Raw genomic sequence first — 139691 nt, forward strand, 5'->3', positions numbered from 1 at the left:
GTCAAACATGCATTACTTGGGGGCACATTGTATTTGATTTAACACATCCTCTTACCTGTGGCTTTGCACAGAGTCCAAAGTCTATCAGCTTCAAATTGTCAATCAGCAGATTTTCCCGGTGGATGAGAAAGCAGTCAGGAATGATTTCCACCCAAGTGCCCAAGGAAACATCTTTTCTCTTCTTTTATTTCCTGCTGTAGACAGTGGTTCCCAGTCTACTCAAAGCTCGCTCGCTCTCGCTGTCTCAGAGATTGTCATGGTTTTGTAATTTTGCTATCAGTATCAGTATTCCACATCATAACATCATGTAAAGTATGGATACTTCTATTGAATGTGCAGTCCACAGAAGAAGACTACATATCCCAGAGAACAACAGGGTTAATGATAAGTCACGGGACCAGGACGCTGTATAATCTCGTTCCCAGGCTGGAGTGCCCTCCTTCTTCTCTCGAACTTCTCGGAGAGTGGGAAGCGTTCCAGCCGTGTCGCCTAGAGTTCACAGTAGGCCTCTCGGTTTTCGGGGACTCTCTCTCTCTGTTTCGTTCAATTTGTTAGCCTCAATTATATTATATTGTGTTATCTTGTATTTCGGTATCATATTTAGTAAAATAAGTTTTTCCTCCTTAGATTGTCGCTGTTTTATCCCACTCCCTTTTTCCCCCTCCTTTCCGGGCCCCGGGAGGGGGGCCCACGGGGTGGCTTCCCCTGTCACGGGCATAGGTAAATCTAAGTAACCCGTGACAGATTTTTTGGTGGAGAATGCGGGCATAGAGCTTTTTAGCTTTTAGAACAACTCTCTCTTTACTCTTAAAGAGCTTCGTTAGGGGAGTGTTATCTTTTCGTAGCTGCTCACTGAGAACGTGACCTTGAAATACCAGACAAATTGTCAACATTAAGGGCTGCTGTACATTCTCAGCACTGCCATCTAACTTTTGTGTAGAAAACAAAGGGATTTCTTTCTCCCTTAGAGCAAAGCTAGCTAGCTCTGACTTTTACAGAGCCTGCCAGCTATGAATCCACTCTTCATCCCAGTTGCTCTGTTTAAGGGATTGAAAGCAATTATGATCTTCTTAAAGTATTGGTCAACTATTAACACCATAATTTGGTGTTGTGGAATTGTGCAGGTATATAGCCTAATAAGGTGGATACTGATGGAGACACCTGCCTGGTACTTTTATGAGATGTGGTATGGTCAGAATTTTGGCACCTATATCCCAGATGGAATTGTGAATCTTACAAACACTTGCATCCCAGATGGAATTGCGAATCTTACAAGTACTTGCATCCCAGATGGAACAGGCAATTTTACAAACACCACCATGTTTAATTCATTGTACAGGCTAAAAAAACCCTTTTTATTTAGGTTGTACTCTCAGATTTCCACACGCCTTTCAATAACTGAGATAGGGTTCATACTTGCATCCATGTTATCACTATTAATGAATGCATATATGTTCCTATGCATTCGTTCTATGCGGAAGTCTCCTCCAGAACCAGAGAATGATGACTGGCAGGGAATATGGAAAGGTTTAGGAAAAGTCTTAGAAGCATGGGGACCCGCAGTGTCATGGGATTTCACTCTTGAACACCTAAGGGACCCTAAGAAATTAAGTGAGTATTTGGGTCAGAGATCTAAGGAGGTAAACCTTATGTGGGGTTTGGCTTATGCATACCGTGCTTTGTATCATACTATTCTGGAGAGAGAGAGTTTCCGATCTGAGATTCAAGCCCAAGTTAATTCTGATCAGTCACAGGAGGCATCAGTAGCAATATCAGTTGCCCCTGTGGAAGGCAAGAAATGGAAACGGGTGTCCACGCGTCTAGAACGAAAAGAAGGAGAAGCACAGGGGGGGGCTGCAGAAGACCCAGGTGCCGGGCATGGAGCAGTACCGAAAAAAGCAAAGGCAAAAACCAAGAGGCATGAAGAAGAGACTGATGATGAGGAGGAAATCACCTATTGTCGACCTCTGAAGCTGACTGAAATCCAAGGCTCAAGAAAGGAGTTCACACGGCGTCAAGATGAAGGTATCCTTGCTTGGTTGCTTCGCTGCTGGGACAACGGGGCCAACAGCTTGTCTCTAGATGGTAATGAAGCTCGCCAACTAGGAAGCATTGCCCAAGATGCAGGTATCGACAGAGGGATTAGCAGATGTTCGGATGGAGCTGCCACTCTCTGGTTGCGGCTGTTAGAAGCCGTGAGAGAAAGGTACCCCTATAAGGATGCTTTGAAGCCTAAATTTGATAGTTGGAATACCGTCCAAAAAGGTATTCAGCGCCTGAGGGAATTGGCCATGGCGAAAATGTTGTACAGCCCTGATCCAAGCGAACTTGACCCTGAGAGAGTGAGGGCCGATCCTGACATGTGGCAGAAAATCACAAGTACAGCACCAGAGAGAATGGCACAGTCATTGGTAACAGGTTCTAAAGGGTTCGTGGACAGATGGCCCCGAGTTGTTGAGCTGATTATAATGCTTCAAACCACCGATCAGCAGCTCCCTCAACTGCATGCCGCAGTTTCTGCCATCTCACGGCTAGAAAACCGAGTAGATGAAATGTGCAAGAAATTGTTTCCATCAACTAATCGTAATGATGATCCCGTAATAGTATCAGAAACAACTGATGAAGGTCAATCCTCGTACGGGCCACCAGGTCTAATGAAGGATCTGATCAAAGTATTCCAGTCCTACTCCTCACCTGCATCATCAAAAGTCTCAGCTGTTAAACGCACACGCTTCCCAGCTCGAGCAAAGAACAACAGTACGATTGCACCGCGTGTTTCCATGTGGCGCTACCTACGTGACCGTGGAGAAGACATGAGGAAGTGGCATGATCAGCCCACGTCTGCACTACGAGCACGGGTGAAAGAACTACTAGACATACCAACCACCAGTGGAGTTGCTCCAGTCATCACAGGTAACCAATAGAGGGGCCCTGCCCTCAGTCAGGGGAGGGAAAGGGATAATAGAGTTTATTGGACTGTGTGGATTCGATGGCCTGGCACATCAGAACCACAGGAATATAAGGCGCTGGTGGATACCGGTGCACAGTGCACCCTAATGCCCTCCAGTCATGAAGGGACAGAATCAATCCATATTTCTGGAGTGACTGGGGGCTCTCAAGAATTGACTGTGCTGGAGGCTGAAATAAGCCTCACTGGCAAAGACTGGCAAAAACATCCTATTGTGACTGGCCCAGGGGCTCCATGTATACTGGGTATTGATTACCTCAGAAGGGGGCATTTCAAGGATCCTAAGGGGTATCGATGGGCCTTTGGGATAGCTGCTGTAGATATGGACAACATTAAGCAGCTGTCTGTTTTGCCTGGCCTGTCAGAGGACCCGTCTGTTGTGGGGCTGCTACGAGTAAAAGAGCAGCAGGTACCGATTGCTACAAAGACAGTGCACAGACGGCAGTATCGCACCAACAGGGATTCCTTGCTCCCCATTCATGATTTGATTCGCCAGTTGGAGAATCAGGGAGTGATCAGTAAAACTCACTCACCTTTTAACAGTCCCATATGGCCAGTGCGTAAAGCCAGTGGAGAATGGAGGCTGACAGTAGACTACCGTGGCCTGAATGAGGTCACACCCCCATTGAGCGCTGCTGTGCCGGACATGTTGGAACTCCAGTACGAGCTGGAGTCAAAAGCAGCCAAATGGTATGCCACCATTGACATTGCCAATGCCTTCTTCTCTATTCCTTTGGCTGCAGAATGTAAGCCACAGTTTGCCTTCACCTGGAGGGGCATTCAGTATACTTGGAACCGTTTGCCCCAGGGGTGGAAACACAGCCCAACCATTTGCCATGGGTTGGTCCAAACTGTACTGGAACAAGGTGGTGCTCCTGAACACCTGCAGTACATTGATGACATTGTTGTGTGGGGTGATACAGCAGAAGAGTTTTTCACAAAAGGAGAGCAGATCATCCAAATTCTTCTACAAGCCGGCTTTGCTATTAAGCGAAGCAAAGTAAAAGGACCTGCCCAGGAAATTCAGTTCTTAGGTATAAAGTGGCAGGATGGACGTCGTCACATCCCAACAGATGTGATCGACAAAATCACTGCCATGTCTCCACCAACTAGCAAGAAAGAGACACAATCTTTCCTGGGTGCAGTAGGCTTTTGGAGGATGCACATTCCAAACTACAGCCTCATTGTAAGCCCCCTTTATCAGGTGACGCGGAAGAAGAACGATTTTGCATGGGGCCCTGAGCAGCAGCAGGCTTTTGAACAGATTAAACAAGAGATAGCCCGAGCTGTAGCTCTGGGGCCAGTACGGACTGGACAGGATGTAAAGAACATCCTCTATACTGCTGCTGGAGAGAAAGGCCCCACTTGGAGTTTGTGGCAAAGAGCCTCAGGAGAGACCCGAGGCCGACCCCTGGGATTCTGGAGTCGATCATATAAGGGGTCTGAAGAGTGCTACACTCCAACTGAGAAGGAGATCTTAGCCGCGTATGAGGGGGTTCGGGCTGCTTCCGAAGTAGTCGGGACTGAAACACAGCTCCTTTTGGCACCTCGACTGCCAGTGCTGAACTCGATGTTCAAAGGACAGGTTCCCTCCACTCATCATGCTACCGATGTCACCTGGAGCAAGTGGATTACGCTGATTACACAGCGAGCGCGAATGGGAAACCTCAATCGTCCAGGAATCCTAGAGGTAATCATGGACTGGCCTGAAGATAAAAGGTTTGGAACATCACCAGCAGAAGAGGTATCACGTGCTAAAGAGGCCCCACCATACAACGAATTACCAGAAAATGAAAAGAAATATGCCTTATTCACAGACGGATCATGTCGCATTGTAGGGAAGCATCGCAAATGGAAAGCTGCTGTGTGGAGCCCCACACGACAGGTTGCAGAGGCCACCGAAGGTAAGGGAGAATCAAGTCAGTTTGCAGAGGTAAAAGCTGTCCAGCTGGCCTTAGATGTTGCTGAACGGGAGAGGTGGCCAATGCTGTATCTTTATACTGACTCATGGATGGTGGCAAATGCCTTATGGGGGTGGTTACAGAGGTGGGAACAAAACAACTGGCAACGGAAGGGTAAATCTGTTTGGGCCGCTGAATTATGGAAGGACATTGCTGCCCGAACAAAGAATATGGTTGTAAAGGTGCGTCATGTGGATGCACATGTGCCCAAAAGTCAGGCTACTGAAGAACAACAAAACAACCATCAGGTAGATAAAGCTGCCAAAATTGAGGTGGCTCAAATTGACTTGGACTGGCAGAATAAGGGTGAATTATTTCTAGCTCGATGGGCTCATGAGACTTCAGGTCATCAAGGAAGAGACGCGACATATAAGTGGGCCAGAGACCGAGGGGTGGACTTAACCATGGACGCTATTGCGCAGATTATTCATGATTGTGAAACATGTGCCATAATTAAACAAGCCAGAAGGATGAAACCTCTCTGGGAGGAAGGGCGGTGGCAAAAGTATAAATATGGGGAGGCGTGGCAGGTTGATTATATCACCTTGCCACGATCTCGCAGTGGTAAGTGTTATGTACTCACCATGGTAGAGGCAACCACTGGGTGGCTTGAAACATACGCAGTACCCCATGCTACTGCTCGAAACACCATATTAGGTCTTGAGAAACAAGTCCTGTGGCGACATGGCACCCCAGAAAGAATTGAATCTGATAATGGGACACATTTTAAAAATTCCCTTATAAATACTTGGGCCAAAGATCATGGCATTGAGTGGATTTATCATATTCCCTACCATGCACCAGCTTCTGGTAAAATTGAACGATATAATGGGTTGTTGAAAACTATGTTGAAAGCAATGGGTGGCGGAACATTTAAGCACTGGGAGAAGAATCTGGCAGAAGCCACTTGGTTGGTGAATACTAGAGGATCTGTCAATCGTGATGGTCCTAGTCAATCTAGCCCCCTACACACTGTAGAAGGAGATAAGGTCCCTGTTGTACATGTAAAGAACATGTTGGGAAAAGCTGTTTGGGTCCTTCCAGCTTCTGGAAAGGGCAAACCTATCCGTGGAACTGTCTTTGCCCAGGGACCTGGGTGCACTTGGTGGGTAATGCAGAAGGATGGGGATGTTCAATGTGTGCCACAAGGGAATTTGATGCTGGGGGAGTGCAGTCAATAATTTTATGTATTTATATGTATATATGTTTGCATGTGTAGTGTATTTTAGTTATTATAGTTGTACATTTAGTTATGTTACATGTAATTCTACTGTTTAGCTATCATAATTTTACATACGTGTATATATATGTATATATATATTTACCATGATGTAATAATGTAGAATAAGGGGTGGAATGTCATGGTTTTGTAATTTTGCTATCAGTATCAGTATTCCACATCATAACATCATGTAAAGTATGGATACTTCTATTGAATGTGCAGTCCACAGAAGAAGACTACATATCCCAGAGAACAACAGGGTTAATGATAAGTCACGGGACCAGGACGCTGTATAATCTCGTTCCCAGGCTGGAGTGCCCTCCTTCTTCTCTCGAACTTCTCGGAGAGTGGGAAGCGTTCCAGCCGTGTCGCCTAGAGTTCACAGTAGGCCTCTCGGTTTTCGGGGACTCTCTCTCTCTGTTTCGTTCAATTTGTTAGCCTCAATTATATTATATTGTGTTATCTTGTATTTCGGTATCATATTTAGTAAAATAAGTTTTTCCTCCTTAGATTGTCGCTGTTTTATCCCACTCCCTTTTTCCCCCTCCTTTCCGGGCCCCGGGAGGGGGGCCCACGGGGTGGCTTCCCCTGTCACGGGCATAGGTAAATCTAAGTAACCCGTGACAGAGATCTTCACTGACTGCTGGCAAGTTCCCATCTTCCAATATCCCAGGTGGGAAATACTAGCTTGTATCTGTTGGAAAGGACCTGGGGACTAGGAGGACAAGTGGTGAGAGACCACAGGCTGAATGCAAGCCAGCAGTGTGCTCTGACAGAAAAGAAGTACAACAAGATCATCAGCTGCATTAAAAAGCAGCACAACCAGACCAGGACAAGTCATTCCTGCTTCAACACTCACTGGACCACATCTACAATACTGTATCTGGTTTTTGGACAGGAAGGATAACAACCTGAAACAAACTCTGAAGCAAGTTCTATGGATGACCTCCAGCCTGTGCAGGGGGCTGAAGCTCCCACTCAGAGAAGAGAAGCTGGGGAGAATGATCTTTGTTCAGAGTGCCTTCCAGTAGCCTTAGATAGAGGGATTTCATAAGATGCCTAGGAAAATGCTCGTGCTGTAATGATTTGCTTTACTCCGAGATACCAGCAGCTTACAAAATGCAAAGCTCTAACCTACTGGTGAGGAAATATTCAAGCCTTCCAGTACCTAACCTGTGCTTCAAGTCTTCAGTGACAGAAAATCCATTGGATGGGGCCAGAGGAATGCATCTCACCCCACACCCTCTGTATAGCCACCATTTGTTTAAAGGATCACTCTTCCTTGAGGCACAAAACTAGAGCAGGTTACACAACAGACTGACACCACAAGGGCTTCTCTCGAGATACAAACTGCAGCAAAGAGCATCACAAAAATGTGAAACCAACACTCAGATCAGATCTGTGTCTCTGCTCTGCTCATTAGGAGCATCATGTTTTACTCCCCTTTCAGAGGAAGATACTTCTTCAAGGATAACAAAATCCAGCTCAGCTACAGAACATAGTACCAAATAGCAATAATTATCTAACATTTCCTGTAGGGAAAGAATCCTAAGCACAAGATAATGAAGGATGTCTGAGCTTCAGCTGGGACTGAATTATTTTCTTCAGTGTCTGATACAATACAACGTTTTCATTCTAGAGAAACAATGGAGATAGCGCAGTGATGCTTACAGCTGCTGCCAGGCAGCGTTGTACAGAGCCACAGTCAATCTCAGCTGAGAGCCCAAGGAAGTGAGAAGGAACAGAACTAGGACAGCTGACTTAAACTGGCCAAAGGATATTCCATACTATATGACATATTGTGGAAGGAGTTTTGAAGGGGGTAGAACTTCATGTAAATCTCTTCCACTACTAGGAGGCTAACTGGACACTGATTGGTAGGTGGTGAGCAATTGCTTTGGCATTCATCATAACTCTGAGGGAAGAAAAGACACATTGCTGACACATTGCAGCCCCACATCCCCCTCTGCCCCCCCACAGCCCCACACCCCCCTGTCCTCCCCGCACTCCCCATCAGCCCATCCCACCTCAGTGCTGCCTCTGTCTCTTCTCTCCTCTCCCCGTCCCAGCGCCGGCCTCCCCCGGCCTCCCATTGGGCAGCGGCAGCTCCGCCGGCTCCGATTGGCTGAGCCGCAGTGCGCGGGAGTGGCCGTTGTGGGGGGGGCAGAGGGGGATGTGGGGCTGCAATGTGTCAGCGTCTGGAGCACAGGTGAAGGCAGCTGAGCTGTGTGAGCAGTTGTGTTTGAGTCTGGCTGCAGCTCTCTTAGACCCCACTGAAGGGCTGAGTGCCACTGGGAAAGGATCTCTGTGTGGAGATTGCTTCTACTAGAGGTAGTTCTATCAGACTGTTCTATAGAGCTGTGCAGGGGCTGTAAAAGGAGCTGAGGGGGACTGTAGGGGGGATATGGGGCTGTGGTGGGCCATAGGAGGACTAGGGGCTCTAGGGGGCTCTGAGGGTGTGTAGGGGTTGTGGGGAGCTATTGGAGGATATGGGCAGGTATGGGGCTTTAAGGGGTGGTGTATGGAGAGATAGAGGGTTGTGGGGGCCTTAGGGTGATATGGGGCTACTGGGGGCTGTCGGGGACTGTGGGGAGGAATATGAAGTTGTAGCAGATTGTGGGGGTGTAGGTGTGGTATATATATGTACATCTATGGGAATATACATATGAAAAAGATAGATCCATGTGTGTTCTGGGCTGCACTGAAAAAGGGGTGGCCAGCAGGAGAGGGAGGTGATTGTCCCCTCCTGCTCAGCTCTTGTGAGGCCCTATTTGCAGCACTGTGTCCAGGCCTGGGAAGGATGTGGAGCTGTTGGGGTGGGTCCAAAGGAGGGCCACTGTGATGATCAGACGGAAATTTGGGTGAAGCTGCCTGATTTTATGAAGCTATTCCTGTTATTTTCTTGGTGCTGTGTTTCCCAAATGAGTGGTTTCTGGCTGTGCTGCAGCACCAGTCTGCATGTGAACATCAACTCTATTCACCATCTGGGAAGATCACGACTTCCCTTCTCCCACCAGCACCACTGAATTACAGTTACTCTAAGGAATCCTTAAAGAAGGGTTTACAGCTGTCATGTTATCTGAAGTGCTTGGGGCATTCTGATGCTATTAAGCTCTATGTATTAACAAGTTCAAAAAGAAAAGGTAGGCATCTGATTGTTGTGCCAGTTTCTAAGTTATTTGGAAAGCTGTACCACCCAACCACTCCTTCTATTTGATGGAGGTGACAAAGCTCAGTTTAATTTCTGACTGCTGTTTAAATTCTGGAGCTCAAGCTGGTTCCTGGAGCAGAAAAAGCTCGGTAGCTGTCCCTCCTAAAAGCAGGCACCTCTGAGCAAAATATGACATCTCAATTTCTGATGGTAAGGTCAGGAGATCTGATTCCAGCGTCTAGCTTTTGGCTTCATGCTATGTTAGTGGGACCTTTGGCATCCAGCACTGACTAACAGCAACTGACAGGCTGGTAACAGTGCACATCAAAGCAGTTATGTGTCAGGATGGGTCAGGAAAATTGTATGGCATTGAGATTTCCTGTCTTTGCTCTTTGCAGATCTAACTAGCTGCTGGAAGAATCCTGTACGCCATGTTCACACCATTTTCAATGAGCTGGATGAGTCTGTTGTTGGCATTTTAATGCAATTGACCAGGCAGGCAATATGTATGGAGTATTTGGCTCTCTCTACAGTAATGAATATTTCAGTGTCTTCAACGTGTGGCTCATTGCTTCCATTTCAGGCTGCCCAGAGAAGCTGTGGATGCCTGTCCTTGGTGTTGAAGGCGAGGTTGGATGGGTGATGGGCAGCCTGAGCTGGTTAGTGGGCAGCCAGCCCATGGCAGGGTGTTTAGAACTGGATGATCTTGAAGGTTTCTTCCAACCCAAGCCCTCCCGTGATCCTATGATTCTGTGATTTCATTCAGGTTTATTGAGATGAGATGAGTTCTCCTAAATGCGCTGTTCTCCATATGATTATAATTGGAGTCTTAAATTATAATTGGGTGACTTAAAGCAGACACCATACCTTCTGATGGCCAAAATGAAATGAAATCAATCCTTTACTGTGTCAGTAGTCTGTAACTAGAGCCCATCAGGTAATTCCCAGCCTCCTGCCTGTATCAGTGGCTGCACACAGTGAAAAAGTCTGATGGGAATTTAACCTCTGAAATGTTCAGAAGCAACCAGAGGGTGAATATATTCACTATGCAAATACCTGCAGGAATAAGCTTGTCATGTATGTCCTCAGGTACCACAGTAGTTAATGGTGGGACTCAGTAGGTCATGCTGAAAGTTGAGTCTGCTGATCTTGAAGGTCTTTTCCAGCCTACATGACCTTATGCTAATATTTCTGTATTTATTTCTGTTCAGCTCCCAGAAAACCTCCCACCCAGCCCCCAGCTGACCCCGTGGTGAAAAATAAAACAGAAACCTCAGTGACGCTGGCATGGTCCCCTCCGAAGATGCAATGCCCCATTCCAATCGATGGCTACATTGTGGAAGGCAATAAACTAACTGGCTTCACGTGGGTGAGGTGCCACGAGTCTCATGTCCCCGTCCCAGAGTTCACGGTGAGCAATCTGTCTGAAGAGGCTGATGATCAGTTCCGAGTGTCTGCAGTCAATGCGCATGGACAGAGCCCGTCTCTGGAATTCCCAGGGAGCGTGCACCTTGGTAAGCACAAATACCCCAATGGAAATGGGTCAGTGTGAGCTGAGCAGCTGTGTTGGTTCCCTAAAGATGTTTCATTTGACTTTAAGGATAGTAGTGCACTAACACACCAAAGGCTTTCCTTTATTACTAGTTCTCCTGTCAACCTCCAGCTACCACTAAAGTGATACAAGTTCTGTTTCTGTGAGAGAGACATGAATATCCTTATCTTTTGATATCTCACATGTGCAAGAGGCAGAACTTTCTGTAACAGATCTTAAGCATAGAAGTGCTTCTTCCAGCACTCATGCAAAGGGAGAAGTAGAAATGTACCAATGATTTAATCTTCCATCTCTAAATGAGATACCAGACTTGCATCTAAAGAGCATTAAGACATCCATGTTGTTCTTCCTCAGAACCAGTCCTGGCTGTGAAATCCCCCCTAACAGCTGGTGAAGCTGTACCTGGAGGGGATGCCATGTTTACTACTGATCTTACAACAATGTGTTGCAGCACTTGGTACCTCAGTGGTAAAGTCTTACAGGAAAGCGAGAGCTGCATCATCAAGAGAACCCAAAGTACTCACAGCCTAATCATAAAGAACATCACCAAGAATGATGGTGGAGCAGAAGTGAAATTTGTTGCCGAAAATGTTGATGTCAGCACCAAGATGAGAGTGAGAGGTATTTGCTTTGATCCTTCTCCTTTCCTCTTCCAGTCAAGGCATAGTTGCTGTGATCTGATGATTAGAACTGGGGCTGCAGGCATTCACTGCCTGTACCAAATACCTGAAATTGCATCCCATGGACTGATGTGAGTCCTGGTAATGACCTAAACATGATAGCACTGAGTGTAGGGTAAGCCAGTCTACCCAGCTGCTTGGTATCTGAACCAGATTGCTTGATGCCAGCTGATGAATGTCTGCAGTTCACAGCTATTGGCCAGTGCATTCAGTCAGCAGGTTTACCACTGCATGACCATAGAGCAGTACTTTCAGCTCCAGGTTCAGACAGCCTTTCTGATTGCACTGGAATAATTTAGAAGTAGGGGAGCAATCATTCCAATAATATCTGTATCAATCAGCTTTGCATGACCAAATAGAACAAATAAACATTCATTATGGGAGGACCTGTTTGTCATTGGGTGGAAACCTCTGCAGAAGCATGTTTAGAGCATTCTTAATCAGTAGAAGGAGATGTTTGGTTGATTTTTACTTAGTAAATCCGGCAAGAAGACCAAATGAAATATCTTGAATTGCTCAGCAGTGACACAATGATGAGTGCAGGAACAGAAGGTGATACTTTTTCAGAGATGTTGCAGCAAACATTGACCACGTTAGCCTGATATCAATTGAACTAACGAGGCCTTTGCTCCTGACAGGTGCTGCAGTGAGATTTACCAATAAGAGCAAAGATGTAGAAAAGATCTCCGCTCGGCTGCGTGAGGAAGCCAAACTGCAGGCTGAGCTTTCAGACACAGGCGCTACTGTGGAGTGGATGAAGGATGGGAAGGAGCTCAAGGCCAGTGAAAAATATGAACTGCACATTGTGGGGAAGAAACACACCCTGAAAATTCACAACGTCTCAATGGATGATGCTGTAAGTTGTCAGTGCATCTGTGAGGGGGATAAAATGCATGAGTTTGCATGATGAGGCTCTTCATCATCTTCTGCTGGCTTGTCACCCTTGTTGATCCATGGAGAAACAAGAAAGGCCTAGAGTAGTGTATGCACTTTGGCATTGGAGAGCTAACTTAATTGCTTCTTCTCAAAGAACAAACTCCAGAGAGTCATGGAGACATCTCCAAACAGAATTGAATAATGGGACTAAATTGATGGAGAGCAGAACTTCCTGCCACGGCTTGTCAGCTAGTCTTAATTTTGCTTTTCTTCTCTCTGTCATGTTAGCATAATATTTCATACTGGCAGGTCTGCCCAAAGAATTAAATGAATTAGCTGATGGACGTTTCCATGTGCTTTGCACTGTAATGTGACTATCAAATGAGTAATCAATGCTGTTATTTTAAAATCTGTGTTGGCAAGCTGTAAGACAAACAGCTGCTGTTGGTAGCTTGGTTACTGCAGAATCAGCTTTCGTGTATCTCATAGATAGGGAAGAGACCCTTAAGGGTCAGCTAGTTGGACTCCCTTGCAATGAACAGGGGCACCGCAGCTCCATCAGGTGCTCTGAGCCCTGTCCATCCTGGAATAGTTTAGAAGTAGGGGAGCAATCATTCCAATAATATCAATCAGCGTTGCATGACCAAATATAACAAATAAACATTCGTGATGGGAGGAGCTGTTTGTCACTGGGTGGAAACCTCTGCAGAAGCATGTTTAGAGCATTCTTAATCAGTAGAAGGAGACGTTTGGTTGATTTTTACTTAGTAAATCTGGCAAGAAGACCAAATGAAATATCTTGAATTGCTCAGCACTGACATGTAGAAGAGACCTGTGATGAGTCACAAGGATGTTTACTTAGCTGTCATTCCATGGTGGGCTTTTTCTTACACAGATGTAGAGAGAAACTGAACTTTCCCACGCAGGTCTCTGTTTTGCTGCAGGGTGTAGGTCTGATCTCTGAGATCCACACGCTGGGCCTTGATTGCAATAAATGAGAGCCCTTTGTTTGCTCCAGTGGAAGACTTTCCATTTCTGCAGTACCCTCTGCAGAAGACACAAATGCAAATGCACCTTCTTCCCAGCAACAATTGCCTTGTTCTTTTTTACACTGAGTATGCATGAGGCTCTTCATCATATTCTTCTGGCTTGTCACCCTTGTTGATCCATGGAGAAACAACAAAGCCCTAGAGTAGTGTATGCACTTTGGCATTGGAGAGCTTACTTAATTGCTTCTTCTCAATGAACAAACTCCAGAGAGGCATGGAGACAGCTCCAAACAGAATTGAATAACGGGACTAAACTTATGGAGAGCAGAACTTCCTGCCAAGGCTTGTCAGCTAGTCTTAATTTTGCTTTTCTTCTCCCTCTTTGTCACGTTAGCATAATATTTCATACTGGCAGGTCTGCCCTCAGAATTAACTGGCACAGGCTACCCAGGGAGGTGGTGGGATCCCTGGAGGTGTTCAGGAACTGTGGAGATGTGGCCCTGATGGATGTTATCAGGGGGCATGGTGGGGTGGGTTGGGGTTGGAATCAAAGGAGGACCCCCATGTATTTCAGCAGGAAGCACTACTGGTAATAAGACTTTTGGAGCAAATCCTGGTAGGGCCACGCTCAGCTGGTCCGGTCCGGAGGCTGTTCCTCCTTCCTGCTATATCTGCAGTGAAAACCAGCAGCTGCTTTTGTGTGGCTGGGCTCACATCCAGCAGTGGTGAGGTGACTACAATTATTCCACTGTGTGTTAATAGAGGCCAGTTTCATCATCTAACTTTTGCGCTCCAATTAACTTCCATAAAGGAATTCTGTTTTTCTTTTCAGTCCTAAGTGTTGTCTCCATCTTTTAGGCTCGATTTGTTTTCCAGGGGGTTACAATGCAGTAATAGAACACCCTCCATTTATTTCCTTCTAGTTTGCTTGTTCCAATTCTTTCCTCAGTTTTCCGAGTTTAGACATTTTCTTTAAGCCCTGGGCTTCTTCCTTTGGCTCTGTCCCCTGTACAGTGTATGTCTTTCAACTTGTGGAGATAAGGTAATCTGGTACGTGGTTTATAAAAGATGCCAATTTGCCAGCTTCTGAATTAGAATCTAGCAATTAGAACTAGGATTAAACGTGTATGTTTGGCCTTATGATAAATGAATGCCTCATGGTCAGCAATGTCCCTGCAGTTCTTTACCATCGTACATATTTTGTGTGCCCATATTTTGTTTCAGCACTGGCAAACTTCATAAACAAAGAAACAACTGGAGTCACGACTTGAGCCCTGACATCTGGGCTTCATTCTTCTAGTTCATGAATTGCCTCAGCACTTACATCATCTTTAAACCTATGACTGAAACGGTCCTAAGTTCTTAGCATGGGAATCCAGTCTCCTCTTTTGACAAATTAAACTCCACATTTGGAGAGTTGAGTGTCTCCTGCTGTACCCGAAGGACGTTGTGATCTCTGAGGTGTCTCCCTGAGGTGCTGTAAGCACAGCCATTAGCTCATAGTGCAAGTAAAGCACTGTCAGGTCAAGCCTGGAGGAGTAATGCTTGTCACTGACATGTTCCTGTTCAGGGTGGAGCTGGAGGATAAAATAACACAAGAAATTGTCATTGAAAGTCAGTATCTGTGAAATTCAACTGGCTGCATTCACAGAACCTGGCGTTAAGATCTGGTTTCTGGTTTCTATCTTGAACCTCTTTTCCATAACCCAGTCCTCATTTATGAACTGAAGCTCTACTGAAAGCCTTTTGCTGTGTATGCTCATGCTGCAGTGCAGCGCTTGTGACCTTTAACAGCACATTCACATTCCTCTGATCACAGGCTCCTTAAGGTTGATTAATACCCTCTAGTCCAACTGCTCACCCATCACCACCATGATGCTCACCATCAGCAGGCTAAAAACTCAGCAGAGATGATAGATCAAGCACAACACTGGATTTGGGATGGCTAGAGATTCCTAAGATATTGAAGGATTGCTTGCAGGTGGTGTTGGCTCAGGTATTCACCCTGCATCCCACCTCCCGTTCTGTTTGGTTGAGAATCATGCATTCTGCAATTTCACTTTGTAATTCAAAGCCCCTTTCTTTATCTGTTGAAAAACTGATCTAAAACAAGCCAAGAAGACTCCGTTGGAACTGGTGGATGCAGAACAAAGGCATCCCCAAAGGACAAGTTGCACTGTTTGATGAACATTATTGGATGAGAGTTAAGTTAAGATTTAAAAAGTTCTGGGGCTGTCTCTGAGCATCAAATACAGAGGAAGCCTGCATGATTCCCTGAGAATGGATACCTCCTACTTTGGTGTAGGGTGAAGGGAACACTAGCAGTAACTCCTATCACAAAATGTCACGTGGCTCAGACAAAAATGCCATCAAGAGGGGGCTTAATTAGGAACACCAAATGGTCACAAGATGGTCTTAGGGCAGGGAAGTAATCTATCTATGTGATACTGATTGATGCTATTAGTTCTTAACAGCTTGACTCTAGAGGGGCTGTTCTTCTTTGGTCACCTAGTTTTAAAAGAATAGATGGCTCCTGTCTATTACAATTTTTAATGCATTATTTGTTCACTGATGCCATAAATGTGCCTGGCATAGCAATTGGCCTTGGTATATCCAGTGACTGAAAGCAACAGTTGTTGCTGTAAGAAATGCAATACTAAGCTTGGTCTGCCTGTAGCTGACAGCCATCAGCTTGCTCCTCAGGCAGGTTCTGTCTGGATGGAATGAAGGGCATGAAATACTGATGTGCTCATCAAACGCTGCTTGTTAGCTTAGAGACAAGGTGTTGAATAGGTTTGTTCATGCATTGAAAACACGTTACTTAGCTGCCTTCATTTTAGCTACAGAAGAACACGTGCAGAATACAGAATTGATTAAAAGAAATAAGAACTGTCTGCATAGAACTTACTCTTTCCTTACACAGCAGAATCAAGCACACGTTTGTATGTGAGTATCTCCAGAGGTGAAACTCGATCACCCAAATGTAATGAGCAGAGACATTACAATCAGTTCTAACTGTATCTTCATGCTGTGCTGAATAAGCCTGAGTCAGGATGTAAACCACTTTCTCTTTTTTTCTTCAGATGAAGCCATTAATGTTGTCAACAAGCCCAAAACGACTCCAGAAATATCAGTCAGTCCTTCTGAAGACCTGGAGCTGGTGTGTGAGGTGTCAGCTGCAAGCGGAGCTGTCGTATGGAGAAAGATCAAACAGAGGTGAAGCAGGACCAGAAGACAACCATCATCTCCCAGGGGACGCACCGCAACCTCATGGTCAAAAATGTGACCCTGAAAGACCAAGGGAGCTACAGCTGTGAAACAAAAGATGACAAAGCAACATTCCAAGTGAAAGTCAGAGGTGAGAAAATGCTTGGAATCCCAGAGATAAAGGAACGCTTCATTTGGTGTGTCTTGCATTTGGAGGATCAACTGACAGCCTCTCTGGTGCAAAACATTTTGGCTATAGGACTTTCTTTGTCATCTAGTGTCATAGCAACACTTTTCTACATGTGCTTCTCCATCCAGGAATGAATTACTGCAACAAACAATAGGCAAGGAGGGTAACTTGTGCAGCTCTTGTAGTCAGCTGGTGTCTGCAGGGTTACAGTGCAAGAGCACACCAGGCATGCAAGGAGTGAGAAAAGGGGAGGTGTTTGATGAGATCTGGTTACAAAATTTGAATGACACAATGAGGTGGAAAATGCCAATAATCAGACTCATAAATGGCCTGGGTTGCAAAGGCCCACGGTGCTCATCCAGTTCCAGCCCCCTTCTTCCTATGTGCAGGGTTGCCAAGCAGCAGCCCAGGCTGCCCAGAACCACATCCAGCCTGGCCTTGAATGCCTGCAGGGATGGAGCATCCACAGTCTCCTTGGGCAACCTGTTCTAGAGGGCTGTTCCCTTCTGATTTACTGGAAATGTAGAGAGACACGAGAAGAAAAAAAGAGAAGGGAGGAGGTTCAGCAGTGCATGCAGGTGTTCTAAATCTCATGTCCATATCTGCTGTCAGACTGCAAAATCTTTAGCTTTGTGATATGATGTGAAATGATATGAAATGATATGATATGATATGAAATGATATGAAATGATATGAAATGATATGCCTATCATTTCCCAAGGCAAAATAGAGGGAAAAGTGTTTTCCTGTCATAATGAGGCTTCACGATGCTCCCTGTGAAGGGCAAGTATAGTGAAAATGGGGAACTGGAGTTAGCTCTGCAGCAGACTACAGCAAAATGGTGTGGCTGTTGTGATGTCCCTGCAGAGAAAGAAGACGTGTTTACAAACAAGGACAAGGTACAAGAGGAGGGGAAGGCTGTACTGACTCAAAATGCCAAGCTGAGCTGCGAGGTGGCCCAGAAGAAGACGGAGGTGAAGTGGTACAAGGAGGGGAAACTGATCACCTGGAGCAAGATGTTCAAGGTGGAGTCAGAGGGCAAACAGCGTCGGCTGGTGCTGAGCCAGGTGGAGAAGAAAGATGCAGGGGAGTACAGCTGCGAGGCTGCTGGCCAGAAACTCACCTTCAAGATTCATGTCACAGGTAAGACAGGTGTTGTCTGAAATACAGCAGAGAACAGTAAAGTAAAATCTAGTTTCTGATATATGTACAATGGAAGCAATATTCAAGATATTATTCAAATCTCTCCTGTGCCTGAGGTCCCAAACTGTAATTCCTGTTCACCGAAACATTTGACTAAGATAAGTATGTGCAGTGAGGCTGGAGTGCATGTTGTGCGTGCAGCCTTTCATGGCAGGAGAAGCAGGAACTTCTCCTAGTAGTACACTGCCTTTTTACTATGCCTTTATGTTGGAGGCTGCATCTGGATAGGTGAGTCTGCTACTCCCAGTAAGAGACCTGGTAGAGCTGACTATTCCCAGAGCTCAAAGTAAAATAGATATCTGGAAATCACACACAAAGAACAAAGGACTGCGTTGGTGAGCATATTTCCTTTGTGCCTTTGACAGTCACAGTTGTGGCAATGGTAGAGGCCATGAGGAGTCTGTTCAGGAAGCCAGGAGTACTGTTCTGGGTCATGAAAAGGCAGCCAGTGGTTTGACTATCACATGTTTATGTGTTTTGATGTTTCACAGTGGGTCTTAAGTAAAAGGAACTCAGGTTTTGGTTGCCTGCAGGACAGATGTTCTTTTGGGTTCAATATGTTTGCATAGTGACTTGCAACCATGGGACTGGTGTTCAAGGATCCTCTTGGTTCCTTCAGTTCCTGGGTTCTTTCTTGCCTAGATTTGACACTTTGTTTCAACAGAAGAGCTGATATTCTCTAGTGAAGGCTATTAGTTTGGGCACAAGTGGTAACCTAAACCTGTTCCAACCTGTACATACAAACCTGCAAGATGGTCTCATTTCAGTCCCTCAGTCAATACTTTTTCTTTTCTTCCCTCAGAGCCAAAACCTGTGTTTATAAACCAGGAGAAGGTGCAGAAAGAGCTGAGTGCTGCCCTGGCAGCAAGTGCCTCCCTCAGCTGTGAAGTAGCACAGGATCCAACCGAAGTAAAATGGTACAAGGATGGAAGACTGCTTGCCTCCTCCAGAAAGTTCAGAATGGAATCTGTGGGCAAAACACGGCGTCTGGTTGTGGAGCAGCTGGAGAAGAAAGATGCTGGAGAATACATCTGCGAGGCTGCTGGCCAGAAGATGACCTTCAAGTTGGAATCAACTGGTGAGCATTCGCTTTGGGAGCACTAAGCAGCTTTGGTGGGATGTGGTTGGGGTGGAATGGGTGGTTTCATTGACATGAGAGAACAGGCAGTGATGCTGTGAAACCAGATGGATGATGCTCAGCCTGGCCATGTGCCTCAGAGCTCTTTGCTCAAGGAAGCCAAGTGTAGTTGTGGGTTTGCTCTCAAGAGCACAGTTTGGTAGGGATGAGTTGGCGGTTGGATTAGATGAGCTTAGTGGTCTTTTCCAGCCTTAGTGACTCTGTGGTTCTCTGCTTCAGGAAAGACCTGCTCTCTGACTTACACACGTGTCCAAGTCAAGGATGCAGCAGAAATCAAATCTGTATCAGAAAAGGCAGAATCTCGTGCCCATCTTACAGTTAAAGGTAATTATGCTTCTGATGACGATTTTGCTTAAATTATCTTATATTATAAACCAGCTACCATCCTTTGCTTTAATGTCTAAGAAGTTAAACACCACCAGGACTATTCACAGAAATAAAAACTCCTACCTACCTACCTTTCTGCCCACAAAGTATCCACCTTGTCTTTTGGGATTTACTTTTGCTAAGTAAAACAGATTATTTTCTTAGGAGGTTGATTTTCTACCTCTAGACTTGAGATTTGTGTTTGAACGTTGAGGGATAAAAAACATAGCTTGACTTTTTCTTCATTTTTTCTGTCTGTTTGAAAAGAGCACAGGGTTCTTTTTTTAATATATACAATGTTAGGGTATATATATGATGTTAAGTGCGATAAAGAAAAGGGAGACATTTGAGTTAGCACACTACTCAAGAGTTCAGTCCCCAGCTTTGCCACTGTTACAATTATAAGGGCAAGAACATCCTGGAAAATGAATTTCTCTTAAGTAGAGTCATTACGTTTGAGCTACAGAGACCTTTACTAGGAGAAAACTTGTTCAGAGCTAAGTTGCTGTATTTAACCAAAGTAATTATCAATGTCCGTGTTTCATTGAACCTCTTTTCCATTTCATAATGCGAGGAGTTTGATATCGGGATGGGAAGGTCATGTTTTGATTTGGATGTTGGACTGGGAATCAGAAGATCTGGGCTCTCTTCAGGTTGTCAGTCATATTGTCTGACTTCTTAACAACATTCCTTTCTTTCTATTATTTTTTAATGATGTTTTAAGGCATTTTGAGCTGATAGGTGTAGTGTTCATGTGCAGTAATGCTGACATGAGTAAGTAGGGTGATAATGTAAGGGTTTTTTACATTCCTTCTAAATCTCTGCTTTCTCTTGTTCCATCTTTCTTAAAGAGCAATCCATTAATCTAGTAAAGGAGCTGTGTGATGAGGATGTGACTGAGCCTGAAGAAGCCAAATTTGAATGCGAGGTATCCATTCCTTCTGTGAAACCTCGCAGGTGGTATCTACGTGGGAAGTCTTACAGGCTGGCGGAAACTTGATTATGCAGCAAGAAGGCACCATCCACCGGCTGACCATACTGAAAACCACCACTGATATGACAGGCACCATTCAGTTCTCAATTGGCAGATCCAAATCCACAGCCAATCTGCTTGTTAGAGGTAACATATCCTGGCTTGGTTTACATCATGAAGATGAAGAATTAATTAATGTCCAGTCTTCCTTCACTGGGGTCTTTGAAATATTGTGTGTGTGTCTGGAGGTTCTGCTCCATTTCCAGTTCAAAGTCATTGGACACTAAATGAGACAGCTGCGTCTCAGTAAAAGATCTGTATGAATAGTTGTGATGTGCTTACTATTCAGATCTACAGAGCTGAGGATTTGTCCTTGGCTATACCAAAGAAGTTAAATCAGGTGAAATTAATTGTATTTCTGAAGTAGACAAGTTTAAGTTTGGTAGCACCTAAATTTGATGCAGTTTGTCATTGATTTTATCTGAAAGAAATTTGCAGGCTTTTTATCTCCTGTTGTCCCCAGTGTAAGAGTCTCCATTCACATCCTAAAGTACTTATTATATTTTCAAGTCACTCTTATTTGAATAAAAGCCTCAACTGGGAGCAATTTAATAAGCACAGAGCAAGAGCTGGAGCTTGCATTTGGTAGATACTATACAGTATTACTTTATAGAAATGTAATCAATGGCCTTCCCTATAGACAATCATTTGTTTTATCTTTAGAGACGTTCAAAGAACCATTGTGAACATGAAATTAATTGGAATGGAATAGATGCAAGAGACTTTCCTCTTCTTCCAATTGTCCTCATCCTTTCTTCTCTTCCACCCCTGCTTTGCAGATTACCATATACAAATCACCAGGAAGTTGGAGGACAAGACAGCTTTGGAATGTCATTCTGTCATCCTGTCCTGTGACTTCAGGCCTTCTCCAAAGGTTGTGAAATGGTTCAAGGGCCACACACTCATCGAGCCCTCTGAGAAGTACAAGATCAAGAGGGATAAGCATTCAGCAGAGCTCCAGATTCTGAAGCTGAAGCCCGATGATGCTGGTGTGTACAAGTGCAAGGCGGGAATTGCAGAGACTGAGGCCACGCTGACAGCTGAAGATATGAGCAGGGAGGGTGGCCTCTTCCATGTCCTATTTCACCTCAGATTTCTCTTCTTGAGGTTGATTTATGCCGTTCTCTCCTGCTAACTTTGCAAATGTATAAACTTCACTGAGAAGATTACACAAAGATTATCTAGTCCAGCCATTCTACCACATCCCAGTATGCTTTACAGTAACAGTGGTAACAGTTCACCTTGTTTCCCTACAGCCCACGATGTAGAAGTAAGGAAGCACCTGCAGGATGTGGAAATTGAAGAAGAGAGCTCTGCTGTCTTCTCCTGCGAGCTGTCCCATGATGACGAGGATGTGGAATGGTTTCTGAATGGCAACCTCCTTTACACCAACAATTACAATGACATCAAGAACGTTGGCAACTGCTGCACACTGACAGTGAAGCAGGTTAAGCCTGAGGATGCTGGCCCAGTGACAGTGAAGTCAGACAAGGTGTCAGAAAGCGCGCGCCTGAAGGTGAGAGGTGGGTCTGGTCACAACCCTCCTGGATGTAAGAGATGCTAAGGAGCTCCAGTTCATTCTATTGTGCAGCAGTCCTGCTTCTAAAGCTCACCTCTCTGGGGTGACAAGTCATCAGGGGCTTTCTTCCAGTGGAAGGTTCCATTGCAGCAGATATCAACGAAGGAGGATGGTTTTGGTGTCCTGCCAAAGCATTCAATTGCTTTTTATCATCATTTTATTTAGCACAAGGAGAGTTACAAGAGCAGTTTCTTTTACTGCTTCAGTAACATGCAGTGTCAATGCTGTTGTCTCCAAGGATTTATGACTGCAGGGAGAGATCATTCAGTGTGTGTTTTGCCTCTGGAATGACTAATGACCAGGCTGTGAGCAACCCGATCTAGCTGTGAATGTCCCTGTTTATTGCAGGGGAGCTGGGCTAGATGGCCTTTAAGGGTCTCTTCCAATTCTAAGGATACTGTGATTCTAATCTGCTCTCCCCAGTAATTAAGCTCTTTTACTCTACGCGCTCAGAGTTTGAAGGATTTCCTCTTTCTCCTTTCTTTTGCATTTGGTGGATCTTTTTTCCCCAGTGTAAACCTTTGATGTGTGAAATAGAAGATAGATAAAAGGAGTCAATAAAGAGGAAAATCAAAAGTGTTCAGCAGCTTATCCTCTTAATACTGTGGCCTGCTGTATGAGCTGTGCTCCACGTGAGGGCAATGCCAGCTCTCCAGCTTTAGAAGAGCTACATCCCAATTTTTTCATATATCAGTCCCACCCACGGCAATGCAGGCTGTCCCTCCTGTTCCCTGTATTCTCCTACTGAATACTTGAGAATTCCATAAAGCGTATTCAGTCAACAGACATGAAACCACTTTAGGTTCTATATTGGTGTCGTCAGTACTGGTAAAGATTTATTGATACCTCTTTAAAAATCTGAACACAACTGGAAATGTCTCAACTTCTGTATCACGTTGTTCTGTTTTGCCTGTTTAATTGCAGAGAAGCCTGCTGTCTTCATGAAGTGTTTGAATGATGCTTTTGTTGAGGAGTGGGGTGTGATTAAATTGGAATGCGAAGTCTCTAAAGAGAAGGTCAAACCAGTGTGGAAAAAGGACGGTGTTGTGCTCACTTCTGGCAACAAGTTTGAGCTGCTACAGTCTGGGAATACCCTATGTCTCCTTCTCCATGACCTCGAGAAGCCAGATGCAGGTTTATATACCTGTGATATTGGCACTGATGTTGCCAAGTCAAATGTCGGCGTTCAGGGTAAGTACTGTGGAAAGTGAAGGAGTGCTAAAAGCACATTCAGTGTGGTCACTATGTCTTACACCTATTCCCCCACGAGCCTTAATAGTTTCTACAATAGAAGTGTATTACTGCAATTTAGCGCAGTGATGTCTGGAAAATTCCCATTGCTTTTGAAGTAAATGTATCTCCTTTTGCCATGAAAATCACAAAACACGTCAAGAATGTCCTGGAAATGTTTCCTTTCTAAACATCCCTAAAATGGAGAAATGGTTTGAACACCAGTAGGGGTAGGATGGTAACAAATTAGCTAATAGAAACATTTAATGTCTTGTCGTAGGCAAAACCCTTTTTCTCACGCAGCATCCTAGAGTTGTCCTCTCTGTTAGGTTTTTCCCTCTGTAGCTCATTGAATCTTCATTGTGCTGCATGGACTGAGCTGCTCTCCTTGTAGTTCTTCCAGAGCAAAGCCAAGAGATTCACGTCTCTTTTTTTTTTATAGCTTTCTGGTAATTCTGAGAGGAGAATGTCTTAGAGAATACATCAGTGAGGAACGCAGCCATGATCTGCAAATCCTGAGTTCAAACACCAGTAATGCTACTCATGTCAGTCACAAATGCCTTTTCTCCATCTAAACCTCATACTAACCTATCTCTTATCTTCCAGAGCTGAATATTGGCATTAGCAAACGGCTGAAAAACAATGAAATCCAGGAGGTAGAAGATGGCACTTTTGAATGCATTCTGTCCCATGAAAGCATTGATGAGTTCAAGTGGACACTGAATGGAAGCAGAGTGGAAAGTGGTGGGCGATTTAAAGCTTCTAACGTGGGTTGGTAAGAGACTCTCCTTATCAAAAGTGTGACTCCTACTGACTCTGGGGAAGTCGTTTTTGTTGCCCGTGGTCTAACCTCCAAAGCCTCTCTGTCTGTGAAAGGTAATGAGATGGGAGAGATTCTGGGGTCTGATTCCTTCAACTGTCTTCTGATAAGATTGTCATGAGAGCTAACTCATAATATGCTTAAAGTGAATAGCAACCTTCTACTTGAAACTCAAAGCACTGAGAATTTCTCTTAAAAATAAGTAAAAGGAGGAAACATTTTACACAAATGTGAGAACTACCCAAAGCACTGGGGTAGTGTTGGCAATGGTCATCTCACTACAGCTTGTTCCATTACCAGTAAATCAGGAATGATCTGTTGAGGGAACTGTGGGAGCAAATATCCTCTAAGTATAAGCTGAAGGGATGGCCTTCACATCATCTAGCTGTACAACAAATTCCTATCTAGAACATGTGCATCTGAGAGCATCATCTGAGGCTCCCAGTGTGATCAGTGGAGAGAAGGAAGAGGCAGTTTTCAGACATGGTTCATCATCCTCAATGGGGTAGATTTAAGAGAGAATTAATGGTGCCTGGAATTCTATTGTCTGTACTTTACAGATTACTGCTGGCTGTAGGATGGCCTCTGTTGCAAGTGCCTCTCTAACTTATCTCCAGCATGTAGATGCGTGTATTTTGAGAGAGGCATCCTACCCTAAGTGTATGTTACTCAAAAAGCATGTTTTCTTTCAGAAAAACCTACTGAGGTAACAAAACAGCTGGAGGATAAGACAGCAGCAGCAGGGCAGGACATCAGCCTGAGCCGTGAGCTGTCGAAACCAGATGTGAACATCAGGTGGTACAAGGATGGCAAAGCAATCAGAAAAAGCCAGAAGTACGACTTGCAGCAGGAGGGAACTGGGGCCATTCTGATCATCCATGACTCTACCGCCAAGGACAGCGGGGAGTACACCTGTGAGACAGAGGACTCTGAAACAAAAGCCAGGGTCACTGTGCAAGGTGAGTTGAAAAGCACACTGGGGAAGGCATGTAGAGAAGTCGAGGTAAATATCTGCAGCCTGTGGGTGATGTTTTTCTCTTCTGTTTCCTTGAGCGGGATCAATTCTTAGTTTTCAGAAAATATGGTGGGTTAAAATATTTTAGTTAAAATAATCTCTAAACTGAATGATAAATGGCATGAGAAAGCAAAGCTGAGAACTAAGCTCCAGAAGAGAAAACAAAGTCAAGTATGGCATATTTAGAGACAGGTGAAGAACCCTTGAGCGCACTGAGGAGTACTAGCATACTCTGGAATGTCTCTTGGGCTCCCTACAGCACACATACTTGCTCTGGGGCATGTCTGGATGTCTGTAGAGCTAATTGCAGGGCCCTGAGAAACCTCTGGGGCACATTAGGGGGCACTGGTTTCCATGTGAGTGTTTCCAGGTTCCCAGAAGTCAACAGGGAAGCCTTTGGAGACCCCTTGGGAAGACTCAGTGGGGCCCTAGAGTGATGTAGCAGCTTGTGTTGGTTGCATCTGCTTGGCAGGGAAGCGATTTCCCTGGTGGGAGCTGACTGACTGGGAGGTGATTCCCTTGGTTTAATTAATTTAATTACCTGGATTATAATTAAATAACACTGTTCAGCGTTCAATCAAGATTATATTTTTCCAAAGTACTGCAGTCGTGCATCTGTAGCAGCTTTCCTAAAATATATCGAGTTTATTCAAAATTCCAGTGATGCTCCTAAAGCACTTGAAGTGCATTTGAGGTGGCGAGTGACAAAACAGCTCTGAGAGAATCATCATCAAATCAGAACATTGGAACGGTAACTAATAGCAGAGATTCTGATAAGAATATTTAAATTTTCAAATTACCTTTTTCTAAAGTTGTATTTCACCAAGTTTCATCAATATGCACACTGAAGAGCTGACTTGCTATGTTTCTTTTTATAAAAAATCATGTGTTACAATTGAGAAAAGAAGGTATAGCATGTAACATCCTCCAAGTAAAGTGCAAAAAACATTTCTTCACAGTTCCAATTAATGTCTTAGGTTTTGTTCAGACTCACTAAATGATGTATTTCAGGGTACATCACATGGGAATATAAGAAGACTATTCAGAACAGGAGCTGCAGAGCAAGATGAACAGCATGAGAAGGTAAGGCCGGGAACCAAGGACACAGCTTTTGTGTCACTCAGCCACCTGTGGCAGAGGTCAGGATTTCAGCAGGGATTTCTGCAGACGTTCCTTGAACACCCCCAGGGTGGGTGACTCCACCACCTCCCTGGGCAGTCCATTCCAGTGGCTGGCCACCCTTTCTGAGAAGTAATATTTCCTAATGTCCAGCCTGAACCTCTCCTGCCGCAGCTTGAAAACATTCCCTCTAGTTCTATCAGTAATGACACGAGAGAAGAGGCCGACCCCCAGCTCACTGCAACCTCCCTTCAGGAAGTTATAGAGAGCAATGAGGTTTCCCCTGAGCCACCTCTTCTCCAGGCTGGACATTCCCATCTCCTGCAGCCTCTCCTCATATGGCCCCATTGTGCTCCAGACCCCTCACCAGCTTTGTTGCCCTTCTTTGAACACGTTCCAATGCCTCAGTGTCTTTTTCTCAGTGAGGGGCCACAAACTGGACGCAGAATTAGAGTTGTGGCCTCACCAGTGCTGAGTACAGGGGGACAGTCACCTCTCTGCTCCTGCTGGCGTCACTGTTTCTGATGCAAAATGTATGTAAGTGTCACATGTGTGACATCCTTTTTGATGGAGTTCTGTGACTGGAGTTCAATGGATTTGAGAGCTGACTTGAAGCCTGTGGGCATCACCCAGGAGTTGGGGTGAGAGGATGAGGCGTAGGAACAGGAACCTCTTTGGTCGTTATTAACTCCCAACTTTTTGGTCAGGAATCTCTGTGTGTTTCTTTATCATGTAAAGAACAGAGTCATTGTGCAGCTTGTGAATGAATTGATTCACGCCTGCTGATTGGTGCTGTTCTCTACAGGGAGCTGCAATGGAAATGGACACTTGTGGTCCACTGTCCAGCCCCCTCCCGTGTTGGATTTTCTGGGCTTTGAGACACGTCTTCCAGATGCACTTTGTGTTATTTCTGATGTGTGACCTGTTGAGATCGAGCCCCAAAGGAGGATTCAAGTACTACCATTGGGAATGTAGTATTTCTTGCTAAACAGAATTCATGTGCACCCTTGTCTTTCGTCTGCACAAAGGATCTTGTAATCATCTCTGTCTGTGTTTCTTTTAGACCCAGAGATGGAGCAGAGAGGAACACAGACTTGGGTGAATCTTCATTCAGGAGCAGGGACACGTCATGCTCATCTGAGGTGTCTGGCTGACAGCAAGAGCAGAGAGGTAAGTTTCATAGGGTCGCGTGCCCATTTTATTTTATTTTTCATTCATGATGCATAGAGGCGTTCCCCAGACAAAGTGAGCATTTCTCAACTGGACTTTCTAGAAATGAGCTAGGCAGTGAAAATGGGTTTGAAGCATTCCTAAGAGCCCCGCAAGAGAATGCTGAGAGTTAATCTGGCACCCTCCTTTGGAAACGTCCGTTGTCTGTCAGCTCTTCAGCTGTGCCCTAACACCTCCCATTGCGCTGCCACACCAGGATAGAATTCCAAGCCCACACTGAGTCCTGGAATGTTGTGGTGCCGTGTTGGAATCAGATGTGACCACGTGGTCTTGGCTCCCCGCCTTGTGGGGGGTCATGGTGGACCAGGCTGTTGGCCGTTGGTGATGTCATAAGCGGCTGGAATGAGGGGAGGAGCGGTGCGTTCTGTGTTCCTTTGTGGGTGAGCTAGTGGTCGGAGTGGTTGGTTGTCTTGTTGTTCTTGTGCCTTTTGTGCCGTTAGTTAGTTAGTTTTGTTAGTTAGTTTTGTTAGTTAGTTAGTGTTGTTAGTTAGCGTTGTTAGTTAGTTACTGTTGTTAGTTAGTTCCGTTAGTTAGTTTGTTCCGTTAGTTAGTTAGTGCCGTTAGTTAGTTAGTGCCTTTAGTTAGTTAGTGCCTTTAGTTAGTGGCTTTAGTTACTATCTTTAGTGCTTTTTCTTCTCACCGTCGTGTGCAGCAGCTTGTAGGTAAGCTGAGCTGACGTGGGATGGATGGGTGGGCAGTGAGGTGTTGAGAACTGCTGGCTGTTTGAGCTCACAGCACCGTATTGCTTACTCTTGACCATCAGACGTAATTTTCCCCGGTACACACGTTCCAAAGGGGGTATCAGTAAAGTTGGCACCTGTCCCGTGCTTCTTCCATTGTCTTTGCTCAGTAGTGGAAGCATTGTAAAGTTGCTGGGCGGACAGGCATCACGTAGCCTGAGACTCAGCATGTCTTGCAGCAAGTGGGTGGGACAGTTGTGCTGTGTGTGTTATTCCATGACTGTCTTAGCCCTGCTCACTGACCTGCTCTTTCTCTCTCCTCTCCTCACCCTCCGCCCACTGCCTCGGTGCAGCTTTTGCTCTCATTTCATCCGAGCAAAGCGACAAGGAACTGCTGCAGATAGCTTGAGGTGATCTCACTGCCAGGTACATGCCATGTTTTGTCCCCCCGCATGGTTTTGCCGCAGGGTATGCGCGGGTAGCTCTGAAGAAGTCTGTCCATACTGTGCTGTGTGAATAGAGAAAACAGAAGTGTGTTTCTGCTCTGTTCCAGCTGTTCACACTTGCTGTGGTGGGTGCTGCGTGCAGTGGGATCAGCCGTGAGCCTGAGTTGGCGGCGACGGAGGTACAGTATGAAGCTCTGGCCGGTTTTTTTTCCCTGTGTTGAGCCATTAGAAGGAGCTGCAGGTGTACTCTCCTGCAGGAAAGAATGGGCCAAAAAGGGCCTGGCCACTTGTCTGTGCCAGTGCCATTGCTGATTAGTCTGGGTAGAGAGAGATGCATCTTTGCATGGCCTGGCAATGCACGCCAGAAAGGGAAATAACTGTGATGAGACGTGCAGCTCCTTCTGAAGTGCTCCTGATAAGGACGGAGCGCATTTGCTGCAGCTTTCTTTGCAGATGTGCTCCTCACCTTGAAATCCTCCTGGTTTGTCCTCAGTGCCCTGACCACGGCCTGTGCTCTGTTTTGCAGGCTGATAACATGCGGGAGCCGCAGCTGGTGCGTGCTATGTCATCTTTAAACGTACCAGCGATTGCGGCAGCCCATGTTATTAGGAGCCACGTTGCCCAGGGGCCGGATGAGCTCTCTCTGGAGGTAAGCAGTTCCAGGCGTTCCTTGTTGTTGTGCACAGAATTAGTATATAGTGTGAACGCCTCGGGAATACTCTCATATTTTGTGTCGTAGAAGAAGGCTTTTGTTTTAGCTGTGCTGAAGCTGGGATTGATGTTTCAATCTTTTGCAGGTTGGAGACATCGTGTGCATTGTTGATATGCCACCAAAGGAGATGAGCCCCTTTTGGAGAGGCAAGCGTGGCTTTGAGGTAGGCACACATTTTTGACTAGAGAGCACAGCTTCAGTAGAGTTGGGAATCTCCGGTTGGAGCTGCTCTGCCTGCACAGGATGGCTTCTGGATGCAAACAGTTGCCCTGTGTCGGTGTCAGAGGACCTTCCCTTTGGCTCTGGGCTTGGGCTAATGCCCACCTGTCTTTTTGTTCTTATTACAGGTTGGTTTTTTCCCTGGTGAGTGCGTGGAACTCATCAGGGGAAAACTGCCCGAGTCCATCCTACATTCGTTGCCAAAGCCAGGTGCGTATTTTACATTTGACAATGCGGGTTAGTAAAATGGGGTCTGAACGTGGCTTTCAGGGGGTTCATTAATGCCCGAGTTGAGCAAGCTTAGAAAGAGAACTGCATTAAGCTCCTTGGGCACCTCCAGGGATGGGGAAAATCCGTTCTTGCGTGTCTTTGTTGGGAACATGCTTTCTGTTGTTACGTGTTCTGTTGAATGTGTTGCACTCGGCCTCGTCCAACCGAGCCAGGGCTGAAATGAACTTGTTTTTTTGTTTTGTTGCGCAGAGCCAAAGAAACGGGGCAAGTTCATCTCCTGTCTTCGTTCCCTGTTGAAGGCCTGCCCCAGGAGAGCGAAGCAGCCTGAGCCTCCAACATTCTCAGGATCCATGTCCCTGCTTGACATCGTTGAGAGGTATTTAGCCAAAAGGACTTGAGGGCTGAGCTGTAGGAATGGAAGCATCCTCTGCTGTTTGAAACAGAGCGCTTTTCTAAGCTGTGTTTCAGCAGAAACCAGGCATTGCCAGGAACAGGCAACTATTGGCAAGGGTTCGGTGCAGCTCTTCCCTCACCCTGCACCACGACTGACAGCATGCTCTGTTTTCTCTGCAGAATGAGTTCTCCCAGTAAGAGGGCAGAGTCAGCAGCTTGCAGTTGGCGTTCCTGCTTCTGCCTGGGCAAACCATCCCCTGTGGCCAAACACCAACTGCAGAGCAGTGCCAGGGAGTCCTCTGAAGCTGAAGTCTTGGTCCTGGCAGGTAAGCATGCAAATCCAGCTTTCAAAACACTGCTTGTCAGCAACACAGGTAGAATTCATGCTTTCAGTGGGCTTGTACATCCTTCTGGCATTCAAGCCTGTGCCTGACATCTTCAGTTGACCCCTGTCTTTCCCAAATGAGTCTCTTGTCAACACAAGAGCTGGACCTGCACGAGGATCACTTTCAAGACAGTGACACTGTTGCTAGAAGCCTATTTGCTTCTGCTCACCATCACTGCATAGCCAAATGTCAAGAACCTGTTTCATGATTCATCTTGTGAAACTTTGACACTAACTGCTGTGCGTCTACTCCTTCCTAGGTGACCCGAGCCCTTGTATATCTCCAGGACGCCAGGCATGTTACGATGCAGCATCCTGTGATTCCATCAATGAAGAACTGTTACTAAGCACAGGATGCTGCAGTTCAGATGAAAGCCTTCCGTATAACATCAGTTATAAAGAGAAGAATGCCATCATCGTTGAAGCTCTCGTTCATCCCATACCTGTTGAAGCTGCTGACCTGAGCCTGCCAGACTCCTCAGGCACCAGCCTGAACCGAGTGCCTTTCGAGGACAGCCCAGCCCAAGCACAGCACGAGTGCCCCGACAGCAGCACAACCATGCAGGCTCAGGTCAGCATTACAGAGGAGAAGCCAAACATCTTGGAGGGGGAGGTAGAATCAGGCCAAGAGTCCCAGGCTCCGGGCAACAGCACGACTTCTGAGACACTCTCGTCAGACAACAGAGAATGAGTCCCATCTTTCCTCCAGACCTCACACCCCCTCCTTTTTCCTATTGAATAAAGGCACGCTCGTGCTCAATCAATGCCTTGACTGAATTCTGAGTTTTCATTCGCAGAGATTGGGATGAGGACAAGAAACAGCAAGACAGCTCAGCTTGCAACGCTCTGGCTGTGGGGTGCGTGCAGGGACACTGTAACCATACAGGGAAAGGCTTCCACTGCTTCCTCAAGCTGTAGACCAGCCCTGCTACTGCTCTGTGGCACAAAGCCCTGAGGGATGTTCCATATTGTTAACCTAAGTGAAGCCAGCTTCATGCACTGTGTTTTGTTGTTGCTGGGTGAGAGGGGGATGCACGTTGGTGAGAAGATGAGCATTGCTGGATCTGCCACGAGTGTCCCTTCTGCCTCTAAGAATATGTCCTAAGTAGGATGTGAACACTGCTGGCACTTCCTCATTGCACGTGCTTGGAGGATCTTCAGTTCTTGCACATTTCAGGATGTCTGTCAGTGACTACGAGGAAATTCTCAAGTACTAGGAATTCCATGAAACAGTTGGAACGGGTAAGTGTCATCTTTGTACAGAAACAGCACGCCTAACAGTCTCTCACCACTCTAGAATTAATCTGAGAATAGATTAACAGCTCTTGTCAGTTCTCTAAGTCAGGTTTCATTTGTATAAATTTGAAATTCGTTTTTTAAACCAGTTAGAAATTGTAATGTTATATTAGAGAAGAATTCACACTCAACTTTAAGCATCTGTGTTTTGATTTGTAGGTGGTTTTGCCAAGGTAAAACTCGGGCGGCATCTTCTGTCTGGTGAAAAAGTTGCACTAAAAATCATGGAGAAAGTTACTGTAGGGGTAAGCCAAAAGGCATTTAAATATGAGAATATCTTCTGTTGGAGTTGTGGAGTTCTCAAGAACACGGGGGCAGGTGGGATGGTACATACGAATGCAGCCTACTGGTCCCATTGCCTTTTGAAAGATGCTGTAGAGCTGGAAAAAGTTTAACAGAGCACCACAAATCTTGTTGCTGGTTGTTCAGAGGGCAGAATTCTCTGGCTTTAAAATGGAGGAAGTTATTACATCATTACATTACATTACATTATTGTTACATTATTACAGCAACTTTACCAAAATGCCAATGAAAATGCTGAATGTTTTACTTTTCATTTTTCACAGCTCTGTTTCAGAATTTCTATGGGAGTGATGTCAGTCATTGCTGAGTTGATGTTGAATTGTGTACTGTCCCATATGTGCTTGTTCTGTTCCACAGCAGTCAGATGTGGTACCTGGTATGTCACAGTAGTTAGCGATTTCATCGCTTGCTTTTATGGTCTCTTAAGGATGACTTGCCTCATGCTAAAACAGAAATTGATGCCATGAAGAACTGAAGTCATCAACATGTTTGCCCATTGGATCACGTAAGAGAGACATCAAAGAAATATTTATAGTCATAGAGGTAAGAAATAGTTTCTGCTTTCTGTGCTGTCTTTCTTACTTATCTTTCTCTGATACTCTCTAAATGCATTTTCAGATAACCTTATCTTACAGGGAAGCTGTTTGATTGCATTGTTTCTAAGGACCGCCTTTTGGAAGAGGAAGCTCCAGTCTTTTTTTGACAGACTGTTTCAGCAATTGCTTCTGTTCACAGTCAGGGTTATGCCCAGAGACCTCAAACCAGTGAGCCTGAACTGCAGTCAGTCTTCCATAAATAATAATGAATGTGTTTTTATTTTTCTGTTGGCAGAGAGAGTTACAGTACTCCACTCCATTCCAGTGGATTGCAGGAGAGAACTGAAGGGGGGAGAAGTAACACAAAGTAGAACTCATGGGTTGAGATAGAATTATGTACTGAGATAGAGAAAAGGATAATAGTTATGATGAATGCAAAAGCAATTGCTCACCACCTACCAATCAGTGTCCAGTTAGCCTCCTAGTAGTGGAAGAGATTTACATGAAGTTCTACCCCCTTCAAAACTCCTTCCACAATATGTCATATAGTATGGAATATCCTTTGGCCAGTTTAAGTCAGCTGTCCTAGTTCTGTTCCTTCTCACTTCCTTGGGCTCTCAGCTGAGATTGACTGTGGCTCTGTACAACGCTGCCTGGCAGCAACTGTAAGCATCACTGCGCTATCTCCATTGTTTCTCTAGAATGAAAACGTAGTATTATATCAGACACTGAAGAAGATAATTCAGTCCCAGCTGAAACTCAGACAATAACTTGTGCTTAGGATTCTTTCCCTACAGGAAATGTTAGATATTTATTGCTATGTGGTACTGTGTTCTGTAGCTGAGCTGGATTTTGTTATCCTTGAAGAAGTATCTTCCTCTGAAAGGGGAGTAAAACATGATGCTCCTAATGAGCGGAGCAGAGACACAGATCTGATCTGAGTGTTGGTTTCACATTTTTGTGATGCTCTTTGCTGCAGTTTGTATCTCGAGAGAAGCCCTTGTGGTGTCAGTCTGTTGTGTAACCTGCTCTAGTTTTGTGCCTCAAGGAAGAGTGATCCTTTAAACAAATGGTGGCTGTACAGAGGGTATGGGGTGAGATGCATTCCTCTGGCCCCATCCAATGGATTTTCTGTCACAAAGATCATTCTCCCCAGCTTCTCTTCTCTGAGTGGGAGTTTCAGCCCCCTGCACAGGCTGGAGGTCATCCATAGAACTTGCTTCAGAGTTTGTTTCAGGTTGTTATCCTTCCTGGCCAAAAACCAGATACAGTATTGTAGATGTGGTCCAGTGAGTGTTGAAGCAGGAATGACTTGTCCTGGTCTGGTTGTGCTGCTTTTTAATGCAGCTGATGATCTTGTTGTACTTCTTTTCTGTCAGAGCACACTGCTGGCTTGCATTCAGCCTGTGGTCTCTCACCACTTGTCCTCCTAGTCCCCAGGTCCTTTCCAACAGATACAAGCTAGTATTTCCCACCTGGGATATTGGAAGATGGGAACTTGCCAGCAGTCAGTGAAGATCTCTGAGACAGCGAGAGCGAGCGAGCTTTGAGTAGACTGGGAACCACTGTCCACAGCAGGAAAGAAGAGAAGAGAAAAGATGTTTCCTTGGGCACTTGGGTGGAAATCATTCCTGACTGCTTTCTCATCCACCGGGAAAATCTGCTGATTGACAATTTGAAGCTGATAGACTTTGGACTCTGTGCAAAGCCAAAGGTAAGAGTATCTGTTAAATCAAATACAATGTGCCCCCAAGTAATGCATGTTTGACCACCGTATGCAACAGGGGCTTGTCCAAACAAACTCCTTAAAATCAAGCTGTTTCTGTGGCTGACATGTCATTGCATCTTGTTTGGATTGGCCTGAACTGTATGAGAGTGGTTAACAGATTGCTCAGAAGCACAGGTAGATAATTTTCTCTAGCTAGACTCCCTGTTTTCATAGTCTAAGCTGTAGATAATCTTGTAGGTATATCACCTGTCTTATGCAAGGGTCTGTAATAGGAGCATGGGATTGGTGTGCCTAAGGAACCCTCTAAGGAACTGCATGTAGGATGAGATTGTGGATAGAATAAAATGACTTTTGCAGGTGACGTACAAATCCTGTGATTGCATATGCTTGAACTGAATTGTTTCTTGATCTTCAAACTGATTTCCAGAATCCTTTATTAACATGTAAGATGGGTGCTGGTAAGAAAGAATGGGAAGACTGCCTTACTGATTCCAAGAGAATTACTTGTCCTCAAATGATTTTTCCTGGCCAAAGTTAGAGCCTCTCACAGGTAATCAAGACCAACAGGCTGTTGTTGCACAATCAACAGGCACAATCGAGATGATCAGCTGAGGAAAATAAAGCATCATGCCAAGGGTACTAGATAAGTGAGCAGCTTGAGATCTGCACATTTATGTGATGCTCATGGTCTTAGACAATATTTGTTTAGTGAGGTCACATTGAATGAAAACAAAATCTAAGATTAATGAAAATATACAAAGGAGAAGAAGCCTCTGAGGCTTCTGAAGTGTTATGACCAGAAGACATAAACTCTGTTTTTGAAAGAGCAATTTGCTCTGTTAATTATCCATCATTTTTGTGCAGTCTGTTTTGTCAGACTTGTCTTTAGCTTCCAAGTTGTATGTGAAGACTTGTTTGCACTGTAATGCACAATGTACGAAAAATTGAGAGATGAAAATGTGAAGAGTTTTTCTATCTTTGATTTCATGTCTGGAATTTTGGAACCCACTACTTGCAGTTGTTAATCTGTCCAAACTGGTCTGGTTTGCAATGCCCTCATACTTCTTGAAAAGCTCTGCTGTTAAAGGCAGAACAATTCCTACAAGTGCCATGGCCCCACTGTTGTTCTAATTCTTGTTTCTTTGTTTTCCACACGCTGCTTTTCAAGCCTCCTTTTTCTTTACAGTGCAAGTGAGAATTGCACTGTGAGGTGTCTGAACCTTGTTGTGCCTCTACATAAAGAGAACAGCAGCAAAGCCTGACAGGTGACTGTGATGACAGCTCTCGTAGCCAGTAACACGTAACTGTGCTAAATCCCTTGTGATGGCTTTGATTTAATTTTTGCCAGTGAAATCCTTGTAAAAGGAACTGCAGCAGTGTGATGAGCTAAGGTGAAGATGCTGGTTTTAGTAGTGCTCTAGGCTGAGTGGAAGGGCAATTGAATGAGGGTTATATGCTTTCTGTGGACAATAAGGTTGTGGTGCTGTTGGGGTGGGTCCAGAGGAGGGGCCACTGTGATGATCAGAGGGTTGGAGCAGCTCTCCTATGAGGAAAGGCTGGATTGTGGCTCTGGGCAGCCTGGTCTGGTGGTTGGCGACCCTGCACATAGCAGGGGGTTGGAACTGGATGATCTTTGAGATCCTTTTCAACCCAGGCCATTCTATGACTGTACAGTTCCATACTGGAACAAATATAAAATGCTAACTATGTAAAACATGGAGTCAAACCTGTGTGATTTGTCCACACCAGGAGGTGATTAGAAAACAATTTTTTAAGCTACAAAGCTGCTTGCATGAAAGGAAAAGAAAATAAAACTACAAGAAAAAGGGAAAACCTTTCTTCCTGAAAATAGGAAGAATAATGGACCTGACATGAAATTTGGGTGAAGCTGCCTGATTTTATGAAGCTATTCCCATTATTTTCTTGGTGCTGTGTTTCCCAAATGAGTGGTTTCTGGCTGTGCTGCAGCACCAGTCTGCATGTGAACATCAGCTCTATTCACCATCTGGGAAGATTAGGACTTCCCTTCTCCCACCAGCACCACTGAATTACAGTTACTCAGTGGTTAAACAAAGGAATCCTTAAAGAAGGGTTTACAGCTGTCGTGTTATCTGAAGTGCTTGAGGCATTCTGATGCTATTAAGCTCTATGTATTAACAAGTTCAAAAAGAAAAGGTAGGCATCTGATTGTTGTGACAGTTTCTAAGTTATTTGGAAAGCTGTACCACCCAACCACTCCTTCTGTTTGATGGAGGTGACAAAGCTCAGTTTAATTTCTGACTGCTGTTTAAATCCTGAAGCTGGAGCTGGTTCCTGGAGCAGAAAAAGCTCGGAAGCTGTCCCTCCTACAAGCAGGCACCTCTGAGCAAAATATGACATCTCCGTTTCTGATGGTAAGGTCAGGAGATCTGATTCCAGCGTCTAGCTTTCAGCTTCATGCTATGTTAGTGGGACCTTTGGAATCTAGCACTGACCAACAGCAACTGACAGGCTGGTAACAGTGCACCCCAAAACAGTTATGTGTCTATTTATGTTATGAGGGAAAATTGCATTGCATTGAGATTTCCTATTTTTACACTTTGCAGATCTAACTCGCTGCTGGAAGAATCCTGTACGCCTTGTTCACACCATTTTCAATGAGCTGGATGAGTCTGTTGTTGGCATTTTAATACCATTGACCAGGCAGGCAATATGTATGGAGTATTTGGCTCTCTCTACAGTCATGAATGTTTGAGTATCTTCAACATGTGGCTCATTGCTTCCATTTCAGGCTGCCCAGAGAAGCTGTGGGTGCCTGTCCTTGGTGTTGAAGGCGAGGTTGGATGGGTGATGGGCAGCCTGAGCTGGTTAGTGGGCAGCCAGCCCATGGCAGGGTGTTTAGAACTGGATGATCTTGAAGGTTTCTTCCAACCCAAGCCCTCCCGTGATCCTATGATTCTGTGATTTCATTCAGGTTTATTAAGATGAGATGAGTTCTCCTAAATGCGCTGTTCTCCATACGATTATAATTGGAGTCTAGATGGATGACTTAAACCAGACTCCAAACTTTTTGATAGCCAAAATGAAATGAAATCAATCCTTTACTGTGTCAGTAGTCTGTAACTGGAGCCCATCAGGTAATTCCCAGCCTCCTGCCTGTATCAGTGGCTGCACACAGTGAAAAAGTCTGATGGGATTTTAACCTCTAAAATGTTCAGAAGCAACCAGAGGGTGAATATATTCACTATGCAAATACCTGCAGGAATAAGCTTGTCATGTATGTCCTCAGGTACCACAGTAGTTAATGGTGGGACTCAGTAGGTCATGCTGAAAGTTGAGTCTGCTGATCTTGAAGGTCTTTTCCAGCCTTCATGACCTTATGCTAATATTTCTGTATTTCTTTCTGTTCAGCTCCCAGAAAACCTCCCACCCAGCCCCCAGTTGACTCCGTGGTGAAAAATAAAACAGAAACCTCAGTGACACTGGCATGGTCCCCTCCGAAGATGCAACCCCCATTCCAATCGATGGCTACATTGTGGAACGCAATAAACTAACTGGCTTCACGTGGGTGAGGTGCCACGAGTCTCATGTCCCCGTCCCAGAGTTCATGGTGAGCAATCTTTCTGAAGAGGCTGATGATCAGTTCCGAGTGTCTGCAGTCAATGCGCATGGACAGAGCCCGTCTCTGGAATTCCCAGGGAGCATGCACCTTGGTAAGCACAAAAACCCCAATGGAAATGGGTCAGTGTGAGCTGAGCAGCTGTGTTGGTTCCCTAAAGATGTTTCATTTGACTTTAAGGATAGTAGTGCACTAACACACCAAAGGCTTTCCTTTATTACTAGTTCTCCTGTCAACCTCCAGCTACCACTAAAGTGATACAAGTTATGTTTCTGTGAGAGAGACATGAATATCCTTATCTTTTGATATCTCACATGTGCAAGAGGCAGAACTTTCTGTAACAGATCTTAAGCATAGAAGTGCTTCTTCCAGCACTCATGCAAAGGGAGAAGTAGAAATGTACCTATGATTTAATCTTCCATCTCTAAATGAGATACAAGACTTGCATCTAAAGAGCATTAAGACATCCATGTTGTTCTTCCTCAGAACCAGTCCTGGCTGTGAAATCCCCCCTAACAGCTGGTGAAGCTGTACCTGGAGGGGATGCCATGTTTACTACTGATCTTACAACAATGTGTTGCAGCACTTGGTACCTCAGTGGTAAAGTCTTACAGGAAAGCGAGAGCTGCATCATCAAGAGAACCCAAACTACTCACAGCCTAATCATAAAGAACATCACCAAGAATGATGGTGGAGCAGAAGTGAAATTTGTTGCCGAAAATGTTGATGTCAGCACCAAGATGAGAGTGAGAGGTATTTGCTTTGATCCTTCTCCTTTCCTCTTCCAGTCAAGGCATAGTTGCTGTGATCTGATGATTAGAACTGGGGCTGCAGGCATTCACTGCCTGTACCAAATACCTGAAATTGCATCCCATGGACTGATGTGAGTCCTGGTAATGACCTAAACATGATAGCACTGAGTGTAGGGTAAGCCAGTCTACCCAGCTGCTTGGTATCTGAACCAGATTGCTTGATGCCAGCTGATGAATGTCTGCAGTTCACAGCTATTGGCCAGTGCATTCAGTCAGCAGGTTTACCACTGCATCACCATAGAGCAGTACTTTCAGCTCCAGGTTCAGACAGCCTTTCTGATTGCACTGGAATAATTTAGAAGTAGGGGAGCAATCATTCCAATAATATCTCTATCAATCAGCTTTGCATGACAAAATAGAACAAATAAACATTCATGATGGGAGGACCTGTTTGTCATTGGGTGGAAACCTCTGCAGAAGCATGTTTAGAGCATTCTTAATCAGTAGAAGGAGATGTTTGGTTGATTTTTACTTAGTAAATCCGGCAAGAAGACCAAATGAAATATCTTGAATTGCTCAGCACTGACACAATGATGAGTGCAGGAACAGAAGGTGATACTTTTTCAGAGATGTTGCAGCAAACATTGACCACGTTAGCCTGATATCAATTGAAATAATGAGGCCTTTGCTCCTGACAGGTGCTGCAGTGAGATTTACCAATAAGAGCAAAGATGTAGAAAAGATCTGCGCTCGGCTGCGTGAGGAAGCCAAACTGCAGGCTGAGCTTTCAGACACAGGCGCTACTGTGGAGTGGATGAAGGATGGGAAGGAGCTCAAGGCCAGTGAAAAATAGGAACTGCACATTGTGGGGAAGAAACACACCCTGAAAATTCACAGCGTCTCAATGGATGATGCTGGAAGTTGTCAGTTCATCTGTGAGGGGGATAAAATGCTCTATCAGCTTTCAGTGAAAGGTATGTGACAGTCTGGGCTGTCCTCTTCCTGCCCAGGGCCAGCAGACTGCATTCACCTGACTCCCCGACAGTCCAGCTGTTGTCAGACAGCATCTGGGGTGTTTTCAGTGGCTGTTTTGACTTGAACTGGCCAATCTGCTTTGTAGAGCCATTTGATTTCTGTGTTCTGTCCTGTGATTCGTCCCTAAGATATAGAGGAAGTCAAGGGAAAGATAGGAAAAAGAGCATCCCAGCCTTCCTGCTCTTCTCTCAGGGTGGCCATGAGAGATGATGTCAACAGCTCTTTTTGTTGCAGTGATCCAAAATGTAGAAGAGACCTGTGAAGAGTCACAGGGACTAAATTGATGGAGAGCAGAACTTCCTGCCAAGGCTTGTCAGCTAGTCTTAATTTTGCTTTTCTTCTCTCTCTTTGTCATGTTAGCATAATATTTCATACTGGCAGGTCTGCCCCCAGAATTAACCGGCACAGGCTGCTCAGGGAGGTGGTGGGATCCCTGGAGGTGTTCAGGAACTGTGGAGATGTGGCCCTGATGGATGTTATCAGGGGGCATGGTGGGGTGGGTTGGGGTTGGAATCAAAGGAGGACCCCCATGTATTTCATCAGGAAGCACTACTGGTAATAAGACCTTTGGAGCAAATCCTGGTAGGGCCACGCTCAGCTGGTCCAGTCCGGAGGCTGTTCCTCCTTCCTGCAGTATCTGCAGTGAAAACCAGCAGCTGCTTTTGTGTGGCTGGGCTCACATCCAGCAGTGGTGAGGGGACTACAATGATAAGAGACAGTTCCTGAAAAAATGAATGAAATTTGACTGTATGATAGGATGGAGTTAAATGTATTGACAGGATCTCAGTGATCCCAGTGTCCATCAGCTGGCTCTCGAGCTCCTAAAAGACAGGCGTTCTGTAGAATGTTGTTGAATTTGTATTATCCATCTGTGTTCTTGGAACTGCAGAACAAATGCATGCAAAATCCGGACTTGATTTTAGCAGCTCTGACTGCGCTGTCTCAACAGACCCAACTCAGCTGTGTGCGCTGTTTTGAAATGATATGTTAACAAGAAGTTGGAAAACAAACTCCATTACCCGCAGTAAAATAGGACCGTGGCCTTAGGCTTAAACTTTTGGCTAAGACAGTGGTGAGATTTTGAATCTTTGAAGTCAATTATTCCAGTGTGTGTTAATAGGGGCCAGTTTCATCATCTAACTTTTGAGCTCCAATTAATTTCCATAAAGGAATTCTTTTTTTCTTTTCGGTCCTGAATGATATCTCCATCTTTTAGGCTCATTTTGTTTGCAATGTCCTGGTGAAGTGGAACAAAAATGGCAAAGAAATCATGACTAGTAACAAGTTCACAATGGAAGATAAAGGGAAACTGCATAATCTTCTGGCTTCACCTGTAACGAAAGAAGATGAGGAAACATACATCTGCAAAACTGGAGATGACACTCTGATTTTTGATTGGAAAGTCTCAGGTAAGTTTGTGAGGCAAACATGGGATCACAATCCATGTAAAGCACTTCAGACTTAATTCATTTGATTTGTCCAACCCTGTGGGTTTCCAGTATTTAGGACAAAGATTGCATAGCTCTATTGAAGCAATTCTGACCTTCCTGTTGTTCCTATGCAAATCCACAGTATGAGCAAATAATGTAACTGTGTTGTGATGAAGTCAAGACAGCCTTAGCTGCAGCTGGGGCTGGAGTCACGACTTGAGCCCTGACATCTGGGCTTCATTCTTCTAGTTCATCTATTGCCTCAGCACTTACATCATCTTTAAACCTATGACTGAAATGGTCCTAAGTTCTTAGCATGGGAATCCTGTCTCCTCTTTTGACAAATTAAACTCCACATTTGGAGAGTTGAGTGTCTCCTGCTGTACCCGAAGGACGTTGTGATCTCTGAGGTGTCTCCCTGAGGTGCCGTAAGCACAGCCATTAGCTCATAGTGCAAGTAAAGCACTGTCAGGTCAAGCCTGGAGGAGTAATGCTTGTCACTGACATGTTCCTGTTCAGGGTGGAGCTGGAGGGTAAAATAACACAAGAAATTGTCATTGAAATTCAATATCTGTGAAATTCAGCTGGCTGCATTCACAGAACCTGGCGTTAAGATCTGTTTTCTGGTTTATTTCTTGAGCCTATTTTCCATAACCCAGTTTTCATTTATGAACTGAAGCTCTACTGAAAACCTTTCGCTGTGTATGCTCATGCTGCAGTGCAGCTCTTGTGATCTTTAACAGCACATTCACGTTCCTCTGATCACAGGATCCTTAAGGTTGATTAAGACCCTCTAGTCCGACTGCTCACCCATCTCCACCATGATGCTCACCATCAGCTAGCTAAAAACTTAGCAGAGATGATAGATCAAGCACAACACTGGATTTGGGATGGCTAGAGATTCCTAAGATATTGAAGGATTGCTTGCAGGTGGTGTTGGCTCAGGTATTCACCCTGCATCCCACCTCCCGTTCTGTTTGGTTGAGAATCATGCATTCTGCAATTTCACTTTGTAATTCAAAGACCCTGGCTTTATCTGTTGAAAAACTGTTCTAAAACAAGCCAAGAAGACTCCGTTGGAACTGGTGGATGCAGAACAAAGGCATCCCCAAAGGACAAGTTGCACTGTTTGATGAACATTATTGGATGAGAGCTAAGCTAAGATTTAAAAAGTTCTGGGGCTGTCTCTGAGCATCAAATCCAGAGGAAGCCTGCATGATTCCCTGAGAATGGATACCTCCTACTTTGGTGTAGGGTGAAGGGAACACTAGCAGTAACTCCTATCACAAAATGTCACGTGGCTCAGACAAAAATGCCATCAAGAGGGCTTAATTAGGAACACCAAATGGTCACAAGATGGTCTTAGGGCAGGGAAGTAATCTATCTATGTGATATTGATTGATGCTATTAGTTCTTCACAGCTTGACTCTAGAGGGACTGTTCTTCTTTGGTCACCTAGTTTTAAAAGAATAGATGGCTCCTGTCTATTACAATTTTTAATGCATTACTTGTTCACTGATGCCATAAATGTGCCTGGCATAGCAATTGGCCTTGGTATATTCAGTGACTGAAAGCAACAGTTGTTGCTGTAAGAAATGCAGTACTAAGCTAGGTCTGCCTGTAGCTGACAGCCATCAGCTTGCTCCTCAGGCCGGTTGTGTCTGGATGAAATGAAGGGCATGAAATACTGATGTGCTCATCAAACTCTGCTTGTTAGCTTAGAGACAAAGTGTTGAATAGGTTTGTTCATGCATTGCAAACACGTTACTTATCTGCCTTCATTTTAGCTTCAGAAGAATGTGTGCAGAATACAGAATTGATTAAAAGAAATAAGAACTGTCTGCATAGAACTTACTCTTTCCTTACACAGGAGAATCAAGCAGACGTTTGTATGTGAGTACCACCAGAGGTGAAACTTGATCACCCAAATGTAATGAGCAGAGACATTACAGTCAGTTCTAACTGTATCTTCATGCTGTGCTGAATAAGCCTGAGTCAGGATGTAAACCACTTTCTCTTTTTTTCTTCAGATGAAGCCATTAATGTTGTCAACAAGCCCAAAACGACTCCAGAAATATCAGTCAGTCCTTCTGAAGACCTGGAGCTGGTGTGTGAGGTGTCAGCTGCAAGCGGAGCTGTTGTATGGAAGAAAGATCAAACAGAGGTGAAGCAGGACCAGAAGACAACCATCATCTCCCAGGGGACGCACCGCAAGCTCATGGTCAAAAATGTGACCCTGAAAGACCAAGGGAGCTACAGCTGTGAAACAAAAGATGACAAAGCAACATTCCAAGTGAAAGTCAGAGGTGAGAAAATGTTTGGAATCCCAGTGAGAAAGGAACGGTTCATTTTGTGTGTCTTGCATTTGGAGGATCAACTGACAGCCTCTCTGGTGCAAAACATTTTGGCTATAGGACTTTCTTTGTCATCTAGTGTCATAGCAACACTTTTCTACACGTGCTTCTCCATCCAGGAATGAATTACTGCAACAAACCATAGGCAAGGAGGGTAACTTGTGCAGCTCTTGTAGTCAGCTGGTGTCTGCAGGGTTACAGTGCAAGAGCACACCAGGCATGCAAGGAGTGAGAAAAGGGGAGGTGGTTGAAGAGATATGGTTACAAAATTTGAATGACACAATGAGGTGGAAAATGCCAATAATCAGACTCATAAATGGCCTGGGTTGCAAAGGCCCACGGTGCTCATCCAGTTCCAGCCCCCTTCTTCCTATGTGCAGGGTTGCCAAGCAGCAGCCCAGGCTGCCCAGAACCACATCCAGCCTGGCCTTGAATGCCTGCAGGGATGGAGCATCCACAGTCTCCTTGGGCAACCTGTTCTAGAGGGCCGTTCCCTTCTGATTTACTGGAAATGTAGAGAGACACGAGAAGAAAAAAAGAGAAGGGAGGAGGTTCAGCAGTGCATGCAGGTGTTCTAAATCTCATGTCCAAATCTGCTATCAGACTGCAAAATCTTTAGCTTTGTGATATGATGTGAAATGATATGAAATTATATGATATGATATGAAATGATATGAAATGATATGAAATGATATGAAATGATATGCCTATCATTTCCCAAGGCAAAATAGAGGGAAAAGTGTTTTCCTGTCATAATGAGGCATCACGATGCTCCCTGTGAAGGGCAAGTATAGTGAAAATGGGGAACTGGAGTTAGCTCTGCAGCAGACTACAGCAAAACGGTGTGGCTGTTGTGATGTCCCTGCAGAGAAAGAAGACGTGTTTACAAACAAGGACAAGGTACAAGAGGAGGGGAAGGCTGTACTGACTCAAAATGCCAAGCTGAGCTTTTGAGGTGGCCCAGAAGAAGACAGAGGTGAAGTGGTACAAGGAGGGGAAACTGATCACCTGGAGCAAGATGTTCAAGGTGGAGTCAGAGGGCAAACAGCGTCGGCTGGTGCTGAGCCAGGTGGAGAAGAAAGATGCAGGGGAGTACAGCTGCGAGGCTGCTGGCCAGAAACTCACCTTCAAGATTCATGTCACAGGTAAGACAGGTGTTGTCTGAAATACAGCAGAGAACAGTAAAGTAAAATCTAGTTTCTATTATACAGTGATCCAGTTGCAGTAGTCTGTGCTGAGTTTTTTTCCCTAGACTTGATTGCCTGGGTTTGTAGAAAGTATTTGGTTTTAGTCTCGCACAAAGTGCTGTTTCAGTCTGTCTGTAGAATAATAACTACTGATATATGTACAATGGAAGCAATATTCAAGATATTATTCAAATCTCTCCTGTGCCTGAGGTCCCAAACTGTAATTCCTGTTCACCGAAACATTTGACTAAGATAAGTATGTGCAGTGAGGCTGGAGTGCATGTTGTGCATGCAGCCTTTCATGGCAGGAGAAGCAGGAACTTCTCCTAGTAGTACACTGCCTTTTTACTATGCCTTTATGTTGGAGGCTGCATCTGGATAGGTGAGTCTGCTCCTCACAGTGAGAGACCTGGTAGAGCTGACTATTCCCAGAGCTCAAAGTAAAATAGATAGCTGCAAATCACACACAAAGAAGAAAGGACTGCGTTGGTGAGCATATTTCCTTTGTGCCTTTGACAGTCACAGTTGTGGCAATGGTAGAGGCCATGAGGAGTCTGTTCAGGAAGCCAGGAGTACTGTTCTGGGTCATGAAAAGGCAGCCAGTGGTTTGACTATCACATGTTTATGTGTTTTGATGTTTCACAGTGGGTCTTAAGTAAAAGGAACTCAGGTTTTGGTTGCCTGCAGGACAGATGTTCTTTTGGGTTCAGTATGTTTGCATAGTGACTTGCAACCATGGGACTGGTGTTCAAGGACCCTCTTGGTTCCTTCAGTTCCTGGGTTCTTTCTTGCCTAGATTTGACACTTTGTTTCAACAGAAGAGCTGATATTCTCTAGTGAAGGCTATTAGTTTGGGCACAAGTGGTAACCTAAACCTGTTCCAACCTGTACATACAAACCTGCAAGATGGTCTCATTTCAGTCCCTCAGTCAATACTTTTTCTTTTCTTCCCTCAGAGCCAAAACCTGTGTTTATAAACCAGGAGAAGGTGCAGAAAGAGGTGAGTGCTGCCCTGGCAGCAAGTGCCTCCCTCAGCTGTGAAGTAGCACAGGATCCAACCGAAGTAAAATGGTACAAGGATGGAAGACTGCTTGCCTCCTCCAGAAAGTTCAGAATGGAATCTGTGGGCAAAACATGGCGTCTGGTTGTGGAGCAGCTGGAGAAGAAAGATGCTGGAGAATACATCTGCGAGGCTGCTGGCCAGAAGATGACCTTCAAGTTGGAATCAACTGGTGAGCATTCGCTTTGGGAGCACTAAGCAGCTTTGGTGGGATGTGGTTGGGGTGGAATGGGTGGTTTCATTGACATGAGAGAACAGGCAGTGATGCTGTGAAACCAGATGGATGATGCTCAGCCTGGCCATGTGCCTCAGAGCTCTTTGCTCAAGGAAGCCAAGTGTAGTTGTGGGTTTGCTCTCAAGAGCACAGTTTGGTAGGGATGAGTTGGCGGTTGGACTAGATGAGCTTAGTGGTCTTTTCCAGCCTTAGTGACTCTGTGGTTCTCTGCTTCAGGAAAGACCTGCTCTCTGACTTACACACGTGTCCAAGTTAAGGATGCAGCAGAAATAAAATCTGTATCAGAAAAGGCAGAATCTCGTGCCCATCTTACAGTTAAAGGTAATTATGCTTCTGATGACGATTTTGCTTAAATTATCTTATATTATAAACCAGCTAACATCCTTTGCTTTAATGTCTAAGAAGTTAAACACCACCAGGACCTTTCACAGAAATAAAAACTCCTACCTACCTACCTTTCTGCCCACAAAGTATCCACCTTGTCTTTTGGGATTTACTTTTGCTAAGTAAAACAGATTATTTTCTTAGGAGGTTGATTTTCTACCTCTAGACTTGAGATTTGTGTTTGAACGTTGAGGGATAAAAAACATAGCTTGACTTTTTCTTCATTTTTTCTGTCTGTTTGAAAAGAGCACAGGGTTCTTTTTTTAATATATACAATGTTAGGGTATATATATGATGTTAAGTGCGATAAAGAAAAGGGAGACATTTGAGTTAGCACACTACTCAAGAGTTCAGTCCCCAGCTTTGCCACTGTTACCATTATAAGGGCAAGAACTTCCTGGAAAATGAATTTCTCCTAAGTAGAGTCATTACATTTGAGCTACAGGGACCTTTACTAGGAGAAAACTTGTTCAGAGCTAAGTTGCTGTATTTAACCAAAGTAATTATCAATGTCCGTGTTTCATTGAACCTCTTTTCCATTTTGTAATGCGAGGAGTTTGATATCGGGGTGGGAAGGTCATGGTTTGATTTGGATGTTGGACTGGGAATCAGAAGATCTGGGCTCTCTTCAGGTTGTCAGTCATATTGTCTGACTTCTTAACAACATTCCTTTCTTTCTAGTATTTTTTAATGATGTTTTAAGGCATTTTGAGGTGATAGGTGTAGTGTTCATGTGCAGTAATGCTGACATGAGTAAGTAGGGTGATAATGTAAGGGTTTTTTACATTCCTTCTAAATCTCTGCTTTCTCTTGTTCCATCTTTCTTAAAGAGCAATCCATTAATCTAGTAAAGGAGCTGTGTGATGAGGATGTGACTGAGCCTGAAGAAGCCAAATTTGAATGCGAGGTATCCATTCCTTCTGTGAAACCTCGCAGGTGGTATCTACGTGGGAAGTCTTACAGGCTGGCGGAAACTTGATTATGCAGCAAGAAGGCACCATCCACCGGCTGACCATACTGAAAACCACCACTGATATGACAGGCACCATTCAGTTCTCAATTGGCAGATCCAAATCCACAGCCAATCTGCTTGTTAGAGGTAACATATCCTGGCTTGGTTTACATCATGAAGATGAAGAATTAATTAACGTACAGTCTTCCTTCACTGGGGTCTTTGAAATATTGTGTGTGTGTCTGGAGGTTCTGCTCCATTTCCAGTTCAAAGTCATTGGACACTAAATGAGACAGCTGCGTCTCAGTAAAAGATCTGTATGAATAGTTGTGATGTGCTTACTATTCAGATCTACAGAGCTGAGGATTTGTCCTTGGCTATACCAAAGAAGTTAAATCAGGTGAAATTAATTGTATTTCTGAAGTAGACAAGTTTAAGTTTGGTAGCACCTAAATTTGATGCAGTTTGTCATTGATTTTATCTGAAAGAAATTTGCAGGCTTTTTATCTCCTGTTGTCCCCAGTGTAAGAGTCTCCATTCACATCCTAAAGTACTTATTATATTTTCAAGTCACTCTTATTTGAATAAAAGCCTCAACTGGGAGCAATTTAATAAGCACAGAGCAAGAGCTGGAGCTTGCATTTGGTAGATACTATACAGTATTACTTTATAGAAATGTAATCAATGGCCTTCCCTATAGACAATCATTTGTTTTATCTTTAGAGTTGTTCAAAGAACCATTGTGAACATGAAATTAATTGGAATGGAATACACGCAAGAGACTTTCCTCTTCTTCCAATTGTCCTCATCCTTTCTTCTCTTCCACCCCTGCTTTTCAGATTACCATATACAAATCACCAGGAAGTTGGAGGACAAGACAGCTTTGGAACGTCATTCTGTCATCCTGTCCTGTGACTTCAGGCCTTCTCCAAAGGTTGTGAAATGGTTCAAGGGCCACACACCCATCGAGCCCTCTGAGAAGTACAAGATCAAGAGGGATAAGCATTCAGCAGAGCTCCAGATTCTGAAGCTGAAGCCCGATGATGCTGGTGTGTACAAGTGCAAGGCGGGAATTGCAGAGACTGAGGCCACGCTGACAGCTGAAGGTATGAGCAGGGAGGGTGGCCTCTTCCATGTCCTATTTCACCTCAGATTTCTCTTCTTGAGGTTGATTTATGCCGTTCTCTCCTGCTAACTTTGCAAATGTATAAACTTCACTGAGAAGATTACACAAAGATTATCTAGTCCAGCCATTCTACCACATCCCAGTATGCTTTATAGTAACAGTGGTAACAGTTCACCTTGTTTCCCTACAGCCCACAATGTAGAAGTAAGGAAGCACCTGCAGGATGTGGAAATTGAAGAAGAGAGCTCTGCTGTCTTCTCCTGCGAGCTGTCCCATGATGACGAGGACGTGGAATGGTTTCTGAATGGCAACCTCCTTTACACCAACAATTACAATGACATCAAGAACGTTGGCAACTGCTGCACACTGACAGTGAAGCAGGTTAAGCCTGAGGATGCTGGCCCAGTGACAGTGAAGTCAGACAAGGTGTCAGAAAGCGCGCGCCTGAAGGTGAGAGTTGGGTCTGATCACAGCCCTCCTGGATGTAAGAGATGCTAAGGAGCTCCAGTTCATTCTATTGTGCAGCAGTCCTGCTTCTAAAGCTCACCTCTCTGGGGTGACAAGTCATCAGGGGCTTTCTTCCAGTGGAAGGTTCCATTGCAGCAGATATCAATGAAGGAGGATGGTTTTGGTGTCCTGCCAAAGCATTCAATTGCTTTTTATCATCATTTTGCTTAACACAAGGAGAGTTACAGGAGCAAATTTTTTTACTGCTTCAGTGCCATGCAGTGTCGATGCTGTTGTCTCCAAGGATTTATGTCTGCAGGGAGAGATCATTCAGTGTGTGTTTTGCCTCTGGAATGACTAATGACCAGGCTGTGAGCAACCCGATCTAGCTGTGAATGTCCCTGTTTATTGCAGGGGAGCTGGGCTAGATGGCCTTTAAGGGTCTCTTCCAATTCTAAGGATACTGTGATTCTAATCTGCTCTCCCCAGTAATTAAGCTCTTTTACTCTACGCGCTCAGAGTTTGAAGGATTTCCTCTTTCTCCTTTCTTTTGCATTTGGTGGATCTTTTTTCCTCAGTGTAAACCTCTGATGTGTGAAATAGAAGATAGATAAAAGGAGTCAATAAAGAGGAAAATCAAAAGTGTTCAGCAGCTTATCCTCTTAATACTGTGGCCTGCTGTATGAGCTGTGCTCCACGTGAGGGCAATGCCAGCTCTCCAGCTTTAGAAGAGCTACATCCCAATTTTTTCATATATCAGTCCCACCCACGGCAATGCAGGCTGTCCCTCCTGTTCCCTGTATTCTCCTACTGAATACTTGAGAATTCCATAAAGCGTATTCAGTCAACAGACATGAAACCACTTTAGGTTCTATATTGGTGTCGTCAGTAATGGTAAAGATTTATTGATACCTCTTTAAAAATCTGAACACAAATGGAAATGTCTCAACTTCTGTATCACGTTGTTCTGTTTTGCCTGTTTAATTGCAGTGAAGCCTGCTGTCTTCATGAAGTGTTTGAATGATGCTTTTGTTGAGGAGTGGGGTGTGATTAAATTGGAATGCGAAGTCTCTAAAGAGAAGGTCAAACCAGTGTGGAAAAAGGACGGTGTTGTGCTCACTTCTGGCAACAAGTTTGAGCTGCTACAGTCTGGGAAGACCCTATGTCTCCTTCTCCATGACCTCGAGAAGTCAGATGCAGGTTTATATACCTGTGATATTGGCACTGATGTTGCCAAGTCAAATGTCGGCGTTCAGGGTAAGTACTGTGGAAAGTGAAGGAGTGCTAAAAGCACATTCAGTGTGGTCACTATGTCTTACACCTATTCCCCCACGAGCCTTAATAGTTTCTACAATAGAACTGTATTTCTGCAATTTAGCGCAGTGATGTCTGGAAAATTCCCATTGCTTTTGAAGTAAATGTATCTCCTTTTGCCATGAAAATCACAAAACACGTCAAGAATGTCCTGGAAATGTTTCCTTTCTAAACATCCCTAAAATGGAGAAATGGTTTGAACACCAGTAGGGGTAGGATGGTAACAAATTAGCTAATAGAAACATTTAATGTCTTGTCGTAGGCAAAACCCTTTTTCTCACGCAGCATCCTAGAGTTGTCCTCTCTGTTAGGTTTTTCCCTCTGTAGCTCATTGAATCTTCATTGTGCTCCATGGACTGAGCTGCTCTCCTTGTAATTCTTCCAGAGCAAAGACAAGAGATTCACGTCTCTTTTTTTTTTTATAGCTTTCTGGTAATTCTGAGAGGAGAATGTCTTAGAGAATACATCAGTGAGGAACGCAGCCATGATCTGCAAATCCTGAGTTCAAACACCAGTAATGCTACTCATGTCAGTCACAAATGCCTTTTCTCCATCTAAACCTCATACTAACCTATCTCTTATCTTCCAGAGCTGAATATTGGCATTAGCAAATGGCTGAAAAACAATGAAATCCAGGAGGTAGAAGATGGCACTTTTGAATGCATTCTGTCCCATGAAAGCATTGATGAGTTCAAGTGGACACTGAATGGAAGCAGAGTGGAAAGTGGTGGGCGATTTAAAGCTTCTAACGTGGGTTGGTAAGAGACTCTCCTTATCAAAAGTGTGACTCCTACTGACTCTGGGGAAGTCGTTTTTGTTGCCCGTGGTCTAACCTCCAAAGCCTCTCTGTCTGTGAAAGGTAATGAGATGGGAGAGATTCTGGGGTCTGATTCCTTCAACTGTCTTCTGATAAGATTGTCATGAGAGCTAACTCATAATATGGTTAAAGTGAATAGCAACCTTCTACTTGAACCTTGAAGCACTGAGAATTTCTCTTAAAAATAAGTAAAAGGAGGAACCATTTGACACAAATGTGAGAACTACCCAAAGCACTGGGGTAGTGTTGGAAATGGGCATCTCACTACAGCTTGTTCCATTAACAGTAAATCAGGAATGATCTGTTGAGGGAACTGTGGGAGCCATATCCTCTAAGTATAAGCTGAAGGGATGGCCTTCACATCATCTAGCTGTACAACAAATTCCTATCTAGAACATGTGCATCTGAGAGCATCATCTGAAGCTCCCAGTGTAATCAGTGGAGAGAAGGAAGAGGCAGTTTTCAGACATGGTTCATCATCCTCAATGGGGTAGATTTAAGAGAGAATTAATGGTGCCTGGAATTCTATTGTCTGTACTTTACAGATTACTGCTGGCTGTAGGATGGCCTCTGTTGCAAGTGCCTCTCTAACTTATCTCCAGCATGTAGATGCGTGTATTTTGAGAGAGGCATCCTACCCTAAGTGTATGTTACTCAAAAAGCAGTGTTTTCTTTCAGAAAAACCTACTGAGGTAACAAAACAGCTGGAGGATAAGACAGCAGCAGCAGGGCAGGACATCAGCCTGAGCCGTGAGCTGTCGAAACCAGATGTGAACATCAGGTGGTACAAGGATGGCAAAGCAATCAGAAAAAGTCAGAAGTACGACTTGCAGCAGGAGGGAACTGGGGCCATTCTGATCATCCATGACTCTACCGCCAAGGACAGCGGGGAGTACACCTGTGAGACAGAGGACTCTGAAACAAAAGCCAGGGTCACTGTGCAAGGTGAGTTGAAAAGCACACTGGGGAAGGCATGTAGAGAAGTCGAGGTAAATATCTGCAGCCTGTGGGTGATGTTTTTCTCTTCTGTTTCCTTGAGCGGGATCAATTCTTAGTTTTCAGAAAATATGGTGGATTAAAATATTTTAGTTAAAATAATCTCTAAACTGAATGATAAATGGCATGAGAAAGCAAAGCTGAGAACTAAGCTCCAGAAGAGAAAACAAAGTCAAGTATGGCATATTTAGAGACAGGTGAAGAACCCTTGAGCGCACTGAGGAGTACTAGCATACTCTGGAATGTCTCTTGGGCTCCCTACAGCACACATACTTGCTCTGGGGCATGTCTGGATGTCTGTAGAGCTAATTGCAGGGCCCTGAGAAACCTCTGGGGCACATTAGGGGGCACTGGTTTCCATGTGAGTGTTTCCAGGTTCCCAGAAGTCAACAGGGAAGCCTTCGGAGACCCCTTGGGAAGACTCAGTGGGCCCCTAGAGTGATGTAGCAGCTTGTGTTGGTTGCATCTGCTTGGCAGGGAAGCGATTTCCCTGGTGGGAGCTGACTGACTGGGAGGTGATTCCCTTGGTTTAATTAATTTAATTACCTGGATTATAATTAAATAACACTGTTCAGCGTTCAATCAAGATTATATTTTTCCAAAGTACTGCAGTCGTGCATCTGTAGCAGCTTTCCTAAAATATATCGAGTTTATTCAAAATTCCAGTGATGCTCCTAAAGCACTTGAAGTGCATTTGAGGTGGCGAGTGACAAAACAGCTCTGAGAGAATCATCATCAAATCAGAACATTGGAACGGTAACTAATAGCAGAGATTCTGATAAGAATATTTAAATTTTCAAATTACCTTTTTCTAAAGTTGTATTTCACCAAGTTTCATCAATATGCACACTGAAGAGCTGACTTGCTATGTTTCTTTTTATAAAAAATCATGTGTTACAATTGAGAAAAGAAGGTATAGCATGTAACATCCTCCAAGTAAAGTGCAAAAAACATTTCTTCACAGTTCCAATTAATGTCTTATGTTTTGTTCAGACTCACTAAATGATGTATTTCAGGGTACATCACATGGGAATATAAGAAGACTATTCAGAACAGGAGCTGCAGAGCAAGATGAACAGCATGAGAAGGTAAGGCCGGGAACCAAGGACACAGCTTTTGTGTCACTCAGCCACCTGTGGCAGAGGTCAGGATTTCAGCAGGGATTTCTGCAGACGTTCCTTGAACACCCCCAGGGTGGGTGACTCCACCACCTCCCTGGGCAGTCCATTCCAGTGCCTGGCCACTCTTTCTGAGAAGTAATATTTCCTAATGTTCAGCCTGAACCTCTCCTGCCGCAGCTTGAAAACGTTCCCTCTAGTTCTATCAGTAATGACACGAGAGAAGAGGCCGACCCCCAGCTCACTGCAACCTCCCTTCAGGAAGTTATAGAGAGCAATGAGGTTTCCCCTGAGCCACCTCTTCTCCAGGCTGGACATTCCCATCTCCTGCAGCCTCTCCTCATATGGCCCCATTGTGCTCCAGACCCCTCACCAGCTTTGTTGCCCTTCTTTGAACACGTTCCAATGCCTCGGTGTCTTTTTCTCAGTGAGGGGCCACAAACTGGACACAGAATTCGAGTTGTGGCCTCACGAGTGCTGAGTACAGGGGGACAGTCACCTCTCTGCTCCTGCTGGCGTCACTGTTTCTGATGCAAAATGTATGTAAGTGTCACATGTGTGACATCCTTTTTGATGGAGTTCTGTGACTGGAGTTCAATGGATTTGAGAGCTGACTTGAAGCCTGTGGGCATCACCCAGGAGTTGGGGTGAGAGGATGAGGCGTAGGAACAGGAACCTCTTTGGTCGTTACTAACTCCCAACTTTTTGGTCAGGAATCTCTGTGTGTTTCTTTATCATGTAAAGAACAGAGTCATTGTGCAGCTTGTGAATGAACTGATTCACGCCTGCTGATTGGTGCTGTTCTCTACAGGGAGCTGCAATGGAAATGGACACTTGTGGTCCACTGTCCAGCCCCCTCCCGTGTTGGATTTTCTGGGCTTTGAGACACGTCTTCCAGATGCACTTTGTGTTATTTCTGATGTGTGACCTGTTGAGCTCCAGCCCCAAAGGAGGATTCAAGTACTACCATTGGGAATGTAGTATTTCTTGCTAAACAGAATTCATGTGCACCCTTGTCTTTCGTCTGCACAAAGGATCTTGTAATCATCTCTGTCTGTGTTTCTTTTAGACCCAGAGATGGAGCAGAGAGGAACACAGACTTGGGTGAATCTTCGTTCAGGAGCAGGGACACGTCATGCTCATCTGAGGTGTCTGGCTGACAGCAAGAGCAGAGAGGTAAGTTTCATAGGGTCGCGTGCCCATTTTATTTTATTTTTCATTCATGATGCATAGAGGCGTTCCCCAGACAAAGTGAGCATTTCTCAACTGGACTTTCTAGAAATGAGCTAGGCAGTGAAAATGGGTTTGAAGCATTCCTAAGAGCCCCGCAAGAGAATGCTGAGAGTTAATCTGGCACCCTCCTTTGGAAACGTCCGTTGTCTGTCAGCTCTTCAGCTGTGCCCTAACACCTCCCATTGCGCTGCCACACCAGGATAGAATTCCAAGCCCACACTGAGTCCTGGAATGTTGTGGTGCCGTGTTGGAATCAGACATGACCACGTGGTCTTGGCTCCCCGCCTTGTGGGGGGTCATGGTGGACCAGGCTGTTGGCCGTTGGTGATGTCATAAGCGGCTGGAATGAGGGGAGGAGCGGTGCGTTCTGTGTTCCTTTGTGGGTGAGCTAGTGGTCGGAGTGGTTGGTTGTCTTGTTGTTCTTGTGCCTTTTGTGCCATTAGTTAGTTAGTTTTGTTAGTTAGTTAGTTTTGTTAGTTAGTTAGTGTTGTTAGTTAGCGTTGTTAGTTAGTTACTGTTGTTAGTTAGTTACTGTTGTTAGTTAGTTACTGTTGTTTGTTAGTGCCGTTAGTTAGTTAGTTACTGTTGTTAGTTAGTGCCTTTAGTTAGTTAGTGCCGTTAGTTAGTTAGTGCCTTTAGTTAGTGGCTTTAGTTAGTATCTTTAGTGCTTTTTCTTCTCACCGTCGTGTGCAGCAGCTTGTAGGTAAGCTGAGCTGACGTGGGATGGATGGGTGGGCAGTGAGGTGTTGAGAACTGCTGGCTGTTTGAGCTCACAGCACCGTATTGCTTACTCTTGACCATCAGACGTAATTTTCCCCGGTACACACGTTCCAAAGGGGGTATCAGTAAAGTTGGCACCTGTCCCGTGCTTCTTCCATTGTCTTTGCTCAGTAGTGGAAGCATTGTAAAGTTGCTGGGCGGACAGGCATCACGTAGCCTGAGACTCAGCATGTCTTGCAGCAAGTGGGTGGGACAGTTGTGCTGTGTGTGTTATTCCATGGATGTCTTAGCCCTGCTCACTGACCTGCTCTTTCTCTCTCCTCTCCTCACCCTCCGCCCACTGCCTCGGTGCAGCTTTTGCTCTCATTTCATCCGAGCAAAGCGACAAGGAACTGCTGCAGATAGCTTGAGGTGATCTCACTGCCAGGTACGTGCCATGTTTTGTCCCCCCGCATGGTTTTGCCGCAGGGTATGCGCGGGTAGCTCTGAAGAAGTCTGTCCATACTGTGCTGTGTGAATAGAGAAAACAGAAGTGTGTTTCTGCTCTGTTCCAGCTGTTCACACTTGCTGTGATGGGTGCTGCGTGCAGTGGGATCAGCCGTGAGCCTGAGTTGGCGGCGACGGAGGTACAGTATGAAGCTCTGGCCGGTCTTTTTTCCCTGTGTTGAGCCATTAGAAGGAGCTGCAGGTGTACTCTCCTGCAGGAAAGAATGGGCCAAAAAGGGCCTGGCCACTTGTCTGTGCCAGTGCCATTGCTGATTAGTCTGAGTAGAGAGAGATGCATCTTTGCATGGCCTGGCAATGCACGCCAGAAAGGGAAATAACTGTGATGAGACGTGCAGCTCCTTCTGAAGTGCTCCTGATAAGGACGGAGCGCATTTGCTGCAGCTTTCTTTGCAGATGTGCTCCTCACCTTGAAATCCTCCTGGTTTGTCCTCATCTCCTGACCACGGCCTGTGCTCTGTTTTGCAGGCTGATAACATGCGGGAGCCGCAGCTGGTGCGTGCTATGTCATCTTTAAACGTACCAGCGATTGCGGCAGCCCATGTTATTAGGAGCCACGTCGCCCAGGGGCCGGATGAGCTCTCTCTGGAGGTAAGCAGTTCCAGGCGTTCCTTGTTGTTGTGCACAGAATTAGTATAGAGTGTGAACGCCTCGGGAATACTCTCATATTTTGTGTCGTAGAAGAAGGCTTTTGTTTTAGCTGTGCTGAAGCTGGGATTGATGTTTCAATCTTTTGCAGGTTGGAGACATCGTGTGCATTGTTGATATGCCACCAAAGGAGATGAGCCCCTGGTGGAGAGGCAAGCGTGGCTTTGAGGTAGGCACACATTTTTGACTAGAGAGCACAGCTTCAGTAGAGTCGGGAATCTCCGGTTGGAGCTGCTCTGCCTGCACAGGATGGCTTCTGGATGCAAACAGTTGCCCTGTGTCGGTGTCAGAGGACCTTCCCTTTGGCTCTGGGCTTGGGCTAATGCCCACCTGTCTTTTTGTTCTTATTACAGGTTGGTTTTTTCCCTGGTGAGTGCGTGGAACTCATCAGGGGAAAACTGCCCGAGTCCATCCTACATTCGTTGCCAAAGCCAGGTGCGTATTTTACATTTGACAATGCGGGTTAGTAAAATGGGGTCTGAACGTGGCTTTCAGGGGGTTCATTAATGCCCGAGTTGAGCAAGCTTAGAAAGAGAACTGCATTAAGCTCCTTGGGCACCTCCAGGGATGGGGAAAATCCGTTCTTGCGTGTCTTTGTTGGGAACATGCTTTCTGTTGTTACGTGTTCTGTTGAATGTGTTGCACTCGGCCTCGTCCAACCGAGCCAGGGCTGAAATGAACTTGTTTTTTTCTTTTGTTGCGCAGAGCCAAAGAAACGGGGCAAGTTCATCTCCTGCCTTCGTTCCCTGTTGAAGGCCTGCCCCAGGAGAGCGAAGCAGCCTGAGCCTCCAACATTCTCGGGATCCATGTCCCTGCTTGACATCGTTGAGAGGTATTTAGCCAACAGGACTTGAGGGCTGAGCTGTAGGAATGGAAGCATCCTCTGCTGTTTGAAACAGAGCGCTTTTCTAAGCTGTGTTTCAGCAGAAACCAGGCATTGCCAGGAACAGGCAACTATTGGCAAGGGTTCGGTGCAGCTCTTCCCTCACCCTGCACCACGACTGACAGCATGCTCTGTTTTCTCTGCAGAATGAGTTCTCCCAGTAAGAGGGCAGAGTCAGCAGCTTGCAGTTGGCGTTCCTGCTTCTGCCTGGGCAAACCATCCCCTGTGGCCAAACGCCAACTGCAGAGCAGTGCCAGGGAGCCCTCTGAAGCTGAAGTCTTGGTCCTGGCAGGTAAGCATGCAAATCCAGCTTTCAAAACACTGCTTGTCAGCAACACAGGTAGAATTCATGCTTTCAGTGGGCTTGTACATCCTTCTGGCATTCAAGCCTGTGCCTGACATCTTCAGTTGACCCCTGTCTTTCCCAAATGAGTCTCTTGTCAACACAAGAGCTGGACCTGCACGAGGATCACTTTCAAGACAGTGACACTGTTGCTAGAAGCCTATTTGCTTCTGCCCACCATCACTGCATAGCCAAATGTCAAGAACCTGTTTCAAGATTCATCTTGTGAAACTTTGACACTAACTGCTGTGCGTCTACTCCTTCCTAGGTGACCCGAGCCCTTGTATATCTCCAGGACGCCAGGCATGTTACGATGCAGCATCCTGTGATTCCATCAATGAAGAACTGTTACTAAGCACAGGATGCTGCAGTTCAGATGAAAGCCTTCCGTATAACATCAGTTATAAAGAGAAGAATGCCATCATCGTTGAAGCTCTCGTTCATCCCATACCTGTTGAAGCTGCTGACCTGAGCCTGCCAGACTCCTCAGGCACCAGCCTGAACCGAGTGCCTTTCGAGGACAGCCCAGCCCAAGCACAGCACGAGTGCCCCGACAGCAGCACAACCATGCAGGCTCAGGTCAGCATTACAGAGGAGAAGCCAAACATCTTGGAGGGGGAGGTAGAATCAGGCCAAGAGTCCCAGGCTCCGGGCAACAGCACGACTTCTGAGACACTCTCGTCAGACAACAGAGAATGAGTCCCATCTTTCCTCCAGACCTCACACCCCCTCCTTTTTCCTATTGAATAAAGGCACGCTCGTGCTCAATCAACGCCTTGACTGAATTCTGAGTTTTCATTCGCAGAGATTGGGATGAGTACAAGAAACAGCAAGACAGCTCAGCTTGCAACGCTCTGGCTGTGGGGTGCGTGCAGGGACACTGTAACCATACAGGGAAAGGCTTCCACTGCTTCCTCAAGCTGTAGTCCAGCCCTGCTACTGCTCTGTGGCACAAAGCCCTGAGGGATGTTCCATATTGTTAACCTAAGTGAAGCCAGCTTCATGCACTGTGTTTTGTTGTTGCTGGGTGAGAGGGGGATGCACGTTGGTGAGAAGATGAGCATTGCTGGATCTGCCACGAGTGTCCCTTCTGCCTCTAAGAATATGTCCTAAGTAGGATGTGAACACTGCTGGCACTTCCTCATTGCACGTGCTTGGAGGATCTTCAGTTCTTGCACATTCAGGATGTCTGTCAGTGACTACGAGGAAATTCTCAAGTACTAGGAATTCCATGAAACAGTTGGAACGGGTAAGTGTCATCTTTGTACAGAAACAGCACGCCTAACAGTCTGTCTCACCACTCTAGAATTAATCTGAGAATAGATTAACAGCTCTTGTCAGTTCTCTAAGTCAGGTTTCATTTGTATAAATTTGAAATTCGTTTTTTAAACCAGTTGGAAATTGTAATATTATATTAGAGAAGAATTCACACTCAACTTTAAGCATCTGTGTTTTGATTTGTAGGTGGTTTTGCCAAGGTAAAACTCGGGCGCCATCTTCTGTCTGGTGAAAAAGTTGCACTAAAAATCATGGAGAAAGTTACTGTAGGGGTAAGCCAAAAGGCATTTAAATATGAGAATATCTTCTGTTGGAGTTGTGGAGTTCTCAAGAACACGGGGGCAGGTGGGATGGTACATACGAATGCAGCCTACTGGTCCCATTGCCTTTTGAAAGATGCTGTAGAGCTGGAAAAAGTTTAACAGAGCACCACAAATCTTGTTGCTGGTTGTTCAGAGGGCAGTATTCTCTGGCTTTAAAATGGAGGAAGTTATTACATCATTACATTACATTACATTATTGTTACATTATTACAGCAACTTTACCAAAATGCCAATGAAAATGCTGAATGTTTTACTTTTCATTTTTCACAGCTCTGTTTCAGAATTTCTATGGGAGTGATGTCAGTCATTGCTGAGTTGATGTTGAATTGTGTACTGTCCCATATGTGCTTGTTCTGTTCCACAGCAGTCAGATGTGGTACCTGGTATGTCACAGTAGTTAGCGATTTCATCACTTGCTTTTATGGTCTCTTAAGGATGACTTGCCTCATGCTAAAACAGAAATTGATGCCATGAAGAACTGAAGTCATCAACATGTTTGCCCATTGGATCACGTAAGAGAGACATCAAAGAAATATTTATAGTCATAGAGGTAAGAAATAGTTTCTGCTTTCTGTGCTGTCTTTCTTACTTATCTTTCTCTGATACTCTCTAAATGCATTTTCAGATAACCTTATCTTACAGGGAAGCTGTTTGATTGCATTGTTTCTAAGGACCGCCTTTTGGAAGAGGAAGCTCCAGTCTTTTTTTGACAGACTGTTTCAGCAATTGCTTCTGTTCACAGTCAGGGTTATGCCCAGAGACCTCAAACCAGTGAGCCTGAACTGCAGTCAGTCTTCCATAAATAATAATGAATGTGTTTTTATTTTTCTGTTGGCAGAGAGAGTTACAGTACTCCACTCCATTCCAGTGGATTGCAGGAGAGAACTGAAGGGGGGAGAAGTAACACAAAGTAGAACTCATGGGTTGAGATAGAATTATGTACTGAGATAGAGAAAAGGATAATAGTTACGATGAATGCAAAAGCAATTGCTCACCACCTACCAATCAGTGTCCAGTTAGCCTCCTAGTAGTGGAAGAGATTTACATGAAGTTCTACCCCCTTCAAAACTCCTTCCACAATATGTCATATAGTATGGAATATCCTTTGGCCAGTTTAAGTCAGCTGTCCTAGTTCTGTTCCTTCTCACTTCCTTGGGCTCTCAGCTGAGATTGACTGTGGCTCTGTACAACGCTGCCTGGCAGCAACTGTAAGCATCACTGCGCTATCTCCATTGTTTCTCTAGAATGAAAACGTAGTATTATATCAGACACTGAAGAAGATAATTCAGTCCCAGCTGAAACTCAGACAATAACTTGTGCTTAGGATTCTTTCCCTACAGGAAATGTTAGATATTTATTGCTATGTGGTGTTCTGTAGCTGAGCTGGATTATGTTATCCTTGAAGAAATATCTTCCTCTGAAAGGGGAGTAAAACATGATGCTCCTAATGAGCGGAGCAGAGACACAGATCTGATCTGAGTGTTGGTTTCACATTTTTGTGATGCTCTTTGCTGCAGTTTGTATCTCGAGAGAAGCCCTTGTGGTGTCAGTCTGTTGTGTAACCTGCTCTCGTTTTGTGCCTCAAGGAAGAGTGATCCTTTAAACAAATGGTGGCTGTACAGAGGGTATGGGGTGAGATGCATTCCTCTGGCCCCATCCAATGGATTTTCTGTCACAAAGATCATTCTCCCCAGCTTCTCTTCTCTGAGTGGGAGCTTCAGCCCCCTGCACAGGCTGGAGGTCATCCATAGAACTTGCTTCAGAGTTTGTTTCAGGTTGTTATCCTTCCTGGCCAAAAACCAGATACAGTATTGTAGATGTGGTCCAGTGAGTGTTGAAGCAGGAATGACTTGTCCTGGTCTGGTTGTGCTGCTTTTTAATGCAGCTGATGATCTTGTTGTACTTCTTTTCTGTCAGAGCACACTGCTGGCTTGCATTCAGCCTGTGGTCTCTCACCACTTGTCCTCCTAGTCCCCAGGTCCTTTCCAACAGATACAAGCTAGTATTTCCCACCTGGGATATTGGAAGATGGGAACTTGCCAGCAGTCAGTGAAGATCTCTGAGACAGCGAGAGCGAGCGAGCTTTGAGTAGACTGGGAACCACTGTCTACAGCAGGAAATAAAAGAAGAGAAAAGATGTTTCCTTGGGCACTTGGGTGGAAATCATTCCTGACTGCTTTCTCATCCACCGGGAAAATCTGCTGATTGACAATTTGAAGCTGATAGACTTTGGACTCTGTGCAAAGCCAGAGGTAAGAGGATGTGTTAAATCAAATACAATGTGCCCCCAAGTAATGCATGTTTGACCACCATATGCAACAGGGGCTTGTCCAAACAAACTCCTTAAAATCAAGCTGTTTCTGTGGCTGACATGTCATTGCATCTTGTTTGGATTGGCCTGAACTGTATGAGAGTGGTTAACAGATTGCTCAGAAGCACAGGTAGATAATTTTCTCTAGCTAGAGTCCCTGTTTTCATAGTCTAAGCTGTAGATAATCTTGTAGGTATATCACCTGTCTTATGCAAGGGTCTCTAGTAGGAGCATGGGGTTGGTGTGCCTAAGGAACCCTCTAAGGAACTGCATGTAGGATGAGATTGTGGATAGAATAAAATGACTTTTGCAGGTGACGTACAAATCCTGTGATTGCATATGCTTGAACTGAATTGTTTCTTGATCTTCAAACTGATTTCCAGAATCCTTTATTAACATGTAAGATGGGTGCTGGTAAGAAAGAATGGGAAGACTGCCTTACTGATTCCAAGAGAATTACTTGTCCTCAAATGATTTTTCTGGCCAAAGTTAGAGCCTCTCACAGGTAATCGAGACCAACAGGCTGTTGTTGCACAATCAACAGGCACAATCTAGATGATCAGCTGAGGAAAATAAAGCATCATGCCAAGGGTACTAGATAAGTGAGCAGCTTGAGATCTGCACATTTATGTGATACTCATGGTTTTAGACAATATTTGTTTAGTGAGGTCACATTGAATGAAAACAAAATCTAAGATTAATGAAAATATACAAAGGAGAAGAAGCCTCTGAGGCTTCTGAAGTGTTATGACCAGAAGACATAAACTCTGTTTTTGAAAGAGCAATTTGCTCTGTTAATTATCCATCATTTTTGTGCAGTCTGTTTTGTCAGACTTGTCTTTAGCTTCCAAGTTGTATGTGAAGACTTGTTTGCACTGTAATGCACAATGTACGAAAAATTGAGAGATGAAAATGTGAAGAGTTTTTCTATCTTTGATTTCATGTCTGGAATTTTGGAACCCACTACTTGCAGTTGTTAATCTGTCCAAACTGGTCTGGTTTGCAATGCCCTCATACTTCTTGAAAAGCTCTGCTGTTAAAGGCAGAACAATTCCTACAAGTGCCATGGCCCCACTGTTGTTCTAATTCTTGTTTCTTTGTTTTCCACACGCTGCTTTTCAAGCCTCCTTTTTCTTTACAGTCCAAGTAAAAATTGCACTGTGAGGTGTCTGAACTTTGTTGTGCCTCTACATAAAGAGAACAGCAGCAAAGCCTGACAGGTGACTGTGCTGACAGCTCTCGTAGCCAGTAACACGTAACTGTGCTAAATCCCTTGTGACGGCTTTGATTTCATTTTTGCCAGTGAAATCCTTGTAAAAGGAACTGCAGCAGTGTGATGAGCTAAGGTGAAGATGCTGGTTTTAGTAGTGCTCTAAGCTGAGTGGAAGGGCAATTGAATGAGGGTTATATGCTTTCTGTGGACAATAAGGTTGTGGTGCTGCTGGGGTGGGTCCAGAGGAGGGGCCACTGTGATGATCAGAGGGTTGGAGCAGCTCTCCTATGAGGAAAGGCTGGATTGTGGCTCTGGGCAGCCTGGTCTGGTGGTTGGCGACCCTGCACATAGCAGGGGGTTGGAACTGGATGATCTTTGAGATCCTTTTCAACCCAGGCCATTCTATGGCTGTACAGTTCCATACTGGAACAAATATAAAATGCTAACTATGTAAAACATGGAGTCAAACCTGTGTGATTTGTCCACACCAGGAGGTGATTAGAAAACAATTTTTTAAGCTACAAATCTGCTTGCTGGAAAGGAAAAGAAAACTACAAGAAAAAGGGAAAACCTTTCTTCCTGAAAATAGGAAGAATAATGGACCTGACATGAAATTTGGGTGAAGCTGCCTGATTTTATGAAGCTATTCCCATTATTTTCTTGGTGCTGTGTTTCCCAAATGAGTGGTTTCTGGCTGTGCTGCAGCACCAGTCTGCATGTGAACATCAGCTCTGTTCACCATCTGGGAAGATTAGGACTTCCCTTCTCCCACCAGCACCACTGAATTACAGTTACTCAGTGGTTAAACAAAGGAATCCTTAAAGAAGGGTTTACAGCTGTCATGTTATCTGAAGTGCTTGGGGCATTCTGATGCTATTAAGCTCTATGTATTAACAAGTTCAAAAAGAAAAGGTAGGCATCTGATTGTTGTGACAGTTTCTAAGTTATTTGGAAAGCTGTACCACCCAACCACTCCTTCTATTTGATGGAGGTGACAAAGCTCAGTTTAATTTCTGACTGCTGTTTAAATCCTGAAGCTGGAGCTGGTTCCTGGAGCAGAAAAAGCTCGGAAGCTGTCCCTCCTACAAGCAGGCACCTCTGAGCAAAATATGACATCTCAGTTTCTGATGGTAAGGTCAGGAGATCTGATTCCAGCGTCTAGCTTTCGGCTTCATGCTATGTTAGTGGGACCTTTGGCATCTAGCACTGACCAACAGCAACTGACAGGCTGGTAACAGTGCACCCCAAAACAGTTATGTGTCTATTTATGTTATGAGGGAAAATTGCATTGCATTGAGATTTCCTATTTTTACACTTTGCAGATCTAACTCGCTGCTGGAAGAATCCTGTACGCCTTGTTCACACCATTTTCAATGAGCTGGATGAGTCTGTTGTTGGCATTTTAATACCATTGACCAGGCAGGCAATATGTATGGAGTATTTGGCTCTCTCTACAGTCATGAATGTTTGAGTATCTTCAACATGTGGCTCATTGCTTCCATTTCAGGCTGCCCAGAGAAGCTGTGGGTGCCTGTCCTTGTTGTTGAAGGCGAGGTTGGATGGGTGATGGGCAGCCTGAGCTGGTTAGTGGGCAGCCAGCCCATGGCAGGGTGTTTAGAACTTAATGATCTTGAAGGTTTCTTCCAACCCAAGCCCTCCCGTAAAGATGAGATGAGTTCTCCTAAATGCGCTGTTCTCCATATGATTATAATTGGAGTCTAGATGGATGACTTAAACCAGACTCCAAACTTTTTGATGGCCAAAATGAAATGAAATCAATCCTTTACTGTGTCAGTAGTCTGTAACTAGAGCCCATCAGGTAATTCCCAGCCTCCTGCCTGTATCAGTGGCTGCACACGGTGAAAAAGTCTGATGGGATTTTAACCTCTAAAATGTTCCAAAGCAACCAGAGGGTGAATATATTCACTATGCAAATACCTGCAGGAATAAGCTTGTCATGTATGTCCTCAGGTACCACAGTAGTTAATGGTGGGACTCAGTAGGTCATGCTGAAAGTTGAGTCTGCTGATCTTGAAGGTCTTTTCCAGCCTACATGACATTATGCTAATATTTTTGTATTTCTTTCTGTTCAGCTCCCCGATAACCTCCCAACCAGCCCCCAGCCGACCCCGTGGTGAAAAATAAAACAGAAACCTCAGTGACGCTGGCATGGTCCCCTCCGAAGATGCAACGCCCCATTCCAATCGATGGCTACATTGTGGAAGGCAATAAACTAACTGGCTTCACGTGGGTGAGGTGCCACGAGTCTCATGTCCCCGTCCCAGAGTTCACGTTGACCAATCTGTCTGAAGAGGCTGATGATCAGTTCCGAGTGTCTGCAGTCAATGCGCATGGACAGAGCCCGTCTCTGGAATTCCCAGGGAGCGTGCACCTTGGTAAGCACAAAAACCCCAATGGAAATGGGTCAGTGTGAGCTGAGCAGCTGTTTTGGTTCCCTAAAGATGTTTCCTTTGACTTTAAGGATAGTAGTGCATTAACACACCAAAGGCTTTCCTTTATTCCTAGTTCTCCTGTCAACCTCCAGCTACCACTAAAGTGATACAAGTTCTGTTTCTGTTACAGAGACATGAATATCCTTATCTTTTGATATCACACATGTGCAAGAGGCAGAACTTTCTGTAACAGATCTTAAGCATAGAAGTGCTTCTTCCAGCACTCATGCAAAGGGAGAAGTAGAAATGTACCTATGATTTAATCTTCCATCTCTAAATGAGATACCAGACTTGCATCTAAAGAGCATTAAGACATCCATGTTGTTCTTCCTCAGAACCAGTCCTGGCTGTGAAATCCCCCCTAACAGCTGGTGAAGCTGTACCTGGAGGGGATGCCATGTTTACTACTGATCTTACAACAATGTGTTGCAGCACTTGGTACCTCAGTGGTAAAGTCTTACAGGAAAGCGAGACCTGCATCATCAAGAGAACCCAAACTACTCACAGCCTAATGATAAAGAACGTCACCAAGAATGATGGTGGAGCAGAAGTGAAATTTGTTGCCGAAAATGTTGATGTCAGCACCAAGATGAGAGTGAGAGGTGTTTGCTTTGATCCTTCTCCTTTCCTCTTACAGTCAAGGCATAGTTGCTGTGATCTGATGATTAGAACTGGGGCTGCAGGCATTCACTGCCTGTACCAAATACCTGAAATTGCATCCCATGGACTGATGTGAGTCCTGGTAATGACCTAAACATGATAGCACTGAGTGTAGGGTAAGCCAGTCTACCCAGCTGCTTGGTATCTGAACCAGATTGCTTCATGCCAGCTGATGAATGTCTGCAGTTCACAGCTCTTGGCCAGTGCATTCAGTCAGCAGGTTTACCACTGCATGACCATAGAGCAGTACTTTCAGCTCCAGGTTCAGACAGCCTTTCTGATTGCACTGGAATAGTTTAGAAGTAGGGGAGCAATCATTCCAATAATATCTCTATCAATCAGCTTTGCATGACAAAATAGAACAAATAAACATTCATTATGGAAGGACCTGTTTGTCATTGGGTGGAAACCTCTGCAGAAGCATGTTTAGAGCATTCTTAATCAGTAGAAGGAGATGTTTGGTTGATTTTTACTTAGTAAATCCGGCAAGAAGACCAAATGAAATATCTTGAATTGCTCAGCACTGACACAATGATGAGTGCAGGAACAGAAGGTGATACTTTTTCAGAGATGTTGCAGCAAACATTGACCACGTTAGCCTGATATCAATTGAACTAACGAGGCCTTTGCTCCTGACAGGTGCTGCAGTGAGATTTACCAATAAGAGCAAAGATGTAGAAAAGATCTCCGCTCGGCTGCGTGAGGAAGCCAAACTGCAGGCTGAGCTTTCAGACACAGGCGCTACTGTGGAGTGGATGAAGGATGGGAAGGAGCTCAAGGCCAGTGAAAAATATGAACTGCACATTGTGGGGAAGAAACACACCCTGAAAATTCACAACGTCTCAATGGATGATGCTGTAAGTTGTCAGTGCATCTGTGAGGGGGATAAAATGCATGAGTTTGCATGATGAGGCTCTTCATCATCTTCTGCTGGCTTGTCACCCTTGTTGATCCATGGAGAAACAAGAAAGGCCTAGAGTAGTGTATGCACTTTGGCATTGGAGAGCTTACTTAATTGCTTCTTCTCAAAGAACAAACTCCAGAGAGTCATGGAGACATCTCCAAACAGAATTGAATAATGGGACTAAATTGATGGAGAGCAGAACTTCCTGCCACGGCTTGTCAGCTAGTCTTAATTTTGCTTTTCTTCTCTCTGTCATGTTAGCATAATATTTCATACTGGCAGGTCTGCCCAAAGAATTAAATGAATTAGCTGATGGACGTTTCCATGTGCTTTGCACTGTAATGTGACTATCAAATGAGTAATCAATGCTGTTATTTTAAAATCTGTGTTGGCAAGCTGTAAGACAAACAGCTGCTGTTGGTAGCTTGGTTACCGCAGAATCAGCTTTCGTGTATCTCATAGATAGGGAAGAGACCCTTAAGGGTCAGCTAGTTGGGCTCCCTTGCAATGAACAGGGGCACCGCAGCTCCATCAGGTGCTCTGAGCCCTGTCCATCCTGACTTTGAACATCCTCAGGCTCACAAATCTTATACCTATGCCACACACTCGCAGTATTTCACCATTCAGCATCACCACTTGTATCTTCTCTTGCTGTAAATCAGAGCGAGCTGGTAAATCATCTGCTGTGCGGGTCAGCTGTGTCTCTCCCATGGGCATCACGTGGCTGCTGGGAGGCTCTGAAGAGCTGCAGCCAGAGGTGTGTCACCCGCTGGGCCTCGTGCCCAAAGGAGCCCACAGGAAAGTGTTGTTGCAGTTTGTCATGCACTGCACTGCCATGAGACTTGACGTGCCAGACATCCTCTGACACGTGAGCTCCTGCATCCAGGCAGGACATCTGAGACGTCTCCTTCAGCCTGACGTGGCTGCAGTTTCACACTGGTTTTACTAAGGAAGGAGAAGGCACGTGGATGAAACTCTTTTCCTGCTCTTCCTGGCATTAGCTCATAGTACAAGTAAATCACTGTCAGGTCAAGCCTGGAGGAATAATGCTTGTCACTGACCTGTTCCTGTTCAGGGTGGAGCTGGAGGGTAAAATAACACAAGAAATTGTCATTGAAATTCAATATCTGTGAAATTCAGCTGGCTGCATTCACAGAACCTGGCGTTAAGATCTGTTTTCTGGTTTCTATCTTGAGCCTATTTTCCATAACCCAGTCCTCATTTATGAACCGAAGCTCTACTGAAAACCTTTCGCTGTGTATGCTCATGCTGCAGTGCAGCTCTTGTGACCTTTAACAGCACATTCAAGTTCCTCTGATCACAGGATCCTTAAGGTTGATTAAGACCCTCTAGTCCGACTGCTCACCCATCTCCACCATGATGCTCACCATCAGCTAGCTAAAAACTCAGCAGAGATGATAGATCAAGCCCAACACTGGATTTGGGATGGCTAGAGATTCCTAAGATATTGAAGGATTGCTTGCAGGTGGTGTTGGCTCAGGTATTCACCCTGCATCCCACCTCCCGTTCTGTTTGGTTGAGAATCATGCATTCTGCAATTTCACTTTGTAATTCAAAGCCCCTTTCTTTATCTGTTAAAAAACTGATCTAAAACAAGCCGAGAAGACTCCGTTGGAACTGGTTGATGCAGAACAAAGGCATCCCCAAAGGACAAGTTGCACTGTTTGATGAACATTATTGGATGAGAGCTAAGCTAAGATTTAAAAAGTTCTGGGGCTGTCTCTGAGCATCAAATCCAGAGGAAGCCTGCATGATTCCCTGAGAATGGATACCTCCTACTTTGGTGTAGGGTGAAGGGAACACTAGCAGTAACTCCTATCACAAAATGTCACATGGCTCAGACAAAATGCCATCAAGAGGGCTTAATTAGGAGCACCAAATGGTCACAAAATGGTCTTAGGGCAGGGAAGTAATCTATCTATGTGATACTGATTGATGCTATTAGTTCTAAACAGCTTGACTCTAGAGGGACTGTTCTTCTTTGGTCACCTAGTTTTACAAGAATAGATGGCTCCTGTCTATTACAATTTTTAATGCATTATTTGTTCACTGATGCCATAAATGTGCCTGGCATAGCAATTGGCCTTGGTATATTCAGTGACTGAAAGCAACAGTTGTTGCTCTAAGAAATGCAATGCTAAGCTAGGTCTGCCTGTAGCTGACAGCCATCAGCTTGCTCCTCAGGCAGGTTCTGTCTGGATGGAATGAAGGGCATGAAATACTGATGTGCTCATCAAACGCTGCTTGTTAGCTTAGAGACAAAGTGTTGAATAGGTTTGTTCATGCATTGCAAACACGTTACTTATCTGCCTTCATTTTAGCTTCAGAAGAACGTGTGCAGAATACAGAATTGATTAAAAGAAATAAGAACTGTCTGCATAGAACTTACTCTTTCCTTACACAGGAGAATCAAGCACACGTTTGTATGTGAGTACCTCCAGAGGTGAAACTCAATCACCCAAATGTAATGAGCAGAGACATTACAATCAGTTCTAACTGTATCTTCATGCTGTGCTGAATAAGCCTGAGTCAGGATGTAAACCACTTTCTCTTTTTTTCTTCAGATGAAGCCATTAATTTTGTCAGCAAGCCCAAAACCACTTCAGAAATATCAGTCAGTCCTTCTGAAGACCTGGAGCTGGTGTGTGAGGTGTCAGCTGCAAGCGGAGCTGTCGTATGGAAGAAAGATCAAACAGAGGTGAAGCAGGACCAGAAGACAACCATCATCTCCAAGGGGATGCACCACAAGCTCATGGTCAAAAATGTGACCCTGAAAGACCAAGGGAGCTACAGCTGTGAAACAAAAGATGACAAAGCAACATTCCAAGTGAAAGTCAGAGGTGAGAAAATGCTTGGAATCCCAGAGATAAAGGAACGCTTCATTTTGTGTGTCTTGCATTTGGAGGATCAACTGACAGCCTCTCTGGTGCAAAACATTTTGGCTATAGGACTTTCTTGGTCATCTAGTATCATAGCAACACTTTTCTACATGTGATTTACATCCAGGAATGAATTACTGCAACAAAGGGGAGTACAGCTGCGAGGCTGCTGGCTAGAAACTCACCTTCAAGATTCATGTAACTGGTAGGAAACACGTTTTGGTTGATATTCTTTGATTATTCCCTAGTCTGGCTGTGGAAATGTCTGTGTGAACGTGTCCTCTTTATTCTGCCATGAAACTGTTTTGAGAAGGATGAAAAGAAATGCTTACAAACGTGCAGCTAAAATGATTATTTGTTTTTAACAATATTTCATCCAGCTCTTCCCCTGCAATTACTTTTATCATCATCAATTGTCCATGGATGTCCAACTGTGATTTGTACAATGTGCAACACTGCTCTACCAGTTGATATTTCAACAGTACTATTTACACAGACGTCCTTTTCTGCTCCAAATCCACACCAGCCATGGGGGAGGGAGTAGGTGAGCATCTTCCTCCATTAGCTTGATCTAAATCTGACAGCTTCATCCAATCCAGGGCTTCTCCAAGACCTTTGAAAATTCTGTTACTGTTGAGGAGACAGCAGGCTTCTGGGCTTAGGTTAGAATATGGTGCCCTGTTGATGGGTCCTGAGAGTGTCCAAGCCTTACATGGAGAAAACCATCACTGCTCTTAAGATGTTTTGCAAGCAGGTGAAACTTGATTGAAGTGTGGCAGTGATGCTTTCTGAGATCTCTGGCCCCTAGTTTTTCTAGGCTTTTTGTTTGCCTCTTAAGATACAGTGAGCTGCTCTTAATTGTGGCTGTGTCCTTTGCCACGAGCATACCTCTGAGCACACAGTTATTTTGAGCTCCTCTTCTTCCAGTGGCTCGGATGAGCAATTCTGAGAGATATGCAGAATGGGGATGGCTGTGCTGCTGCTTCCTATTCTGTCTTAGCTGTGTTTTTCCCTTGCAGGGCACAGTTCTCTGCCTGGGCCCAAGTCTGTGTGGGTCTCTCCATCCACAAAGCTGCTCACCGTGCAGGCGGCACAGGCTGAGAGGAGAGGCCAGAGCAGCTCTCCTGTTGCAACACGGAGCAGCAAGATACAAGTGGAGGAAGGGCCTGCAGCTGTACTGAGGAACTTCAACGCAATCATTGATTTTCCATCTGAAAGATAAAGAAAGAGGAATTCCCTTTCCAGCCCCTACCATCATTGTTCGGATGATTTTTATTGGTTTATTTTTTGTCCATTATATCTTTGAGGATTCAACTAACACACAGTTGCCCTATGGCCTCAGTGGAGCCACACAAGGTGCCTTTCCTTCCTGGTTGGGCAGGCAGTCACAAGATGCAGAAAGCCATGCTGGCGTCTATCCTGTTCTGTGCTGGCTGTACATGGAAATCTTGGGGTTTTCCAGATTTCAGGGCCATGTGCCTGAAACCAATTGTGCTTCTCCTGTAAGCAGAGCTGTTGGTCAGACTTGCTGGCACTAGAAATTAAAGGTGGCAGTGAGCTGAGGCCGAGGAGGTGTTAATGTAAGAGTCAGGGATGCTTTTGAGCTTCCCTTATAACTGTACGGTTCCTCAGAAAGCAGTTACGCCTGCCAGCTCCTTTCCTGTCCGGCTGTGGAGCCTTTGCTCACATGCTCCGAATCTTGCTTGAAATCATTGAGAGGAATGTAGCCAGCAGGACTTGAGGGCTGAGCTGTAGGAATGGAAGCATCCTCTGCTGTTTGAAACAGAGGGTGTTTCTAAGCTGTGTTTCAGCAGAAAGCAGGCATTACCAGGAACAGGCAACTATTGGCAAGGGCTCGGTGCAGCTCTTCCCTCACCCTGCACCACGACTGACAGCATGCTCTGTTTTCTCTCCAGACCAAGTTCTTCCAGAAAGAGGAAGGAATCACCAGCTGGCAGTTGGCGTTCCTGCTTCTGCCTGGGCAAACCATCCCCTGTGGCCAAACACCAACTGCAGAGCAGTGCCAGGGAGCCCTCTGAAGTAGAAGTCTTGGTCCTGGCAGGTAAGGGTGCAAATCCAGCTTTCAAAACACTGCTTGTCAGCAACACAGGTAGAATTCATGCTTTCAGTGGGCTTGTACCTCCTTCTGGCATTCAAGCCTGTGCCTGACATCTTTGGTTGACTCCTGTCTTTCCCAGATGAGTCTCACAAGCTGCTTGAAACCTGCTTGACAGGCAGCACCAAGCCTTTGCCTCCTTGGACAGTGAAAGTTTGACGCTAAATGCTGTGTATCTACTCTTTCCAGGTGAATCGATCCCTTGCCAATACATGAACCCACCAGCAAGTTGCAATGATGCACGTTGTGCTTCCATCAATGGAGTGCAGTTAGGATGCATGAGTCACTGCAGTTCCAAGGACAGCCTTCCACGTGACAGCAATGATGGAGAGAAGGATGTTTGACCTATTCAGTTTTGAGCCCCTCCCTGCAAGAAAACCTTGCGGTTCTGGAACATCTTCAGCTACGAAGGTAGTGAGGGGTCTGGAGCACAAACCTTACGAGGAGCTGCTGAGGGAACTAGGATTGTTCAGCTTGGAAAAGAGCAGGCTCAGGGGAGACCTTATAACTCTCTATAACGTCCTGAAGGGAGGTTGTAGTGAGCTGGGGTTTGGCCTCTTCTCTCGTGTGATCAGTTATAGATCTAGAGGGAATGGTTTTAAGCTGTGCCAGGAAAGATTCAGGCTGGACATTAGGAAATATTACTTCCCCTAAACGGTATTCAGGCATTGGATAGCACTGCCCAGGGAGGTGGTGGAGTCACCGACCATGGGAGTGCTCAAGAAACGTTTGGATGTTGTGTTGAGAGGTATGATTTATCCGGGAAGTATTGGTAATGGTTGGACCAGATGATTTTGTAGGTCTTCTCCAACCTTGATAATTCTGTGATTCTGAGCTGAGAAACTTTTCTTGCTCAAGTCCAGCTTCCAAGCTTAACCACCTACAATGAAGTTGATGTCGTTTTTCTGGTAACCCTCAAGACAGTGTCCGCATTTACCCAAAATCAGGAGGTAACCAGCTGCAGTGAAGTGAGCAATTTCAGTGCCTATTTCTGATGGTGGCAATGAGTTCAAAGGTCACACTTAATTGACGGTGCCTGTTTCCATTCTGACAAAGGATGTAGTTGCAGCTGACTTCCCGAGGCTGCCATACGTGGTGGTGACGCAGCCTTGGGCTTCTGCGTTTGCATGACTCCCACCTTTCCTTTCTGTGTCTTGCAGGTCAGCTGGTGCTGGAAGCGGCCGGTATCTGAGTAGGAATGAAGGTGAGTGCAGGAGCAGCTGCTGAGGGGAGGAAGGAAGTCCATGCTAATGAGCTCTGAAGCATCTGCAGGTCCAGTACGAAAGGAGGCAGCAGTGATGCAGGGGGCTCCCCAGCAGGAAGCTGTCTGATCCAAATGCTTGCTGAGAGTTTGGAAGCCCAAGCCCTTATGGTCTCTGTAAGGGTGGCTAGTAAAAAGATGTTAACCAAGATGGTGGTAAATAGTCAAAGATTATTAGCAAAGGAAAACTGACCAATGTTGATGCCTTGACCAGAAAGCTGAGGCAGTCTCAACTGGGGAGCAGTCTCCAAGAGATTCTGCCTTAGTGGTGGTCAGCGTTTAAATGAGGTGAGGTCTCAGAAGAGGTGCAGTCGAGTTCCACCCCTTCTGGGAGCACAGCTAGATTACTCTCACCTGTGCTCCCGCAGCTGGCCCAACACTTGCCTCAGCTGATTAATCAGAGGTTCAAGGTGTGATTTCCCATACAGTCTCTAAGCTGAAGGCAGCATCTCCTTGATCTGATGGTGGTGTGCCTGAGTGAGGGAGTGATCCAAGCTGGATGCAAAAGAGTCATCTTAATTTCTCTCCTATTTTACTTCAGATGACACCTATTGGGTGTTGGTTTCTTAAAATTTGGATCTAGGAGGTGGCCTCTCCCTTTGCTTCTGGTGAAAGCACAGATGTGCAGCAGGAGTAGAAGACAAAGAGGTTTTCTTGGTGACAGCAACACCAATTATTTGATTCAAATGTAGAACTGTGATGAAGATGGTGAAGAACAGATCCGCCTCAAAGACATGCTTGATCACATAAGGAATGAGCATGTGATCCAAGACAGTCAGCGTGGCTTTAGCAGGGGAAGGCCATGCCTAACCAATCTGGTGCTCTTCTATGATGGAGTGACGGCATTTGTGGACAAAAGGAAGGAAACTGATGTCATTGACCTGGACTTGAGCAAGATCTTTGACATGGCCCTCCACCACATCCTTATCTCTAAACTGGAGGGATGTGGATTTGACAGGTGGACCACCTGGTGGATAAGGGATTGGTTGAAAGGCCACAGACAGAGGGTGGTGATTCATGGTTCGATGTCCAGGTGGAGGCCGATAACAAGTGGTGTCATCCAGGAGTCTGTCTTGGGACCAGTGCTTTTTTACATGGTTATCAGTGACACCAATGATGCAATGGAGTGCACCCTCTGCTGTTTGCTGAGTGTTACGGCTGATGCAGTGGAAGGAAGGGATGCCATTCAGAGGGAGCTCAACCGAGAGGTTGGCCTAGGTGAATCTAATGAGGTTCAAGACAGCAAAGTGCAAGGTTTTGCACTTGGGCTGGAGGAATCCCAGGCTTTTCTACAGACTGGGAGGAGCAGTCCTTAAGAGAAGCCCCGCAGAGAAGGACCTGGGGGTCCTGGTGGATGAAAAACAGAACGTGAGCCATCAGCGTGCTCTTGCAGCTCAGAGAGCAAATGGTCCCCTGGGCTCCATCAGAAGAGGGGATGGCCAGCAGGGACAGGGAGGTGATTGATCTTCATGATCCTTGAGGTCCCTTCCAGCCCGGGCCATTCTATGATTCTGTGATTACACTCGCTGTCAGAAATAACGGCAGCTGAACAGAAGCTTGTTTTTTCTTTCTTTTTCTGGCTTTGAAGGAGAAGGGGTGGAGCAAGGGGAGACCCACTGGTCATTTGTCACCTCATGAACAGGATGGATTCTGCATTCACTGTGAGAAACCTGGGCTGGTAGCATGGGCATGTTTCAGGCTGGACTCTTCTTTGGCTGCTTGGTTTCCTTTTGGCTACAGGGAGACAGCTGTCTAAAGGTGTGTTTTCAAACCCACTCTCCAAAACCATGTTTCATTGTTGCAGGTGGTTCAGTGTGCTCTTGCAGTGCAGATGCTGTAGTTTGCTGTAGAATCTGAATGGTTTCTGTTCCTAGGGGAGGACTGGGAGGAGGTAGTGAGAAGAGAATTCAATGCCTAAGGGGAGGGGAGATCGGGGATTGGTGGGAGAGGGAGCCAATAGGAGGGAGAGAGGAGTTGGGCGCAGGGTGATGGTAACACCCCTTTGTGATGTCATAATGCCCCTTTGTGACGTCATAATGCTTCTTTGTGATGTCATAATGCCCTTTGTGATGTCATAATGCTCCTTTCTGACATCACGATGCCCCTTTCTGACGTCACGATGCCCCTTTGTGATGTCATAATGCCTCTTTGTGACGTCATAACATTCCTTTGTGACGTCATGATGCCCCTTTGTGATGTCATAATGCCCTTTGTGACGTCATAATGCTTATTTGTGATGTCATAATGCCCCTTTTTGACATTATAGTGCCCCTTTGTGACATCATAATGCTTATTTGTGACGTCATAATGCCCATTTGTGACATCATATCACCCCTTTGTGATGTCATACTGCCCCATATGAAGTCCAGGCAGAGTCAAAACTTATGGACCTGCACGAGGATCACTTTCAAGACAGTGGCTCTGTTGCTTCAAGCTTATTTGCTTCGTCCTGCCGCCACTCTATTACCAAGTATCAGCAACCTCTTGCATGATTCAACTTGCAAACGTTTGACACTAACCCTTGTGTTTCTATTCCTTCCTAGATAATTTGAGCCCTTGTCAACCCCAAAGATCCAAACCAAGTAGTGATGTGCAGTGTGTTTCCATCAATGGAGAGTTCTTATTAAGCCCAAATCGCTGCAATTCGGATGACAGCCTTCCACATGGTAACAGTGATGGACACAAGGGGCTCATCCACGTTCATGCTCTCATATCTCCTGGCTCTGCTGAAGCTCCTGACCTGAGCCTGCCAGACACAGCAGTCACCTGCCTGGATTGTGACCCAGCGCCTTTGCAGTGCTGCCCATCCCAAGCACAGCCCGAGTGCCCCAACAGCAGCACCACCATGCAGGAGCAGGTCAGCATCAGTGAGGTGAAGCTGAGCATCTTAGATGGGGACTTAGAGTCAGGCTGCCAGTCCCAGGCACCAGGCAGCAGCACCAGCTCTGAGCCACTCTCATCTTGACAAGAGGAGTCCCATCTTCACCCTTGACCTCTCAAGCCCTCCTGTCTTTTAATGAATAAAGTCACTCTCATGCTCAATCATCGCCTTGGCTGCATTCCGAGTCTTCATTCACAGGGATTGGGATGAATGCAACAAACAGCAAGGCAGCTCAGCTTGCAACACTCTGGCTGTGGGGTTCATGCAGGCAGAGCTCTGGGTTCCCATTTTGCCTGGCTTTGGGATGTCAGCAGCAAGATCTCTACCATTTTGTATGGCAGCAAATTATCTCTAGCATCCAGGTTGCTGCTCGTGATAATCCCAGTCTTCCTGGCTGTCGCTTTGTGATACTTTTCAAAGCCTGTGGATACTCTTTGATGCCTTGGCTGCTCCCTAACACCTCTGTCCTCCTGCCATGTTGACTCATGTCTCCCACTTTGAAGCTGGCTTTGCAGATCATCTCCAGCCCTGTCATCATCACGCTGCAGCAGGAGGTGCTCACCTGGCCCAATGTCTGGCAGTGCTGCTTGTTCTGCAGATTAGCAGCTGCCTCCTCATCTCTTCAGCTACAGGAGTTTTTCTCAGGGCAGTTAGATGCAGTCATGCTCCTCTGGATTTGGTGTGTTAAATCCATGCTGCATGGCAGCAGTCAGTGCAATACAAAGGTGTTCTGTGTGCCACAGCATTTCTCCAGGGGCTGCCAAAGGTAGAAGCACAACACAGCACCATCCTTCTGACAGTAATGTCTGTGAGTGTTAGACGTGTGAGCACTGCATCATCCCCAGCGTGTCAGTGCTTTTCCACACCAACCTGACTCTCACACTCTGCACTGAATGTAACTCTGCTCTTGTGGAGACAAATGCTTTCTGTCACATCCTCCATCCCTGCAACCATTTGCCGGTAGGCAGCTCTTGCAGAAGAATCAAGCAGCAGAACCTTTTGCTCACCCTACAGCATGCAAATGCTATGAAAGCAGAAATAACCTGGCATGCTCTGGGTCTGCAAGGCTGCACAGATGGGAGAGGTAGATTGTGTTTTTGCAGTGGAAGTTTCCAGTATTTTCAGTACATAGTGTAGGCCCTAACTGAATGTATAACCCTCTTGTAAAACAGCTGTATAAGTAGTTTTTGCACCAAGAAAGTTGCTGAACAGAGTTAAGTTCAGACTGGGGGCATTCTGACATGGGGAGAATTGAGACAAGCACAAGATAAATACACAGGGTGGGTAGAGCCCAGCACAGCACAGAATGAATGTACTGACTGTTGGAAACATCGCCCTTCTCTCTCCGCAGAAAAGTACAAGGCAGACCTAAAAACAAGAGGTTGGTAATTGACCTTATATGGAAATGAATCCGAGCAACAGTCTGGAGGAGTGTGTGAGCCTGAGATGCTCAACCAATGAGAGCCATGAGAGCATCACCTGCATTGGGTTTAGGGCATAGAACAGAATTAATGTCACTGACTGGTGTGCAATTTCTCCCTTGCCAACAGGGGATGTGCGCGCAGTATTACAATAATGAATAAGCACTGCTGCTATCGCTGCCAGCTTTGCCTAACTAGAAATCTTTGACTTTGAGAGTTTCTCACACAAGGGGAGAGGGTAAGAAAGTAAAGAGGCACAGAAAACTAAGGGAAACTGCTCTTCTTTATCTTATCTATAAAAATTGATACAATTGATGCTGTCGTGCATTTTTTTATTATTTTTAATTTTTTGCCAATGTCAGTTAGATTGTTTTAAAATATCCACACACCAAAATCTGACTACCAAGCAAATTTAATGAAAATGAAATGAAGGTGAGTTAGCGGAAAGCACAAGGCCATATTATATCAGGCTCTAGCAAATTTACAGGCAGTCACTGCACGAAGAGGTAGATTTGAGTTGCACATTATATGATTCCCACAAAGATTAATGAAATCTGAAGCTTTCAATATATTTCCCCTATAATCAAAAGAGAACGGATCCCCAGGGTCTGTCCCGCAGACGTCCTTTCCGTGGTCTCTGCTGCCACCTGCTGGCCAATACACGGAACTGCCATTGTTGGGCGTTTGGTGCCGCAGGAAGCACAACGCAGATCTGAGTTCTGACCGGTCTACGCAGCAAATCCGCCAATCTTTATTGTGATAAGCCCTCCACATGGCATTGCACACGCACTCGAACACGCAGCAGGCATAGATTTCTCCTAACTCCTCGAGGAGCAGGCAAGCAGAACAACTGAGCGCAGCACTGCTTGTGATTGGGCCACCCCCATCATAGAGATGTGTGTTAGATCTTTTACCCACCCCTGGCTTTTTTGGCTACAAGGGCACACTGCTGGCTCATGGTCAATCTGTCGTCCACCAGGACGCCCAGGTCCCTCTCAGCAGAGCTCCTCTCCAGCAGCTCTTCTTTCTGCTTACACAAGGAAGATAGTCTTGTCAATGCAGAGAAATGAATCACAGAATCACAGAATGACCCGGGTTGGAAGGGACCCCAAGGATCATGAAGCTCCAGCCCCCCTGCCTGGAAGGGCCACCAAACTTCCATGTTTACTAATGAAATAAATGAAATAAATGACAAAATTTCCTTTCAGAGAGTTGCATTCACACCTTGACTTAGGTTTGTACAGCTTGGGCATTTGGTCAGACGTGTACTGAAGTCAGGTTTTTCTTTGATTGAGAAAGCATTGAACTAGTTCCTCATTGATGTACAGTTCCTTAGAAATGGAGTAGTCCCCACTTCAGACCAGCTCCTACTGGATCCCATTTCCTGAGAGTCCCCCAAGAAATTCTGGAGGAATCAGTTTGCTTTCTAATCTACCAACTGTCTGATACTTTCAACACCTTGAATAAATTGCCAGTTGCTGACTTGTTTCTTTTTGTAAATCTGTTGATGCACGCACAAAAAATGGATCAGAGCACGGGGTCTTATCTGGAGATGGGAAAACAATTGGATAAACAGAAAATTGTTATTTGCAAGTTTTGCAGATCTGTAAGTGGCTTTTCAAGAGATTGTACCACTTCTGCACATTGATTGTCTGACAGTTTCCCTATGATTTTACTTAAAAATGAAGAAGCAATGAAAAGCTCTGTGCTCTGTGGGTGTGCATGGCTGGCTCTGCCCTTCTCATAGAGGGGAAAATCAACATTTTCACCCCTGGTTCCTACACTTAGATAAAATCCCCTCCACTTACCTGTGTGGAAACAGCCTGACCTCAGATGGGGTGAAGCAGCTTCTATTTGTCCTTTCCCATTATTGAGGGAATAATCTGTATTCTTTTATCGTAAGACGAAAGGAAATTTTGGATGAGGGAAGTACCTACAACATGTAGAGACTCTTAGGAAACAGAAAAATAAAAATAATAAAAAAATAAAAACAGTATCACAAAGAAAATCTTGAAAAGAGCCAAATAATAAGGGAAAATAGCTGACTGCTGCAGGTGCACTTTGAAGACCCACAACAGAGGAAGCTGAGGTCTCTCCTTCTTGTCCCTTCACTGTTTCTCAGTGTGCCTCATTGTGCCCAGGCGATGGCTTTTTTTATTATTTTACTTCTGTTATTACAGCAATTCACCTGCCAAAGAATTTAATTTGCTATGGAACTATATAGAATATCAGAGGAAAGACAGTGACAGTGCATGGACCCCCTTCTCTCTCCTCCTGGTATCTACATGTGCTGGAGAACTTCGCTTTTACCATAATATGCCTTGAAAGTGTTTGCAGCCTCATGATCTTTCTGGCTCTGCACAAACCTGCCTTCTCCAAGAGATTTTACTTTGAGATGTTGATGGCAGCTTGTAGTTTCCCCTTTTGGGAACCCTACTTGTCCTGGGCATCCTGATGTCTGAGTGGAGTCAGTCCTTGCTCTACAGCATCTTTCAACACCAAATATGCTGACCCCACTGCCAAGAGAACATTTCCTTGTAAAAAGCAACACAAAGAATTGAAGTCAGGGGTCATATTTGATATGGTCAATAAATCCATCCCTGGCTGACTTTCTTTATTAAGTTTCAGACATTTTTAATGAAAGAGCTATAATCCCTGTAATAAATTTTCTCTTGGTTTTCTATGTATTCAGATCTTAGTCTATGAAGAAGTAAAAGTGAATACAACTGAATTTACCATTGAATTGTAATATTTATTTCTTCTTCTGGTAGTATGTAGCAAATCATCTGTGCCTTACTGACTTCCTTTACTGACTGTGTTGCTAAATATCCTAATGGAAATCTCTTTTATTTGTATTTCTTTCTACTTTCCCCTGTTAAGGATTTCATGGCTGCTCTCAGGTCACCGTGGAGCCTTTTGTACTCCAGGCTGAACAGCCCCAGCTCTTTCAGCCTGTCCTCATAGGAGAGGTGTTCCAGCCCTTGAATCAGTTCTATGGCATGTATCAGTGACCTGTACATGCTCCAACAGGTCCATGTCTCTTCTGTACTGAGGACTCTGCATCTGGATGCAGTACTCCAGATGAGGCCTCATCAGCACAGAGTAGAGGGGCAGGATCGCCTCCTTTGCCCTGCTGGCCGTGCTTCTTTTGATGCAGCCCAGGATATGGTTAACTTTCTGTGCTGTGAGAGCACACTGCTGGCTCATGTTCAGCTTCCCACCAACAGGAACCCCAGGTATTTTTCGCCAGGACTTTGCTCAATCCTTTCAGGCATTTCCCTTCCACTGAAAGCTTGATCCAGGATCTTGCCTTGTTCATGTGCACGGTGCTTTCTCACTTCATTGTGTGCACGGTGATTTCCCAAATAAGTCCAGATTTGCAGCATTTCCTTTCCAAAAAGAACTGAAGGTGGGGAATAAAGTGGGGAGGAGAGAGATAGATTCCAGCTGTATCTGCTGATCCATCTTTGCCTCATAGCAGGAAATAATCAAACACCTGTCTTAGTTCCTGGTGCTGTTCAAAGAGGAGCTCCTCATGAAAGATGAATTTCTTCCTCAAGTTCTATTGATCACAGTACCGGTCTGTTTATCAGTGTTCTGTTTTGGACCCCTCACTATAAGAAAGATATTGAGGCCCTAAATCTTGTCCAGTGAAAGGCAACAAAGCAGTGAAGGATCTGGAGCAAAATTAAGCTGGGCAGATCTTTTTTTTTTTTTTTTGAGAACCAAAGCAATAATATTTTATTTTATTTCTTTATTTATTGCTTACATCCCACTGAATGCAGCAAGAATATTCAGAAATATAAGTGTGAGGTGCCACTTCTCTCTTGCTGGTGCAAAAGCAGATCAAACCTCTGCACATCAGGAGCAAAAAGAGACAGATTTTGCAGAGCACTCCATAGCTGGGACTGCAGGAGGGCTCAGCCTGCTGTGCATAGCAAAGTTTCTCTTGTGTCCCTTGTCTCACTGCAGCTTTAAGGAATTCCCGAGGGGAGCTGCCTTAATAGCAAGTTGTACCACTTTTAAAGCTACATTTGTATCGCTCACACAGCAAGAGCTCTTGTCACATGGAAGCCATCGAATGAAAACACTGACGTGGCAAGAGAATAAGGCGAGATAATGAGAAATTAAGAGCATGAAAAGTAAATGCTCTAGAAAAGCTGACACTTCATAACACTTCAAGTGAACACTTGCCTGAATTTCAAAGTCGACCGATAAAAAATTATTTGCTTTTCTTATGTAACAGAAATAGATAAAGAATTCTGTTTGGATAGGAAAAGATTCCACTAGGCTGCAATTTACGTATGGATGCTCAATATTTAAGGAAATTGATTCTTTTACTTTGTAAAAGTGCTGTGCGTCACAGGGCAACCATGGGTCCTGTGATCCATCCTGCCCAGCCCCACAGCACGGGGCTCAGCTGTGACCCAGGAGCAGCCACCATCCTGTCCATGGCAGGGTGACCCTGCGCATGCCATCGTGCCCTCCACCAGGCCATGGAAACTGCATTTTCTTCTTCCCCCCCCCATCCCCAGAATGATAAAAGACAGACTCCATCAAGTCAATAGAGATGCTCCTGTTTCAAGGTGTGCAGAAATTCCCACCCTGCAGTGGTTTGAACAAGGACTGGTGACACGAAACAAACGGGGCTGCAGAAAGCAGAAAGAAATTGGTCTGTGCTTTATGGGGCACATCCTGGAGCTCCTCTGAGATCCGAGTTCAGCACCAATGGGATCATGCAGAGAAATCCTTAAGTCCGAGTTCAAAAGTCGTTTCTTCAGTGACCAAAGGGAAGTGAGAGCGCATAAGGAGAGAATACCACTCCCAGGGCTCAACGCAGCCATTCCCCTGCAGCATTTGAAGCACGGACTCAGATGTGAATGATCCAAATCCTTTATTACAAGTTCTCACATCCATTATAAACCTTCACAAGTTTTTTTTTTTCTAACATATCCAATCAGAGCCGTGAGTCCCTTCTTCTCCTTCCAGAGGTGTCCTTGGTTCTCAGGCTGTTGATCTGGCTCCACAGCTGCTGCTCTGAACAGCTTTTCTTGTATTCCCACATTCCCCCACGAGCCCAGCGCGGGGCAGGGCAGGATGGAGCAGGGGATGCTCCAAGGGACCACAGGAGAGGTAGAAGAAAGCTCCAGTGTGAGACCAGGGCCTCGTCGGCCCCCTGAGCAGAGAAACATGAGCAGGGCAGCTGGAGAGGCTGCGTCCTCATTGACACTCCTGGGCTGAGCCTTCAGCCTTCTGAAGGGCTCCAGCCATGCACCATCGTTCTCTGTAGGATTGTCCTTCAGGTGTGCAGCCGTGGGGGAGTCGTGCAGGATCAGGGTCCAACCCGTCCACACTCCGCTCCTGGCACAACCATCTCCATCCTCACCCATCTGCAGCCCTTCCCCACCCCACTGCAGAGCAAAGTGGGTGCCCAGGGAAGAGCAGAGGGTCAGCAGACGTTGCAGTTGGGATTCAGAGATCTCTGCAGGGAAGCTCAGGGTGAGCCAGGTCAGATGCGCAGCTCCGGCTGCTGCACAAACAAAAGAGAGTGGATTTCAGAGTCTTGCTGCCAAAATGCTCCCCAAGAACAGCAGGGGATGCCCAGCGCCAGGGAAGAGGGGACCCTGCATGGGGATATCCCAGAGAGCGGGCAGGGGACAGACTAAGACAGCAAGGTGAGAGGAAGGCACTGAGGGACCAGAAAGCTGCAAGATCCCCTCTGCCCTCTTCGCCCTCCAGGCTCCTGGCCCCACTCAGTGCAAACCCACCCAGGCCCAGGGATGACAAGTCAACACAGGGCACTCTCACCTCCTGCAGGATCTGGGGAGCACCAAGCCCGAGGCTCACCTGGAGGCAGTGAAGATGTGCTTGGAGTTGGTGCAGATGGCGTTGATGGGGCTGCCCTTTGATCTCCCCAACTGGGCCGAAGTTATCCATGTTCCAGACTTTGATCACGCCTCCTTGGTACGCACTCAACAACATGGGGCAGCCAGGGATGAAGGCCAGGGTACAGACCCAATCTTTGTGTGCTCTTGGGATTTGCTGTAGGTACATGGCAGAGCAGAGATCACAATCAGCCTCATGCACTCAGCTGCAGGGCTGCAGATCATCCACTGCTGCCCCAGAGTCAATCCAAATCACCAAGCTGGACGCAAGACTTGGGGCCTGAATCCTCTTCTCAGAGAGTAACATAGCAACTGATGCTCCAAGCCTATGTCCCAAGGGGAAGTGGCAGTTCTGGGTGCCCTTCAGTACACACCCATAGGCACACGGAGCCACTTGGCACACACACTGCCAGATCCCCAGGCTGCCTTTCCAGGATAGCAGGACCTAGACCAGGTCCCTCAGCCTTCCTCCTTCCACACTTCCACATACCCTCGATCACAATTCCACATACCCTCTATTACACTTCCACATACCCTCAGTTACACTTTCTTATACCATCAGAACAGTTTGTCCCATTCAAACACCTTTAATACCATATAACGTTCCCTTAGCAATCCGTATTGTTCAGTTATGAACAAAAAGTTACTTTCTCTTTAACCCTTTTTCCTTTGTACATGATTCCACTATTTATACCCTCAATTAATGATTCATACTGCATGTGATGTTATGATGTGGAATATGGACAGCAGCAGCACAAAACCATGACACAGTGTTACCGACCCAACAGGCTCCGACCTTAGAGCCGCTCAGGGCTTTGCTAGCAGATCTCAGCAAGGAGGCTCCCACCTCCGTCTTCGGCACTCCATGGGAAGATTGTCGGGGTCACTGAGCTGCAGCAATACAACAGGGCTGGCAAAAATGTTCTTGGTTGGTGTGAGAGAACCTGAGCTGGGGCTCATCCAAGGAGATTCAGCGATCACAGCTTCTAGTCCTGCACTTCACACATAGCTCCAGGCAACAGCAAATTAACTGTCCCTAAACACTGCAAAAAGAGGATGGATCCAATTGGATGGCCCCTGAGATAGACAAAACTCAACACCCAACACAAAACACAGTCCTCTCACCTGCTGGTCAGCAAACAACAGAGCACAACACACACCAGCATCCAGGACTCGTGCAAAAAAAGAAGAAAAAGAAATTGCTAGATGGTGTTTCTCAGAAACACAGAAGCACAAGCCAACTGGAAGATAGCTGCAATTATTCTTGAAAACAATGTCCTTTGTTATCTTGATGTGGCCAGTGTTGAGTGAAGCAAACAAAGTCAACCCGATTTTCTTACATTCAGATTAATCTGCAAGGCACAAAGTAATAAAGGTATGATTTTTATTAATAAACTGAGTGTTAGCAGCTGTCAGAAGAATGAATGTGTCACACACAGAGGTAAACTCCCACAGCAAAACTAGATGTAACATTTCCTATCTGTGTTTCATCCTCACAGGAAAAGCCTTTCTTCGCAAGATCTCCTGGAAGAGAGATGGTAAGAGACATGAAAACTGAAGGATCCGAGCACAGCTCTCCAGTAGCTCCCTCTGTACGTAGATGGTCGCAGAGACAAAAGGTCAAGTCCACTTTTGGAGGGAGCTTGGTGATGTTTACCACTAACGTTACACCACCTTCAGGTAAGTCTGCTCGCTTTCACATCCTTACAAAAGTGCATGAAATGGATCAGCATCCGCTTCTTTGGTTGACTGTTGCTTTTACTCTGAGGTCAAGTGATACAGGCTTTGCTGGTGATCTTCTCTACTCTATTGCTGTGGGTTTTTAAAATTACTATTTTTCCGCTTCAAAACATGCAACTTTGGCACTGTTTTCCCATTTCCAACAATGCAGTGAAATCCCGGTCTCATTTGGATGACAATAAGATGAACCACACTGCATTCTGAAGAGTACAAAACATGCTTGCTCTCTCCTTGGTTCTTGTGCACGGGGACACTAACACCAATTCAGTTCAAAGGAGAAATTTCCTCCAGTGACTCTTGTCCCCATGTCTTCCTTCATCTTCCATTATTTTGTTGTTGTGTTGCTGTTATTAGTAGTATTAGAAACAGTATTGTTGTTAATGAAGAGTCTAATGTCATCAAAGAAAGTTTGCAGAATCCTTTCTAATCCGGTTTTGAATTGCAAACTCAAAAGCAAAGATCTTGAATTCTGGATTCCTGGCTCTCCAAGACATAGGCAAAGAAAATGTGTTTCTTTGTCTTTTTCCACATGACACTTATGTCCAGGCACACAGCACTATAAACAAGCAGGAGCTTTGCTGCCCAGCATTCCGGCTTTGCAAAAGCTAGAATAAACCACAACTTTTCTGCTTGCTTGTTTAAGTTCCAAGAACTTATATGAGGAGTTACAATTTAGTCAGTGTAATTATGATCAGTTCTGCATCTGTGTGCATACGTGCTGCTCTCTAGTGGTCATATTCTCCAGATCTTCCTTCCAAAGGCTTTCAATTGTGCTTTTCAATTTAATTAATCGCTAACTACAGACCCAGTTCTAACCAGCTTGGTTCCTGTTCTTTCTTCCAAGATGTCTGTGCTCCAAGGCTCCCGCTGTTGTTCAGGGGGTCTGTCTTGCGTGACAGGAACACATGTCCCAGCAACGTTGCTGTACAGGTGTCCTAGCAACGTTAATGAACAAGAATTATCCCTCAGAAGGCTATGCAGGACCAGCGGAAAAGTGCTGGGAGCCTTCTCCGTGCTGGTGCCGCCTTCTGCCTTTGGTGTCTCAGCTTCTGGATGGTCTCAGATGCCATAGAACAGACTGTCAGATGGGGGTCATCTTCCAAAGGCTGAAGGGCTGCAACAGAAGGAAACAGAGCAGAGATGGGACCCCCAGTCTACAGAGAGCCACCAGCTTCCACTCTGGGCCTTGCCAGCCCCACTCCTTGCTTTTCCTGGCCAGGAGGAGCACGGGAGACTGACGGGTCAGTGGAAGACACTGCTCAGGACTGCCATGAATGCTCCTCTGCCCCTGCAGCATTTCCTTGCAGCAGGGCAAAGCACAGCTGCATGCTGCCCAGCTCTGCCCCCAGCCCCAACACACACAGCACTGCCCTCACTCACCACTGCAGAGTTCATTCAGCATCTCCTCACTCTGCTCCCTGGCGTGCTTCCCAATCAGCCCTAGGGAAAGAGCTCTGTCAGACACCCACTCCCCAACATGCTGCCAGAAGCTCAGACCCCAACCCCGCCAGCCCAGCTGCTTCCCCTTCCATGCTGCAGGCAGGGACGGCACCTGAGGGGGGACCTGAGCAAGGCACCCACTGTGGCTACCGGCATGGGCAGGCTGTACCTGGGGGCTTCAGGGCTGTGCCTTCCTGCCAGAGCAGGGCCCAAAGAGGGACGCAGGGGTTGGGCTCACCAATGAATCTGACAGCCTCGCATCGCAAGGAGGCCTGAGAATCCTCCAGGTATGGCAGGCTCTGCTGCAGGTACCCTTCCACTCCCTTTCTTTCCTGCTGCAGCTGAAGAAGAGAACAAGAGCATGGGGCTTGCAGAGCAGCCACAGCTGCTGCTGCAACCCCTCCTCCAGCATCCCCTTTCCCCCAGCAAAAAGGTGGGGGCTGTGAGATTGTCCTCACCAAACACTTCATGATCCCCACTGTGTTCTTCTGCTGGGTCTGCTGCTTGAGCTCCTTCCACTTCAGGAACTTTGCACAGGACACAAGGGCTTCCCCAGATGCCTGCAGAACAACAGATGCAGGGACATGGCACCACACACACAGACACACATCCCAGTGTCTGAATGCTTGCTGAACTTGCTCTCAATTGCACATCACAGCTGAACTGTCAGCACACCACTGCCTGCACACTGCTCAGCTCTGAAATTCGTACCTGTGCTACGCTCAGGGTCTCGTCACTCATGTGAAAGAGCAGAGGGTGCAGGGCCCTGCGCACGATCTTCTTCATGCTTCCCTTCTGAGACCACAGCACAGCATCCATCACATCCATGAAGAGGCGGATGGAACCTTCTCGCACTTCAGATGATGCCTGAGGGAGAACAGGAGGACCTCAGACCTCAGCAGCACACTCTCACTGCCCATGGTGAGCATGAGTGTAGGCTGAGCCCCAGCACAGGGGCCTGACATCACCAAGAACAACCAAGCTGCACTAGCAGGGACACGGCCAGCAGTGCTACAGAGCCCACAGGACATGTCATTCCTGAGAGCCCAGAGAAGGAAAGAAAGGAGAAGACACTCCTGTCAAGCACCCACCCGCAGAGCTCAGCCTCCCACAACAGACTTACGTGATTAAAAAGAGGCAGGATCTTCTCAGCCAGCTTCAGAGCAAACGGACTGGCATGCCTCTTCCCCAGATGGTGCATTGCATTCCTGAAAATATTCAGCACCTTCACAGTAATGGCTGTGTTGGCAAACAGCAGGTTCTCCATGACGCCTGGAAGCAGGGCCCGGATTTCAATTGCCTGTACAAAACACACAATTTCCTTTCCATCAGGAGGACAGATGCCAAGGCACAGTGTTGCCCATTGCCCCAGCGCCAGGCTGTCAACATGAGGCCTTCGTTTGACAAGGTCCTGCTCACTGTCTCAGGTCTATCAGACAGCAGCACGAGACGCCTGAGCACCAGCCAGAGCACTGGCAGGCTTTCCACATTCAGAAGCTTCTGGAGCAGTGCTGGCTTACACAGCTCCTTCACCAGCTCTTCAGTGGGAGGCATCGCCTGAAACCAACACAGCAGTGAGAGGCAGGCAGAGGCAGCAGGACATCCTGCACCCTGCAGCTCCTGGCTGCTCTGGCAGCTCAAGGCAGGGCACTAGGGAGACACAGCCCAGCCTGAGCTACCAGTGCTCTGTAGGAGAGCACGGTGCATTGTCCAGTAACTCACAGTCAAGCGAAGGAGGCCCAACTCCTCTGTGCTGATGCTCAATATCTCACACAGCTGTTGGTCCTGTAGAACACTGCTGAGCTCATCCCAGATCCGCTTGGATGCTTCCAGCAGGGTCAGCACACTCTTCAGTATGTCCAGGGTAGTGCTATAAACAGAGAGCAATGCTGCGTCAGCAGGGCTGCCTTAGCCACAGCACCATGGCTCAGGCAGGAGCCTGATGGGGGGCTCTGGGCTGCCATGGTTGGTATTGGCTGCTGCAGCCCTGAGCTGCCCACCAGCACTGGAAAGCACAGTGGGATGGAGGGCCTGCTCCTTGGGATGTCCTGCAGCTTTCCTTGGCTCTGGCAGCCAGACCATTTCTGAGCCCTGCTCTTCACATGGAACAAATGTGTGGGGCTGTCTGGGCTGATACCTGTCATTCTGTGGGAGGTCGGTCAACACACTCCTCAGCACATCCCTGGGAAACTGGACGGTCAGTATATCCAGCACTGAGAGCAGGATCTGCTGAACTGATGTGCTCTGGATCTTCAGGTTGGCGTGGATGAATCCCAGAATCTCTGGCACCTGTTGTGAGAACACAGGGAGACTGCTGCTGCCACTGGACTGCAGCCATTTGCCTCCCAGGCTGTGTTATTACTGCCCTTCCCACAGCTCATTGCTGCCTTCAAATGGCTTCAGTTCCCAAGAGCTGTGGCGGGCAGGGTTGCCTCACTCTGCTTACATCCATCAGCCAGGTGCCAGGGTTTCTCCGAAGCACATCCAGCATAGTCTCAGCCCACTTCTTCTCATCAAAACCATAGTCCCCAATGATCTTCTCCAGGGTTACAAGGGCAATGTCTGTCCTCTGAGAAGGGGCAAGGTTTTTTCCAAGGGGCTGCAGTAAGAAGGAAAAAAGGAGGGAAGGCATGTTAAACAGAATGAGAGAATAGCATCTGGAACAGGATGAGCACAGGCAAAAGGAAGGATAAAGACCCTCCCTTCATGTCAAAAGCATTCTGAGGGTTCACACCTGAGCCGCAGCTTTTCTCACAGGTACACAATTTTCATGTCTCCTTACCTGCTGCCAGAAACTGCTGGTCATGAAGCCACTAAGCTTCCAGATGCGCCCCAAAGCCCTCTCACACACAGCCTGTGTCTTGGAGATGCTGAAAGGCAGCAGCACCTGTGAGGAGAGGAGCTGCTGGTTAGCCTGGGAGCTGCTGATGCCCACTGCAGGTCTGCTGAGCTCCTAGCTGGAATCACAGCATCCATCCAGGCTTCCCCTGAGCTTAAGCCAAGCCCATCATGGGGCTACTGCCGCCAGGGTCCCTTGCTGGCTCCAACTACTGCCAGTGCCGTTTCCATGGAGTGGGATAAACTACTAGAAGGGAGCTGTGGGGGCAGAACTTCACAATAGACAGACCTCCAAGATTCCCTGCAGCCGACTCTTGACACTGGCAATGGGACAGACATCTAGCACAATCTGCAGCATGTCGTCCATAGCTTCCAGGGTCTGTAAAGAGAACAGTGGGTTGTGGAAGTCTTTCAGGGTTCCCTTTCATACCCAGTAGACTGCTGTGAACCCCTCTGGCTGCCAAGGAAGGATACCCACAGATCTGTGCACAGGGGCACCCTGCAAGGCTGCTGCACTCAGAGCAGGCTACAACACAGGGTGTTTGCCAAGCCCAAGGCAAGAGTGAGAGGGGTGTGGGCAAGCAAGGCTGCTACCTTGTCCCACAAACATCTTGATAGATCTCTGGACACAAGTAATGCAAGCGGCAGCCCAGAGGCATGGGGTCAACAGTAGATTGCCCAGTACATACCTGGTTGTAGAGGGAAATGTTCAAGGCCCTGGCTGGAGGAAGATAGAAGACGATGCTGCAGCACACCTTGAAGAGATGGAGTATTTCTTCCTCTGTAACTGCATTAACTGTGCTGCAATTAGAGAGACACTGATGCTAGGAGCGGTGCCTGGGTGCTGAGGCAGGGCTGGAACAGGTCCTCCCCTGGGCAAGGCTCCCTGAGAGGGATGGGGAGCCCTGCCAGGAGGTGCCTCCTCCCCTACGGGGCTGCTCTGGGTCAGAGGACAGTCCTGATGTCACCAGCTTTGGGGCGAGGGCCAAGACTTAGTGGGGAGCTGCATCAGGGCCACCAGGATGGTGCCTGGGGGATGTGCTGGCAAAAGCAGGGGCTGGGCAGGTACCTCAAGGCAGCAATGGTGTTCATGCAGCAGTATCTCAGGCCGGTGCTCAGCTGCTCCATGGGCTCCTCACGCAACAGAACCTGCAAAGCACAATCAGGATGGCACCTGGCAGCTGCCAGCACCCAGCAACAGCAAACCTGCCACCGGCCGCTAGGGCCTGAGTCGCCCCAGTGGCCCTTGACAAACACTGGCACACTGGTGCTGCTGTCCACCTCCACTGCTGAGCTCTCAGCAGCACCTGGAGTCCCATCTGGGGCACTTGGGTGTCTGTGCATCATTTCCCTGCCTCCCTCTCCCCCTGTCCTGTCCTTCTCACAGGGTGCAGCTACCTGGGTGCCATGTCCCCTCACCTCAATCTTCTTGCACTGATTTTTCAGCAAGCAGAAGATATCATGGCTCAGTGTGAGGCTCGTCTGTCCAGCCATGCTGCACAGTATACAAATGGAATTGAGGAACTGCAGCTTCTGCACCAGATCCTGGCAAGCACACAGAGACCGAGGAGTGTGAGTGGGGACAGCCATGGCCAGGGGGACCAGGCGTTGCGGGGTGTGGAGCAGCACAGGACAGCTGCAGGACAGCAGCAGCTCTGCCCGGCCATCAGCCCTCCTGCAGCCTGAAGGCAGAGCCAGAGGGACCGTCTGGAGATGCAGGTATAGCCACGATGGAGATGGCTGCTCTTACCATTTCCATGCTGATGGTGTTGGCTTGGATGAAGTCCACTGCCTCCTGTTCCACATCAGACAGAGGCAGCAATTCAGCATCTGAGCAAGGAGAGAGAGCAGTGCTATAGAGGGGCCAAAGGCAGGCGGGAGCAGAAGGAGCTCTGCCCTCTCCGGCCCTGGGCTCGCTCCCCTGGCACAGTCTGCCCGTGACAAGGGTTCCTGGTGTGGAGCAGGGGGCACTCGCTGCCCCAGCCCTGCCCACCCCGCTTTAGAACCTCACTCACCAGCATGCAGAGGCATCACCTCCGTAACTTGGTAGGGCTCCGCTGGAGATCTTCTGTCCTGGGGAGCCCCACTCTCCTCCCCGGCCATGCACGCGACGCCCATCACAGCAGCTGTGACGTGCTGGAACAGAACGGAAACACATTTCTGTTTTCTGTATTCACACAGCACAGTATGGGTACAATTCGTCAGAACTACCCTCGCATACCCTGCGGCAAAACCATGTGCGGGGACAAAACATGGCACGTACCTGGCAGTGAGATCACCTCAAGCTATCTGCAGCAGTTCCTTGTCGCTTTGCTCAGATGGAATGAGAGCAAAAGCTGCACCGAGGCAGTGGGCGGAGGGTGAGGAGAGGAGAGAGAAAGAGCAGGTCAGTGAGCAGGGCTAAGACATCCATGGAATAACACACACAGCACAACTGTCCCACCCACTTGCTGCAAGACATGCTGAGTCTCAGGCTACGTGATGCCTGTCCACCCAGCAACTTTACAATGCTTCCACTACTGAGCAAAGACAATGGAAGAAGCACGGGACAGGTGCCAACTTTACTGATACCCCCTTTGGAACGTGTGTACCAGGGGAAAATTACGTCTGATGGTCAAGAGTAAGCAATACGGTGCTGTGAGCTCAAACAGCCAGCAGTTCTCAACACCTCACTGCCCACCCATCCATCCCACGTCAGCTCAACTTACCTACAAGCTGCTGCACACGACGGTGTGAAGAAAAAGGCAATAAAGGCAATAACTAAAGGCACTAACTAAAGGCACTAACTAAAGGTACTAACTAAAGGCACTAACTAACAACACTAACTAACAACACTAACAACACTAACTAACAACACTAACAACACTAACTAACAACACTAACAACACTAACTAACAACACTAACAACACTAACTAACAACACTAACAACACTAACTAACAACACTAACAACGCTAACTAAAAACACTAACTAACTAACAACACTAACTAACTAACAAAACTAACTAACTAACGGCACAAAAGGCACAAGAACAACAAGACAACCAACCACTCCGACCACTAGCTCACCCACAAAGGAACACAGAACGCACCGCTCCTCCCCTCATTCCAGCCGCTTATGACATCACCAACGGCCAACAGCCTGGTCCACCATGACCCCCCACAAGGCGGGGAGCCAAGACCACGTGGTCACATCTGATTCCAACACGGCACCACAACATTCCAGGACTCAGTGTGGGCTTGGAATTCTATCCTGGTGTGGCAGCGCAATGGGAGGTGTTAGGGCACAGTTGAAGAGCTGACAGACAACGGACGTTTCCAAAGGAGGGTGCCAGATTAACTCTCAGCATTCTCTTGCGGGGCTCTTAGGAATGCTTCAAACCCATTTTCACTGCCTAGCTCATTTCTAGAAAGTCCAGTTGAGAAATGCTCACTTTGTCTGGGGAACGCCTCTATGCATCATGAATGAAAAATAAAATAAAATGGGCACGCGACCCTATGAAACTTACCTCTCTGCTCTTGTTGTCAGCCAGACACCTCAGATGAGCATGACGTGTCCCTGCTCCTGAACGAAGATTCACCCAAGTCTGTGTTCCTCTCTGCTCCATCTCTGGGTCTAAAAGAAACACAGACAGAGATGATTACAAGATCCTTTGTGCAGACGAAAGACAAGGGTGCACACGAATTCTGTTTAGCAAGAAATACTACAGTCCCAATGGACTGCTGTGGTAGTATTTGAATCCTCATTTGGGGCTGGAGCTCAACAGGTCACACATCAGAAATAACACAAAGTGCATCTGGAAGACGTGTCTCAAAGCCCAGAAAATCCAACACGGGAGGGGGCTGGACAGTGGACCACAAGTGTCCATTTCCATTGCAGCTCCCTGTAGAGAACAGCACCAATCAGCAGGCGTGAATCAATTCATTCACAAGCTGCCCAATGACTCTGTTCTTTACGTGATAAAGAAACACACAGAGATTCCTGACCAAAAAGTTGGGAGTTAATAACGACCAAAGAGGTTCCTGTTCCTACACCTCATCCTCTCACCCCAACTCCTGGGTAATGCCCACAGGCTTCAAGTCAGCTCTCAAATCCATTGAACTCCAGTCACAGAACTCCATCAAAAAGGATGTCACACATGTGACACTTACATACATTTTGCATCAGAAACAGTGATGCCAGCAGGAGCAGAGAGGTGACTGTCCCCCTGTACTCAGCACTGGTGAGGCCACAACTCTAATTCTGTGTCCAGTTTGTGCCCCTCACTGAGAAAAAGACACTGAGGCATTGGAACGTGTTCAAAGAAGGGCAACAAAGCTGGTGAGGGGTCTGGAGCACAATGGGGCCATATGAGGAGAGGCTGCAGGAGATGGGAATGTCCAGCCTGGAGAAGAGGTGGCTCAGGGGAGACCTCATTGCTCTCTATAACTTCCTGAAGGGAGGTTGCAGTGAGCTGGTGCTTGGCCTCTTCTCTCGTGTCATTACTGATAGAACTAGAGGGAATGGTTCCAAGCTGCGGCAGGAGAGGTTCAGGCTGGACATTAGGAAATATTACTTCTCAGAAAGGGTGGCCAGGCACTGGAATGGACTGCCCAGGGAGGTGGTGGAGTCACCCACCCTGGGGGTGTTCAAGGAACGTCTGCAGAAATCCCTGCTGAAATCCTGACCTCTGCCACAGGTGGCTGAGTGACACAAAAGCTGTGTCCTTGGTTCCCGGCCTTACCTTCACATGCTGTTCATCTTGCTCTGCAGCTCCTGTTCTGAATAATCTTCTTATATTCCCATGTGATGTACCCTGAAATACATCATTTAGTGAGTCTGAACAAAACCTAAGACATTAATTGGAACTGTGAAGAAATGTTTTTTGCACTTTACTTGGAGGATGTTACATGCTATACCTTCTTTTCTCAATTGTAACACATGATTTTTTATAAAAAGAAACACAGCAAGTCAGCTTTTCAGTGTGCATATTGATGAAACTTGGTGAAATACAACTTTAGAAAAAGGTAATTTGAAAATTTAAATATTCTTATCAGAATCTCTGCTATTAGTTACCGTTCCAATGTTCTGATTTGATGATGATTCTCTCAGAGCTGTTTTGTCACTCCCCACCTCAAATGCACTTCAAGTGCTTTAGGAGCATCACTGGAATTTTGAATAAACTCGATATATTTTAGGAAAGCTGCTACAGATGCACGTCTGCAGTACTTTGGAAAAATATAATCTTGATTGAATGCTGAACAGTGTTATTTAATTATAATCCAGGTAATTAAATTAATTAAACCAAGGGAATCACCTCCCAGTCAATCAGCTCCCAGCACAGAAATCGCTTCCCTGCCAAGCAGATGCAACCAACACAAGCTGCTACATCACTCTAGGGCCCCACTGAGTCTTCCCAAGGGGTCTCCAAAGGCTTCCCTGTTGACTTCTGGGAACCTGGGAACACTCACATGGAAGCCAGTGCCCCCTAATGTGCCCCAGAGGTTTCTCAGGGCCCCGCAATTAGCTCTACAGACATCCAGACATGCCCCAGAGCAAGTATGTGTGCTGTAGGGAGCCCAAGAGACATTCCAGGGCACCCTAGTACTCCTCAGTGCGCTCAAGGGTTCTTCACCTGTCTCTAAATATGCCCTATTGGACTTTGTTTTCTCTTCTGGAGCCTTCCTTACTTCTCAGCTTTGCTTTCTCATGCCATTTATCTCGCTCTACAGCTACTGCTCAGAATATTCTTTCTTGCATTCCCACATTCCAACAGAATCACAGAATTGTAGGGGTTGGAAGGGACCTCTAGAGATCACTGAGTCCAACCCCCCTGCCAAAGCAGGTTCCCTACACCACGTTGCACAGGTAGGTGTCCAGGCGTGTCTTGAATATCTCCAGAGAAGGAGACTCCACCACCTCCCTGGGAAGCCTGTTCCAGTGCTCCGTCACCCTCACTGTAAAGAGGTTCTTGCACACATTTGTGCGGAACTTCCTATGCACAAGTTTCAGCCCATTACCCCTAGTCCTGTCCCCACGCACTACTGAAAAGAGACCAGCCGTGCCACTATGGCCCCCACACCTCAGGTATTTATAAACCTGGATCAAATCCCCTCTCAGCACCGCCAACGACAACCCTCTGCACTCTGCCAGTCAGACAGTTCTTGACCCAATTCACTGTACACTCATCTATTCCATGCTTCCTCAGCTTTGTTATAAGGATGTCATGGGGGACAATATCAAAAGCCTTTCTGAAATCAAGGTAGACTACATCTGCCACTCTCCCCCTATCCACCCAGCCAGTGACATCTTCATAAAAGGCCACCAGGTTGGTCAAGCACGACCTCCCCTTGGTGAACCCATGCTGAGTACTCCTGATAACCTGCTTTACTCCCAGTTCTCTGGAGATGGCATCCAGCACAAGCTGTTCCATCACATTCCCTGGGACAGAGGTGAGGCTGACTGGCCTATAGTTACCTGGGTCCTCCTTCTTGCCATTTTTTAAAGACCGGAGTGACACTGGTCATCCTCCAGTCTTCAGACACCTCCCCAGTTTCCAAGGCCTCTGAATGACTACAGAGAGCGGCTCAGCAATGACCTCCACCAGCTCTCTCAGCACCCGTGGATGCACCCCATCAGGTCCCATGGATTTATGGACCTTAATGTTTCCTAGGCACTCACGGACCACCTCTTCCCTGACTAAAGGGAAATCTCCCATTCCCCAGACTCTCTCATTAACCTCCAGGTTCTGGGATTCCTCAGGGAATGCCTTTTCACTAAAGACAGAAGCAAAGAAAGCATACAGTATTTCCGCCTTCTCAGCATCCTCTGTTACCAGGACCCCTTCCTCTGTTACCGACCCCTCCAACCCCCCCTTGTTTTTTGTTTATTAGCAAACTGCTAACATACTACAAAATAATAGCACTAATTACATAAGTAACATCATCATGCCAGCATCCCGACCACCTGCTTTAGAGATTTATCCTTCATTTTGTGTAACACTTCAAACACTGCAAAGAAACAAAGCAAGTGCAGAAACAGGACGCCACTTCCCTCAGGATTTTACAGTCTCATTCATGTCTCACAGATGGAGGCCCTGACAACAAGAGCTGTGTCTGTCCATAACAAGGACTCACCTCTGCAGGTGCAGGGGCAGCTCTCAGAGAAGCCTTCTTCATTTCTGCTTTCTTCTCTTTTTGTCTTTTGTCTGGGAGCTGGTGTCAATCTGCCTGAGGGAAGGGAGGCCCCTTCAGAGGGATCTAGATAAGCCGGATCAACCTCACTGGGCTGAGGTGAATGGGATGTGGTACACCCAGGCCAAGTGCCAGGTCCTGCACTTTGGCCACAATAACCCCATGCAGCGCTATAGGCCTGGGGCTGAGTGGCTGCAGGACTGTGCAGAGGAAATGGACCTGGGGCTGTTGGTCGATGCTCAGCTGAACATGAGCCAACAGTGTGCCCAGGTGGCCAAGAAGGCCAACGGCATCCTGGCCTGTATAAGAAATAGTGTGGCCAGCAGGAGCAGAGAGGTAATCATCCCCTTGGACTCAACACTGGAGAGGCTGTGCCTCAAGTCTTATGTTCAGTTTTGGGCTCCTCGCTACAAGAAAGTCATTGAGGCACTGGAACTTGTATGTGGAAGTCTGTCCCTTGAGCAGCTCCCATTCATCATCAGCTCCCATTCTGAACCCCACTGTGCAAAACTTCTAACTTCTACTGCAGATGGCTGCAGTCACCAAAGCTCAGCCCACTATCCAGGTATCAGCCTTCTCCCTTCTGTTTTCCATCTTAGCCCATAGTTTTGCTCCCAAAAATGGAACTGCACTCCAACAGTCAAAACACAAACTAATACATCACTTTCACTGCTCCTTCCTGCACCCCCAAATTAATGGTTACCTGACATCCCCTACAGCACAGCACCTGCTCACAAGTATCATTCAAACTCTATTCTTTCATACTTCTTGACAGAGGACAGTAAAAACTCCCTTCTGCATGGCACTAAGGACAGTCTGTCCCCATCACATCCCTCTGTGTGCTGAAAGCTGCCATTGGATCTCTTGCAGCCTGCTGGCTGCTGCTCACAAACACAGGGAACTGCACCACACTGATTCTAAAGAGAGAAAGGAAGAAATGCTGGTGGGAATGGGCACTCAAGGATTGCAGAGATGCTCCAGATTGTGCCAGAGATGGAATCTCAGAGTGCTGGGACATGATTGATCACTAAGGAAAACACTTGGAAGCACATTCAATCTGCAGAAGCTGTAATTACTGGGCACAGTCAGCTTTCCTATGGCTCAGCTGGAGTAGGAGGGTGCTCTCACACATCTGCTCAGGGGCTTCAGCTGAGACACTTGCACAATGCTGGGATCATTCTGATGGAAACTATGTCTTCAGATACCATGGTTAAATCCATCCAAAATGATCAAGCAGAGCTTTAGCTCTTGAGCAGCACTTCTTCCCCACCCTTCACTACTCCAAGCAGCTCCAACAAACTTCTCAGAAGAAATCCAGGCCAGCACAGACCTGGCAGACCAGAACCAAGTGCAGCCTGTGGGACGGCAGTGCCCACTCCTTGCTTCCACCCTGCTCCAGCAGGTTAAGGAGTCTGAGCCTCACTGGCCTTTGACAGCTCAAGACTTTCAGCACCTCATGCCAACATTTCTCACTAAGATACACCTCAGGCATTGAATTCTCTTCTCACTACCTCCTCCCAGTCCTCTCCTAGGAACAGAAACCATTCAGATTCTACAGCAAACTACAGCATCTGCACTGCAAGAGCACACTGAACCACCTGCAACAATGAAACATGGTTTTGGAGAGTGGGTTTGAAAACACACCTTTAGACAGCTGTCTCCCTGTAGCCAAAAGGAAACCAAGCAGCAAAAGAAGAGTCCAGCCTGAAACATGCCCATGCTACTAGCCCAGGTTTTTCACAGTGAATGCAGAATCCATCCTGTTCTTGAGGTAACAAATGACCAGTGGGTCTCCCCTTGCTCCACCCCTTCTCCTTCAAAGCCAAAATAAGAAAGAAAAAACAAGCAGAAGAAACCCAGACGTACCTTTCCACACACAGAGCAGAAAGTGGAACAGCAGTTGGTCTCCTTCCTGAGACATGGTGGGGAGCATCCCAGAGGAAGCCCAAGTTCTTTGCTTCTCTCCACAGGGACTTCAAGCACTCTTGGCAAGAGCTGCTTTGGTTCTTTCTTCAACTGCTTCCATCACCAGAATCTCCTTTGGAAAAGGAACACTAAAGAAAGAATCAGCAAATGAGAAAGAATGAGCAATAACCACTTTCCCAGCTTTCTTCTGACATGCAATTAAGACTCACGACTTGGGCAAGGTCTTAAAATCAGCTGGTTACAAGAACTGTCCCAAAATATATCCAGCTTCTGTACAGCTGCCGTTATTTCTGTCAGTGAGTGTAATCACAGAATCATAGAATGGCCCGGGTTGGAAGGGACCTCAAGGATCATGAAGATCAATCGCCTCCCTGTCCCTGCTGGCCATCCCCTCTTCTGATGGAGCCCAGGGGACCATTTGCTCTCTGAGCTGCAAGAGCACGCTGATGGCTCACGTTCTGTTTTTCATCCACCAGGACCCCCAGGTCCTTCTCTGCGGGGCTTCTCTTAAGGACTGCTCCTCCCAGGCTGTACAGATGCCTGGGATTCCTCCAGCCCAAGTGCAAAACCTTGCACTTTGCTGTGTTCAACCTCATTAGATTCACCTAGGCCAACCTCTCGGTTGAGCTCCCTCTGAATGGCATCCCTTCCTTCCACTGCATCAGCCGCACCACTCAGCAAACAGCAGAGGGTGCACTCCATTGCATCATTGGTGTCACTGATAACCATGTTAAAAAGCACTGGTCCCAAGACAGACTCCTGGATGACACCACTTGTTATCAGCCTTCACCTGGACATCGAACCATGAATCACCACCCTCTGTCTGTGGCCTTTCAACCAATCCCTTATCCACCAGGTGGTCCACCTGTCAAATCCACATCCCTCCAGTTTAGAGATAAGGATGTGGTGGAGGGCCATGTCAAAGATCTTGCTCAAGTCCAGGTCAATGACATCAGTTTCCTTCCTTTTGTCCACAAATGCCGTCACTCCATCATAGAAGACCACCTGATTAGTTAGGCATGGCCTTCCCCTGCTAAAGCCACACTGACTGTCTTGGATCACATGCTCATTCCTTATGTGATCAAGCATGTCTTTGAGGTGTATCTGTTCTTCACCATCTTCATCACTGTTCCACATTTGAATCAAATAATCGGTGTTGCTGTCACCAAGAAAACCTCTTTGTCTTCTACTCCTGCTGCACTACTGTGCTTTCACCAGAAGCAAAGGGAGAGGCCACCTCCTAGATCCAAATTTTAAGAAACCAACACCCAGTAGGTGTCATCTGAAGTAAAATAGCAGAGAAATTAAGATGACTCTTCTGCATCCAGCTTGGATCACTCCCTCACTCAGGCACACCACCATCAGATCAAGGAGATGCTGCCTTCAGCTTAGAGACTGTATGGGAAATCACAGCTTGAACCTCTGATTAATCAGCTGAGGCAAGTGTTGGGTCAGCTGCGGGAGCACAGATGAGAGTAATCTAGCTGTGCTCCTGGAAGGGGTGGACCTCAACTCCACTTCCTCTGAGACCTCATTTAAGGGCTGACCACCACTGAGGCAGCATCTCTTGGAGACTGCCTCAGCTTTCTGGTCAAAACATTGACATTGGTGAGTTTTCCTTTGCTAACAACCTTTGACTATTTACCTCCATCTTGGTTAACATCTTTATATTAGCCACCCTTACAGAGACCATAAGGGTTTGGGCTTCCAAACTCTCAGCAAGCATTTGGATCAGACAGCTTCCTGCTGGGGAGCCCCCTGCATCACTTCTGCTTCTTCTGATACCGAACCCGCAGATGCTTCAGAGCTCATTAGCATGGACTTCCTTCCTCCCCTCAGCAGCTGCTCCTGCACTCACCTTCATTCCTACTCAGATACCGGCCGCTTCCAGCATCAGCTGACCTCAAGACACAGAAAGGAAAGGTGGGAGTCATGCAAACGCACAAGCCCAAGGCTGCGTCACCACCACGTATGGCAGCCTCGGGAAGTCAGCTGCAACTACAGCCTTTGTCAGAATGGAAACAGGCACTATCAGTTAAGTGTGACCTCTGAACTCATTGCCACCATCAGAAATAGGCACTGAAATTGCTCACTTCACTGTAGCTGGTTACCTCCTTCTTTTGGAAAATGCGGACATGGAATTGAAGGACACCAGAAAATTGACATCTACTTCATTGTAGGTGGTTAAGCTTGGAAGCTGGACTTGAGCAAGACAAGTTTCTCAGCTCAGAATCACAGAATTATCAAGGTTGGAAAAGACCTAGGAGATCATCTGGTCCAACCATTACCAATACTTCCCGGCTTAATCATATTCCTCAGCACCACATCCAAACGTTTCTTGAACACTGCCATGATCGGTGACTCCACCACCTCCCTGGGCAGTGCATTCCAATGCCTGAATACCCTTTCCGACAAGTAATGTTTCGCAATGTCCAGCCTGAATTTTCCCTGGCGCAGCATAAAACCTTTCCCTCTAGTTCTATCAGTGATTACACAAGAGAAGAGGCCAAACCCCAGCTCACTACAACCTCCCTTCAGGAAGTTATAGAGAGTTATAAGGTCTCTCCTGAGCCTCCTCTTCTCCAAGCTGAACAATCCTAGTTCCCTCAGCTTCTCCTCGTAAGGTTTTGCTCCAGACCCCTCACTACCTTCTTAGCTGAAGACGTTCCAGAAACGTAAGGTTTTCTTGCATGGAGGGGCCCAAAACTGAATAGGTCAGAGCTCCTTCTTTCCATCATTGCTGTCACCTGGAAGGCTGTCCTTGGAACTGCAGTGACTCATGCATCCTAACTGCACTCCATTGATGGAAGCACAACGTGCATCATTGCAAATTGCTGGTGGGTTCCTGTGTTGGCGAGGGATGGATTCACCTGGAAAGAGTAGATACACAGCATTTAGCGTCAAACTTTCACTATCCAAGGAGGCAAAGGCTTGGTGCTGCCTGTCAAGCAGGTTTCAAGCAGCTTGCGAGACTCATTTGGGAAAGACAGGAGTCAACCAACGATGTCAGGCACGGGCTCGAACGCAGGAATACAGAAGGAGGCACAAGCCCACTGAAAGCATGAATTCTACCTGTGTTGCTGACAAGCACTGCTTTGAAAGCTGGATTTGCACCCTTACCTGCCAGGACCACGACTTCTGCTTCGGAAGGCTCCCTGGCACTGCTCTGCAGTTGGCATTTGGCCACAGGGGATGGTTTGCCCAGGCAGAAGCAGGAACGCCAACTGCAAGCTGCTGACTCTGCCCTCTTACTGGGAGAACTCAGTCTGGAGAGAGAAAACAGAGCATGCTGTCAGTCGTGGTGCAGGGTGAGTGATGAGCTGCACCGAGCCCTTGATGACAGTTGCCCATTCCTGGCACTGCCTGCTTTCTGCTGAAACACAGCTTAGAAACGCGCTCTGTTTCAAACAGCAGAGGACGCTTCCATTCCTACAGCTCAGCCCTCAAGTCCTGCTGGCTACATTCCTCTCAACCATGTCAATCAAGATGCAGAGCATGTGAGTAAAGTCTCCACAGCAGAACAGGACAGGAGCTGGCAGGCGTAACTGCTTTCTGAGGAATGGTGCAGCCATAAGGGAAGCTCAAAAGCATCTCTGACTCTTACGTTAACACCTCCTCGGCCTCAGCTCACTGCCATCTTTAATTTGTAGTGCCTGCAAGTCTGACCAACAGCTCTGCTTACAGGAGAAGCACAATTGGTTTCAGGTGTGTGGCCCTGAAATCTGGAAAACCCCAGTGTTTCCAGGTACAGCCAACACAGACCAGGATAGACGTCAGTGTGGCTTTCTGCATCTCGTGACTGCCTGCCCAACCAGGAAGGAAATGCACCCTTGTGTGGCTCCACTGAGCCCGTAGGGCAACTGTGTGTAAGTTGAGTCGTTGGAGATGTAACGGACAAAAAGTAAACCAATAAAAATCACCCAAATAATGATGATGGGGGCTGGAAAGGGAATTCCTCTTTCTTTATCTTTCAGATGGAAAATCAATGATTGCATCCAAGTTCCTTAGTACAGCTGCGGGGCCTTCCTCCGCTTGTATCTTGCTGCTCTGTGTTGCAACAGGAGAGCTGCTCTGACCTCTCCTCTCAGCCTGTGCCTCCTGCACGGTGAGCAGCTTTGTGGATGGAGACACCCACACAGACTTGGGCCCTGCCAGAGAACTGTGCCCTGCAAGGGAAAAACACAGGTGAGACGGAGGAGGAAGCAGCAGCACAGCCATCCCAGTTCTGCATATCTCTCAGAATTGCTCATCCAAGCCACTGGAAGAAGAGGAGCTCAAAATAACCGTGTGCTCAGTGGTATGCTCGTGGCAAAGGACACAGCCACAATTAAGAGCAGCTCACTGTATCTTAAGAGGCAAACAAAAAGCGTAGAAAAACTAGGGGGCAGGGATCTCAGAAAGCTTCACAGCCACACTTCAATCAAGCTTCACCTGCTTGCAAAAAATCTTAACAGCAGTGATAGTTTTCTCCATGTAAGGCTTGGACACTCTCATGACCCAGCAACGGGGCACAGTATTCTAACCTAAGCCCAGAAGCCTGCTGTCTCCTCGACAGTAATAGAATTTTCAAAGGTCTTGGAGAAGCCCTGGATTGGATGAAGCTGTCAGATCAACATCAAGCTAATGGAGGAAGGTGCTCACCTACTCCCTCTCCCAAGGCTGGTGTGGATTTGGAGCAGAAGAGGACATCTGCGTGGCTGATGAGGAATTCCACAACAGCTGACTGGGTCTGCAGCTCCATGCAGGCAGCTTCACTGGCGCAGGGAGATTGGCTCTGCTGGGATCTGAAGAAAAGGCAGATCTTACAAGTCATTTCCCCAAGATCATTTCCCCAAGTCTGAATTTCTGTAGCCAAAAACTGTCAAACTGGGCTCCGGAGATTTCCGCAGTGGGCAAACAGTGATGCCACTGACGAAATTATCCTGGATGATCAGGGACACAGCTGTCCCAGCTAAACAAGTGAGTAGAAACTGTCATCTAGAAATTGTTCCCCTGGGGTTGGAGGAGAGCAGAACTAAGCATCGTGTTGAAAAGGAAAAAGAAGTTTACCTTAAGAGGTTTGGAGCCCACACAATTGCTAAGTTCTTCGCGTCCATGTTTATCACCGAGCAGATCCCAGCCAGAGACACCAAGTGTCTCATTAAGTCCCATGGGGACAGTGCACTGGTGGTCAGCACTGAGGCAGACTTGATGCCTTCCAAGAGGTATCTGGGGAACACAGAATGACCCGGGTTGGAAGGGACCTCAAGGATCATGAAGCTCCACTCCCCCTGCCTGGTAGGGCCACCTATCTTCCACATTTATTAGACCTGTCTGTCCAGGGCCACATCTAACCTTGCCTTGAATACCTCTACAGATGGGGGATCCACAACGTCCCTGGGCAGCCTGTTCCAGGACCTCAGCACTCTCCTAGTAAAGAACTTCCCCTACCAACCAACGTAAATCTTCCCTCTTTCAACTTAAAACCATTTCCCCTTGTCCTGATATTATCAGCCCTTTCAAAGAGTTAACACCCCTCCTGATTATACACACAGCCCGTGCCATCAAGGCCAAGCTTCTATCTCTTCTTGATTCCTAGTTCCATGGCGTGCACAGCATGCTGTGCTGCATGCACAGCACAGCTGTTCTGCAGAGGAACAGGGGCACCCAGTGACCAACAGCAGCCATTGTCTGCAAATACACAGCAACTTCCCAGGATCTGCAGCAACAATCTCCCCACACACTCCACTTCACACAGACACTATGACCCTGAATAGACTCAAGCAGCAGACTTAAAACAAGTCAGAGTTTTAGATTCCAGGATATTTGAGGGTCTATAATGTGTGAAATTCAGTTACACAACAGTGCCGAGGTGCCTGCGTTTCAAGCAACTTTCAGATCACAACCATGTAAAATAAAAACAAATTCAGTGCAGAAATAGCAAGCCTGTACCTTAATACCCATGAGATTATCCATTTTTTACTGCGTTCTGACTAAGTTCTAAAATTTGCTCATCCCAGTTCACTTCAACAAGTTCCACCAGTTCACGCAACGCAGTTCTGAGATCCTGTGTATGTTAGGCAGATAGAATTGAGCAGTGCAGAAATAATCTCTGACAGCTTTAAGAGCTCCGTTCTGCTTACAAACTCTCAGCCCAAAACTATTCTCAGTTTTAAGGCAATGAACACCTGAAGCAGTTGGATCATCTGCCATTTGCCGCATTCTGCTTCTTGGCATCATGATTAGCACAAAGGGTTTTCTGCTGTCCTGCAGAGATGGACAAAGTCCTGCTTACAAATGGACCAAGTTTCAGTGTACAGCAGAGTTTGTACCAGACTGAAAAGCCACGTCATTCAGTTAATGTGCTCAGGTTGTTATGCACTCCCAAAGGAAACAGAACTAACTGTTGGATTCTGAAGGCAATCTGTGGGGTCCTACATTTCCTCCTGATTCTGGAAGAGGAAATTCTAATAGCAAATGCAGAACTTTGCTCTTCGTAGACATGAGAAGAGCTGGCATTTAGTAACATTCATTTCTGGGAAATCAAATGATGTGTCTCTATTTTTACTACAGATAGCATAGGGAGCAGCCAGTTGAAGAACCAGATACAAAAAATCCGCCCATTGGCAAGAAAATACTTCTCCTTAAATTCTGTATGCTATCATGGTATAGAATCAGGCTACAGTGCCACATAGGCCAACCAAGCGTAGAACCAAATCCACAAAATACTGGTAGACAAAGCAGCAAAAACAGGGACAATATTCAGCAGACAGGCCTTTCTACCCACAGCTCAGCATGTTCTGCCATCCGAAAAGCAAGGCCTCTTGTCAAGCTCAGCTATTTCCCTTCTCAGTGTATTCTAGCACCACTGATATCCACTGGTATCCTCCTGTAGAGTCCCATCATATTGTCATCATCCAAAGGGAAAACCCACACAGCAGAGCATACAGCACTACACCCACGCTCCAAATATCCGCCTCAAAAAACAAAAAGACAAGCTTACAAACCTGAAGCACCTCAAATGGCTTCCTGACAGACTGGATTGTCTGCCCTTGCCAAAGCCCACATATAGCCCATGAAAAGCTGGCTCTTTATCTCAAGAAAAAAAAACCTTATCGTCCCAGAGAAAGCATATAACCCTAATTCAATTGTTCTTCCACTCAGCTTAGAGCACTACTAAAACCAGCATCTTCACCTTAGCTCATCACACTGCTGCAGTTCCTTTTACAAGGATTTCACTGGCAAAAATGAAATCAAAGACGTCACAAGGGATTTAGCACAGTTACGTGTTACTGGCTACGAGAGCTGTCAGCACAGTCACCTGTCAGGCTTTGCTGCTGTTCTCTTTATGTAGAGGCACAACAAGGTTCAGACACCTCACAGTGCAATTCTCACTTTGACTGTAAAGAAAAAGGAGGCTTGAAAAGCAGCGTGTGGAAAACAAAGAAACAAGAATTAGAACAACAGTGGGGCCATGGCACTTGTAGGAATTGCTCCGCCTTTAACAGCGATTCAAGAAGTACGAGGGCATCCCAAACCAGACCAGTTTGGACAGATTAACCACTGCAAGTAGTGGGTTCCAAAATTCCAGACATCTCTCAGTTTTTAGTACACTGTGCATTACAATGGAAACAAGTCTTCACCTACAACTTGGAAGCTAAAGACACGTCTGACAAAACAGACTGCACAAAAATGATGGATAATTAACAGAGCAAATTGCTCTTTCAAAAACTTAGTAATAGAAAGAGATCTCTGAAGCTGCTGTTCTGTAGAGCCCCAAAGCAGTCGCTTGAGGCAGTTCAGGATTAGCCAGAGACAAACCAGCCAGCTGTGTGAACTGAGACCAATTGCACTTTTCTAGTCTGTGGCCACTGACAGCTTCTGAGAGCTACCAAGCAATGCAACCTAGCAGAATTCAGAAGGGAAACCAAGAGAGCCTACCTGAGCTCCACTGTCTTTCAATGCTCTGTACAGAGGGAAGGGAAAGAGGGGAAAACAAACACCGCTCTACATCCCTCTGAGCCAATAGACGCTTTGCCCTGGATTAGCTCTGGTGCTGCATAAGCTGGGCTTCCACAGCATGTGTTCAGGCGGTAATCAAGGCCTCCCTGGAAGAACACAAAAAAGAGAGAGAAATGTTTGCTTTAACAGAGTTTATGTCTTCTGGTCATAACACTTCAGAAGCCTCAGAGGCTTCTTCTCCTCTGTATATTTTCATTCATCTTAGATTTTGCTTTCATTCAATGTGACCTCACTAAGCAAATATTGTCTAAGACCATGAGCATCACATGAATGTGCAGATCTCAAGCTGCTCACTTATCTAGTACCCTTGGCATGATGCTTTCTTTTCCTCAGCTGATCATCTAGATTGTGCCTGTTGATTGTGCAACAACAGCCTGTTGGTCTCAATTACCTGTGAGAGGCTCTAACTTTGGCCAGAAAAATCATTTGAGGACAAGTAATTCTCTTGGAATCAGTAAGGCAGTCTTCCCATTCTTTCTTACCTGTGCTTCTGAGCAATCTGTTAACCACTCTCACACAGTTCAGGCCATTCCAAACAAGATGCAATGACATGTCAGCCACAAAAACAGCTTGATTTTAGGGTGTTTGTTTGGACAAGCCCCTGTTGCATACGGTGGTCAAACATGCATTACTTGGGGGCACATTGTATTTGATTTAACACATCCTCTTACCTGTGGCTTTGCACAGAGTCCAAAGTCCATCAGCTTCAAATTGTCAATCAGCAGATTTTCCCGGTGGATGAGAAAGCAGTCAGGAATGATTTCCACCCAAGTGCCCAAGGAAACATCTTTTCTCTTCTTTTATTTCCTGCTGTAGACAGTGGTTCCCAGTCTACTCAAAGCTCGCTCGCTCTCGCTGTCTCAGAGATCTTCACTGACTGCTGGCAAGTTCCCATCTTCCAATATCCCAGGTGGGAAATACTAGCTTGTATCTGTTGGAAAGGACCTGGGGACTAGGAGGACAAGTGGTGAGAGACCACAGGCTGAATGCAAGCCAGCAGTGTGCTCTGACAGAAAAGAAGTACAACAAGATCATCGGCTGCATTAAAAAGCAGCACAACCAGACCAGGACAAGTCATTCCTGCTTCAACACTCATTGCACCACATCTACAATACTGTATCTGGTTTTTGGCCAGGAAGGATAACAACCTGAAACAAACTCTGAAGCAAGTTCTATGGATGACCTCCAGCCTGTGCAGGGGGCTGAAGCTCCCACTCAGAGAAGAGAAGCTGGGGAGAATGATCTTTGTTCAGAGTGCCTTCCAGTAGCCTTAGATAGAGGGATTTCATAAGATGCCTAGGAAAATGCTCGTGCTGTAATGATTTGCTTTACTCCGAGATACCAGCAGCTTACAAAATGCAAAGCTCTAACCTACTGGTGAGGAAATATTCAAGCCTTCCAGTACCTAACCTGTGCTTCAAGTCTTCAGTGACAGAAAATCCATTGGATGGGGCCAGAGGAATGCATCTCACCCCACACCCTCTGTATAGCCACCATTTGTTTAAAGGATCACTCTTCCTTGAGGCACAAAACTAGAGCAGGTTACACAACAGACTGACACCACAAGGGCTTCTCTCGAGATACAAACTGCAGCAAAGAGCATCACAAAAATGTGAAACCAACACTCAGATCAGATCTGTGTCTCTGCTCCGCTCATTAGGAGCATCATGTTTTACTCCCCTTTCAGAGGAAGATACTTCTTCAAGGATAACAAAATCCAGCTCAGCTACAGAACACAGTACCACATAGCAATAAATATCTAACATTTCCTGTAGGGAAAGAATCCTAAGCACAAGATAATGAAGGATGTCTGAGCTTCAGCTGGGACTGAATTATTTTCTTCACTGTCTGATACAATACAACGTTTTCATTCTGGAGAAACAATGGAGATAGCGCAGTGATGCTTACAGCTGCTGCCAGGCAGCGTTGTACAGAGCCACAGTCAATCTCAGCTGAGAGCCCAAGGAAGTGAGAAGGAACAGAACTAGGACAGCTGACTTAAACTGGCCAAAGGATATTCCATACTATATGACATATTGTGGAAGGAGTTTTGAAGGGGGTAGAACTTCATGTAAATCTCTTCCACTACTAGGAGGCTAACTGGACACTGATTGGTAGGTGGTGAGCAATTGCTTTGGCATTCATCATAACTCTGAGGGAAGAAAAGACACATTGCTGACACATTGCAGCCCCACATCCCCCTCTGCCCCCCCACAGCCCCACACCCCCCTGTCCTCCCCGCACTCCCCATCAGCCCATCCCACCTCAGTGCTGCCTCTGTCTCTTCTCTTCTCTCCTCTCCCCGTCCCAGCGCCGGCCTCCCCCGGCCTCCCATTGGGCAGCGGCAGCTCCGCCGTCTCCGATTGGCTGAGCCGCAGTGCGCGGGAGTGGCCGTTGTGGGGGGGGCAGAGGGGGATGTGGGGCTGCAATGTGTCAGCGTCAGCAGCACAGGTGAAGGCAGCTGAGCTGTGTGAGCAGTTGTGTTTGAGTCTGGCTGCAGCTCTCTTAGACCCCACTGAAGGGCTGAGTGCCACTGGGAAAGGATCTCTGTGTGGAGATTGCTTCTACTAGAGGTAGTTCTATCAGACTGTTCTATAGATCTGTGCAGGGGCTGTAAAAGGAGCTGAGGGGGACTGTAGGGGGGATATGGGGCTGTGGTGGGCCATAGGAGGACTAGGGGCTCTAGGGGGCTGTGAGGGTGTGTAGGGGTTGTGGGGAGCTATTGGAGGATATGGGCAGGTATGGGGCTTTAAGGGGTGGTGTATGGAGAGATAGAGGGTTGTGGGGGCCTTAGGGTGATATGGGGCTACTGGGGGCTGTCGGGGACTGTGGGGAGGAATATGAAGTTGTAGCAGATTGTGGGGGTGTAGGTGTGGTATATATATGTACATCTATGGGAATATACATATGAAAAAGATAGATCCATGTGTGTTCTGGGCTGCACTGAAAAAGGGGTGGCCAGCAGGAGAGGGAGGTGATTGTCCCCTCCTGCTCAGCTCTTGTGAGGCCCTATTTGCAGCACTGTGTCCAGGCCTGGGAAGGATGTGGAGCTGTTGGGGTGGGTCCAAAGGAGGGCCACTGTGATGATCAGACGGAAATTTGGGTGAAGCTGCCTGATTTTATGAAGCTATTCCTGTTATTTTCTTGGTGCTGTGTTTCCCAAATGAGTGGTTTCTGGCTGTGCTGCAGCACCAGTCTGCATGTGAACATCAACTCTATTCACCATCTGGGAAGATCACGACTTCCCTTCTCCCACCAGCACCACTGAATTACAGTTACTCTAAGGAATCCTTAAAGAAGGGTTTATAGCTGTCATGTTATCTGAAGTGCTTGGGGCATTCTGATGCTATTAAGCTCTATGTATTAACAAGTTCAAAAAGAAAAGGTAGGCATCTGATTGTTGTGCCAGTTTCTAAGTTATTTGGAAAGCTGTACCACCCAACCACTCCTTCTATTTGATGGAGGTGACAAAGCTCAGTTTAATTTCTGACTGCTGTTTAAATTCTGGAGCTCAAGCTGGTTCCTGGAGCAGAAAAAGCTCGGTAGCTGTCCCTCCCTAAAAGCAGGCACCTCTGAGCAAAATATGACATCTCAATTTCTGATGGTAAGGTCAGGAGATCTGATTCCAGCGTCTAGCTTTTGGCTTCATGCTATGTTAGTGGGACCTTTGGCATCCAGCACTGACTAACAGCAACTGACAGGCTGGTAACAGTGCACATCAAAGCAGTTATGTGTCAGGATGGGTCAGGAAAATTGTATGGCATTGAGATTTCCTGTCTTTGCTCTTTGCAGATCTAACTAGCTGCTGGAAGAATACTGTACGCCATGTTCACACCATTTTCAATGAGCTGGATGAGTCTGTTGTTGGCATTTTAATGCAATTGACCAGGCAGGCAATATGTATGGAGTATTTGGCTCTCTCTACAGTCATGAATATTTCAGTGTCTTCAACGTGTGGCTCATTGCTTCCATTTCAGGCTGCCCAGAGAAGCTGTGGATGCCTGTCCTTGGTGTTGAAGGCGAGGTTGGATGGGTGATGGGCAGCCTGAGCTGGTTAGTGGGCAGCCAGCCCATGGCAGGGTGTTTAGAACTTAATGATCTTGAAGGTTTCTTCCAACCCAAGCCCTCCCGTGATCCTATGATTCTGTGATTTCATTCAGGTTTATTGAGATGAGATGAGTTCTCCTAAATGCGCTGTTCTCCATATGATTATAATTGGAGTCTTAAATTATAATTGGGTGACTTAAAGCAGACACCATACCTTCTGATGGCCAAAATGAAATGAAATCAATCCTTTACTGTGTCAGTAGTCTGTAACTAGAGCCCATCAGGTAATTCCCAGCCTCCTGCCTGTATCAGTGGCTGCACACAGTGAAAAAGTCTGATGGGAATTTAACCTCTAAAATGTTCAGAAGCAACCAGAGGGTGAATATATTCACTATGCAAATACCTGCAGGAATAAGCTTGTCATGTATGTCCTCAGGTAGCACAGTAGTTAATGGTGGGACTCAGTAGGTCATGCTGAAAGTTGAGTCTGCTGATCTTGAAGGTCTTTTCCAGCCTACATGACCTTATGCTAATATTTCTGTATTTATTTCTGTTCAGCTCCCAGAAAACCTCCCACCCAGCCCCCAGTTGACTCCGTGGTAAAAAATAAAACAGAAACCTCAGTGACGCTGGCATGGTCCCCTCCGAAGATGCAACCCCCATTCCAATCGATGGCTACATTGTGGAACCCAATAAACTAACTGGCTTCACCTGGGTGAGGTGCCACGAGTCTCATGTCCCCGTCCCAGAGTTCATGGTGAGCAATCTTTCTGAAGAGGCTGATGATCAGTTCCGAGTGTCTGCAGTCAATGCGCATGGACAGAGCCCGTCTCTGGAATTCCCAGGGAGCGTGCACCTTGGTAAGCACAAAAACCCCAATGGAAATGGGTCAGTGTGTGCTGAGCAGCTGTGTTGGTTCCCTAAAGTTGTTTTCTTTGACTTTAAGGATAGTAGTGCATTAACACACCAAAGCCTTTCCCTTATTCCTAGTTCTCCTATCTCCTATCAACCTCCAGCTACCACTAAAGTGATACAAGTTCTGTTTCTGTGACAGAGACATGAATATTATTATCTTTTGATATCTCACATGTGCAAGAGGCAGAACTTTCTGTAACAGATCTTAAGCATAGAAGTGCTTCTTCCAGCACTCATGCAAAGGGAGAAGTAGAAATGTACCTATGATTTAATCTTCCATCTCTAAATGAGATCCCAGACTTGCATCTAAAGAGCATTAAGACAGCCATGTTGTTCTTCCTCAGAACCAGTCCTGGCTGTGAAATCCCCCCTAACAGCTGGTGAAGCTGTACCTGGAGGGGATGCCATGTTTACTACTGATCTTACAACAATGTGTTGCAGCACTTGGTACCTCAGTGGTAAAGTCTTACAGGAAAGCGAGACCTGCATCATCAAGAGAACCCAAACTACTCACAGCCTAATCATAAAGAACATCACCAAGAATGATGGTGGAGCAGAAGTGAAATTTGTTGCCGAAAATGTTGATGTCAGCACCAAGATGAGAGTGAGAGGTATTTGCTTTGATCCTTCTCCTTTCCTCTTACAGTCAAGGCATAGTTGCTGTGATCTGATGATTAGAACTGGGGCTGCAGGCATTCACTGCCTGTACCAAATACCTGAAATTGCATCCCATGGACTGATGTGAGTCCTGGTAATGACCTAAACATGATAGCACTGAGTGTAGGGTAAGCCAGTCTACCCAGCTGCTTGGTATCTGAACCAGATTGCTTCATGCCAGCTGATGAATGTCTGCAGTTCACAGCTCTTGGCCAGTGCATTCAGTCAGCAGGTTTACCACTGCATGACCATAGAGCAGTACTTTCAGCTCCAGGTTCAGACAGCCTTTCTGATTGCACTGGAATAATTTAGAAGTAGGGGAGCAATCATTCCAATAATATCTCTATCAATCAGCTTTGCATGACAAAATAGAACAAATAAACATTCATTATGGAAGGACCTGTTTGTCATTGGGTGGAAACCTCTGCAGAAGCATGTTTAGAGCATTCTTAATCAGTAGAAGGAGATGTTTGGTTGATTTTTACTTAGTAAATCCGGCAAGAAGACCAAATGAAATATCTTGAATTGCTCAGCACTGACACAATGATGAGTGCAGGAACAGAAGGTGATACTTTTTCAGAGATGTTGCAGCAAACATTGACCACGTTAGCCTGATATCAATTGAACTAACGAGGCCTTTGCTCCTGACAGGTGCTGCAGTGAGATTTACCAATAAGAGCAAAGATGTAGAAAAGATCTCCGCTCGGCTGCGTGAGGAAGCCAAACTGCAGGCTGAGCTTTCAGACACAGGCGCTACTGTGGAGTGGATGAAGGATGGGAAGGAGCTCAAGGCCAGTGAAAAATATGAACTGCACATTGTGGGGAAGAAACACACCCTGAAAATTCACAACGTCTCAATGGATGATGCTGTAAGTTGTCAGTGCATCTGTGAGGGGGATAAAATGCATGAGTTTGCATGATGAGGCTCTTCATCATCTTCTGCTAGCTTGTCACCCTTGTTGATCCATGGAGAAACAAGAAAGGCCTAGAGTAGTGTATGCACTTTGGCATTGGAGAGCTTACTTAATTGCTTCTTCTCAAAGAACAAACTCCAGAGAGTCATGGAGACATCTCCAAACAGAATTGAATAATGGGACTAAATTGATGGAGAGCAGAACTTCCTGCCACGGCTTGTCAGCTAGTCTTAATTTTGCTTTTCTTCTCTCTGTCATGTTAGCATAATATTTCATACTGGCAGGTCTGCCCAAAGAATTAAATGAATTAGCTGATGGACGTTTCCATGTGCTTTTCACTGTATGGTGACTATCAAATGAGTAATCAATGCTGTTATTTTAAAATCTGTGTTGGCAAGCTGTAAGACAAACAGCTGCTGTTGGTAGCTTGGTTACTGCAGAATCAGCTTTCGTGTATCTCATAGATAGGGAAGAGACCCTTAAGGGTCAGCTAGTTGGACTCCCTTGCAATGAACAGGGGCACCGCAGCTCCATCAGGTGCTCTGAGCCCTGTCCATCCTGGAATAGTTTAGAAGTAGGGGAGCAATCATTCCAATAATATCAATCAGCGTTGCATGACCAAATATAACAAATAAACATTCGTGATGGGAGGAGCTGTTTGTCACTGGGTGGAAACCTCTGCAGAAGCATGTTTAGAGCATTCTTAATCAGTAGAAGGAGACGTTTGGTTGATTTTTACTTAGTAAATCTGGCAAGAAGACCAAATGAAATATCTTGAATTGCTCAGCACTGACATGTAGAAGAGACCTGTGATGAGTCACAAGGATGTTTACTTAGCTGTCATTCCATGGTGGGCTTTTTCTTACACAGATGTAGGGAGAAACTGAACTTTCCCACGCAGGTCTCTGTTTTGCTGCAGGGTTTAGGTCTGATCTCTGAGATCCACACGCTGGGCCTTGATTGCAATAAATGAGAGCCCTTTGTTTGCTCCAGTGGAAGACTTTCCATTTCTGCAGTACCCTCTGCAGAAGACACAAATGCAAATGCACCTTCTTCCCAGCAACAATTGCCTTGTTCTTTTTTACACTGAGTATGCATGAGGCTCTTCATCATATTCTTCTGGCTTGTCACCCTTGTTGATCCATGGAGAAACAACAAAGCCCTAGAGTAGTGTATGCACTTTGGCATTGGAGAGCTTACTTAATTGCTTCTTCTCAATGAACAAACTCCAGAGAGGCATGGAGACATCTCCAAACAGAATTGAATAACGGGACTAAACTTATGGAGAGCAGAACTTCCTGCCAAGGCTTGTCAGCTAGTCTTAATTTTGCTTTTCTTCTCCCTCTTTGTCACGTTAGCATAATATTTCATACTGGCAGGTCTGCCCTCAGAATTAACTGGCACAGGCTACCCAGGGAGGTGGTGGGATCCCTGGAGGTGTTCAGGAACTGTGGAGATGTGGCCCTGATGGATGTTATCAGGGGGCATGGTGGGGTGGGTTGGGGTTGGAATCAAAGGAGGACCCCCATGTATTTCAGCAGGAAGCACTACTGGTAATAAGACTTTTGGAGCAAATCCTGGTAGGGCCACGCTCAGCTGGTCCGGTCCGGAGGCTGTTCCTCCTTCCTGCTATATCTGCAGTGAAAACCAGCAGCTGCTTTTGTGTGGCTGGGCTCACATCCAGCAGTGGTGAGGTGACTACAATTATTCCACTGTGTGTTAATAGAGGCCAGTTTCATCATCTAACTTTTGCGCTCCAATTAACTTCCATAAAGGAATTCTGTTTTTCTTTTCAGTCCTAAGTGTTGTCTCCATCTTTTAGGCTCGATTTGTTTTCCAGGGGGTTACAATGCAGTAATAGAACACCCTCCATTTATTTCCTTCTAGTTTGCTTGTTCCAATTCTTTCCTCAGTTTTCCGAGTTTAGACATTTTCTTTAAGCCCTGGGCTTCTTCCTTTGGCTCTGTCCCCTGTACAGTGTATGTCTTTCAACTTGTGGAGATAAGGTAATCTGGTACGTGGTTTATAAAAGATGCCAATTTGCCAGCTTCTGAATTAGAATCTAGCAATTAGAACTAGGATTAAACGTGTATGTTTGGCCTTATGATAAATGAATGCCTCATGGTCAGCAATGTCCCTGCAGTTCTTTACCATCGTACATATTTTGTGTGCCCATATTTTGTTTCAGCACTGGCAAACTTCATAAACAAAGAGACAACTGGAGTCACGACTTGAGCCCTGACATCTGGGCTTCATTCTTCTAGTTCATGAATTGCCTCAGCACTTACATCATCTTTAAACCTATGACTGAAACGGTCCTAAGTTCTTAGCATGGGAATCCAGTCTCCTCTTTTGACAAATTAAACTCCACATTTGGAGAGTTGAGTGTCTCCTGCTGTACCCGAAGGACATTGTGATCTCTGAGGTGTCTCCCTGAGGTGCTGTAAGCACAGCCATTAGCTCAGTGTAAGTAAAGCACTGTCAGGTCAAGCCTGGAGGAGTAATGCTTGTCACTGACATGTTCCTGTTCAGGGTGGAGCTGGAGGATAAAATAACACAAGAAATTGTCATTGAAAGTCAATATCTGTGAAATTCAACTGGCTGCATTCACAGAACCTGGCGTTAAGATCTGGTTTCTGGTTTCTATCTTGAACCTCTTTTCCATAACCCAGTCCTCATTTATGAACTGAAGCTCTACTGAAAGCCTTTTGCTGTGTATGCTCATGCAGCAGTGCAGCGCTTGTGACCTTTAACAGCACATTCACATTCCTCTGATCACAGGCTCCTTAAGGTTGATTAATACCCTCTAGTCCAACTGCTCACCCATCACCACCATGATGCTCACCATCAGCAGGCTAAAAACTCAGCAGAGATGATAGATCAAGCACAACACTGGATTTGGGATGGCTAGAGATTCCTAAGATATTGAAGGGTTGCTTGCAGGTGGTGTTGGCTCAGGTATTCACCCTGCATCCCACCTCCTGTTCTGTTTGGTTGAGAATCATGCATTCTGCAATTTCACTTTGTAATTCAAAGCCCCTTTCTTTATCTGTTGAAAAACTGATCTAAAACAAGCCAAGAAGACTCCGTTGGAACTGGTGGATGCAGAACAAAGGCATCCCCAAAGGACAAGTTGCACTGTTTGATGAACATTATTGGATGAGAGTTAAGCTAAGATTTAAAAAGTTCTGGGGCTGTCTCTGAGCATCAAATACAGAGGAAGCCTGCATGATTCCCTGAGAATGGATACCTCCTACTTTGGTGTAGGGTGAAGGGAACACTAGCAGTAACTCCTATCACAAAATGTCACGTGGCTCAGACAAAAATGCCATCAAGAGGGGGCTTAATTAGGAGCACCAAATGGTCACAAGATGGTCTTAGGGCAGGGAAGTAATCTGTGTGATACTGATTGATGCTATTAGTTCTTAACAGCTTGACTCTAGAGGGGCTGTTCTTCTTTGGTCACCTAGTTTTAAAAGAATAGATGGCTCCTGTCTATTACAATTTTTAATGCATTATTTGTTCACTGATGCCATAAATGTGCCTGGCATAGCAATTGGCCTTGGTATATTCAGTGACTGAAAGCAACAGTTGTTGCTGTAAGAAATGCAATACTAAGCTTGGTCTGCCTGTAGCTGACAGCCATCAGCTTGCTCCTCAGGCAGGTTCTGTCTGGATGGAATGAAAGGCATGAAATACTGATGTGCTCATCAAACGCTGCTTGTTAGCTTAGAGACAAGGTGTTGAATAGGTTTGTTCATGCATTGAAAACACGTTACTTAGCTGCCTTCATTTTAGCTACAGAAGAACACGTGCAGAATACAGAATTGATTAAAAGAAATAAGAACTGTCTGCATAGAACTTACTCTTTCCTTACACAGGAGAATCAAGCACACGTTTGTATGTGAGTATCTCCAGAGGTGAAACTCGATCACCCAAATGTAATGAGCAGAGACATTACAATCAGTTCTAACTGTATCTTCATGCTGTGCTGAATAAGCCTGAGTCAGGATGTAAACCACTTTCTCTTTTTTTCTTCAGATGAAGCCATTAATGTTGTCAACAAGCCCAAAATGACTCCAGAAATATCAGTCAGTCCTTCTGAAGACCTGGAGCTGGTGTGTGAGGTGTCAGCTGCAAGCGGAGCTGTCGTATGGAAGAAAGAGCAAACAGAGGTGAAGCAGGACCAGAAGACAACCATCATCTCCCAGGGGACGCACCGCAACCTCATGGTCAAAAATGTGACCCTGAAAGACCAAGGGAGCTACAGCTGTGAAACAAAAGATGACAAAGCAACATTCCAAGTGAAAGTCAGAGGTGAGAAAATGCTTGGAATCCCAGAGATAAAGGAACGCTTCATTTTCTGTGTCTTGCATTTGGACGATCAACTGACAGCCTCTCTGGTGCAAAACATTTTGGCTCTAGGACTTTCTTTGTCATCTAGTGTCATAGCAACACTTTTCTACATGTGCTTTTCCATCCAGGAATGAATTACTGCAACAAACCATAGGCAAGGAGGGTAACTTGTGCAGCTCTTGTAGTCAGCTGGTGTCTGCAGGGTTACAGTGCAAGAGCACACCAGGCATGCAAGGAGTGAGAAAAGGGGAGGTGTTTGAAGAGATCTGGTTACAAAATTTGAGTGACACAATTAGGTGGAAAATGCCAATAATCAGACTCATAAATGGCCTGGGTTGCAAAGGCCCACAGTGCTCATCCAGTTCCAACCCCCTTCTTTCTATGTGCAGGGTTGCCAACCAGCAGCCCAGGCTGCCCAGAACCACATCCAGCCTGGCCTTGAATGCCTGCAGGGATGGAGCATCCACAGTCTCCTTGGGCAGCCTGTTCTAGAGGGCCGTTCCCTTCTGATTTACTGGAAATGTAGAGAGACATCAGAAGAAAAAAAGATAAGATAGGAGGTTCAGCAGTGCATGCAGGTGTTCTAAATCTCATGTCCAAATCTGCTATCAGACTTCAAAATGTTTAGCTTTGTGATATGATGTGATATGATATGATATGATATGATATGATATGATGTGATATGATATGATATGACATGAAATGATATGTCTATCATTTCCCAAGGCAAAATAGAGGGGAAAGTATTTTCCTGTCTTAGTGAGGCATCACGATGCTCCCTGTGAAGTGCAAGTATAATGAAAACGGGCAACTGGAGTAAGCTCTGCAGCAGACTACAGCAAAACTGTGTGACTCTTGTGATGTCCCTGCAGAGAAAGAAGACGTGTTTACAGAGAAGGACAAGATACAAAAGGAGATGAAGGCTGCACCAACAGAAAATGCCACGCTGAGCTGCGAGGTGGCCCAGGAGAAGATGGAGGTGAAGTGGTACAAGGAGGGGAAACTGATCACCTCGAGCAAGATGTTCAAGGTGGAGTCAGAGGGCAAACAGCGTCGGCTGGTGGTGAGCCAGGTGGAGAAGAAAGATGCAGGGGAGTACAGCTGCGAGGCTGCTGGCCAGAAACTCACCTTCAAGATTCATGTCACAGGTGAGACAGGTGTTGTCTGAAATACAGCAGAGAACAGTCAAGTAAAATCTAGTTTCTATTATACAGTGATCCAGTTGCAGTAGTCTGTGCTGAGGTTTTTTCCCTAGACTTGATTGCCTGGGTTTGTAGAAAGTATTTGGTTTTAGTATGGCACAAAGACCTGTTTCAGTCTGTCTGTAGAATAATAATTACTGATATATGTACAATGGAAGCAATATTCAAGATATTATTCAAATCTCTCCTGTGCCTGAGATCCCAAACTGTAATTCTTGTTCACCGAAACATTTGACTAAGATAAGTATGTGCAGTGAGGCTGGAGTGCATGTTCTACGTGCAGCCTTTCGTGGCAGGAGAAGCAGGAACTTCTCCTAGTAGTACACTGCCTTTTTCCTATGCCTTTATGTTGGAGGCTGCATCTGGATAGGTGAGTCTGCTACTCACAGTAAGAGACCTGGTAGAGCTGACTATTCCCAGAGCTCAAAGTAAAATAGATATCTGCAAATCACACACAAAGAACAAAGGACTGCATTGGTGAGCATATTTCCTTTGTGTCTTTGACAGTCACAGTTGTGGCAATGGTAGAGGCCATGAGGAGTCTGTTCAGGAAGCCAGGAGTACTGTTCTGGGTCATGAAAAGGCAGCCAGTGATTTGACTATCACACGTTTATGTGTTTTGATGTTTCACAGTGGGTCTGAAGTAAAAGGAACTCAGGTTTTGGTTGCCTGCAGGACAGATGTTCTTTTGGGTTCAATATGTTTGCATAGTGACTTGCAACCATGGGACTGGTGTTCAAGGACCCTCTTGGTTCCTTCAGTTCCTAGGTTCTTTCTTGCCTAGATTTGACACTTAGTTTCAACAGAAGAGCTGATATTCTCTAGTGAAGGCTATTAGTTTGGGCACAAGTGGTAACCTAAACCTGTTCCAACCTGTACATACAAACCTGCAAGATGGTCTCATTTCAGTCCCTCAGTCAATACTTTTTCTTTTCTTCCCTCAGAGCCAAAACCTGTGTTTATAAACCAGGAGAAGGTGCAGAAAGAGCTGAGTGCTGCCCTGGCAGCAAGTGCCTCCCTCAGCTGTGAAGTAGCACAGGATCCAATCTAAGTAAAATGATCCAAGGATGGAAGACTGCTTGCCTCCTCCAGAAAGTTCAGAATGGAATCTGTGGGCAAAACACGGCGTCTGGTTGTGGAGCAGCTGGAGAAGAAAGATGCTGGAGAATACATCTGCGAGGCTGCTGGCCAGAAGATGACCTTCAAGTTGGAAACAACTGGTGAGCATTTGCTTTGGGAACACTAAGCAGCTTTGGTGGGATGTGGATGTGGGGGAATGGCTGGTTTCATTGACATGAGAGAACAGGCAGTGATGCTGTGAAACCAGATGGATGATGCTCAGCCTGGCCATGTGCCTCAGAGCTGTTTGCTCAAGGAAGCCAAGTGTAGTTGTGGGTTTGCTCTCAAGAGCACAGTTTGGTAGGGATGAGCTGGCGGTTGGACTAGATGACCTTAGTGGTCTTTTCCAGCCTTAGTGACTCTGTGGTTCTCTGCTTCAGGAAAGACCTACTCGCTGACTTACACACGTGTCCAAGTCAAGGATGCCGCAGAAATAAAATCTGTAGCAGAAAAGGCAGAATCTCGTGCCCATCTTACAGTGAAAGGTAATTATGCTTCTGATGACGATTTTGCTTAAATTATCTTATGTTATAAACCAGCTAACAACCTTTGCTTGAATGTCAAGGAAGTTAAACACCACCATGACCTTTCACAGAAATAAAAGCTCCAACCTACCTGCCTTTCTGCCCACAAAATATCCAGCTTGTCTTTTGGGATTTACTTTGCTAAGTAAAACAGGCGATTTTCTTAGGAAGTTGATTTTCTACCTTTAGACTTCAGATTTGTGTTTGAACGTTGAGGGATAAAAACATAGCTTGAATTTTCTTCATCTTCTCCGTATGTTTGAAATGAGCACAGGTTGTGGTTTTTTTTTAATATATACAATGTTAGGGTATATATATGATGTTAAGTGTGGTAAAGAAAAGGGAGACATTTGAGTTAGCACAGTACTCAAGAGTTCAGTCCCCAGCTTTGCCACTGTTACAATTATAAGGGCAAGAACATCCTGGAAAATGAATTTCTCCTAAGTAGAGTCATTACATTTGAGCTACAGAGACCTTTACTAGGAGAAAACTTGTTGTTCAGAGCTACGTTGCTGTATTTAACCAAAGTAATTATCAATGTCTGTGTTTCACTGATCCTCTATTCCATTTCGTAATGCGAGGAGTTTGATATCGAGATGGGAAGGTCATGATTTGATTTGGATGTTGGACTGGGAATCAGAAGATCTGGGCTCTCTTCAGGTTGTCAGTCTTATTGTCTGACCTCTTAACAACTTTCCTTTCTTTCTACTACTTTTTTAATGATGTTTTAAGGCATTTTGAGCTGATAGGTGTAGTGTTCATGTGCAGTAATGCTGACATGAGTAAGTAGGGTGATAATGTATGGGTTTTTTATATTCCTTCTAAATCTCTGCTTTCTCTTGTTCCATCCTTCTTAAAGAGCAATCCATTAATCTAGTAAAGGAGCTGTGTGATGAGGATGTGACTGAGCCTGAAGAAGCCAAATTTGAATGCGAGATATCCATTCCTTCTATGAAACCTCCCAAGTGGTATCTGCGTGAAGAAATCTTACAGGCTGGCAGAAACTTGATTATGCAGCAAGAAGGCACCATCCACCGGCTGACCATACCGAAAACCACCACTGATATGACAGGCACCATTCAGTTCTCAATTGGCAAATCCAAATCCACAGCCAATCTGCTCATCAGAGGTAACGTATCCTGGCTTGATTTACATCATGAAGATGAAGAATTAATTACCGTACAGTCTTCCTTCACTGGAGTCTTTGAAATATTGTGTGTTTTCTGGAGGGTCTGCTCCATTTCCTTTTAAAAGTCGTTGGACACTAAATAAGACAGCTGCATCTCAGTAAAAGATCTGTTTGAATAGTTGTGATGTGCTTACTATTCAGACCTACAGAGCTGAGGTTTTGTCCTTGGCTATACCAAAGAAGTCAAATCAGGTGAAATTAATTGTATTTCTGAAGTAGACAAGTTTAAGTTTGGTAGCACCTAAATTTGATGCAGTTTGTCATTGATTTCATCTGAAGGAAACTTCCAGGCTTCTTATCTGCTGTTGTCCCCAGCGTAAGAGTCTCCATTCACATCCTAAAGTACTTGTTATATTTTCAACTCACTCTTATTTGAAAAAAAGCCTCAACTGGGAGCAATTTAATAAGCACAGAACAAGAGCTGGACCTTGCATTTAGTAGATAATATACAGTATTACTTTATAGAAATGTAGTCAATGGCATTCCCTATAGGCAATCGTTTGTTTTATCTTTAGAGTGGTTCAAAGAACAATTGTGAACATGGAATTAATTGGAATGGAATAGACGCAAGAGACTTTCCTCTTCTTCCAATTGTCCTCATCCTTTCTTCTCTTCCACCCCTGTTTTGCAGATTACCATTTACAAATCACCAGGAAGTTGGAGGACAAGACAGCTTTGGAACGTCATTCTGTCATCCTGTCCTGTGACTTCAGGCCTTCTCCAAAGGTTGTGAAATGGTTTAAGGGCCACACACCCATCGAGCCCTCTGAGAAGTACAAGATCAAGAGGGATAAGCATTCAGCAGAGCTCAAGATTCTGAAGCTGAAGCCCGATGATGCTGGTGTGTACAAGTGTAAGGCAGAAATTGCAGAGACTTAGGCCACGCTGACAGCTGAAGGTATGAGCATGGAGGGTGGCCTCTTCCATGTCCTATTTCACCTCAGATTTCTCTTCTTAAGGTTCTTATTTTTGTAACAGTTCACCTTGTTTCCCCACAGCCTGCAATGTAGAAGTGACGAAGCACCTGCATGATGTGGAAACTGAAGAAGAGAGCTCTGCTGTCTTCTCCTGCGAGCTGTCCCATGATGACGAGGACGTGGAATGGTTCCTGAATGGCAACCTCCTTTACACCAACAATTACAATGACATCAAGAACGTTGGCAGTTGCTGCACACTGACAATGAGTCAGGTTAAGCCTGAAGATGCTGGCACAGTGACAGTGAAGTCAGACAAGGTGTCAGAAAGCGCGCGCCTGAAGGTGAGAGGTGGGTCTGGTCACAACCCTCCTGGATGTAAGAGATGCTAAGGAGCTCCAGTTCATTCTATTGTGAAGCAATCCTGCTTCTAAAGCTCACCTCTCTGGGGTGACAAGTTATCAGGGGCTTTCTTCCAGTGGAAGGTTCCATTGCAGCAGATATCAACGAAGGAGGATGGTTTTGGTGTCCTGCCAAAGCATTCCATTGCTTTTTATCATCATTTTACTTAACATAAGAAGAGTTACAGGAGCAATGTTTTTACTGCTTCAGTGCCATGCAGTGTCAATGCTGTTGTCTCCAAGGATTTATGACTGCAGGGAGAGATCAGCTTATCCTCTTAATCCTGTGGCCTGCTGTATGAGCTCTGCTCCATGTGAGGGCAATGCCAGCTCTCCAGCTTTAGAAGAGCTGCATCCCAATAACTTCATATGATATCAGTCCCACCCAGAGCAATGCAGGCTGTCCCTCCTGTTCCCTGTATTCTCCTACTGATTAGTTCAGAATTCCTTAAAGCGCATTCAGTCAACACACATGAAACCGCTTTAGGTTCTATATTGGTTTTGTCAGTACTGGTAAAGATTTATTGATCTCTCCTTAAAAAGCTGAAAGCAACTGGAAATGTCTCAACTTCTGTATCACGTTGTTCTGTTTTGCCTGTTTAATTGCAGAGAAGCCTGCTGTCTTCATGAAGTCCTTGGATGATGTTTTTGGTGAGGAGCGGGGTGTGATTAAATTGGAATGTGAAGTCTCTAAAGAGAAGGTCAAACCAGTGAGGAAAAAGGACGGTGATGTGCTCACTTCTGGCAACAAGTATGAGCTGGTACAGTCTGGGAAGACCCTATGTCTCCTTCTCCATGACCTCGAGAAGCCAGATGCAGGTTTCTATACCTGTGATATTGGCACTGATGTTGCCAAGTCAAATGTCGGCGTTCAGGGTAAGTACTGTGGAAAGTGAAGGAGTGCTAAAAGCACATTCAGTGTGGTCACTATGTCTTACACCTATTCCCCCACGAGCCTTAATAGTTTCTACAATAGAACTGTATTTCTGCAATTTAGCGCAGTGATGTCTGGAAAATTCCCATTGCTTTTGAAGTAAATGTATCTCCTTTTGCCATGAAAATCACAAAAAACGTCAAGAATGTCCTGGAAATGTTTCCTTTCTAAACATCCCTAAAATGGAGAAATGGTTTGAACACCAGTAGGGGTAGGATGGTAACAAATTAGCTAATAGAAACATTTAATGTCTTGTCGTAGGCAAAACCCTTTTTCTCACGCAGCATCCTAGAGTTGTCCTCTCTGTTAGGTTTTTCCCTCTGTAGCTCATTGAATCTTCATTGTGCTCCATGGACTGAGCTGCTCTCCTTGTAGTTCTTCCAGAGCAAAGCCAAAAGATTCACGTCTCTTTTTTTTTATAGCTTTCTGGTAATTCTGAGAGGAGAATGTCTTAGAGAATACATCAGTGAGGAACGCAGCCATGTTCTGCAAATCCTGAGTTCAAACACCAGTACTGCTACTCACATTGGTCACGAATGCCTTTTCTCCATCTAAACCTCATACTAACCTATCTCTTATCTTCCAGAGCTGAATATTGGCATTAGCAAACGGCTGAAAAACACTGAAATCCAGGAGGTAGAAGATTGCACTTTTGAATGCATTCTGTCCCATGAAAGCATTGATGAGTTCAAGTGGACACTGAATGGAAGCAGAGTGGAAAGTGGTGGGCGATTTAAAGCTTCTAACGTGGGTTGGTAAGAGACTCTCCTTATCAAAAGTGTGACTCCTACTGACTCTGGGGAAGTCGTTTTTATTGCCCGTGGTCTAACCTCCAAAGCCTCTCTGTCTGTGAAAGGTAATGAGATGGGAGAGATTCTGGGGTCTGATTCCTTCAACTGTCTTCTGATAAGATTGTCATGAGAGCTAACTCATAATATGGTTAAAGTGAATAGCAACCTTCTACTTGAACCTTGAAGCACTGAGAATTTCTCTTAAAAATAAGTAAAAGGAGGAACCATTTGACACAAATGTGAGAACTACCCAAAGCACTGGGGTAGTGTTGGAAATGGGCATCTCACTACAGCTTGTTCCATTAACAGTAAATCAGGAATGATCTGTTGAGGGAACTGTGGGAGCAAATATCCTCTAAGTATAAGCTGAAGGGATGGCCTTCACATCATCTAGCTGTACAACAAATTCCTATCTAGAACATGTGCATCTGAGAGCATCATCTGAGGCTCCCAGTGTGATCAGTGGAGAGAAGGAAGAGGCAGTTTTCAGACATGGTTCATCATCCTCAATGGGGTAGATTTAATAGAGAATTAATGGTGCCTGGAATTCTATTGTCTGTACTTTACAGATTACTGCTGGCTGTAGGATGGCGTCTGTTGCAAGTGCCTCTCTAACTTATCTCCAGCATGTAGATGCGTGTATTTTGAGAGAGGCATCCTACCCTAAGTGTATGTTACTCAAAAAGCATGTTTTCTTTCAGAAAAACCTACTGAGGTAACAAAACAGCTGGAGGATAAGACAGCAGCAGCAGGGCAGGACATCAGCCTGAGCGGTGAGCTGTCGAAACCAGATGTGAACATCAGGTGGTACAAGGATGGCAAAGCAATCAGAAAAAGCCAGAAGTACGACTTGCAGCAGGAGGGAACTGGGGCCATTCTGATCATCCATGACTCTACTGCCAAGGACAGCGGGGAGTACACCTGTGAGACAGAGGACTCTGAAACAAAAGCCAGGGTCACTGTGCAAGGTGAGTTGAAAAGCACACTGGGGAAGGCATGTAGAGAAATCGAGGTAAATATCTGCAGCCTGTGGGTGATGTTTTTCTCTTCTGTTTCATTGAGCGGGATCAATTCTTAGTTTTCAGAAAATATGGTGGATTAAAATATTTTAGTTAAAATAATCTCTAAACTGAATGATAAATGGCATGAGAAAGCAAAGCTGAGAACTAAGCTCCAGAAGAGAAAACAAAGTCAAGTATGGCATATTTAGAGACAGGTGAAGAACCCTTGAGCGCACTGAGGAGTACTAGCATACTCTGGAATGTCTCTTGGGCTCCCTACAGCACACATACTTGCTCTGGGGCATGTCTGGATGTCTGTAGAGCTAATTGCAGGGCCCTGAGAAACCTCTGGGGCACATTAGGGGGCACTGGTTTCCATGTGAGTGTTCCCAGGTTCCCAGAAGTCAACAGGGAAGCCTTTGGAGACCCCTTGGGAAGACTCAGTGGGGCCCTAGAGTGATGTAGCAGCTTGTGTTGGTTGCATCTGCTTGGCAGGGAAGCGAGTTCCCTGGTGGGAGCTGACTGACTGGGAGGTGATTCCCTTGGTTTAATTAATTTAATTACCTGGATTATAATTAAATAACACTGTTCAGCGTTCAATCAAGATTATATTTTTCCAAAGTACTGCAGTCGTGCATCTGTAGCAGCTTTCCTAAAATATATCGAGTTTATTCAAAATTCCAGTGATGCTCCTAAAGCACTTGAAGTGCATTTGAGGTGGCGAGTGACAAAACAGCTCTGAGAGAATCATCATCAAATCAGAACATGGGAACGGTAACTAATAGCAGAGATTCTGATAAGAATATTTAAATTTTCAAATTACCTTTTTCTAAAGTTGTATTTCACCAAGTTTCATCAATATGCACACTGAAGAGCTGACTTGCTATGTTTCTTTTTATAAAAAATCATGTGTTACAATTGAGAAAAGAAGGTATAGCATGTAACATCCTCCAAGTAAAGTGCAAAAAACATTTCTTCACAGTTCCAATTAATGTCTTATGTTTTGTTCAGACTCACTAAATGATGTATTTCAGGGTACATCACATGGGAATATAAGAAGACTATTCAGAACAGGAGCTGCAGAGCAAGATGAACAGCATGTGATGGTAAGGCCGGGAACCAAGGACACAGCTTTTGTGTCACTCAGCCACCTGTGGCAGAGGTCAGGATTTCAGCAGGGATTTCTGCAGACGTTCCTTGAACACCCCCAGGGTGGGTGACTCCACCACCTCCCTGGGCAGTCCATTCCAGTGCCTGGCCACCCTTTCTGAGAAGTAATATTTCCTAATGTTCAGCCTGAACCTCTCCTGCCGCAGCTTGAAAACATTCCCTCTAGTTCTATCAGTAATGACACGAGAGAAGAGGCCGACCCCCAGCTCACTGCAACCTCCCTTCAGGAAGTTATAGAGAGCAATGAGGTTTCCCCTGAGCCACCTCTTCTCCAGGCTGGACATTCCCATCTCCTGCAGCCTCTCCTCATATGGCCCCTTTGTGCTCCAGACCCCTCACCAGCTTTGTTGCCCTTCTTTGAACACGTTCCAATGCCTCAGTGTCTTTTTCTCAGTGAGGGGCCACAAACTGGACACAGAATTCGAGTTGTGGCCTCACCAGTGCTGAGTACAGGGGGACAGTCACCTCTCTGCTCCTGCTGGCGTCACTGTTTCTGATGCAAAATGTATGTAAGTGTCACATGTGTGACATCCTTCTTGATGGAGTTCTGTGACTGGAGTTCAATGGATTTGAGAGCTGACTTGAAGCCTGTGGGCATCACCCAGGAGTTGGGGTGAGAGGATGAGGCGTAGGAACAGGAACCTCTTTGGTCGTTATTAACTCCCAACTTTTTGGTCAGGAATCTCTGTGTGTTTCTTTATCATGTAAAGAACAGAGTCATTGTGCAGCTTGTGAATGAATTGATTCACGCCTGCTGATTGGTGCTGTTCTCTACAGGGAGCTGCAATGGAAATGGACACTTGTGGTCCACTGTCCAGCCCCCTCCCGTGTTGGATTTTCTGGGCTTTGAGACACGTCTTCCAGATGCACTTTGTGTTATTTCTGATGTGTTGACCTGTTGAGCTCCAGCCCCAAAGGAGGATTCAAGTACTACCATTGGGAATGTAGTATTTCTTGCTAAACAGAATTCGTGTGCACCCTTGTCTTTCGTCTGCACAAAGGATCTTGTAATCATCTCTGTCTGTGTTTCTTTTAGACCCAGAGATGGAGCAGAGAGGAACACAGACTTGGGTGAATCTTCATTCAGGAGCAGGGACACGTCATGCTCATCTGAGGTGTCTGGCTGACAGCAAGAGCAGAGAGGTAAGTTTCATAGGGTCGCGTGCCCATTTTATTTTATTTTTCATTCATGATGCATAGAGACGTTCCCCAGACAAAGTGAGCATTTCTCAACTGGACTTTCTAGAAATGAGCTAGGCAGTGAAAATGGGTTTGAAGCATTCCTAAGAGCCCCGCAAGAGAATGCTGAGAGTTAATCTGGCACCCTCCTTTGGAAACGTCCGTTGTCTGTCAGCTCTTCAGCTGTGCCCTAACACCTCCCATTGCGCTGCCACACCAGGATAGAATTCCAAGCCCACACTGAGTCCTGGAATGTTGTGGTGCCGTGTTGGAATCAGATGTGACCACGTGGTCTTGGCTCCCCGCCTTGTGGGGGGTCATGGTGGACCAGGCTGTTGGCCGTTGGTGATGTCATAAGCGGCTGGAATGAGGGGAGGAGCGGTGCGTTCTGTGTTCCTGTGTGGGTGAGCTAGTGGTCGGAGTGGTTGGTTGTCTTGTTGTTCTTGTGCCTTTTGTGCCGTTAGTTAGTTAGTTTTGTTAGTTAGTTAGTTTTGTTAGTTAGTTAGTGTTGTTAGTTAGCGTTGTTAGTTAGTTACTGTTGTTAGTTAGTTACTGTTGTTAGTTAGTGCCGTTAGTTAGTTAGTTCCGTTAGTTAGTTAGTGCCTTTAGTTAGTTAGTGCCGTTAGTTAGTTAGTGCCTTTAGTTAGTGGCTTTAGTTAGTATCTTTAGTGCTTTTTCTTCTCACCGTCGTGTGCAGCAGCTTGTAGGTAAGCTGAGCTGACGTGGGATGGATGGGTGGGCAGTGAGGTGTTGAGAACTGCTGGCTGTCGGAGCTCACATCACCGTATTGCTTACTCTTGACCATCAGACGTAATTTTCCCCGGTACACACGTTCCAAAGGGGGTATCAGTAAAGTTGGCACCTGTCCCGTGCTTCTTCCATTGTCTTTGCTCAGTAGTGGAAGCATTGTAAAGTTGCTGGGCGGACAGGCATCACGTAGCCTGAGACTCAGCGTGTCTTGCAGCAAGTGGATGGGACAGTTGTGCTGTGTGTGTTATTCCATGGATGTCTTAGCCCTGTTCACTGACCTGCTCTTTCTCTCTCCTCTCCTCACCCTCCGCCCACTGCCTCGGTGCAGCTTTTGCTCTCATTTCATCCAAGCAAAGCGACAAGGAACTGCTGCAGATAGCTTGAGGTGATCTCACTGCCAGGTACGTGCCATGTTTTGTCCCCCCGCATGGTTTTGCCGCAGGGTATGCGCGGGTAGCTCTGAAGAAGTCTGTCCATACTGTGCTGTGTGAATAGAGAAAACAGAAGTGTGTTTCTGCTCTGTTCCAGCTGTTCACACTTGCTGTGATGGGTGCTGCGTGCAGTGGGATCAGCCGTGAGCCTGAGTTGGCGGCGACGGAGGTACAGTATGAAGCTCTGGCCGGTCTTTTTTCCCTGTGTTGAGCCATTAGAAGGAGCTGCAGGTGTACTCTCCTGCAGGAAAGAATGGGCCAAAAAGGGCCTGGCCACTTGTCTGTGCCAGTGCCATTGCTGATTAGTCTGGGTAGAGAGAGATGCATCTTTGCATGGCCTGGCAATGCACGCCAGAAAGGGAAATAACTGTGATGAGACGTGCAGCTCCTTCTGAAGTGCTCCTGATAAGGACGGAGCGCATTTGCTGCAGCTTTCTTTGCAGATGTGCTCCTCACCTTGAAATCCTCCTGGTTTGTCCTCATCTCCTGACCACGGCCTGTGCTCTGTTTTGCAGGCTGATAACATGCGGGAGCCGCAGCTGGTGCGTGCTATGTCATCTTTAAACGTACCAGCGATTGCGGCAGCCCATGTTATTAGGAGCCACGTCGCCCAGGGGCCGGATGAGCTCTCTCTGGAGGTAAGCAGTTCCAGGCGTTCCTTGTTGTTGTGCACAGAATTAGTATAGAGTGTGAACGCCTCGGGAATACTCTCATATTTTGTGTCGTAGAAGAAGGCTTTTGTTTTAGCTGTGCTGAAGCTGGGATTGATGTTTCAATCTTTTGCAGGTTGGAGACATCGTGTGCATTGTTGATATGCCACCAAAGGAGATGAGCCCCTGGTGGAGAGGCAAGCGTGGCTTTGAGGTAGGCACACATTTTTGACTAGAGAGCACAGCTTCAGTAGAGTCGGGAATCTCCGGTTGGAGCTGCTCTGCCTGCACAGGATGGCTTCTGGATGCAAACAGTTGCCCTGTGTCGGTGTCAGAGGACCTTCCCTTTGGCTCTGGGCTTGGGCTAATGCCCACCTGTCTTTTTGTTCTTATTACAGGTTGGTTTTTTCCCTGGTGAGTGCGTGGAACTCATCAGGGGAAAACTGCCCGAGTCCATCCTACATTCGTTGCCAAAGCCAGGTGCGTATTTTACATTTGACAATGCGGGTTAGTAAAATGGGGTCTGAACGTGGCTTTCAGGGGGTTCATTAATGCCCGAGTTGAGCAAGCTTAGAAAGAGAACTGCATTAAGCTCCTTGGGCACCTCCAGGGATGGGGAAAATCCGTTCTTGCGTGTCTTTGTTGGGAACATGCTTTCTGTTGTTACGTGTTCTGTTGAATGTGTTGCACTCGGCCTCGTCCAACCGAGCCAGGGCTGAAATGAACTTGTTTTTTTCTTTTGTTGCGCAGAGCCAAAGAAACGGGGCAAGTTCATCTCCTGCCTTCGTTCCCTGTTGAAGGCCTGCCCCAGGAGAGCGAAGCAGCCTGAGCCTCCAACATTCTCGGGATCCATGTCCCTGCTTGACATCGTTGAGAGGTATTTAGCCAACAGGACTTGAGGGCTGAGCTGTAGGAATGGAAGCATCCTCTGCTGTTTGAAACAGAGCGCTTTTCTAAGCTGTGTTTCAGCAGAAACCAGGCATTGCCAGGAACAGGCAACTATTGGCAAGGGTTCGGTGCAGCTCTTCCCTCACCCTGCACCACGACTGACAGCATGCTCTGTTTTCTCTGCAGAATGAGTTCTCCCAGTAAGAGGGCAGAGTCAGCAGCTTGCAGTTGGCGTTCCTGCTTCTGCCTGGGCAAACCATCCCCTGTGGCCAAACGCCAACTGCAGAGCAGTGCCAGGGAGCCCTCTGAAGCTGAAGTCTTGGTCCTGGCAGGTAAGCATGCAAATCCAGCTTTCAAAACACTGCTTGTCAGCAACACAGGTAGAATTCATGCTTTCAGTGGGCTTGTACATCCTTCTGGCATTCAAGCCTGTGCCTGACATCTTCAGTTGACCCCTGTCTTTCCCAAATGAGTCTCTTGTCAACACAAGAGCTGGACCTGCACGAGGATCACTTTCAAGACAGTGACACTGTTGCTAGAAGCCTATTTGCTTCTGCCCACCATCACTGCATAGCCAAATGTCAAGAACCTGTTTCAAGATTCATCTTGTGAAACTTTGACACTAACTGCTGTGCGTCTACTCCTTCCTAGGTGACCCGAGCCCTTGTATATCTCCAGGACGCCAGGCATGTTACGATGCAGCATCCTGTGATTCCATCAATGAAGAACTGTTACTAAGCACAGGATGCTGCAGTTCAGATGAAAGCCTTCCGTATAACATCAGTTATAAAGAGAAGAATGCCATCATCGTTGAAGCTCTCGTTCATCCCATACCTGTTGAAGCTGCTGACCTGAGCCTGCCAGACTCCTCAGGCACCAGCCTGAACCGAGTGCCTTTCGAGGACAGCCCAGCCCAAGCACAGCACGAGTGCCCCGACAGCAGCACAACCATGCAGGCTCAGGTCAGCATTACAGAGGAGAAGCCAAACATCTTGGAGGGGGAGGTAGAATCAGGCCAAGAGTCCCAGGCTCCGGGCAACAGCACGACTTCTGAGACACTCTCGTCAGACAACAGAGAATGAGTCCCATCTTTCCTCCAGACCTCACACCCCCTCCTTTTTCCTATTGAATAAAGGCACGCTCGTGCTCAATCAACGCCTTGACTGAATTCTGAGTTTTCATTCGCAGAGATTGGGATGAGTACAAGAAACAGCAAGACAGCTCAGCTTGCAACGCTCTGGCTGTGGGGTGCGTGCAGGGACACTGTAACCATACAGGGAAAGGCTTCCACTGCTTCCTCAAGCTGTAGTCCAGCCCTGCTACTGCTCTGTGGCACAAAGCCCTGAGGGATGTTCCATATTGTTAACCTAAGTGAAGCCAGCTTCATGCACTGTGTTTTGTTGTTGCTGGGTGAGAGGGGGATGCACGTTGGTGAGAAGATGAGCATTGCTGGATCTGCCACGAGTGTCCCTTCTGCCTCTAAGAATATGTCCTAAGTAGGATGTGAACACTGCTGGCACTTCCTCATTGCACGTGCTTGGAGGATCTTCAGTTCTTGCACATTCAGGATGTCTGTCAGTGACTACGAGGAAATTCTCAAGTACTAGGAATTCCATGAAACAGTTGGAACGGGTAAGTGTCATCTTTGTACAGAAACAGCACGCCTAACAGTCTGTCTCACCACTCTAGAATTAATCTGAGAATAGATTAACAGCTCTTGTCAGTTCTCTAAGTCAGGTTTCATTTGTATAAATTTGAAATTCGTTTTTTAAACCAGTTGGAAATTGTAATATTATATTAGAGAAGAATTCACACTCAACTTTAAGCATCTGTGTTTTGATTTGTAGGTGGTTTTGCCAAGGTAAAACTCGGGCGGCATCTTCTGTCTGGTGAAAAAGTTGCACTAAAAATCATGGAGAAAGTTACTGTAGGGGTAAGCCAAAAGGCATTTAAATATGAGAATATCTTCTGTTGGAGTTGTGGAGTTCTCAAGAACACGGGGGCAGGTGGGATGGTACATACGAATGCAGCCTACTGGTCCCATTGCCTTTTGAAAGATGCTGTAGAGCTGGAAAAAGTTTAACAGAGCACCACAAATCTTGTTGCTGGTTGTTCAGAGGGCAGTATTCTCTGGCTTTAAAATGGAGGAAGTTATTACATCATTACATTACATTACATTATTGTTACATTATTACAGCAACTTTACCAAAATGCCAATGAAAATGCTGAATGTTTTACTTTTCATTTTTCACAGCTCTGTTTCAGAATTTCTATGGGAGTGATGTCAGTCATTGCTGAGTTGATGTTGAATTGTGTACTGTCCCATATGTGCTTGTTCTGTTCCACAGCAGTCAGATGTGGTACCTGGTATGTCACAGTAGTTAGCGATTTCATCACTTGCTTTTATGGTCTCTTAAGGATGACTTGCCTCATGCTAAAACAGAAATTGATGCCATGAAGAACTGAAGTCATCAACATGTTTGCCCATTGGATCACGTAAGAGAGACATCAAAGAAATATTTATAGTCATAGAGGTAAGAAATAGTTTCTGCTTTCTGTGCTGTCTTTCTTACTTATCTTTCTCTGATACTCTCTAAATGCATTTTCAGATAACCTTATCTTACAGGGAAGCTGTTTGATTGCATTGTTTCTAAGGACCGCCTTTTGGAAGAGGAAGCTCCAGTCTTTTTTTGACAGACTGTTTCAGCAATTGCTTCTGTTCACAGTCAGGGTTATGCCCAGAGACCTCAAACCAGTGAGCCTGAACTGCAGTCAGTCTTCCATAAATAATAATGAATGTGTTTTTATTTTTCTGTTGGCAGAGAGAGTTACAGTACTCCACTCCATTCCAGTGGATTGCAGGAGAGAACTGAAGGGGGGAGAAGTAACACAAAGTAGAACTCATGGGTTGAGATAGAATTATGTACTGAGATAGAGAAAAGGATAATAGTTACGATGAATGCAAAAGCAATTGCTCACCACCTACCAATCAGTGTCCAGTTAGCCTCCTAGTAGTGGAAGAGATTTACATGAAGTTATACCCCCTTCAAAACTCCTTCCACAATATGTCATATAGTATGGAATATCCTTTGGCCAGTTTAAGTCAGCTGTCCTAGTTCTGTTCCTTCTCACTTCCTTGGGCTCTCAGCTGAGATTGACTGTGGCTCTGTACAACGCTGCCTGGCAGCAACTGTAAGCATCACTGCGCTATCTCCATTGTTTCTCTAGAATGAAAACGTAGTATTATATCAGACACTGAAGAAGATAATTCAGTCCCAGCTGAAACTCAGACAATAACTTGTGCTTAGGATTCTTTCCCTACAGGAAATGTTAGATATTTATTGCTATGTGGTACTGTGTTCTGTAGCTGAGCTGGATTTTGTTATCCTTGAAGAAGTATCTTCCTCTGAAAGGGGAGTAAAACATGATGCTCCTAATGAGCGGAGCAGAGACACAGATCTGATCTGAGTGTTGGTTTCACATTTTTGTGATGCTCTTTGCTGCAGTTTGTATCTCGAGAGAAGCCCTTGTGGTGTCAGTCTGTTGTGTAACCTGCTCTAGTTTTGTGCCTCAAGGAAGAGTGATCCTTTAAACAAATGGTGGCTGTACAGAGGGTATGGGGTGAGATGCATTCCTCTGGCCCCATCCAATGGATTTTCTGTCACAAAGATCATTCTCCCCAGCTTCTCTTCTCTGAGTGGGAGCTTCAGCCCCCTGCACAGGCTGGAGGTCATCCATAGAACTTGCTTCAGAGTTTGTTTCAGGTTGTTATCCTTCCTGGCCAAAAACCAGATACAGTATTGTAGATGTGGTCCAGTGAGTGTTGAAGCAGGAATGACTTGTCCTGGTCTGGTTGTGCTGCTTTTTAATGCAGCTGATGATCTTGTTGTACTTCTTTTCTGTCAGAGCACACTGCTGGCTTGCATTCAGCCTGTGGTCTCTCACCACTTGTCCTCCTAGTCCCCAGGTCCTTTCCAACAGATACAAGCTAGTATTTCCCACCTGGGATATTGGAAGATGGGAACTTGCCAGCAGTCAGTGAAGATCTCTGAGACAGCGAGAGCGAGCGAGCTTTGAGTAGACTGGGAACCACTGTCTACAGCAGGAAATAAAAGAAGAGAAAAGATGTTTCCTTGGGCACTTGGGTGGAAATCATTCCTGACTGCTTTCTCATCCACCGGGAAAATCTGCTGATTGACAATTTGAAGCTGATAGACTTTGGACTCTGTGCAAAGCCACAGGTAAGAGGATGTGTTAAATCAAATACAATGTGCCCCCAAGTAATGCATGTTTGACCACCGTATGCAACAGGGGCTTGTCCAAACAAACACCCTAAAATCAAGCTGTTTCTGTGGCTGACATGTCATTGCATCTTGTTTGGATTGGCCTGAACTGTATGAGAGTGGTTAACAGATTGCTCAGAAGCACAGGTAGATAATTTTCTCTAGCTAGAGTCCCTGTTTTCATAGTCTAAGCTGTAGATAATCTTGTAGGTATATCACCTGTCTTATGCAAGGGTCTGTAATAGGAGCATGGGATTGGTGTGCCTAAGGAACCCTCTAAGGAACTGCATGTAGGATGAGATTGTGGATAGAATAAAATGACTTTTGCAGGTGACGTACAAATCCTGTGATTGCATATGCTTGAACTGAATTGTTTCTTGATCTTCAAACTGATTTCCAGAATCCTTTATTAACATGTAGGATGGGTGCTGGTAAGAAAGAATGGGAAGACTGCCTTACTGATTCCAAGAGAATTACTTGTCCTCAAATGATTTTTCCTGGCCAAAGTTAGAGCCTCTCACAGGTAATCGAGACCAACAGGCTGTTGTTGCACAATCAACAGGCACAATCTAGATGATCAGCTGAGGAAAATAAAGCATCATGCCAAAGGGTACTAGATAAGTGAGCAGCTTGAGATCTGCACATTTATGTGATACTCATGGTCTTAGACAATATTTGTTTAGTGAGGTCACATTGAATGAAAACAAAATCTAAGATTAATGAAAATATACAAAGGAGAAGAAGCCTCTGAGGCTTCTGAAGTGTTATGACCAGAAGACATAAACTCTGTTTTTGAAAGAGCAATTTGCTCTGTTAATTATCCATCATTTTTGTGCAGTCTGTTTTGTCAGACTTGTCTTTAGCTTCCAAGTTGTATGTGAAGACTTGTTTGCACTGTAATGCACAATGTACGAAAAATTGAGAGATGAAAATGTGAAGAGTTTTTCTATCTTTGATTTCATGTCTGGAATTTTGGAACCCACTACTTGCAGTTGTTAATCTGTCCAAACTGGTCTGGTTTGCAATGCCCTCATACTTCTTGAAAAGCTCTGCTGTTAAAGGCAGAACAATTCCTACAAGTGCCATGGCCCCACTGTTGTTCTAATTCTTGTTTCTTTGTTTTCCACACGCTGCTTTTCAAGCCTCCTTTTTCTTTACAGTCCAAGTGAGAATTGCACTGTGAGGTGTCTGAACCTTGTTGTGCCTCTACATAAAGAGAACAGCAGCAAAGCCTGACAGGTGACTGTGCTGACAGCTCTCGTAGCCAGTAACACGTAACTGTGCTAAATCCCTTGTGATGGCTTTGATTTAATTTTTGCCAGTGAAATCCTTGTAAAAGGAACTGCAGCAGTGTGATGAGCTAAGGTGAAGATGCTGGTTTTAGTAGTGCTCTAAGCTGAGTGGAAGGGCAATTGAATGAGGGTTATATGCTTTCTGTGGACAATAAGGTTGTGGTGCTGTTGGGGTGGGTCCAGAGGAGGGGCCACTGTGATGATCAGAGGGTTGGAGCAGCTCTCCTATGAGGAAAGGCTGGATTGTGGCTCTGGGCAGCCTGGTCTGGTGGTTGGCGACCCTGCACATAGCAGGGGGTTGGAACTGGATGATCTTTGAGATCCTTTTCAACCCAGGCCATTCTATGGCTGTACAGTTCCATACTGGAACAAATATAAAATGCTAACTATGTAAAACATGGAGTCAAACCTGTGTGATTTGTCCACACCAGGAGGTGATTAGAAAACAATTTTTTAAGCTACAAAGCTCCTTGCATGAAAGGAAAAGAAAATGAAACTACAAGAAAAAGGGAAATCATTTCTTCCTGAAAATAGGAAGAATAATGGACCTGCCATGAAATTTGGGTGAAGCTGCCTGATTTTATGAAGCTATTCCCATTATTTTCTTGGTGCTGTGTTTCCCAAATGAGTGGTTTCTGGCTGTGCTGCAGCACCAGTCTGCATGTGAACATCAGCTCTATTCACCATCTGGGAAGATTAGGACTTCCCTTCTCCCACCAGCACCACTGAATTACAGTTACTCAGTGGTTAACCAAAGGAATCCTTAAAGAAGGGTTTACAGCTGTCGTGTTATCTGAAGTGCTTGGGGCATTCTGATGCTATTAAGCTCTATGTATTAACAAGTTCAAAAAGAAAAGGTAGGCATCTGATTGTTGTGACAGTTTCTAAGTTATTTGGAAAGCTGTACCACCCAACCACTCCTTCTATTTGATGGAGGTGACAAAGCTCAGTTTAATTTCTGACTGCTGTTTAAATCCTGAAGCTGGAGCTGGTTCCTGGAGCAGAAAAAGCTCGGAAGCTGTCCCTCCTACAAGCAGGCACCTCTGAGCAAAATATGACATCTCGATTTCTGATGGTAAGGTCAGGAGATCTGATTCCAGCGTCTAGCTTTCGGCTTCATGCTATGTTAGTGGGACCTTTGGCATCTAGCACTGACCAACAGCAACTGACAGGCTGGTAACAGTGCACCCCAAAACAGTTATGTGTCTATTTATGTTATGAGGGAAAATTGCATTGCATTGAGATTTCCTATTTTTACACTTTGCAGATCTAACTCGCTGCTGGAAGAATCCTGTATGCCTTGTTCACACCATTTTCAATGAGCTGGATGAGTCTGTTGTTGGCATTTTAATACCATTGACCAGGCAGGCAATATGTATGGAGTATTTGGCTCTCTCTACAGTCATGAATGTTTGAGTATCTTCAACATGTGGCTCATTGCTTCCATTTCAGGCTGCCCAGAGAAGCTGTGGGTGCCTGTCCTTGGTGTTGAAGGCGAGGTTGGATGGGTGATGGGCAGCCTGAGCTGGTTAGTGGGCAGCCAGCCCATGGCAGGGTGTTTAGAACTTAATGATCTTGAAGGTTTCTTCCAACCCAAGCCCTCCCGTGATCCTATGATTCTGTGATTTCATTCAGGTTTATTGAGATGAGATGAGTTCTCATAAATGCGCTGTTCTCCATATGATTATAATTGGAGTCTAGATGGATGACTTAAACCAGACTCCAAACTTTTTGATGGCCAAAATGAAATGAAATCAATCCTTTACTGTGTCAGTAGTCTGTAACTAGAGCCCATCAGGTAATTCCCAGCCTCCTGCCTGTATCAGTGGCTGCACACAGTGAAAAAGTCTGATGGGAATTTAACCTCTAAAATGTTCAGAAGCAACCAGAGGGTGAATATATTCACTATGCAAATACCTGCAGGAATAAGCTTGTCATGTATGTCCTCAGGTAGTACAGTAGTTAATGGTGGGACTCAGTAGGTCATGCTGAAAGTTGAGTCTGCTGATCTTGAAGGTCTTTTCCAGCCTTCATGACCTTATGCTAATATTTCTGTATTTCTTTCTGTTCAGCTCCCAGAAAACCTCCCACCCAGCCCCCAGCTGACCCCGTGGTGAAAAATAAAACAGAAACCTCAGTGACGCTGGCATGGTCCCCTCCGAAGATGCAACGCCCCATTCCAATCGATGGCTACATTGTGGAAGGCAATAAACTAACTGGCTTCACGTGGGTGAGGTGCCACGAGTCTCATGTCCCCGTCCCAGAGTTCACGGTGAGCAATCTGTCTGAAGAGGCTGATGATCAGTTCCGAGTGTCTGCAGTCAATGCGCATGGACAGAGCCCGTCTCTGGAATTCCCAGGGAGCGTGCACCTTGGTAAGCACAAAAACCCCAATGGAAATGGGTCAGTGTGAGCTGAGCAGCTGTGTTGGTTCCCTAAAGATGTTTCCTTTGACTTTAAGGATAGTAGTGCATTAACACACCAAAGGCTTTCCTTTATTACTAGTTCTCCTGTCAACCTCCAGCTACCACTAAAGTGATACAAGTTCTGTTTCTGTGACAGAGACATGAATATTATTATCTTTTGATATCACACATGTGCAAGAGGCAGAACTTTCTGTAACAGATCTTAAGCATAGAAGTGCTTCTTCCAGCACTCATGCAAAGGTAGAAGTAGAAATGTACCTATGATTTAATCTTCCATCTCTAAATGAGATACCAGACTTGCATCTAAAGAGCATTAAGACATCCATGTTGTTCTTCCTCAGAACCAGTCCTGGCTGTGAAATCCCCCCTAACAGCTGGTGAAGCTGTACCTGGAGGGGATGCCATGTTTACTACTGATCTTACAACAATGTGTTGCAGCACTTGGTACCTCAGTGGTAAAGTCTTACAGGAAAGCGAGACCTGCATCATCAAGAGAACCCAAACTACTCACAGCCTAATCATAAAGAACATCACCAAGAATGATGGTGGAGCAGAAGTGAAATTTGTTGCCGAAAATGTTGATGTCAGCACCAAGATGAGAGTGAGAGGTATTTGCTTTGATCCTTCTCCTTTCCTCTTACAGTCAAGGCATAGTTGCTGTGATCTGATGATTAGAACTGGGGCTGCAGGCATTAACTGCCTGTACCAAATACCTGAAATTGCATCCCATGGACTGATGTGAGTCCTGGTAATGCCCTAACCATGATAGCACTGAGTGTAGGGTAAGCCAGTCTACCCAGCTGCTTGGTATCTGAACCAGATTGCTTCATGCCAGCTGATGAATGTCTGCAGTTCACAGCTCTTGGCCAGTGCATTCAGTCAGCAGGTTTACCACTGCATGACCATAGAGCAGTACTTTCAGCTCCAGGTTCAGACAGCCTTTCTGATTGCACTGGAATAGTTTAGAAGTAGGGGAGCAATCATTCCAATAATATCTCTATCAATCAGCTTTGCATGACAAAATAGAACAAATAAACATTCATTATGGGAGGACCTGTTTGTCATTGGGTGGAAACCTCTGCAGAAGCATGTTTAGAGCATTCTTAATCAGTAGAAGGAGATGTTTGGTTGATTTTTACTTAGTAAATCCGGCAAGAAGACCAAATGAAATATCTTGAATTGCTCAGCAGTGACACAATGATGAGTGCAGGAACAGAAGGTGATACTTTTTCAGAGATGTTGCAGCAAACATTGACCACGTTAGCCTGATATAAATAGAAATAACGCGGACTTTGCTCCTGACAGGTGCTGCAGTGAGATTTACCAATAAGAGCAAAGAT

General features: G+C 45.8%; 10 protein-coding genes and 3 long non-coding RNA genes across 13 annotated transcripts; 11 read left to right on the forward strand and 2 right to left on the reverse strand.

The window, feature by feature from the left end:
- Positions 1-10408: 10408 nt before the first annotated feature.
- On the forward strand, positions 10409-17424 carry LOC146757567 (obscurin-like protein 1). The gene is made up of 3 exons (XM_085520685.1): positions 10409-10816; positions 11209-11515; positions 17409-17424. The coding sequence occupies exons 1-3, from the start codon at positions 10606-10608 to the stop codon at positions 17422-17424; spliced, it is 534 nt and encodes a 177-aa protein (XP_085376811.1). The 5' UTR covers positions 10409-10605.
- Positions 17425-18752: 1328 nt separating this feature from the next.
- Positions 18753-20830, forward strand: LOC146757568 (myosin-binding protein C, fast-type-like). Its single transcript, XM_085520760.1, has 3 exons — positions 18753-19077; positions 19357-19461; positions 20355-20830. Exons 1-3 carry the CDS (start codon positions 18960-18962, stop codon positions 20501-20503), a joined length of 372 nt encoding a protein of 123 aa, XP_085376886.1. The 5' UTR covers positions 18753-18959; the 3' UTR covers positions 20504-20830.
- Positions 20831-29698: 8868 nt separating this feature from the next.
- On the forward strand, positions 29699-31360 carry LOC146757569 (rho GTPase-activating protein 32-like). The gene is made up of 4 exons (XM_085520739.1): positions 29699-29796; positions 30067-30193; positions 30391-30536; positions 30856-31360. The coding sequence occupies exons 2-4, from the start codon at positions 30168-30170 to the stop codon at positions 31284-31286; spliced, it is 603 nt and encodes a 200-aa protein (XP_085376865.1). The 5' UTR covers positions 29699-29796; positions 30067-30167; the 3' UTR covers positions 31287-31360.
- Positions 31361-39780: 8420 nt separating this feature from the next.
- LOC146757570 (obscurin-like protein 1) lies at positions 39781-43753 on the forward strand. Its single transcript, XM_085520686.1, has 2 exons — positions 39781-41253; positions 43305-43753. Exons 1-2 carry the CDS (start codon positions 41115-41117, stop codon positions 43751-43753), a joined length of 588 nt encoding a protein of 195 aa, XP_085376812.1. The 5' UTR covers positions 39781-41114.
- Positions 43754-50013: 6260 nt separating this feature from the next.
- Positions 50014-52187, forward strand: LOC146757571 (obscurin-like). Its single transcript, XM_085520755.1, has 3 exons — positions 50014-50276; positions 50923-51192; positions 51829-52187. The coding sequence occupies exons 1-2, from the start codon at positions 50027-50029 to the stop codon at positions 51093-51095; spliced, it is 423 nt and encodes a 140-aa protein (XP_085376881.1). The 5' UTR covers positions 50014-50026; the 3' UTR covers positions 51096-51192; positions 51829-52187.
- Positions 52188-62871: 10684 nt separating this feature from the next.
- On the forward strand, positions 62872-65821 carry LOC146757572 (obscurin-like). The gene is made up of 3 exons (XM_085520687.1): positions 62872-65116; positions 65509-65775; positions 65811-65821. The coding sequence occupies exons 1-3, from the start codon at positions 64906-64908 to the stop codon at positions 65819-65821; spliced, it is 489 nt and encodes a 162-aa protein (XP_085376813.1). The 5' UTR covers positions 62872-64905.
- Positions 65822-66481: 660 nt separating this feature from the next.
- LOC146757573 (uncharacterized) lies at positions 66482-71695 on the forward strand. The gene is made up of 5 exons (XR_014936106.1): positions 66482-66690; positions 69323-69842; positions 70018-70181; positions 70657-70993; positions 71554-71695. It is a non-coding gene; the product is annotated as an uncharacterized LOC146757573 (long non-coding RNA).
- Positions 71696-84571: 12876 nt separating this feature from the next.
- On the reverse strand, positions 84572-91353 carry LOC146757574 (uncharacterized). The gene is made up of 16 exons (XM_085520764.1): positions 91235-91353; positions 90970-91049; positions 90639-90764; positions 90289-90368; positions 89909-90020; positions 89509-89598; positions 89164-89268; positions 88828-88980; positions 88519-88670; positions 88104-88251; positions 87801-87938; positions 87505-87681; positions 87093-87248; positions 86620-86941; positions 86322-86381; positions 84572-86055 (listed from the first exon to the last, which is right to left on the reverse strand). Exons 1-16 carry the CDS (start codon positions 91335-91337, stop codon positions 85907-85909), a joined length of 2151 nt encoding a protein of 716 aa, XP_085376890.1. The 5' UTR covers positions 91338-91353; the 3' UTR covers positions 84572-85906.
- Positions 91354-101780: 10427 nt separating this feature from the next.
- LOC146757575 (rho GTPase-activating protein 32-like) lies at positions 101781-103617 on the reverse strand. The gene is made up of 3 exons (XM_085520688.1): positions 103367-103617; positions 102959-103101; positions 101781-102483 (listed from the first exon to the last, which is right to left on the reverse strand). The coding sequence occupies exons 1-3, from the start codon at positions 103615-103617 to the stop codon at positions 102281-102283; spliced, it is 597 nt and encodes a 198-aa protein (XP_085376814.1). The 3' UTR covers positions 101781-102280.
- A 7228-nt stretch (positions 103618-110845) lies between these two features.
- On the forward strand, positions 110846-121779 carry LOC146757576 (obscurin-like). The gene is made up of 6 exons (XM_085520689.1): positions 110846-111225; positions 111625-111891; positions 111927-111931; positions 119866-120013; positions 120912-121181; positions 121757-121779. The coding sequence occupies exons 1-6, from the start codon at positions 111000-111002 to the stop codon at positions 121777-121779; spliced, it is 939 nt and encodes a 312-aa protein (XP_085376815.1). The 5' UTR covers positions 110846-110999.
- Positions 121780-124260: 2481 nt separating this feature from the next.
- LOC146757577 (uncharacterized) lies at positions 124261-125249 on the forward strand. Its single transcript, XR_014936126.1, has 2 exons — positions 124261-124346; positions 124983-125249. It is a non-coding gene; the product is annotated as an uncharacterized LOC146757577 (long non-coding RNA).
- Positions 125250-127291: 2042 nt separating this feature from the next.
- Positions 127292-128949, forward strand: LOC146757578 (uncharacterized). Its single transcript, XR_014936118.1, has 4 exons — positions 127292-127379; positions 127489-127595; positions 128710-128782; positions 128910-128949. It is a non-coding gene; the product is annotated as an uncharacterized LOC146757578 (long non-coding RNA).
- Positions 128950-137379: 8430 nt separating this feature from the next.
- Positions 137380-139005, forward strand: LOC146757579 (obscurin-like protein 1). Its single transcript, XM_085520690.1, has 3 exons — positions 137380-138300; positions 138693-138959; positions 138995-139005. Exons 1-3 carry the CDS (start codon positions 138090-138092, stop codon positions 139003-139005), a joined length of 489 nt encoding a protein of 162 aa, XP_085376816.1. The 5' UTR covers positions 137380-138089.
- Positions 139006-139691: the final 686 nt, after the last annotated feature.

This window comes from Coturnix japonica, chromosome 20, assembly GCF_054131305.1.
Source record: "Coturnix japonica strain WE chromosome 20, WE-NBRP24, whole genome shotgun sequence".
NCBI lineage: Eukaryota > Metazoa > Chordata > Aves > Galliformes > Phasianidae > Coturnix > Coturnix japonica.

Coding starts and splice junctions, on each gene's coding strand:
- LOC146757572 (XM_085520687.1), top strand. CDS start 64,906: ATGCAACGCCCCATTCCAATCGATGGCTACATTGTGGAAGGCAATAAA. Junction 65,117..65,508: donor CCCAGGGAGCGTGCACCTTG/GTAAGCACAAAA, acceptor GTTCTTCCTCAG/AACCAGTCCTGGCTGTGAAA.
- LOC146757567 (XM_085520685.1), top strand. CDS start 10,606: ATGCAATGCCCCATTCCAATCGATGGCTACATTGTGGAAGGCAATAAA. Junction 10,817..11,208: donor CCCAGGGAGCGTGCACCTTG/GTAAGCACAAAT, acceptor GTTCTTCCTCAG/AACCAGTCCTGGCTGTGAAA.
- LOC146757568 (XM_085520760.1), top strand. CDS start 18,960: ATGGAATCTGTGGGCAAAACACGGCGTCTGGTTGTGGAGCAGCTGGAG. Junction 19,078..19,356: donor CTTCAAGTTGGAATCAACTG/GTGAGCATTCGC, acceptor TCTCTGCTTCAG/GAAAGACCTGCTCTCTGACT. Junction 19,462..20,354: donor TGCCCATCTTACAGTTAAAG/GTAATTATGCTT, acceptor TCTTTCTTAAAG/AGCAATCCATTAATCTAGTA.
- LOC146757571 (XM_085520755.1), top strand. CDS start 50,027: ATGAAGTGTTTGAATGATGCTTTTGTTGAGGAGTGGGGTGTGATTAAA. Junction 50,277..50,922: donor GTCAAATGTCGGCGTTCAGG/GTAAGTACTGTG, acceptor CTTATCTTCCAG/AGCTGAATATTGGCATTAGC.
- LOC146757576 (XM_085520689.1), top strand. CDS start 111,000: ATGGTCCCCTCCGAAGATGCAACCCCCATTCCAATCGATGGCTACATT. Junction 111,226..111,624: donor CCCAGGGAGCGTGCACCTTG/GTAAGCACAAAA, acceptor GTTCTTCCTCAG/AACCAGTCCTGGCTGTGAAA. Junction 121,182..121,756: donor AGCCAATCTGCTCATCAGAG/GTAACGTATCCT, acceptor TTTTATCTTTAG/AGTGGTTCAAAGAACAATTG.
- LOC146757574 (XM_085520764.1), bottom strand. CDS start 91,337: ATGGGCGTCGCGTGCATGGCCGGGGAGGAGAGTGGGGCTCCCCAGGAC. Junction 88,252..88,518: donor GACCTCCCACAGAATGACAG/GTATCAGCCCAG, acceptor CTCTGTTTATAG/CACTACCCTGGACATACTGA. Junction 87,249..87,504: donor TCCTGCCTCTTTTTAATCAC/GTAAGTCTGTTG, acceptor GTTCTCCCTCAG/GCATCATCTGAAGTGCGAGA.
- LOC146757569 (XM_085520739.1), top strand. CDS start 30,168: ATGTCCCTGCTTGACATCGTTGAGAG. Junction 30,194..30,390: donor CTGCTTGACATCGTTGAGAG/GTATTTAGCCAA, acceptor TTTTCTCTGCAG/AATGAGTTCTCCCAGTAAGA. Junction 30,537..30,855: donor TGAAGTCTTGGTCCTGGCAG/GTAAGCATGCAA, acceptor ACTCCTTCCTAG/GTGACCCGAGCCCTTGTATA.
- LOC146757570 (XM_085520686.1), top strand. CDS start 41,115: ATGACTAGTAACAAGTTCACAATGGAAGATAAAGGGAAACTGCATAAT. Junction 41,254..43,304: donor TTTTGATTGGAAAGTCTCAG/GTAAGTTTGTGA, acceptor TTTTTTCTTCAG/ATGAAGCCATTAATGTTGTC.
- LOC146757575 (XM_085520688.1), bottom strand. CDS start 103,617: ATGTGGAAGATAGGTGGCCCTACCAGGCAGGGGGAGTGGAGCTTCATG. Junction 103,102..103,366: donor TGGGCTCCAAACCTCTTAAG/GTAAACTTCTTT, acceptor CCTTTTCTTCAG/ATCCCAGCAGAGCCAATCTC. Junction 102,484..102,958: donor AGCCTTGGGAGAGGGAGTAG/GTGAGCACCTTC, acceptor TTTCCCTTGCAG/GGCACAGTTCTCTGGCAGGG.
- LOC146757579 (XM_085520690.1), top strand. CDS start 138,090: ATGCAACGCCCCATTCCAATCGATGGCTACATTGTGGAAGGCAATAAA. Junction 138,301..138,692: donor CCCAGGGAGCGTGCACCTTG/GTAAGCACAAAA, acceptor GTTCTTCCTCAG/AACCAGTCCTGGCTGTGAAA.